Source organism: Watersipora subatra, chromosome 11 (genome assembly GCF_963576615.1).
Source record: "Watersipora subatra chromosome 11, tzWatSuba1.1, whole genome shotgun sequence".
Lineage (NCBI taxonomy): Eukaryota > Metazoa > Bryozoa > Gymnolaemata > Cheilostomatida > Watersiporidae > Watersipora > Watersipora subatra.
In genome coordinates, this window is record NC_088718.1 from 7,581,599 (window position 1) to 7,685,000 (window position 103,402).

At 35.5% G+C, this 103,402-nt stretch overlaps 2 protein-coding genes across 3 annotated transcripts; one reads left to right on the plus strand and one right to left on the minus strand.

Moving 5' to 3' along the window:
• Window positions 1-828: 828 nt before the first annotated feature.
• Window positions 829-55,271, plus strand: LOC137407724 (galactose-3-O-sulfotransferase 2-like). The gene is made up of 10 exons (XM_068094102.1): window positions 829-959; window positions 9,688-9,881; window positions 20,794-20,882; window positions 29,464-29,571; window positions 30,973-31,095; window positions 32,004-32,171; window positions 35,233-35,414; window positions 51,418-51,590; window positions 52,952-53,207; window positions 54,765-55,271. The coding sequence occupies exons 2-10, from the start codon at window positions 9,796-9,798 to the stop codon at window positions 54,990-54,992; spliced, it is 1,413 nt and encodes a 470-aa protein (XP_067950203.1). The 5' UTR covers window positions 829-959; window positions 9,688-9,795; the 3' UTR covers window positions 54,993-55,271.
• Window positions 55,272-55,427: 156 nt separating this feature from the next.
• Window positions 55,428-93,807, minus strand: LOC137407725 (galactosylceramide sulfotransferase-like). Of its 2 annotated transcripts, none has more exons than XM_068094103.1 (8): window positions 93,540-93,807; window positions 71,691-71,814; window positions 69,009-69,334; window positions 64,190-64,336; window positions 62,237-62,418; window positions 61,962-62,143; window positions 59,934-60,189; window positions 55,428-56,217 (listed from the first exon to the last, which is right to left on the minus strand). In XM_068094103.1, the coding sequence occupies exons 2-8, from the start codon at window positions 71,768-71,770 to the stop codon at window positions 56,005-56,007; spliced, it is 1,386 nt and encodes a 461-aa protein (XP_067950204.1). In that variant the 5' UTR covers window positions 71,771-71,814; window positions 93,540-93,807; the 3' UTR covers window positions 55,428-56,004. The 2 variants fall into 2 exon arrangements, with proteins under 2 accessions (XP_067950204.1, XP_067950205.1); XM_068094104.1 differs by lacking the exon at window positions 93,540-93,807 and adding an exon at window positions 76,567-76,750.
• Between the last annotated feature and the right edge of the window lie 9,595 nt (window positions 93,808-103,402).

Here is a 103,402-nt window from a genome sequence, read left to right on the forward strand (position 1 = left end):
CTTGCAACAGTATTTCAATATGTTACATAATAAAAAGACTAGTGTAATAATATAAACAGGAATTTTTGTTTTTATTCGATAAAATATAGGATCAAATTGTTGTAAGTTGAAACGAAACATTGAAAATCCTACTTTATTTCTTGTCTGCATACTACAGGGTTAATAAACCTAAATGCTAGGTCCAAAACTTACAGTAAGGTATGATGGAAGTTGTGTGTTCGTGAAGCATTAAAATACATTATATGAAGCTATGTAAACTATAACCATGTAAAATTGTAAAACATTGAATTATTTGTGTGGAAACGAAATAAAATAATAATCAATACAAAATAGTTTTACTTGTTGCTTTGGCTTTACATTCAAGATAGGTGAATTGAAGCGTAGCCTTGGTAATACAGAAAGGGAGTGGCTTTCCCTTGAAGATAATGTAGATTACTTCAAGATTACCTTTGCGATTACTTTAGAAAAGTTAATTAGGCATACAATTGGTTAGAGATCTTGCCAGTCATTGTTTAACTTTGCTGCCAAGCTGTTGCAAGCTGCAGCCGTATCCCAAATAGCTTTTGTTTATGTGGCATATGTGTAACTCACAATGCGAAGACGTTTGTTGAAATATGATCATGGAACTGAGTGGCTCGCAAACACTAGTTGTATATTGAAAATGGCATTTTGTAATTCTTCTTACTGAAGGTTTATCTCATCTTTAAATTCTATAGCTGCAATAAATTGCTGCTGAGCCTTTCACTAGTTTAGAATTTCATTGTGTGCTATTGATTCATTTTGTCCAATCAATGAAGCCCTTGCAGAATTGCTGTAATAGCAGTTTGGCAATGATGTTTGAGTGTGCCTGAGCGCTTACTAACTACTAGAGACAGTTTGCTCACTCAGCTGTGAATTCTGTTCGATTACCATATCTGATCATTCGCAAGTGTTAGAACCTATTTCACAAAAGGATACAGGTTTGTACTTGTTCAAGTTCCTTATTTAAGAAGCGTAAGACAGAATGGTGGGATATTCATTCATTCATGCTTTGTTAATCATGTTAAGGGAGATAGTGAACTTTGGTTATTAATTTGTTAAGCAGAGGAAAGCTGTTACAGCTTTCTCGCAATCATCCTAACTGGCAAAAATCATTGCTATGTATTAGGAGATGAACTGTCTACACACGGTAGTAGCTATTCTAATGCTGTGCTATGGGCAATATGTTTAGGCACAGATTCATCTTCATAGAATTTTCACCCAAAATCCAAAAATGAAACTTCAGCAACATCTTACGCGGCACTGTTCTTACGCGGCACTGTTCTTACGCGGCACTGTTCTTACGCGGCACTGTTCTTACGCGGCACTGTTCTTACGCGGCACTGTTCTTACGCGGCACTGTTCTTACGCGGCACTGTTCTTACGCGGCACTGTTCTTACGCGGCACTGTTCTTACGCGGCACTGTTCTTACGCGGCACTGTTCTTACCCGGCACTGTTCTTACGCGGCACTGTTCTTACGCGGCACTGTTCTTACCGCCTTATATTGAAGTTAATAGTGTTTTAGTTATGCTCTTTCTTTCGCTTGTTGGTTAAGTGAATAAGTGAAGTGTGATTAAGTAGCAAACACTTCTTCCTCAAAGGACATGTTATTGCACTGCTGTTGCTTACTGACCACCCAAAACAAAGATTTGTTGAAAAACGGTTATTTATTTTATGACATATTTGGCACTGCTGTCAGTAGTCCAGTTTTGCTCATAGGCCCATTTCAAATGTGTCAACTCTATTGTTCACTTCCCTCGTATTCTTGTGTAGTATGTTTTCATTGGCAAGAGGTTTTAATAGCTGTTACAAAAATCAGCTAGATGCTGTGTAGACTGTACAAACCTTGAATACAAAAGGATTCTTGTGCGATAGCCTGTTGACATACTCTTAGCTTTTGTAGGTAACCTTTTACCTTGTTCAAGAACAGTTTATGTGCGCTCTAAATCTAGCTATAATAGGGCAAAGGTTAATTATAATTAGGTCATTAGCTGTTTTGCTCAGGCTTTTCCAACTTCATAACTAGCAGCTTCCTACCTCTTTCTTCGGATGGCGGTACAGGAGATATCAGGGCATGCAAATGATCTGATTAAAAGATGGAGTTAGACTTTCCCCATTATGCAATAGAGGAATTTGCTAAGTAAAGTTATTGATTTTTACCAAAGGTTTGTGTACTCAAAGCAATAGAGTTTGAGTTCAATGAAGCGATTGATCGTTTGTAAGCTTTGGCAACTTACTAAAAAGTAGTTTAGCCAACGTACATATTGCGGTACGCTTTTTGGTGTTGATCATTGAGTGTGCCACATGACAAGGAAAGTTTTTTGGCTTTCTACCCAGTTGGCTTGCTGGCCAGCTTTTGGCGGTATACCCTGCAAGAAATTAAAGCTTCAAGGTGATTTGCTTTTTATGTTATAAGATGGTATTGTCAACAATCACATAGCCTTTTTTATTTGCAATAATCACTGGAAGCACTGGTTTAGTCACCAGAAAAGATTATAAAAAGGATGTTGCTCATTAGTATGGACACTAGGCAATATATATATATAGAGTCAGTACACGCCCGGGTTGCTGACAGGATGATGTTTTGTTGTGCTGATGCATGCATTGATGTAAAAACCATCATCTTTGTTAGTAGTATCACTAAGCCAAATGTTTTTAACCAATGCCACATATTTCAGCGCAAAAGATTAGCCTGTGTGGCCAGACTCTAAATAACATATAACCCTAAAGGTTGGTTCATACTATATGACCATATGAAGGCATTTCCTTTTGGCGCTCATTGTCGATTATGTGAACAGTAAACTGATGGCATTGATGAAGCAATGCGGATATGCCGATAAGATTTGCAGCTGTCAAACCTTCCCGATATTTTTCTGAGCTTTGCCGACTGCCTGTACAATGCGAACCATTTTGGTGATACTAATTTGTGGTTGCTGATAGTGTGATTCATTTATTTCTGTTTATGATAGTCGCTGTGGAACTAGTATTTAATTCAAGTGTGCGGAAACAAAGAGGTTTCTTTGCGAAAATTTAAAAAAAAAATGAGCGCTATGTCACGCAATATTGGCTGATGCAAATGCGGATGGGTTTAGGATATGTGAACATTGTTGTCATCGACGATCACTGAAGTATTGTGGCATCATTGCCGAGATATGGCGATATAGTGTGAACCAGCCTTTATGTGCCTTTAAAATTTTCTTATTGGCAGATATGTAATCAGCACTTGGGCAAAATGGCCTCTTGGTTTAATGGCCTCCTGGTTTTCAGCAACTGCCTGCAGCCACCGGTTACACCATTGCTGTTCTTTATGGTAGGCTGAGAACCAGGCTTTAGTCTTCTCACCTCTGAAAGTACATGTACTTTGAATAGATGCCAGTGCACACCTATTATATATATTACACACCTATATATGATAAATATGTTAGCTATAGCAGATGGACATTAAAGAGTTGAAGATTAAGCACAGTTAAGCCTGGTTCCCATATACGTCGCAAAGCACCGGCGACAGCACTGCAGGCTATTAGCGGTGAAATGGGAACCTACGCGCCGGGTACTGCCGAGGACCGCTGGTAGTTGCCGGCGGCAAAGTAAAAGTTTAGCGCAGTTCAAATTTCGCGTAGAGTTGCAGGCAAAACCTTCCCGAAATGCACTGTACAGGTGAAGGTCAGCATTATAGAAACGGCATGGCGGGCGAACATTTTTATGCCGTTATTAGCAATGCAGCTTTATGTGAACATAAGCCGCCTAACGTCGCAAGCGTTTTGCTGCGCAATATTATGGCCGGAGTCGCGCAATCGATATGGGAACCAGGCTTTATGCAGCTATGTAGGCCTATATATACATGAAAGTACTGAGCAACTTGCTGAACCTGAGCTAATAAAGTGGGTGTACAAAACATCTTGGTAAGATCGATGACATTGACTGTAATCTGCTTAGAACATAATGTTTGATGTTCCTAGAACAGCAAATCATGGCGATATTGACCTATGATAGGAGATGTATTTTGTGTAATGTCTTGTCACATGTGATGAGTCATATGCTTTTACTCTATACATGTATTTCAAACACGTAATTCATTGTTAGTTGTTGTACAGGACACAAAATCTGTAAAACCAACATGCTGGACTTTAGATATTTTACTATTTTGTATTATATATTATATACTTTATTTGGAAATATTAAAACATGCTGGACTTAGCATGTCTTAATATTTTTTATAATTGCTTTGAATATGGGACAATAAAGTATCAGTAAAAGTGTATGCAAATTCACAAAATAAGAATATAAAGGTTACGTAAATTTGAAAAAGCTTTTAAAATAATTGCAACAAAACTAACTTCCTCTTTCAGCATATAGTAGGAGCAATTTTCCTAGTTTTGTCGTTTACTACATACCTGGGATGTCACTGTTTGGAAGCAGCGTGTATTTGCCACTACATAATAAATTTCTTCTGATTTATTTTGACTTCACATTCATGTCTGCGTTTGCTATACTTAACAGCTGACTGGGAGGCCAAAATCATAACTAAAATTATCCTGGAAGAAAATGTCAAGATTAGAGGTGAATAAAATAGCCAATAAAAAGGAGTTGGTTTTTTGATAACTAGCAAGTCACTGTTTGTGCTTTCACACATTCTCCCACATTTTGTGCATTATTATTACAAGTGAGCTAGCATTGTAAACTAGTGACCAAGTAAATTATGAGTAAAGCTCTCCATCTTTTTACTGATTGTTGAATTGAGCAACTAGAGAGGGTCAAATAGCTAAAGAGAAGGAATGGCGTTATTTGGCCAACATTGGCCAACATGGCTACGTTGAGTGAAGCAGCAATGCCAGGCAGTCAATAGTAAGCCTACTGTTTACTCTGGGGATTAGAGAAACACTTATTTTCAATGAGCTTTAATTTCATTGTTCTTGTCTTGTTCTAATTGGCACATTAATTGGCCAGTTTAATTAAATCAAAACCACACAGTGGTCGGTGGAAGACATTTCTGTGGTCTAAATTTATTTCCAGTGTTTTGCTCTAGTGGATACATTTATCCTCTGTTGGTTCTGTATGAATTAAGGTACGGCCACACGTAGCGATTTTTACGTTGGTTCTGACCGAAATCACGAAATGAACGAAAAACACAGAATTATTTGGCCGATTCACAGCATTGTCAGAGCTGTGCATACATACCGAAATCATCAGCAAAACGCTTTTAATTGGTTGAACAAATTATTAGCGATCACGATTTTAGCAGCTTTTACGATTAGTATAGTCCAAGACATTTATTACGACCCACAATAAAAGCACCAGTGCAATTCAACATAGTACATACGTTGCAACTGCCTAAATTGCGTTATTGTTGGTTATTAATCGTTTAGAGAGCATGGCTATTAATCGTTTTTCTTTTTTGATAATAACAATCTCTTTTTAACAGCAAAAGTTCCGTTGTAAAAAGAAAGTTGGTTGCATCGTCTTTACTATCTTAACCCTTTGAACCTGGCTGTTTTTGTCAACGCGTGTCTGTAACCCTGAGCAATTTGTCCAATGATCCGAAGTTTTTAAACTTTTATTAACTGTATCTAAATGTGCTCATAATACGATGATATTTGATAAAACACTAATAAAAAAGTCGTAAATGTCATCAAACAGAAAAAAACAATAGGCCTACTTCACCATTATTCAGGCTGAAACTAAAAAGTTCGAAAATGATTACAAAACTCGTAAAAAACATTTACAGTAGTACCATATCCATCGAACACATGTTCATCATCATTTCATGACTGAAAATATACAATAAAATATAGTTAACTCATTCGCACCTGACTAATTTTTAGGCGATAAGCCTCAGATACCGCTAATTTTTTAGAAAGTTGCCGTAATTCAAATTACTACTACAAGAGACAGACTTGAGATAATTTACTCACTCAAATTTCACAAGAACCAGCCAAGTCTCTTCTTTCAAATTATATTATATTAATATAGACAGCTCATATCTCTTTTATGTAAATTCGTGCCTCAAAGAAGGTAGTTTCATGAAATCTCCAACTTTGAAAAAAATGTCATTTGCTGAAACAAAGTTAGATTTGCTAAATATACTAAGTTTGACTGAAATTACTCATTTATTACATACAACACATAGTTATGAATATTATTTATACATGTGCAGTTAGCCATGAACATGAAATCATGAAACTCTAACTTCGAACTTTTCCTCACGAGTATCATCCTTCAAACAAAAGCATAGCAAATCTATATGACAATATAACTCAAATAAAACGTCATGAAAATGTTTCAAATAATAAAAATATGTTCAATAACTATGTTCTTGACTTTTCAGACTTCATAGACAGCTCTAAGAATCAATATGATCCTATCGAAACTGAAAGATAACGTTAGTCTGACTACGGCTGGCAGCATGAAGAGTGCATTTTTATTAGAGCATAACGATTCAAATTGGCAAAATTAAAAGTTAATAAAAACTTTGAAACATTAAAAATAATGTTTTAATTTGATTTATGTAGTCTTTCAATGTCTTACAACTTCTGAATATGCATATTTACTTCTGGAGTTGAAAAAAATTTATCGCCAAAGATGAAATTTCAAGTCGGCATGATGATTTCCAGTTTTGGTAGATATTGAGATTGGTGTACTAATTTGGTTATAATATTTGCCAGAGACGTCATAGAGGCATATTTAAAGTTTGCCTGATTGGGCAGAAATTTTTCTTTTCTACTAATCAAAAATATTCTTTTATAATTTAAAAATAATGATACAAGGAGTTGGTAAATTTCAGACGCGAGTTAACTTGCTTTTGGTGCCTAGCAACGTTATAAATATGCGAGTTAACTCGCGCCTGAGTACGATTGAGTTAATATAATAAAATTCATTATTTGCATCATAACCATTTATTCGATTTTTTTTCGCGATATCGTCCTGATAAACATTTTTTATTAGGACGATATCGGAGGAAGTCGATAAATATCTTTGAAAACGGTAAAGATAGATGTAAAAATTCCCGGGCTTTCGTTTTATCCAAAGATTAAAATGATTGGCTTGCGTTGTTGCTTAGAAACAGCGATTGTAAACCGAGTCGTGCCAAGGCCGGTTTTCCAGCTACTAAAGTTTTTGACGCACCCTACGTAAGGCCGAAAAGCGTCCGTTAGTGTTCAAAGGGTTAAGTCTCGCTATTATGTTTCTTGCGTGTCGCATTATGTGTCTTGTCTATATAAATTGCAAAAGCTGCTGGAATCGTGCTCGCTAATAATTTGTTTAGCCAATTAAAAGCGTTTCATTGCCGATTACGGTGTGCATGCATAGCTTTGACAATTCTGTGAATTTGGGCCGAATAGTTCTGTGTTTTGTTCATTTCGTGATTTCGGTCAGAACCAACGAAAAAATCGTTACGTGTTGCCTTACCTTTATTCATTCTACATATTCCGAAATACTTTTATATTGTTTTTGAGCACTGAAGCAATTCCTTTCAATGATACTGCCTGCATGGAAACGATCCTGAAATTTTGTAGAATTTTGGCTGATATTTTGTTACAAAGATAGATTTAAAATTGTAGGGTACTGTAGTTCAGTTCCGATGTTTGAAATGTCATGCCACTAGTTTTACTAATGTGAGCCATACAAACCTTCCTTAGTAAAGCTTTATGTTGATAGATAATACCTTATCCATAGTCCATCATTGTCAGATCGAAAAAGTCTCCGAGCCAGGTTTTGTGCAGAAGCACTTGGTTAAACCATAACTGTCACGTACAACTTTTATCGTATTTACTAGGTAAATCAGACACGCTGATTCCGATTTTGTACTCAAAATAAAGATGGGTCCACTAACCTTCAAAGTCATTAAGGCTTTTTTAAAGTGTTTCAATACCCGTCTCAAAAACAACACAATCGGCATTACAAGCTCTGCCCTTAAATATGTGACGAAACCTAGCTTTTTAAGGAATGGAAGTTAGGGATGTTTAGTCCGATTTAGAATAATAGAGATGGGTGTCCTAAAACCCATTATTATCATAATCCAGCCTGTAAAATAATCTCTGTCTTTTATGAAATGTATATAAACTATTTAAAATTGCTCGTAGCTTATTATATGATGTTTAAATAGGTTGATCGCCAAGAAAAATGAGCTCAAAAAGTGTGGTTTTATCACAAACTAGCGTTGTTATCACGCTTTTTTGAGCTCATTTTTAAATATGCAATATTAAATAGCTTATCTACCTTTCAGAAAAGACTGAGATTATTTTTAAGACTGAATTTAGATAATGATGGATTTTAAAATACCCATCACTATTATTCTAAATCGGTCTGAACATCCCTACTTAACGTCTTTTCCTAAAAAGCTAGGTTATGTCACGTATTTATGGGCAGAGCTTGTGGTGCCGATCGTGATGTTTTCGAGACCGATATTAAAACGCTGTAAAAAGCCTTCATTACTTACTATGAGCTCATCTTCACATTTGCAAACATACTTTAACAAGTTAGTGGACCAATCTTTATTTTGAGTACAAAATCGGAATCAGTGTGTCTGATTTACCTAGTAAATACAATAAAAGTTGTACGTGGCAGTTATGGTTTAATATCTCTATTGATGTAGTAGCTAGCAGATAGGGTTACGCTGACGGTGACCTACATGTACGTGGTTGTTAAAGTATGATTGCAAATGTGTAGATAAGCTCATAGATTGGGTTGCTATGGCTGTATGATCTAATGGTCTTTTCTATTCTTAGGGTTGCTCTTGGCTAGCTGGCTGGATTTTATCTAATTAATAAAAACTCCTGGCAGTTTCTTAAAAAATATGACTGTAGCTTCTTAAAATATGACTGTATGCTCGTAAAGTTCATGCCCTAAAAGTTGGTTCATATTTGATAATTTGACCTCCTGTTTAAACTAATTTTTGTCCTGTTGAGTTGGGAAGTCATTGTCACATATTTTAAACCATTGTCACATTTTAAACCATTGTCACATTGGTTTAAAATATGGGAAAATAGTCACACAACCAATATCACATCAGTATGTGACATTGGTTGTGTGACACTGCCTACTGTATGTGGGAAATAGTTTTCACATTTAGGATAGAAAATGCAATACTACGTATTTTTAGGCTTAAGGTAAAAGTTGAAAAATACAGTGCCATGGCCATCGAGTAAAGGTTTTATGGTACCTACGTATATTGCTGATTATTTACTGACTAACTAGGATGTTTAATGCTCTAAAAATCTGCTACTACCACTTCTTTTTCTGTAACCTGAAGCCTTTGAAGAGCTTTGCTCAAGACAGCATAATATTCAGCACATAAACAAATTTTATCATTTTAGCTTATTGATAGTATCTGTCAGAATCATAGACCTACATGTATTAACTATGCATATGTCTAGGTAATAGGTGTATGGTCGCAATAATGACTACACAATGAACGTTGTTTACCAGCAAGCATCATCAGAACTTGCTGTTGCCTAAATACTACTAACCATAAGAGCAATCCCTGTCGGAAGGAAGCAGTTTTAGTATGATAACATCAAAAGTACTAATTGGATTGCAAGAGGCTAGTAGTGTTAGTGTTAGTTGTCACCAGCATTCTAGGTGAAAATGGTAGGTATCCACTTGTTGGTTTTGTTCAACGACTATCATGCTTATTGTTTGAATACCTGAATCACTTGTGATTATCTTTTAGAGGAGTAAGTTTGCTCATCTGTTATCTAATGTGATGAAGAGTTAACTACAATAAAGCAGCCAAAATGAAGTACAGAAAGGCCAAGCAAAATAGAAGAATATAGATTCCATGATGAGGCATCACTGTAGCAACAGATGCTTCTTCAAATTTTTACTTGTCACAGTTGTTGGCTCTATGGTTATACTGCTTTCTAGGTAGGTGCAAAACCGATTTGACCGTTTCCCAGGTACACTCACCTACTTTCTGTATATTATCGATATACTACTATGCTGGCAGCCCAAAACGCTGTGAGAGGTCATCGTGTGTAGTACGTATGTGCACAATTATACTGTGTAGCAGGAAGGTGATCTAGTGGTGCAGTTGGTAGTTAGCTTGGTTACAAATCTGGATACCTGAATAAGTTTGATTCCCATGCGATGTAATCCTTTTTTTTAATGCTCTTTGCGTGGTTTTGGACAAATGGAAGGATTAATGCAGCTCTTATTATAGTAAATACTAGCTGAATTCAAGGCATTGCCCAAATAATAAAAGTTTTTGTGCAGAAAACTTTATTTTTATTCAACATATAACAATAGTTACCATTCTAACTTTTAAACTTCATATCATGAGAAATGTGTTTTGTGCAGTTTAAATAAATTAAGAGAAAAAATAAAACAACTGTTAAGTTTTACAAACTTTTTCAAACAACTGCAACTTTCAAACTTCATATCATGATGAAAGTGTTTTGTACAGGTCAAATAAATTAGGAAACAAAATAAAGCAACTATAAAAATGTTTAAAAATGTATTTGTGAAATAATTAGCAAGTAATAGCTAAATTAAGTCTGTTTTGCTACTATTACGACAAAAGATGATTTGGTAATAGTACAATTATTACGAACTTAGAAAACAAAATAGAAATCATGGATATGTTGAGTTAATAAGACCAATTCGTGCATAGAAGTGTGTATGTATAAAAAAGGTTACTGTTCCAACAGAAGCTATCCATTAACACTTTGAATCAGACAATACTGGTACCTCTCGATGCCGGTACAAATGTTAAAATGAGATATCAAACAGTTTTTGTCTGACCGAATGGAGAGAGAATGTAGAAGCTATTCCTGCTTGGGATAATGCATTAGTATTATACACATAGTATTAGCCAGGGTTGGAAAAAATCAATGATTTTTTGCAAAAAATCAAACAATCGGATTTTTTGTGATTTAAATCGATTTTTATGATTTAAATCAATTTTTACGAATTTTTGTACCAATAACTGTTTTAGTATCTTGCAATGAGAATGCTAATACAAATTTATGTAAAGAATTACATTTTATTCTGCAATAAGAAACTGATAATTGATAATAATTAATAATAATTGACAATAATTGATAATCTATAGTGAAAATCAGTGCCGGTGATAAGAATGCATCGGCTTCGCGATTTAATTGCGGAGTTTAAAGAGAAATACAAGTTTACCAGCCAATCTTACTGTACCCAATCGATTACGTAGTTTGCTGTGCACTAGCCCAAAAGTGGAAAAAACACGTTCTACATTAGCGCTGCCGCATATACTAGTGAGTACTCGTAATATAGCTTCCTTGTCCTTGCTTTCAATAGTGTTCGCCGACTTCCATCAGGTAACTGTTGAAACGGAGCCCACCAGACCGTCTTATTTTTGAGGAGGTCTTATTGTTATTTATGAGGAGTTTGCAGACTTGATAATACCATAATGTGATTATGTGAGTGAGGGACTCAGTGATGAGACAAACAATGTACCTATTGTATTATACCAGGGATTAGCGCTGCAGCATGCAGTTCAAGACTGCAAGCCTCTGTAAACTCTCACTCCCTGTAGGTTCATATTTAATTGAATTCTTTAAGTAAATGAATGTTTGGTCAATGAGTTTATACTATTCAGTTAAAAACAGTACAAAACAGGTTGTTTATTGCTGTACTAAATCTACTAGACTAGTGGTAGGCTATTTTCTTGAAAAAAATCGTTATTTTTTTCGCGTGATTTAAATCGAATAAAAATCGCCTGATTTAAATCGTGCCAACCCTGGTATTAGCCTTTACCGGTTTAGCAATTGACCTTACGAAAAACCGGAAATAGAAGTTCACGAAAACACGAAAAAGCATTTCATAGAGTTAATGGAGTTTCAATCAATACATCATTTAGTGTGTGCAATCGAGAAAAGGGTATATGATAAGAGCGATGGAATGCTGAGGACTGTATAGCTCAGTGGTTAAACGTGTGGATTGAAATTTGTGGTTGTAATCTCTGCGAGTTTAAATCGAGCATGAAACGGAAGTCTAATTCCGAAATTTTAATAGCTATAGCTGGACATACCGAAGTACAGACATGCTGACAAACTTTAAGATTTATTTATATATATATATAGATTATTATATTAGTAAAGATTGGGCTTTTGATGTTGCACTCTAAGCTCAGACTATTATAGTACTGGTGCTGGTTGATAGTCAAGTTTATTTGACTGTGTGTACTACTTTGTTGTTGTATCTATTCCATTGCCTACATGTTTATTCTATTCCTAGGTATGTGGTCGATGTACATATTGTCATCATGAAATAATATGGTGATAACATGACATGGAGGCAGCAGTCAAGTATCATAAAAAGTATTTACTATAATAAAAGCCATGTCCATCTGTCTGAAGCCATGCTAAGAGCGTTAGGAAAAAAGATTACCTTGCGCAGGAATTGAACCCAGATATTTCATTTTGCAGCAGAGCGCTACCAACTGCACCACTCAAATACACATCTAAGAATAATTGTGCGCATAGTTATTACACATGAGTAGAACAGCATAATAGTACATATAAAATAGATAACTACTTATGACAGTACTGTTACTGATGTTATGCATCAAAAATAGTCAACTTATTTTTGTGATTGAAATGCTTTTACATTTGGTCTGTGGCTGGCTGATGTCACAGACTGTCGTGGTTGCCGAACAAAATATTGGGAAAGTTTGACCGCTGCCATGTTTCTTGACATATCCACCGTTGCCTTGCTATGTCATCGGTTTACAGTGCAGATAGTTGATGAATAATCGACGAGAGGACATTGCCGACATACAGCATTACCGTGTGAACCAGCCTTTACTAACACTATTAACTAACCCTATTAGCTCCCGTCTGTTGGATAAATTTAATCCCAGCAGTCCGGCTAGAAGCTAAATGTACATGTACGGTCAATATGTTTCCCTCTGACTCCAGACACCTGTGTGTTGGACACAGGCGACAGTGGCATCAGTTCTAATGCCTGGTTTAGACCAATTTCATGTGAGGTGCTGTTCTCTGATATGCAAGCTTATACAGATGTGCAATTGATGTGAACCACAGATAGCTATGAAATCGCGGGATGATGCAACTAAATCTTGCCGGCGCTTGTGGGTATTGTCCTGCGTTTGGTGGAGCGATTGGTACACTAGGCGCAGCAGATAATCTCAGACACATGTGTCCCACCAGTAGCAAGTAAACACAAATTGTGTAGCTATTCATGACCTCGTAAAAGCTATTCACTTTTCTCGTGAAGTCATTCTATCGTTGTCGGCCATCTTTGTAGACAGATTTTATTGTGAAAATCTTGATGGAAAAAGACGATGGATTGTGCCAGTAATGAGATTTATTTTGGTAGAATGCATTAGTTGTGTGACTGTGTAATTGGGAATGCTGGCAGGGTGACTTGCATAGCAGGTTGCAGCATCTCGCATGCCATACATGCGAAAGCAGGTGCTGCTTGTTTGGAAGCTTTCACATTGCTTGAGTCTCATTGGTTAAGCGTACTTTTATGTTTTTAAACTTGCTAGAAATGACAAGACTGCTATTATGATAATTCTTTTTCATGAGCAAAAGTAGGAAGAGAAGGTCACAAGTGTAACTTTATTAACTCTTTCGCTACCGCAAGCCGATATATCGGCTTTTACGGTAATATATGTGACCGCTCGCGTGAAAATCGACCAAAAGTCGGCATTCACTATTGTTAGTAATGGAGCTTCGAAGTTTGCATCAGGTTTATTGGGGAGCACATGGCTACTTAGTTTATTATTTCACCCTAGACCAATCAGAGTGGGAGGAATTCATTTCTGAAATCAAAAAGTGATTTTATTGGCTTATTACGCCGAAAATTTGTGATCGTAGTCGTTGCTATGCGATCGTGACGTCATCAAAATGGCGATTCGTGAAGATTCTAAAACTTCGAAAAACTTTTTTTCTGAGGAACTTGGCACATTGCTCAATGAAATTGATGCTGATTATGGAGAAACAATATCTAGAGATCCAAATTTTCATGTTACTGATGACCTGCAAGCTCGGATGCCCAAATTTATTGACAACAAGAAGATGATGTTGAACTTATCGAAGGATTACCTGTTATTCATTCGTATAGTACTCCGGTTAATGACTCCGAATCATCTGCTGCCAGCTTACCAACTCATCCTATGGTGTCTGATGAACCTGTTAGCTTCAGTTGCAAGTGTGACTGCATCAACAAATTTGATAGAACTCTGATTTTCAGTCAGTTGACTTACTATAAAGGAATTTCAAAGACGGAGTTAGATTTTGTTATCATGGGCCGAATTTCTCCTTGTGTGGATGATGGGAACACCACAAAACCTTTCGAGCATAAGGAGAAGATCAGAAAAAGGTCAAGATTCAACTTTAAATATCATGGTGAGTCTTATTGAATTTTTTCTGATCTATCCTGTTTTGTTTATTTTTGGTAGTAATAGTATGGGTGTAGTAGCCTACTAGTTGCTGGCCCAGTGTATGCCTCCCTGAGTCACATAAAATTACATCATATAATACATGACTCAGTGATCAGTTGTACTCACTGGCCTGAGTTAGGTGTGTTTTCACTCATAATTGATTGCCAGTTGCCACATGACTTATTCAGTGTGTCAATACTTGTGTGTTTATTTTTTTGCCTGCTGACATTAACCCTATGGCATGAGCAATCAATCCCTTGGTCACACGATCACAAGGCCACTAAGTCTATTACTCATAAAATAGTCTCGGAGTCAGAATCCGTTGCCAATCACCTCATTAGCTCATTCTTGAGATTTTTTCTAAATTAATTAGGAATTAAAGGAAATTCTAAATTAAAGGAATTTAATTTAAAGGAATGTAAGGGTTTAATTCTAAATTAAAGGAATTAAGAGCTTTCACAAGTTTTCATTCAGCCAAGCTTACCCCGGTACAATGACAGGTTATTCTCATAAATTGTTGTGTGTACTGTTTGCTAACCATGCTACCAGGGTCACTTTGATGCACAGCCATGTTTTTGTTTTGTTTAGGAAAAGTAAAAGTTCAGACGTATCTAGACTCCCCTGCCATGATGTATGATGTGAGACTCAAAGGTATCAATGGACTGCCGAATGTGATAAAACCTAAAGGTTTAGACTATGACCGCTAAAAATACTTGCATGCTAACATTCAAGAATTTTGCCGTCTTGGCACTGAGGATTTAGTTTGCCCGAAGCCTCATGGTAAAAGACGTAAAACGTGACCATAACATGAATTTTAGCCTTTTTCTGAGTCAGATGTGAGTAGGAATGTAATCGTGGTTTTGGGTCTGATACCCCTTGTGTTTTTTACACTAACTATTTTGGCAAAATAAACCTCAGTATGGATTTCAGATGTGGTGCTAATTCCTGAAGCCTATCAGTTAGTGGTGACATAGCTAGAGCTTCTCATCTTATTTCTAATGTGCGGTTAGTGTAAAGTACGGATGCCTAAAAATGTCCAATTGTTTTTCAATTTGAGAGCAAGGTTTACCAGTCTTCTGTTGTCCTGACCTTAAAATGGTGTACACCAACTGTTTCAGCATGCTTACTTACCCAAGAGACCAATTTTCACCTCAGTCAGTGAAATACAAATGGCTGTATCCAAGGAGAACCTAACGTAAACAACCTATTTCTGGGCGTCGCGTCTTTATTTGCGATTTTCTCTGTTTCAGATTTTGAGAGTTTTGGCTGAGGTGCCTTCCAAAAATTCGCAATATCTCATGAACTACTCAAGCTAACTCAAAAATTCAAAATGCTTTAAATTCTCCACAAAATTCTGCATCTGGCTGTGTTACTAGCTCAAAATCTGAAAATCCCTCATTTTGGTTGATTTTCACATGAGAGGTCATGTATGTACAGACCGTACGCCGATGTATCGGCTTGTCAATAGGACTTCACTTTTCTTTTTATTACAAAGCCCACACGTTAGCCAGACTCATCAAATTTGGTCTCCACTGAAACAACCTTTTTGCCAAGCACGTGCAACCAATAAACAAATTTTTAGTTCAACAATTCCAACAATTTGAGGTAATATAAGAACAGATTGTCAGCCGAAGTATCAGCTTATCAGTAGGGTTTCAATTTTCTTTTATTACGAAACCTATGCATTAGGTAGATTAACCAAATTTGGTTTCCAATGAAACAACCTTGTTGCCAATTACGTGCAACCAATAGAAAAAAATTTGGCTCAACAATTCTATTTCTAATTATTTTTCAAACGGCAAAACTAGATCGTTATCATCATGGCAATAAGAAACACGCCTTGTTCGTTCAATGCAAAAACAAATTGCGAGAGTTAAATTCACTAAATAATTTTACACCTATTTTGTAGAGAACTTTTTTGAACACGATGCATTTTACAGTAAAACGATGTCTGTTTTAATTCTCGAAATATTGCTTAAATACTAGCGGTAAATCAGTTTTTCGAAAATCCTTAAAAATTAATTTGGTCAGAATACTCGTTCGGTCAGAATTTAATGCGGTAGCAAAAGTGTTAAAAACTGTACTGTCAGCACAGATATCGGTGAAACTTATGATTTTGTACTAAGCGTCATGGAAAAGTTACCAAAATCCATGATTAGTCTGTATAGCAACCCGATATTGATGCAATGTTTTTGCCATAGCTATGCTCATTTTAGATCATGTGATCAAAATTGATTGATTTTAATTGGCTAAGCTGTTTGAAAGCAATTTTTTATCATAGAGGAAAGCCTCAGTTCCTTGGTTCAGTTAGAATTTTGTTGCTAAGCAATAAACAAGCTTAGACATCGCCAAACACCGAAGCTTTCTGCATGTCTATAAATTTCAGACTACACAAAATTTTTGACCATTCATATATATATAATATGATATATAATATATATAAACCTCAACATCTGTGTGTTGTGTGTATGTCCAGCTATTGCAAATAAAATCTAGCTACGAGAAATCTGCATGGCACCGGATTATAACTTTAGTGTGCCAGTTCACAAGGTGATAAGGTAACCCATTAAGCTAGACTGGGATATGATGTATGTTTTATCTGGCATGGGTTACATTGGTTAAAATACGCACAACAACTTGTAACATGCAACATCACTAAAGCTTGCTCTCATGGCTCTTATTAGTAGGTTTAGCAATATATATATGTACTAGCTTACTAAAATTAGCCAATGACAACTACATTACCTGCCACCTGTTTATAAGCTGTTTTAACACCCCTGCAGCGTCCTGCATTCACCTAGTCTCATCATATCTTACAAGTTTATATACAGTAACTAGGTGAATGCCCAGCGTTGCGCAGGCAATAAACTAATTACCCAATGAATTTGAGCAACTCAAGCTGGTAACTTAAGCTAGTAATAATTAACTTATGAGCTGGTAAATTAATTTACATGTACTATAATAAGAGCATCAATACATTTCAGTAATTCATGTAATCAATCAAGATCTTCAAGTTTGCTAGTTGTAACCAATAGTTTTTGTAAATGCCGAAGTGTGTGTATTTTAACTGGTTTAATGAGTAAGACCACAATTATTCCATTGTATATCAATGTAGCAGTTTGACCTAGTAGTAATGATGCCTGTCTGCAGACCTGGATATTTGAAGTTCAAATTCAGTGTGATGCAGAATTTTCGTTCCTATAACTGTACAACTACAACTGGACACACAAATGACAGACAGACAAACACTGAGATTTATATAGATAGTTGCAGAGGTGAATTAGATGAGGAACATTGAGATGAAGATAAATGCATGCTTATGAGTGTTTTAAAAAAAAGAAAAGACATGTAATCAATCATGATCTTCAAGTTTGCTAGTTGTAACCAATAGTTTTTGTAAATGCCGAAGTGTGTGTATTTTAACTGGTTTAATGAGTAAGACCACAATTATTCCATTGTATATCAATGTAGCAGTTTGACCTAGTAGTAACGATGCCTGTCTGCAGACCTGGATATTTGAAGTTCAAATTCAGTGTGATGCGGAATTTTCGTTCCTATAACTGTACAACTATAACTGGACACACAAATGACAGACAGACAAACACTGAGATTTATATAGATAGTTGCAGAGGTGAATTAGATGAGGAACATTGAGATGAAGATAAATGCATGCTTATGAGTGTTTTAAAAAAAAGAAAATGTAGCGATTGACTATTGAAAATGACAAATCATTGATTTTTCTGAGACTAGTTGGTAGTAGGAAGATTATTATAATGACAACAATGAGGCTACTTATATACATTACTGACTTTATACATGTCCGTGTACGATATAAATGTGCTAGAATTTCATGGAAGTGAATCTTTTTAATGATTCAAATTTTAGTTTTTTAAGCAATCAAGTATCAAATTATTTTCATCCTAGTTTATCTTTTTATTCACAATTAAGTTTATAATAAAATTGAATGTTTTATGTTAGATATAACTATAACTAAATCTTAAGTTATATACGCACAATATTTTATAATAACGTGTAATAATAACTTGTAATAATAATATTTTATGATAGTATTGTAAAATGTTGTGTCAATATAATTTAAGATTTAGTAATAGTTGTATCTAACACAAAATATTCAAATTAATTGCAACAGTATTATAATCTTACAATATTATTGTACTATTATAATATCGATGAATTCATCTTTCTAAAACTATAATGGAAAAAGGTTTATGGGTCAAATACTGTTCAATATAATGAGTTGACGTTATGTTTGTACAATAGCAAGCCTGTAATGCTTATAGATAAACTTGCACAAAATGTTTGTTGATTTTATGGGTATCAGAATTTTTTATTACTTGTGATTGGTTTTGATGTTTGAGGTGGTCTGACTGCCAGGATGTTTTATGATTAAAATAGACAAAACCTGATCACGTTTGAAACCCTCAGAAGTAAAATACAGGTATTCGAAATGACATCACTAGTCTCTATCATTGGCTATATCGTGGCTGATATTGGCTATTGTGTTCAAGGTGCAGCCTTAGGTGTCTCTATTCAGTTGGTCTCTGTGCAACTGTAGACATCATAATCACACTTTCGCTTGATCTGAGCATTTCAACAGTGATCAGGTTTTGTTCAATTTTAATCTTGAAACATCCTGGCAGTCCGACCATCTCTAACATCAACAACGATCGCAAATGATTGAAAATTACCAATATTTCTTGATCAAGTCTAGTAAAATTTTGTGCAAGTTCATCTCTAAGGTGTATTTGAAAAAGTCATCCAAAGCTTTTCAATCACTAGTGTTACATGCTTTGAAGTTTTGTCGTATTTTTCATCTTCGTAGCTTGTAAATGGTTTAAAACATCGAATCTTTAATTCTTGGAAGCGATTCAAACCTCTGTTTCAAGGGGGCATTTTTGAAAACATCGTATCAACAATGAAGTACTTTGTATGATGTAAACATCAATATTCGTATTATTGCACAAATCTGCAATCGGAGGTTGGATTTTCATCATCTTCATTAGTGACGTCCTTACAGCATCACTACGCAACTCAGTTTTTAGTGCACGTGTTTTAAAATTATTTCCGAAATAAAAAATATCAACTCCAAATTTGAAAAAAAAATTTCTTACACGCATTGACATTTGATCTTAGATGCATTTTAAGAGTGCCAACCGTGATATCCGTTGTAGATAGAAGCGCAACAGACTAATATAGAAAACGCTGAGTTGTGTGACAATTTCTTCGTAGCACGTAAACTCATCAGCTACGAATAATTGCGAGTGGTGCGACCACTCCTGCGTATCATGTAAATTTGTCCTCCTCATTCCTACGATCAAACCCACAACTTCGAAGCTCAAAAGTTCGTAGTGTGTAACACTAGTGAATGAGCTATAAACATTGGCATTAACTAACCAGCTAATTTGATGTACTTGAGAACATTTCAAAATAAAAAATTTTACAGGTGCCCAACCACAGGTCGGTGCCATTTAATTAGCTATAAGCCTATGAATACAATGGGTTGAAGGCTTGCGCTAATGGATGTTACCACAAGCTCTATTGGCTACAATAAAAGGAATATAATGAATGATGAATCATCTCCATAGTGTTTCATATCATTCCTGCTGAGACTAAAGGTTGCCTAGTCAATTTACATGGCCATCGTAGTTTTCCCTTATGTTTCCATGATGCGCATTACTTTGATGCAGACGCAGTACTTCGATGCAGACATATGGCAATATAGTGTGCACTAGCCTCAAGTTACCATGTAGTAATGAAGGGGCACACCCATATGACGCTGCAATGCCATCATAGCACTAGTAGCACTGATTTCTGTAGTGATTAAGTGTCACTGTTTTGAATCAAAACAGACATGCGATGCAGCATTTTTCTGCCATGGAAGTGGTCTTGGCAACCAATGGCGTCATGCTGATGCAGTAGTACCAACAGCTGTTGATTAACTAGTGTCATATGCATAGCAATTACACCAGAAGTAGCAGTTTTTTTGTCTGTTAATCCATGGCTGTTTTGTTCTTGAGTCAAGAATCTTGACCTTTTAAAGATACAACCTTGACATGAGGTGTCAGGCAACTATCGCTCCACTATAGCACACTACAGAAACATGATCTGCTTGTTGGCCCAGCAAGATTTGCTCAGTATCAAAGAATAGCGCCACGGCGCTGGCGCACCCAGATGTCGCTACACAATTGTGTCGCTACACAGTGATGTCGCTACACAATGATGTCGCTACACAATACGTGTAGCGTCAATGACATTGAAAGCTTGTGCCCTTGCCACCAGAGAAACCTACTACCCATGTAGTTACTCTTCAAGAAACTATAGAGCCATTTTTCCATATACAATGTTTCTATGTTAATTCTTATTGTAATATTGCAGGGTCTACCTGAGATCACCCCTTGATTTTGAGAATGGTCTCTATGAATTCATCTCAGTTAGTAACCAATCTACAATAAAGGCTCAAAGAGGTACGGACAGCGGCAGCAGTGTTTTTATTTGTTAGTTTTCGTTCATTTTTGTTTGAAAGAGCAAGGTGCGAATTCCACTAATGGTTCTGGTCTTATTGTATCAGCAAGTTTCTGTCAATACAGATTAGCTGGTCTCAGTTTGGTTGTGGAGAATTGGTAGAACCCACTATGATAGCACCTATTTCCAATACTCGCCATAAATATGATTGATGACCTTCAAGCTTGTAGTTTACATAAAATCAATCAATTCGTGGAATTTCAGGTCATATTGTAGTCTCATATCGTCATTTATATATTTTATATAAACTCCGAGAAAATTTGTACGTAATTAGTACCTCTGGTTCTCTGGGTTTGGTATGGAAAGAGAGTTTAGCACCTTAAAACCTAGTCTTGGGTATAGAAGCAGGTCTTCTTACAAACTTTCCACACTTGGCATAGCACAAATACTTTGGACCGTGTATCATTTTGAAGCTCGAAGCTTGCAGAAAACAATTAAAGAAGCCGAAATCAAATGAAGTGAATAGTTTTTTTACACACAAAAAGTAGTGTTTTAGAGGTAATTGACGAAAAATGAAAGTATCACTGAAAGGTACACTGAAACTGATAGTGTAGGCCTACCTTTTTATGAATATAAAAACAAGCAGTTGGAATGTAAAGCTTTTGTTGCTGAGGAGAAGCTTTGTCTGTTTCTGATCCTTTATTCCCAAGTATTTCAATCAGATTCATTAGACACTATAGTGTCAGGTTCATCAGCCATCTTTCATTTCTTGGTAAATTTGAAATACATTCAGTACTTAGGTGATATTTCAAAAGCTAATAGTCAAATTGAAATAAAACTTAGCAATTATATTGAAAGCGCACAAAGTGGCCAAAATTTCGTAATCCCGCCTAAACTAGAAATGGGAGAAGTGAAGCTACACATCTTAGTTTTCATCTAAGTGAAAGTGAAACTAGATAGGGGAGGAGTAGGATACGTGGGCCTCCAAAAGTGCTAATAATTTGTTATCTGAATATATTCTGCCGAAAATGCCAAAAAAACTTCTCATTTCATGTCGCTATGAGTTAGAGCATTTTGTACAATGCTATAATGGCATTAAACCCCTGCACAAAAACATTTGATGAAAAGTGAGTTTTAAAAGTGTGGCTCATGTATCCTTTTAAAGAGGACACATGAGCCGGTACAGAGGATACATAGTCCACTGCCCTAGAATGAAGTTATAGTTTTTTATCCTATAATACTTCTTTGACAGCTTTTATAATCATATTCTCGGGTACCGCTTCTCTGTCTTTCTCTTTTTGTAAAATTGGGTCATGATTATTTGGAATAGTCAAAAAATAGGATAGATGGGCCACATTCCCAATCTTTCAGGTATATACCTGCATTCATGTAGAATACTTTGGACCGCCCTGTTCACCTATCCTACCATGGCATGGTCCATGTATCCTCAATCAAAGCATTAGTAATTTCAGAATTTTAGGGGATTAAGCAGTTTTAAATGCTTGTCAAAATGCATTGATTGGCTCATTTAATGTTCAGCTTTGATATAAAATTAAAATCCATAACATCGTTTTAATAATTACAAAGACCCAACCAGCATTGAATTACTAGAAATAGTCAAAGTTTGCAAGCATAAGGCACCTCATCTGCAGCTCTTTGTATGAATGTTGAAAAATGTTAAAAATGGCAACCGTGGGCTCTTTGTTGATTGACTAAAAAGATTATGGCAGTGGAAAACATTCACAGAATAACACAGCTCCTGCAATAAGGGGTGGCCTATATACCCTAAGACACTTTTATTTCGCTAGTATTTAGTTTTGTGAGTAGCACACCGAGTAAAATTTCGCTGCAACTTAATTTCGCGGCTCTGATGAGTGCGAAAATATAGTGATGTGAAAATAAATGCAGTGGAAAAAACAGATTACATTCCTCAGGTCTAGTTTGCTAATAAATAAAAAAATTCAATTTGGGACTAGTTCGTATTTGTAAACCGCAGGTTGAAATGTGTGGGTGAGATCGATAATTCAATTTGATCACTTGCTGCCATTTGTTTCTTGGACTATCAACGACGTTTAGGTCCCTCTCGCCGTGACTTTCACAATCGAATTCCAAGAAGAAGAAAATAGATAGGTAACAACCAACTTCACAACCAAAACTGTATAACCCTTTCGCTGCCATAAACGCATTTATGCGTTTTCTAGGGGCCACTGCCATAAACGCATTTTTGGACTTTCTCAGCAATTGCGTGGTAACCTGATTTTATTATTCGTTGACCACATAACCCACGGTCTTTAAGAGTTTTATGAAATTGACTGTGTTGTCCGAAGATTTCTCTATAAAATCAGCCTAAAACAAGGAAGCAATTTCAAACTTTTGTTTGAGAATTTCTAATCTAAAAACGAACATTTTTCTGTGAGTTCATTAACTACCCGCGCGCGAGTCATAAAACAGGTAATTAGCTGTTGATGACATTATAACTAATCAATATTTAGATTTTCGTGAGTGATTATACAGATAATTAAAGTAGCAGCACGGTCTTTAATGTGTCTGTTCACAACCAAAACTGTATAATGTGGATGGACCTGGTGAGGGTTGATATTTTTTTTGGTTGGCAATAAAATTCATCATTGCTATAATTATTCTTCAATTTTATGACTTCACCTACCAGACTTTCATCCTCATCAGTTACAAATTCGGTGACTAAACTGATATCATCTTAATTTGCTTTGCCATGCTGCTCAGTCGGTGTATTAGCTATAATGAGTTTACCAGAAATTTCCCATTGAGCCCAACCACAGACGAAAATTGCCTGCATTTCTAATATGAAGATTTTATTGTGGATATCAATGAACAAAGCTATTTAATTTCGCACGTTTTCGCTCATTCGTTATGATAGTTTAGTTTCGCTCATAAAATTTTCGCGAGAGCGCGAAAATGCGAAAGTTAGATGACGCGAATACATAAGTGTCCTAGGGTATCCTCTGTGATCATCTATCCTACTCCTCCCCTATCTGAGTTTTTTGGCCGCGAAATCTGGTGAGAAAACAGGCTTCTCTGTTCTAACAGGATGTTGGTTATAGGATTTATGACTTTCGCTTCAAGCGTGTAAACTAGTGCTGGGCACGGGTAGTAATACTCGTTGAACTCGCGGGTTTATCTTCTCTCGAGTATTGGGTAATAGAGATTTCGGGTATTCCGGTCCTTCGGGTTCAGGTTTTGACTTTCGAGTTCGGATTTTGGTACACGGATCCGTCGGGTAGTGTGAACAAAAACTCGGTCTATTGCACCCTGCGCTCTTAGTCTGGGGCCACATAGCATTTCTGTGTCATTTTTGCTAAGGAGGCACGACAATGGGGTATAACGAGTCTTCAATTTAATAGATAGAATAAAGCATCTCATACCTTATTTACCATACCTACCGGAGATATTGTAGTCAAGCAGTGATTACTTGTCATTAAAAGGTAAGCAGAAAATTTAATACTTACATCAAGTTTTATTTGCGCAATTAGTCTAATCGGCTTCGTAAACAAATCTGTGCCTTTTTAATACGGCGCATGTTTGCTTTCACCGATAACACATAGGTCCTTAGTCTGTTTCCGCTATGGCTTTGTTAGAAACTGTCATTAGCGTTGGTAGCAGCAGTGAATACTTAATAACTCTGTTTAAATTGATTACCACAGCTAGCTATTATGGATTACATAATTCATTATAACCAAGTTTTACTAAGCCAACAAGCCTTACTAACGGAAAAAGCCGATGACGTAAAGTTTTTATGAGATTTGGAGCACCATCTACAAAAAATCAGAGAGGTCCATAGAACATGCTTGAGTATTAAGCTACCATAGACCCTATCTTCTGCCACCTGTTGACACGAAAATTCTCTGTGGCCCCAGACTATATTGACTGTTTAACAATCCGCCTGTTAACGCTGTGAGTACGAATGTCAGTCGATAAAAACTGAAAAATGATAAATAAATTGAAAAGAAATATAATTGCTTTGTAAATTTGAAGATATACCTGTTTAGAAAATTTAAACATAAAATCCATATCAACAAACCCGATACCCGAAAAACCCGTAGGCAAAGAAATACCCGAGCCTAGCACTACTAGCTACCCGATACTCGAAAAACCCGAACAGAAGGGAGCGGGTTTAAACCCGTTGACCAAGTAGTACTCGTGCCCAGCACTAGTGTAAACCATCTGCAAGGGTGATTGTTTGAAATGTCGATTGATCTACATATTATACTAGTGTATGCTCTTACAAACATCTCTTCAGGTTATTTGCTAAGAGCAATGCAATGTTTGCTATTGACTATGAGCATCACTAACCAGAGGCTTCATAATTTACCTGACTCTGTTTCGCAAAATCAAAGCAGTTACTAGTACCGTAGTACAGAATACCTTTAAAACCAGCCAGGTGCTATATCATAAAATAAAACCTAGGTTACAAATGTTTACGAAAAGTAACGTTTGCATAGCCCGACTAACCTATGATATGTCATATATAAACACGTCAATCATCGGCATCATACTAAAAGTGCAGACATCTTTAATTGATGAAAAAAGTTGATTCGATGATGGACATAATTGTGATTCCTTTTTTCCTTACAACAGTTCTTGTCTGAGATTCATTTTTGAATGATGCTTCACTCATACATAAAACCATCCATGTATTGACAAAGACATTTTTAACCATTAGGTTGAAAGCCTCTGGTGTTGATTGAAATTGCCCATGAAACATTTTTCGATAGATCTTCCACCAGTTTGAAGCTTTTTTCTCTCGTTGTCTGCATTTCATAAATCTGAATTCTTTTGATAGTTATCTGGTTTTCATCATCGATGCCTAACCTTCTGCCTGCGATTAAAAATGCATAGTCCTATACATGTTTATCAGTGCAACTAACCACACAAATGTTATTGAAGATCTATAATAGATGATTACATATACATTGGAAGCTTTCATACCGATAATAAAAAATTTATGAAGGAATTTACTCATCTAAGTTTCAAGGCTATTTGTTGGAGTTACAGGTTATTTAGTGTAGCCAATAGCCTATGCTTATGCTATGAGTTGTTTGTCTACCCCATTTTCTATGCGTTTTGCAGTACGTGTAGCCTATTGTTTGAAAAATGTCTGACAGCCCAAAGTCTGGCTATTGATTTAATCTGTAATTCTGCTGTAGAACAATTCATAACCATCTGGCATGCTTGCGCACGAGCAACAGCAGAGGTCAATGGCAAATGCAAGTTATAACTATTATAGTTACGTAACGGACTATCATATTGCCGCAATAAAACGAAATAGTTGCTATGGGCTACATTATAACTATGTCATCGTCCTTTGCATAAAGGTTTTCAAATAGCCTGAATTTTATCGGCAAAAATAAATCTTGCTACAGTTGAACCTCGACTTGTGACACACTTTGTAGATGAATGTTTGAGGTAAATTAAAAATTACTCTACAAGAAAATGCAAACTCAGCTGATTCTAAGTTTTATATGTTGTCATGGATCAGCCAGAATATCTGCTCGTTTCTAGATGATTAGTTCTTAACCTTGTCAGACGGACTGAACTCCACCAGGTTCTATGCGCTTTTACTGAATCATTCTTTATTGGAAAATTTTAAATTAACATTTTTTTTGCGTTCAAGACAGGTATACGTTTCACTTATGCACAAAATGAACAGTGTATTAACATCAATGTGTTCAAAGAAGAAAACCAATACAATGAGTGAACTCACCACAAATTACATATCTGTATAAATATCTAGATAGTGTTTGTGTTATTGTGTTCCCTGTGTCCAGTTATAGCGATTAAATTTTAGCAATGAAAAATCTGGATTGCACTGGATTTGATCACAGAACCTCCAGATCTAGGGGAGGTTTACTTAACCATTAGACTACATATTAGTGTTGGGCCGGTATTGGGTTATCCGCTCTTACCGATACCGAGGGATTCTCGGTATCCGAGGAAACCAATCATTTTCGGTGTCAGCTAGGTATCCGCGGCCGGTTTGATATGATCGGTATTTATCCGTAAAAGCCTACCGGTATATGGTTATACGGATATCCGGAGAGATTTTTAAAACGCTTCACGACGAACATGCCAATCTCAGCACGCATTGGCGAATAAATTCAACGAAAATTTCCACGCTTACTGTATCTACTATTATATTACGCTACATTTATAATGTAAAATGCCACCAGCCTCGAAGGTTTGGGAGTTCTACACAGATGGGAGGACGTATAAAGACTCTAACGGTACTGGACTCTAATTGGACTGCGTATAATTGTGTGATTACATTACCTGACTACAATATGTGATAGTAAGAGTTTTTTAAACTGTTTCAGTATATTTAACAAAGAGAGCTCATTGCCATTATCTATCTGTTCTTTATTATACATAACGTTTGTATCAATAACTATATTTTTAATAGAATAAACAATAAAAACATCTATTATAAAATTATATTTCCATCTTTCTTTTCTTTTTTGGCTTTCTAAAACAAGGAGTCTCTTTACCGTAACAATATACTGCTGACTAAAGAATGTTTTTTTGCACAGACTACTCTTTGCACAATGATAAAAATTGTTCGAGACAGTTATGATTTAAAGTTTAAACCATTTAAAGACACACTGATAACCACATACCGAACAATAGTACCGACAATACCGAACTTTCTTAGTTGGCAAAGGATACCGAAGATGGTAAATACCGAGGATACCGATACCGGAAAAACCGATAAAAATGTGCAAGGATATCCGATCCGGCACTAAATTAGATACCGGCCCAACACTACTACATATCCAGCTGATCATAGGAACTAATAGTAATCAAGATATTCATTACATTGACTAACATACTCATGCTTAAAGCGCTGGAGGTTATTATCTTCCACCGTTAATCGTTAAACGGAACGATTATTAAGCTGTCTGCAAACAAGGCAATTGTTTTAGTGAAAATTACTAACTAGTTTAGGCTACTAGGTAAGTTACTCAAATACAGTGTGGGTAACTATTTTATAACCAGTTCAACGCTGGGCATTTGGCTACTTCTTTCATAAAGACATGACTTTGCAAATCATTGTGACATCTGCTGTTGCCTATGAGAGACCTTTATTGAACCAATGAGACTGACTGACCGAACCCTTAAGGTTTGATCGAATTCAGGTTATAAACCACTGCTCTAGATTTAGTAGGCTAATATCAGGACTCTTGCTCACTGTTTCTATGTGTCAACTTATTAGTTAACATTCTCTGCGTTTTCATGCTTGGAACTAGTTTGGAGTTGTCCGTTGCCAATGAACTTGTACCCTACTGTGTTAACTATTTGTAGTTGCACTATAGATCTTCCCAAGATTCGTGATGAACTCTCAAAACAAGACAAGTTAACATAGACTCGGTTTCGGGTCACGGTCACTTCAATTTATGCATAGTCCACTAATTGCACTGAAAAATAATAAATATAAAGGATTTATAAATATTTATTATAATTATAATAAATATCCATATAAGAGCATATTTATTATATTTATTATTTCTATAAAAATGATAAATATACTTATAAGAGCATATTTATAAATATAGTAAATATGATCTAATGAGGATGGCAAAATAATTATTTTGCCATCATAAGAGCAACCAATCATTGACATGTAAATGTAAATAACGGTTAACCTTTGACATGTAAATGTTAATGTGGAGTCAAGTCAAGCAGAAACCATATTGAGTAGCTGTGGAACCTTTTCGTAGCAGAGACCAGGGTGGTCGTGCGCAGAATTTTTTTCACTTCTACTTGGGATAGCGTAGCCGAGTATTATCAATCCATCAGCAATGAGAGTTTCTATGATTTCGAAGTATTCTCGCAGCGAATGCTTTTGCACTAATTTAGCTCAAATATGTTCAGATTTTACCGTTTCTACGATTCAGAGTGAAAGTAACTTCGAACCCATTCAAAGCATGGAAACGCAATAATTGTTTTTAAGGATGTTCCCAGACAAACTAGCTATTCTCCATCTATATATATTTCTCAAAGTTTGTGTATTCGTCGGTCGTTGTATATGTTGTAAAATATGTAATATCTCTATCTATATGTAATATGTAAAATCTTGGAATAAAGAATCCGTGTCGCAGAAGATTTGATTTTGGATCCCCGCTTCGCCAGTCTGACGCCTTACCAATTCAGCCACACGAGTTTTCAAGATAGCTTCGCTAGGCGATATATATCGCTATATGGGAGCAAATGCGTTACCGCTTTCCGTCAGTCACGACGTAATGCCATGAAAAGCGGTTGCTCTTATTAGTAAGCTTACTCAAATTATCCATTGGCAATGTGCCAGGCTAATAGCAAGTGGCAGGCAACTCTCATTACCTCTCATTGTTTATAAGCTGATTTTTAATACTTGGGCAACGCCGGTAGCACAGCTAGTCTCAATATAAAATTGCTACATACTGAGGCAGACATTGACACCAGCTGTTTCCAGTGCCGTACCTTGCAATATAGACGATATTAACTTGACCATATTAACTTGACACCGTGTAGCTAATAAAGACTGGTTTCCTAAAGGTTACTGTACTTTGACAGTGGCAACTCAACAACAGGAAATGCTCCGTGAGATCACTAAGTCAACAAGTCTGAGGCCGATGCCGTCCCACATCAATGACAAATCAGCTGCGCAGCCTACATCCATCTGTTAGTATTTCTGTTTTGATTTTATTGTTTTGAGTTATTCATTGCGGTGGGCTATGGGCTAACCACTCTGCGCTACGATGGTTAGGGGAGATCTATTATTCTAGTCTGCATACCTGATATAAACCTGGCTAGAGTAATGTAAGCTCTTAGTAGGTACCAGGTTCTATTTCTCCATTAGTCTCTTGTCCTGTCTTTCTCCCTCTCATTCTCCCTCTCCTCTCGTTCTCTCTCTCCTCTCGTTCTTTCTTTCCTCTCTCCTTTCTCTCTCACTTTGTCTTTCTCTCATTCTCTATCTCACTCTATCTCCTCACTTTCACTTCATCCAATCTCTCTCTCGATCTCTCTCTCGACTGTCTATGGGTTTGGCTTGTTTATGATAGCAGATCTTCACTCAGCTTTGTTATAAGCAGTCGCCTGTTACGAGTTTGGTTTTATCTGCTTACATTTTAAATGCTTGTAACTTTAAAATACAGACTATTTTCTCAGCAGTGTTCAGAAGAGACATAGATTAGTTTTTCACTATCAGTCAAATGTTATCTCTTACACACTTGTTAATATAGCCATGAGTTTATAACCTCAAAATGGTTGCTGTTGGTTCAAGCAATCAATCCGTTACCTGGAAAACTTTACACTGAATGAACATATGAAATGGTCTCTCAGTTAAGCCTGGTTCCCATACCGATTGCAAGACCCCGGTGGTAATCTTGCACAGCAAAACGCTTGTGACGCTAGGCTCAGTGGCTCCTGTTCACATAAAGCTGCATCGCTAATAACCGCATAAATGTTCACTCGCCAAGCCGGTTCGATATTGCTGACCTTCACCTGTACAGTGCATTTCGGGAAGGTTTTGCCTGCGGCTCTTCACGAAATTTGAACAGCGCTAAACTCATGCGTTGCTGCCGTCAACTACTGGTTGTACCCGGCGTGTAGGTTCACATTTCACCACTGATAGCCTGCGGTGCTATCGCCGGTGCTTTGCGGTGTATATGGGAACCAGGATTTATGGTTAGTTTTAGCACACTCGTCTATGATTTGGAGTTTTATTATTGTGAATAAAGACAAACCAGTTGAATTCCATAAATTTGGCTTACCAGGATATTTTTGTGACCAGCCAGGAGATATCATCAATTCATATAGAAAACAATGAAGCAAGTGTGACTTATCTAATTTTATCCACTTTGCTTTGATCATTGTTTCATATTTGTGATGAAGTTTTGGCTTTCTGACATGGGTAGGCGACTCCTTAAAAGAAAGTTTAGCTGTGATGTAAACAAGTAATATTAGGTAAAGAAGAGAAATGTTATTATCAGTAACTGATGCCTTATAAATGCTTAGAATAAGGAGGACCAGACAATACATTACAGAGATGTTTTTATCTACTTTTTGCTATTATATTGTTAGCCAAAGGAAATGTGAGAGAGGAAAAAACTCTGAACAGAACTAATATGAATTCCTCCTACCCTAACACCACTCTTTCCGAGTCTACTAGCACTACCACCTTCGTGCCTCTAGTCGAGCCTCCAGGTTGGTAATTAGGTATTAAGGCATGGGTTATGTCCCTCGCTCTATGTTTCGTTCATCCATGAATCAAATACTGTTAGTTGTAGCCATGTGTGTATATTAACGTACTCTGACCTAGTGAATGTATTTAGGAGCTTACATCATTACAAGCTTGCCAGTTCAAACTGATTAATGACACATCTTGGATTTTTGCGAAACTGTTCTACCCGCAACAACTGTGGCAAAAACTTGACAAGAAAATATGTTTTTTAAATGTGTAGTTATGTCGTGTTAAAATTATTACATGTACTTCCAATAACAATGCTGGTATTTGTGTATGTATTAATGATGGTGGATGCATAACCTTTTATTGGCATTGGTGATCATCAAAAAAATGATATTCTTCGTTACATGCCAAAACAAGAAAGGAAAAATATAAAGACAGACAGAACTTAGGAATTATTGAGTCGAACAAACGTCTTTTAAAAGTTTGTTCGACTCACTCGACAAATTTGAAATTGAGAATCGAAATAGTGAATAGAAAGGGAATTGAAGTAAAGTTCATAAACTGAAACGTAGGATGTTTGATGTAGCACGTTCGTTTCACGGAATATAAAATGATGATTATTATATGTGTGGATGGATAAATACAAATATTCTGGGCATAATTTACACAGGATTTTGAAAGCCGTACCACAAATGCAGAAATAATCAAGCTGGTGGCTCCGTGATTTCTTTACCTATGCGTCTTACCCTGTAGGAGTTATCTTTTCACTCTAAAACTAATAGCCCAAGCATGCGATTATGTGTGTGCAGCAATGATGCTCTTTGAGTGCAATATGATGCAATAATATATGGACGGTTTTACCTCTTTTCTCCTGTCGCACTCGCAATAAGCTTCTGCAGTCATACGTGGGTCTCCTTCATTTTAGACTGTGTCGGGGAGTTTCCTGTCAGATGTTTTGTGCTTACCAAAATAGAAAAGACAGGCTCATCCACGCTGTTTGCCATCTTTGCCCGTTATGTAAGGAGCCATCGTCTGAACATTCTCATGCAGACCAAGTTTGTGCACATCGACTGGCGACGTCCAAAGGGTCGAGGTATTCGAAACTGACTGTAGCCTTTCCACTGATTGAGTGCGGGAGGTTAACATGCGCTGTTATAGATAGGATAGACACTGAGGCTGCTTTGTCTCAAAATTTAGTCTTTGTTTAAAATTTGAAGCATGCCTTCCATTTTTTATTTTTAACGAAGATGTGGTATTCTGTATCTGGTGGAGGCTAGTGTTACCTTCCCTTGACTTTGATGGAATAAGAATATTGCTTTGTAGCAGGGCTGGCTCGGTTTAAACCGAGTGGTTTAAACCAGCCCAAAAAATCCGGTTTATATGGTTTTTTCAGTTTTTTTCATTATTTTTTGTGAAAAACATAATATTTTAAGCTCCTAGTGGTTCATGTGCGGTAGAAATTCAATTATATGTAATTATCAGCTGTTGAAGTTTATTTAGGATACAGTAGTATATTGATGGCAGAGCTCAAGTTGAAACTACATGAAATCCTAGCACAACAATGAATTAGTGAATTTCATTTTCAATTGGTTTTATCAAGTGATATGATGATCTCTTTACCGATGAAATATAAAAACCATGTGAAATATACTAATCATCATCGTCTCTAATAATGAATAAATACTTTCTCAAGTCTGGCCAGTGCGAAAGGATTACTTATAATTAAAAATTAAAACAATAAAATCCTTTTGGGCCAAAGCTTCAAGTTTGCAAACTAACATTTCATTTATTGGGCACAAGCCAAAGTAGTTGGATTGTTAGAATTCAGTTTATCAAGTTTGTTGTGTTTTGAAAGGCAAAGGTTTTAAGGCAAAACGTAATAGGTGTGCTGTCGTAACGCGAGGTCACGCGGATAAGCTTAAAGCTCACGTAGCAAAATGTCAAGCTGAAAACTCCAATTTAGACAGTGATGCTAGTATTCAGGTGATAGAAGTTGAGTCATCTGCCACAGCTCCAAACACTAGCAATGCATCTGCATTATGCTCTGCTCTACACTACCACACGACTAATCACTGGGATTAAAGTTTCTACTTATACATAGAGCTGTATGTAAAAAATTCACTTTATGTGATAAGATTTCTGCTCTGTATTTCATCGATCATGTTTGATTTAAGACTCATTCTGAAATTTCCATGTTTTCTCTCTTTTTTCCCCATAACAACTCCCATAGTACCATCTTTAACAGATGATTCCACATATGTATGTTCAATACTCAATCATGCAGCTATAGAAAGTGATGTTAATTAGACTTAAAATTGTAAAAACTTTGGTAAAATTATAAAAACCGGTTTAAACCAAAAAACCGGTTTAAACCAAAAAACCTGGTTTTTTCAGTTTTTTCATAAGAACCGCTGTTTTTTCCAACCCTGCTTTGTAGGTTGCAGACATAGCTAGCTCAAATGCTGTTAAAGGTTGACTTGCAACAAAATCACAGTACAGTTATTTGGTATCAAAAGGTTCACCATGTCTTACTTTGCTGTGTTGTAGGCGCAAAATATGTAGAAATGTGATTACAAGCTCCCTAAAGCTCAAAAGCAAACAGTTAATCGCGGCTATCACGAAAACGCCGTAGGTTGGAATCCCTCTCCAAAACGGCTCAAATAGACGTAGTTGAACTTGATGTGCTTCTGTTTACACTTTTATGCAATCTCATTCGTCAAAATATTTTCACGAATATATTTCACGCGTTCAATAAAACCATGTCTATTGTTTTTCCGCGTCTATTTCATCATCATTGAAAAGCTGTCATTTGAGCACTGATATCTCAGAGTCTAGCCTAACAATTGGTTTAATTTTTTAACTTTAGCTCGAAGGAGTGTATATCATTCTTGGATAAACATGAGGAACCTGTTGGTCACCTGTGATAGTTGAAAAATGCTGCAGAAATTGTTCGCGTCATTTGGCAGGAAGTATGGGTCACATGATCAGATTATGACTAGGTGATTAGACCAAGCTGAAACGAAACTGTAGAGTAGTAGTAAGCATCTATATTTCATACGGACTTTCCGGTAGAACGTGAAGTGTTTGTCATAAACTAGTGCTACGAGGCGTTTTATATTGAGCATTTTATTGGCCTTTCATTTCACGCGATAACATCATGTGTGAAAACAATAACCACATTGAGTCAAGTATGTCACAAAAAGGGGAGATTACAACCTACAGCCTTTTCGTGATTGCCGCGATTAACTGTTTGTTTTTGAACTTTTAGAGCTTTTAATCACATTTCTACATATTTTGCACTTACAACCCAACAGAGTAAGACATGGTGAATCTTTTGATACCAAATAACTGTACTGTGAATTTTGTTGCAAGTCAACCTTTATGATATGTTACTCTTGTGCGGATGATATGGACATGGAGCTGTGCTCATGTTTAGTTACCATGCGATCAGTATTGTAATGGAAATTTGTCTGCTGCAGATTACCATGGGTACTTTATTAAAAAGATAAAGATTTCCATGCTAGAGGTCAAAGCGGCGCATTCGAAGCAGCTCAATCGAAATAAGCATGAGTGAAGCCTAGAAAATGTTTAAGTGGAATAGCTAGCGTGACATTTTCTTGCGCATCATTCGCAAGTGCTGTTTCCATTTTTCATAAGCATGAAACATTCGTTAAAAATTTGCAAAACAAAACTCAATTTGCGGATTTTTGTAGCTTCCATCTTGAGGATGGAAACTCTCAGATTAATCGCGTTATGGACACATACTGTATTATAGTTGCTAGCACTAGTTCTGTCCTTACTTCATTTAAACAAGAGGCAATACTAGCTGTACTGAATAAAACCCTATAACGTAAAGAACAGGCTGAAATTGGCTAGGTCACACTGAGGAATTTTGTGCGTGTCTCGCAAACTTGGTTACATGGAGCCACTCTGTCATGCTACTAACAGTGTCTTGTTTTTAGCCAAAGCACCATAGCTCACAGCTAATAGGCGGGTGGGGTTGTGTATGTTTGGCTTATATTTGTATCAGATAATAATCAAAGTTCACCTACATAACTTTTATATTCATTGCTGAATGACAGAATTCAACATTTTCCTCATCCGTGTGATGATAGTATGCTCTTTTTACTGATGCATGCATTGAATATTTTTAGCATGGGACATCGGGCCTGGAAGGGTTACTCGAGCCGATGTTCTTATAAATCACGCTCGGTATAATAAGTCAATGATAGATCAGTATGTCCGTAAGGGATACAAGTATGTGGTTATCGCAAGGGAGCCTGTGTCATGGTTCAAGTCTGCAGCCAAGTACTATGACTTCCTCTTTGGAAAACAGGTAAGTGTTTCTGATATTGTTCATCCTTTGAACAAGGTTAAAGATCAATTCGCACAACATTTTAGTTGATTTCATCCGAAATTATAAAAATTTTTCTATCATTTTTGATTGTTTCTGATGTTTGAGGTGATCTGATTGTCAGGATGTTGCAAGGTTAAAATAGACAAAACTGGATCATGGTTAAAACGCTCAGATCAATTGAAAGTGTGACTATGACATCTTGTTGCAAAGAGACCAACGGAATAGAACAGAATAGAGATGTATAACTCCGCAACTATAACACAATAGCCGATATCCTCTGTAGCAATGATGACAACTAGTGACATCATTTCACCCTTATTCTTAGTATGAGCGTTGTAATCGTGATGAAATTTTGTTGATTGTAATCTTGAAACATCCTGACAATCAGATCTCCTTAAACGTAAAAAACGATCTCAAATAATAGAAAAATATCGATACTTTCTGATAGAGTTTACAAAAATTTTGTGTTGGTTCATCTTTAAAGATGTGGTTGCGTCAAATTTGAGTTGATTTTAAAAGAAAGTATTTTTTTTGTTTATCAGTTGATATGTTGTTTGTTGTGTTAGGCAATCTCATTGTCAAGATATTTGAAGATTAAAATCAAAAAAATTGATCGCGGTAAAAACGCTCAGGCCAAAAAAACATGCCCAGACTTGCCCAAAATGATGTAATGCGTGATGCAACCTGTCTCTATCTCTCGTATTCACATCGGCTAATCCGATAAAAGTCTAGTCCTACGCGCCTCTATTGGCATACATTTTATTTTGTATTTGTTCGTGTTGGCTTGAATAAAATTTTAAATCTAGCTACAGATACATTATTATGAATGTTTCAAACGTCTCAAATAAGGGAAATTGAAAACTCGTCATATTAACTTCCTCTAAATGCTGTGTAAACATTTGAGTACTGACTACCAATTCTACTGGTCTACTGTAATTAGGTCGTCGAGTTAGCTTATTTCATCACGGCCTTTGTATCAGCTAAGTTCTCAGTTGCTACACGCACACCGGAAACTAGCTACTAAATAAAATAGGCACGCCGCCATCTTTGGCAATAATATGTTCAAATATATGGCGAAACCAATTGCATCCCAAAAAGTCATGTATAGTCTACGTTATCTACTCATTATTAGTATCAATTTGTAGAAAGTTTTACTGGTCCATTCGATTAGTTAATTCAAGTACAAAACAAATGGTTTTATGAGTTGACCGAAATGGTGAACGCAAAACAACGTCAAATTCAATGAAATCAATTAACCCACCAATTCTGGTAAAGGATTAATAGAGCCATTATTGTACCTGGTTGGCAGTTTGTGGACTCAGCTGTTTTCACTTGGTAGGGTGGAGCATGCAGTTTTTTTAACTTAGTATTTGGTCCGTTGGAAGTGAGTTGAGCTATTCAAAAGTACCTGTCAATACAGCTCTGATTACACTTTATAAATCCATCTATCAGAGAAGATTTTAGCACAGACGATAACAGGGCTATAATGTATTCAATATTTTCTGCAAATCATGTTTTGCATTGTCTTCAACAATATTATTTTATTATATAATTTTTACAAACCAAAAGATTTTCATCGCAGCACAAAATTTTTATTACAAACATCCATCCAAGTCGTGGCCATTCACATAGTTTCAGTTCATATAATAGGACAAATTAATCTACTGCAGCAGATTCAAACAAAACATATGGTTTGTGCAACACACATTCGTGTCTCTTTTTCCCATTTATGGCAGTTTTCAGACCGACACGACTGCTCCTCTAGTGAACCTGTAAACATAAACATCCTGCAACATTAAAACAAATGAAATAAATGTCATTCATATATATATATATGTCGTTCTAACGTGTATCTACTGAAAGCTTTCAATTTGAGAGTTAGATAGATTGCGATGGTAATTTTCAAAACGAATAATTGTTTAACAAAAGCACAAATACGCCAAGCTAACAATTCAAAGCTTTGTTTCCGAGAGTTGAAGATGAGCATTGATCAATCGATTTTCCTCACTTTTTACACACTGAACATAAATTCTACTCATAAATCTAATTACACTAGCTAAAAATGCCAAAGAAAATGCTATAGCTAGGTGAAACGATTAAAAAGTTATGCAACAATGATTTGTGATAGCAGAAAGTTATAGTTTTACTTATTAATACTAAAATGATTACTGTTAACTTAGAATATGTGTATTAGTAGAGCAGGAGGGCATCAAAAAGCTGTCAAAAAAGTGATTTATTCCTTTTGAAGGTGGGCTATGTGATAAGAGTGGCATCTAGATCAGAATTTTGAGCTGATTTCAAATATCTGGTTTCTACACCTCTCAGATTGTTCATTTTTGAGCAATATAAGTAATATATTATTTTAATTAAATAAATGTCTGTAATGTTTTATGTGCTTCTACCAACAATGTGATAATGAAAATGGCATATAAATACTAAATAATTAGCAATACTCTAAGTTGGAATCAATTCTGATAACACTAAAATATTTATTATTCAATTATTAGAATTGTATTATATAATATTATGTATTCCCAGTTTGGTTGATATTGTGGCAGCTTTAGAGTTTGTCCTTGTTATTCCGCAACTCTTATATCATTATAGATCTGCAAAATAAAGTGAAAAGTATTTTTAAAGACTCAGACCATGTATATATAATATTTTAGTATACATAAATTCATCATTAATGCTTATTATGTTGAGCCGTGTACTTTATTATGCAAGTGAAATCGCAATTATTCAGTCTTTATACAGTATGACATACATGTATATGTGTTCTAATCAAACATGAAGCACACCTCTGGTTACAATACCACTCGAATACTAACCTTCCAATTCACATTCAATCGAGTCTTCTGCATCACTACTTTCATCTCCATCCTCTTTAGTTCTATTGCTACAGCCGCTGCATCTACACATGTCCGTACACTTGAGATCTGCTTTGTTGCACTGACAGCGACGAGACTGGCACCCAGTTTTGCATTGACAAAACATGTCCATGAGCACATCAGAAGGTGCTGGTTGTTGTGTCATCCATCTAGCTTTAAGCTCTCCACCTTCCATAAACCATCCATGTTGCTGGGGGGATGGGGCATTGATGATGATTTGCTTGGCTCTTCTCCATATCGCGGCCTGATAGGCAGCCCTAGATATATGGAGATTTAACTCATCTAGTGTGGGTGGTAGGTTTGATTGTGATGTGCGAGACGGTGAGCAGAAGATCTTATACCGTGCTTCATTGATGGAATTTGTCTCTTCACCATATAATCTGCATATGAATGCCTCAATAGATTCTCTTATTGCACCATCAACTTCAAAATCTGTTCCCAATGATTTCAGTGTGTTACAGAATTCAGGATTGTTCTTTAGCAGCTTGAAGAAAGTTATCTTCCCTTTGGAATAGAATGCGCTTACACTGTCGCATCCACTTAGAGCATGGAGCCCGAGCAGTGCTTTGCACCGTTTGGGTGTGAGGATGGTAGACAGACAGCCTATGTTTACATATCTCAGCCACTCCTTCTTACCACAGCAGTAAATGAGTTCCTGTGATGGCAGCTCATCCACTAGAGATAGACAAATTAGGAAAACATCTGTGTCCTGGCACTTAATTAGAACTTTTGATCTGGGGTTGTCTTCCATTATCTTTGCGATATGTGATAACATGCGCGTATCTGCCTCCTCGTGGTCTGATGTCAAACTATCTATTTGGCTTACAGCGATTGATCCGTCAAGATCATAGCTGATCATATGGCATTCTTGTGAGAAAGCTATTCCATGATCTAGTTTCTGCTTCACTGTTGACTTGCTCCATGTATCTTTCAAAAATTTCACTAGGGCAGTTTTGTTTGAGCCATCTGCTAAAAATTCAGACCATTTTGGCACTGATTGGTTTGGACCAAACACAGCAACCTTCTGCCTTCCTTTCACACTTCTACGATTTCTCTCACCTCCTTTAATGCTGATATCAGGGTATGTGTCACAAACAAAATCCACACGACATGCGTGATACACGCTTGCAATACTAACTATCCGTTGCAAAAGCTGACTTGCAACCATGCCAAAAGTTGGAGGAGCTTTCAGGGTCTGAATTTCAGCCATAGCATCAATCACAACGGCGTCAAAGACTGGTAGCTGATCCTGGTTAACATAGATTGATGGTTGATCATCAACATCTTTCTCAACAGCAGCCATCAGAGCTGACTTAGCAGTCTTCAATATAGAGCCATCAGAGTTAGCCAGGGACCAGCTGATGTTGCCAAGAGAGAATGATAAAACTTTTCTCAAATCCAAGTTACGCTGTTGGCTTATCACTAACAAACGGTCAAACAGTCTGTGTGAACACTCTAGAACTTTTTCTTTTGATTTTTTCTTAGCTGACGGTACTGTGGTGAAGGTTTTGAGCTTGTTTGACTTGATGGATGCATTGAAATCAATCTCTTGGGTGCTTAACCTCTTTTGGACAAACTCTACAAGCTGTTTTTCTCCTATCAAATTGGCCATTTCAAGATCTTGCTTGACTCCAATGGAGGCTTCTGCACCACTGGTAATATGTACTAGCTTGGTGGTTTGAAACGCAAATGGATTTATTCTTGCTGTTATGATGTCTTTCATGACTTCCCTCATTTCCTCATCAGCCTTCCATGCCTTTTCACGCATCTCATAACTTGCTGCATCTGAATCACCAAGTACTAGCATCTTCTTCATGTTTGTATGTACAGCTGTTCGTTCTGGGTGAGATAGAGTCCAGCGTTGAGAGGCCGATGACTTCCTGGTATACCCTATGATTCCGCCATGAGACTTGGAGTCTCTGTTAACTGTTTGCTCAATAGATTGATCACAAGCGATAGAACTGAATGGACAGTGATGTCGTGATTGATAAGTAAAATACCCCTTCTTCATAAGAGCCTCATACACCTTGATATGCGATACTTTCAGGTTAGTCATCTCTGCATAGTACAGCGTCCCATATCTAGCGTAGTTTGTGCGGTCATATGCAAAAAACCAAGAAAGGAGCCTTCGAAGTGATTTGATGTGTGATACCCAGTTGGATTCTCTTGTGGCGCGAATAAAGCTGAGAAGACAGGTCACCATCTCAATATATTCAGACCAGAATTTGAAGGTGGGATTGCTTATAGAAGAAACCTCAACAAAGTTTTGGAAGGATTGGTAGATATTGGTGGGTCTTTGAGTAGCTGCTGAACTGAAATCTGATTCTCCTGAAAACACAGCTCTTGCGATATCAAGACTAAGGGACTCAATTTGGCTATCATAGTCGAGCGAGGAAACATATTGGTCCAGCAAAAGATCAAGCATCGACTCTGCTAAGAGTTTATGTGCCATTATGGACCTATTGTAGTTGTGTCCATTTAGCACCCCCTTCATGCTCCCCTCTGCCACACACTGAGATTCTGCTACAACTGTGGCCATGCCAGCACTCCCATATCTCTTTCCGATCACCCCTAAGAAGGTCATCACTGTATGGAACTCTCCCAGCCTTGGTACTATCCGATCCATCATTATTGGGTTGAGGAAGCGAATGGTTTGCGCTTTACTATAGATAGCTTGATCGAAGACCACAACAGTTTGATCTAAACCAAACTTGTCTGCTTCCTCCAGGCTTCTCAACATGATTTGATTAACAACATCAATTTCTGTGGGTGGGGCTTCAATCACTGGTAAGTAGATTATATTAGTCTTTGGCGAGCTTTTATCCTTCCTGGCCATTTTGTTGAAACCTGTCCAACTGGGCTTAGGACACTCATCCTGCCTACGAACTAGTGTAAAACTGAACTCTAGAATATCAGACTCTAGTGCCTCAGATGAAGGCAGTACAAAACCGATGAGATGTTTTGGATTTGTTCTGCTGTGAGCAGGAAGGTGGATTATGGTTTCAAATATCGGGTCAAGAGATCTTTTTTACCACGTGGTATTGTGCCAGTATTTGGTGCTTGTTGGGGAGCTTGAGAATGAACCTGAAGCAAGATTCCATTGGTATGATGTGTTGTGTTGTGACCTGATCTGGTTGCTTCCAGGAAATCAATATTATCCCACACCATCACTATGGGTTGACCACGTTGAAAATTGTTTGGAACTTTGTCACGATTGGACAGGGCATGAACAGCAAGAGATGTCTCATAATTTCGAAGAGTGTCATATGATACACAATGACCAAGTCTGTGAAGTATATCTATTAATTCTTTAGACCCAGTGAGATGTTTAACAACAATACCAAGTGCCATGGCTTTTGGAGAATTGTGTTTTCCAGTAGAAGCAAGCGTTAGCAAATCCTGGCAAATAGAGGATACCTTCACCTTCTCTGCATGAACAAGAGGCATACCAGACTGAGATTGCAGTAGTGAGCTTACAAATTCAAGGATCTCATCAGGAACAGAATCATCAAATGACTCCAGATTGATGAATGAGGATGTCAATGGCCATGGCATTTCATAGGAATGATTCTGAATAGAATTCTGCAGCATGAGCTGAGTGTAATATGCTGTTGCTGTAGGATTCATCACTTTCTTACCAATCTTCATCGGACTGGAGGTGGCAGATGAAAGCTCCCATTCAGAAGTTTCAACATCTGTATCTTCATCACTGCTGTGACAAACAGCTGCTGGATGGTATACATTGACGCCTTCTTTTCTTGACTGAGTTTGGTAGATCAATGTTGGGTAGTCACGCTGTAGCCTTTTTTTAAGGATATCAGACCTGTACATAGAAAACAAAAGGCAGATAGGTGAGATTCACTACTGGCTTCTAGAACTATAATGTTTCAATTATAACCTGATAGCTATATAACTCATAAATCCTTGGCCGAAATTGAAATACTAAAATGTTGAGCATAATGAAAACAAAAAAACTTGGCAAAATCTTCCAACATCGTTGAATGCAAAGATATGAATTCAACAAACCTTATCTCATCCACAGCTGGGTTTTCATGTTTCTGCACCAACTTTGTGAACATCCGTGTTAGAGAAACGAGGCGATATATCTTCTTCTGCTGAATCAACCGTTTTTCCACCAGCTGCTTGAAGTGAGTATTGTATGTCTGCTCATACAAATCAGATTGTTCCACACTGGAGAACAAATGGAAAGGATAAAACAGTTGTCAAATGAAGCACAAAACAATTAACATCAGTTATCATTTAGGCCTACCAGTTAAGACAAAATACTTATCAAACAAGTCCATGCCTCAGTTGTATCATAGGTTTCATGTGTGAAATTAAAGAGCATGAGGAAGGCAGGCCTTAATTATCTTCAAAATAGATGAGATGTGCAAGTAAAGATGCCTAAGCATTTATATGTGTCTAATGATGAAATTAAATTGACATCATGACATGACATAAACATTCAGTCACTAACCTTTGGTTTTCTTTGGGTTTACGAGTAAACTCTTTGAAGCAGGATCTGTGGTACCTTGCTTCGCAGGCAACCAGGTCATCATTTGAACCAATAAAGTCCAACACTTTCTTACCATCTGGTCTCATCTTAGCACTATCTATTAATAGCCCTGTGCAAATAAAGATATATCGTAGACACCTGCTTTTACGCGAGTTCAAAGAAGATCAGTAAGAAGCTAGTAAGTCACCAATTACAATAACTGCTTTGTACACTACAAGGCCTACTTACCAGCAGTTATGGTTTGTGCTTTACTTAGAGTGTCTCGAACACGTTTTCTGTTGGCCTTTTTGATAAATCTGTCTTTCTTCAAACAGATGATACATATTTCTGGCAGGATTGGACCTTTACCTCGGACACCAGTAGACCTGGTACGCTTAGTGACAGGCTAAAAACATAGTGCAATACTATAACCTGATTGACACGGGTATTACACTAATTCTTCAAATCTGAGCACCTTTTAACCCTAACTACGCTTTTGCGGCATTGCGTAAGGTGTGTCAGAATCCCTAAAGGCTGCTATTACAGCATTCACATGACTTTGTTTACAAAAGTTGTTTCTAAGTAACAGCAGAAACCAATCAAATTAATTCTTGCACAGGATGTTAGATCTAAATTTTCACATCCATTTGTAACAGTTATGAAATATCTTCACCAACTGCTTTCGTTTTAGTAACAATTTTTATTAGAACGATATCGCGAAAAAAATCCATACGACTTGTTTGTCGGTAGGTCATAAATGGTTTTGATGCAAATAAAAAAATTATGATTATAATTTTACTAATTATAATGTTCTAGTATATTTTAAGTCATGAAATGATAATAAACAAGTACACAATGGATATTATGCCAGTATAAATGTTTTTACGAGTTTTATAAAATCGTACGAACTTAATCATCATGAATTTGTAAAGTAATAAATATCTAGTCTCACCTCTTCTGCTGTATCACATTCTTTCTGTCTCTTCTCATTTTTTTTTTCTCATCTCTTTCCATAACGAGTTTGTTACAATACTTTTTATAACAGGCATAATGACATAACAAGTCTGAGTTCTCATCAAAGTGCTCAATGTTTAGCACTTTTTGAGCAATTTCAGATTGAATGCTCTCTTCTTCCAATATCAACCATCTGTTTGAATACTGTTTGGCTGTCTCATATTGAAGTTTAGTCACTCTGACTAAGGTTTCATTCACAGACTGATCAAGACAGTGAAACAAGCAGTCTTGCTGCATCCTTGTTGGTATGAGCTAAGAAATGCTGAGAGTTGACTCGCTTAATCTCAAATAAAAGCATTTATTAGTTTTCGAGATTATAAAATAGTTTTCTTTGTCCGATATGTAAGGTTTTCCAGTTGAACTTGGAGTTGCCCCCTCTCCTTTCAAAAGTGCTCTCAAACTCAAAAATGTGCAAGCACATAGGTGTAGAAACATTATAATTGAATTCTGCATAAATTTCTGACTATGAAACATTTTTATTTGAGTAGCCCACCCTCCGAAGGAAAAGGCTGAAAGATAAGTTTATGTTCCTGCTCTACTATATAGGATACTCAAAGTTGAAGATAAATTACCTCCATTTTCCTGTCTTCCTCTGCAGCAGTACACGCATCGACTACTAGTAGAATCTACTAGTAGTCGATGCGTGTATCTAACTAGTAATAGAGTAATCTCCGTAATCACGAGAATCTTTGACATCACAGACAAACCGTTTTACGAATGGTAAAATTTAACATGACCTATATAAAAATTTTGTCCTGTTGATTGTCTAAAGATGAGATCTTATATTTATCGCTTGTGGACTCTTTTCACATGTATCACTCGTTACGTCAATTGAATGAAGCACCCACTAGAATCTGAGCTTTTTAAAAGATGGCCTCATTCAAATGCATATATCTCTGGACAGGGGTTAGTCTACAAAGACAAAAATGACATCAAATTGTAGCTGATGTTTTAGCCTTTTATTGGTCTTAATTTCATTAAATTGACCTTTTTGACGCAACCAAATCTTTAAGGAGAACTCATTCAGTATAAAGAATTAGAGCACATTTTATGTACATTGAAGGTAAACCATGTTTTATCAGTCACAACCTTTTTAAAGACTGCGATTTGTCTGTTTCAGTATGTGTTCATTTGGTACCTATATTATATATCATTATATTATTATTAGATATATGCTATAATCCTTTTCAAAGCACTATGAATTATTTTCTTTTTATTGCAGGTTTATGTGTAAAGAAAATTTAAAAAACTTTTTCGAGGTCTAATGTATCATATAGTATGTCTTGACAGACGCTTGCTTTATGCCTGTTATATTGCTTTCTTGTGACACTATTTGAAAGGAAAGCACAAATATTTCATTTTTTAAGTAAAAACTATCAAATGAGAAACTGGAAGGTAAAAATGTGTAAATTTAAACAGGTGTGTACTCTGTGTAAGAACAAATTTTGGTTTGAAGGTTGAAATAGAATCGTGATTTATGTTTATTCATACTTTGCTTTGTAATCAAATTCGACAACCAGCAAGCAGCATTTATGAATCAGTTTTCTTCAATAATTATGACAAAACTTATATTTTCAGTAAATGGGTTTGCAATATTCCTTAACCACTCTACTACACAACAAAGTATAACGTTTGTTAAAGTATCTCTCTCACTATATTGTTTATATACACGAGTCTAGTCTCAGCTAGTATCTCTATTACTATATTGTTGATATACAGTAGTCTAGTCTCAGCTAGTATCTCTATTACTATATTGTTGATATACAGTAGTCTAGTCTCAGCTAGTATCTCTGTTGCTATATTGTTGATATACAGTAGTCTAGTCTCAGTTAGTATCTCTATTACTATATTGTTGATATACAGTAGTCTAGTCTCAGTTAGTATCTCTATTACTATATTGTTGGTATACAGTAGTCTAGTCTCAGCTAATATCTCTATTACTATATTGTTGATATACAAGGGTCTAGTCTCAGCTAGTATCTCTATTGCTAAATTGTTGATATACAGTAGTCTATTCTCAGCTAGTTTCTCTGTTGCTATATTGTTGATATACAGTAGTCTAGTCTCAGCTAGTATCTCTATTACTATATTGTTGATATACAGTAGTCTAGTCTCAGTTAGTATCTCTATTACTATATTGTTGATATACAGTAGTCTAGTCTCAGCTAGTATCTCTATTACTATATTGTTGATATACAGTAGTCTAGTCTAGTCTCAGTTAGTATCTCTATTACTATATTATTGATATACAGTAGTCTAATCTCAGTTAGTATCTCTATTACTATATTGTTGATATACGGTAGTCTAGTCTCAGCTAGTATCTCTATTACTATATTGTTGATATACACTAGTCTAGTCTCAGTTAGTATCTCTATTACTATATTATTGATATACAGTAGTCTAATCTCAGTTAGTATCTCTATTACTATATTGTTGATATACGGTAGTCTAGTCTCAGCTAGTATCTCTATTACTATATTATTGATATACAGTAGTCTAGTCTCAGCTAGTATCTCTATTACTATATTGTTGATATACAGTAGTCTAGTCTCAGTTAGTATCTCTATTACTATATTGTTGATATACAGTAGTCTAGTCTCAGCTAGTATCTCTGTTGCTATATTGTTGATATACAGTAGTCTGTTCTCAGCTAGTATCTCTGTTGCTATATTGTTGATATACAGTAGTCTAGTCTCAGCTAGTATCTCTATTACTATATTGTTGATATACAGTAGTCTAGTCTCAGTTAGTATCTCTATTACTATATTGTTGATATACAGTAGTCTAGTCTCAGCTAGTATCTCTATTACTATATTGTTGATATACAGTAGTCTAGTCTCAGTTAGTATCTCTATTACTATATTATTGATATACAGTAGTCTAATCTCAGCTAGTATCTCTATTACTATATTGTTGATATACAGTAGTCTAGTCTCAGTTAGTATCTCTATTACTATATTGTTGATATACGGTAGTCTAGTCTCAGCTAGTATCTCTATTGCTATATTGTTGATATACAGTAGTCTATTCTCAGCTAGTATCTCTGTTGCTATATTGTTGATATACAGTAGTCTAGTCTCAGCTAGTATCTCTATTACTATATTGTTGATATACAGTAGTCTAGTCTCAGTTAGTATCTCTATTACTATATTGTTGATATACAGTAGTCTAGTCTCAGCTAGTATCTCTATTACTATATTGTTGATATACAGTAGTCTAGTCTCAGTTAGTATCTCTATTACTATATTATTGATATACAGTAGTCTAATCTCAGCTAGTATCTCTATTACTATATTGTTGATATACAGTAGTCTAGTCTCAGTTAGTATCTCTATTACTATATTGTTGATATACAGTGGTCTAGTCTCAGCTAGTATCTCTATTACTATATTGTTGATATACAGTAGTCTAGTCTCAGTTAGTATCTCTATTACTATATTATTGATATACGGTAGTCTAATCTCAGTTAGTATCTCTATTACTATATTGTTGATATACGGTAGTCTAGTCTCAGCTAGTATCTCTATTGCTATATTGTTGATATTCAGTAGTCTATTCTCAGCTAGTATCTCTGTTGCTATATTGTTGATATACAGTAGTCTATTCTCAGCTAGTATCTCTGTTGCTATATTGTTGATATACAGTAGTCCAGTCTCAGCTAGTATCTCTATTACTATATTGTTGATATACAGTAGTCTAGTCTCAGTTAGTATCTCTATTACTATATTGTTGATATACAGTAGTCTAGTCTCAGTTAGTATCTCTATTACTATATTGTTGATATACAGTAGTCTAGTCTCAGTTAGTATCTCTATTACTATATTGTTGATATACAGTAGTCTAGTCTCAGCTAGTATCTCTATTACTATATTGTTGATATACAGTAGTCTAGTCTCAGTTAGTATCTCTATTACTATATTATTGATATACAGTAGTCTAATCTCAGTTAGTATCTCTATTACTATATTGTTGATATACGGTAGTCTAGTCTCAGCTAGTATCTCTATTACTATATTATTGATATACAGTAGTCTAGTCTCAGTTAGTATCTCTGTTACTATATTGTTGATATACAGTAGTCTAGTCTCAGTTAGTATCTCTATTACTATATTATTGATATACAGTAGTCTAATCTCAGTTAGTATCTCTATTACTATATTGTTGATATACAGTAGTCTAGTCTCAGCTAGTATCTCTATTACTATATTGTTGATATACAGTAGTCTAATCTCAGTTAGTATCTCTATTACTATATTGTTGATATACGGTAGTCTAGTCTCAGTTAGTATCTCTATTACTATATTGTTGATATACAGTAGTCTAGTCTCAGTTAGTATCTCTATTACTATATTATTGATATACAGTAGTCTAATCTCAGTTAGTATCTCTATTACTATATTGTTGATATACGGTAGTCTAGTCTCAGCTAGTATCTCTATTGCTAGATTGTTGATATACAGTAGTCTAGTCTCAGTTAGTATCTCTATTACTATATTGTTGATATACAGTAGTCTAGTCTCAGCTAGTATCTCTATTACTATATTGTTGATATACAGTAGTCTAGTCTCAGCTAGTATCTCTATTACTATATTATTGATATACAGTAGTCTAATCTCAGTTAGTATCTCTATTACTATATTGTTGATATACGGTAGTCTAGTCTCAGCTAGTATCTCTATTACTATATTATTGATATACAGTAGTCTAATCTCAGTTAGTATCTCTATTACTATATTGTTGATATACGGTAGTCTAGTCTCAGTTAGTATCTCTATTACTATATTGTTGATATACAGTAGTCTAGTCTCAGTTAGTATCTCTATTACTACGTATATTGTTGATATACAGTAGTCTAGTCTCAGCTAATATCTCTATTACTATATTGTTGATATACAGTAGTCTAGTCTCAGCTAGTATCTCTATTACTATATTGTTGATATACAGTAGTCTAGTCTCAGTTAGTATCTCTATTACTATATTGTTGATATACAGTAGTCTAGTCTCAGCTAGTATCTCTATTACTATATTGTTGATATACAGTAGTCTAGTCTCAGTTAGTATCTCTATTACTATATTATTGATATACAGTAGTCTAATCTCAGTTAGTATCTCTATTACTATATTGTTGATATACGGTAGTCTAGTCTCAGCTAGTATCTCTATTACTATATTATTGATATACAGTAGTCTAATCTCAGTTAGTATCTCTATTACTATATTGTTGATATACGGTAGTCTAGTCTCAGTTAGTATCTCTATTACTATATTGTTGATATACAGTAGTCTAGTCTCAGTTAGTATCTCTATTACTACGTATATTGTTGATATACAGTAGTCTAGTCTCAGCTAATATCTCTATTACTATATTGTTGATATACAGTAGTCTAGTCTCAGCTAGTATCTCTATTACTATATTGTTGATATACAGTAGTCTAGTCTCAGTTAGTATCTCTATTACTATATTGTTGATGTACACTAGTCTAGTCTCAGCTAGTACAGTGCACCCTCGAGATACGATTACCCTGATATACGATTTTTTCACCTTACGAAGTCAAATATTGTGATATCTTCACCTCGCTATATGAATTTTATTTCACCATACGAATTTGAATAAAGTTTTGCCCGAGTTAAAGTTTGGCCGTCGGTGTGCTCATAACACACGTCGAAATAAAAAATACACCGAAATATAGTTTGCCGAAAACATTCTTAGAACGTTTAGAAGAGACACGATGATCGACTTCTCTCATGTCCGCATGGAAAATTTCGTGTAAAACACACAAGCGAGAGCAAATATTCATTTATAGCGTTATTATAGCTTTTACTATAAACTTTCAAGTCAGCATACGTATATAACTACAACTATCTACATTTAATTCGTTATCTATGGAATCTGAGACCGATACAAACGTTACAAAACGAAGGAAAAATGATTTGTATGTCAACAAAGTTGGATGTCGTAAATAAGAAGAAGGGACCCATATTATTAACATTGTCAAGGAATATGATCGCAACCAATCAGCATTTGCAATTATTATTAAAATAAGAACTCCATTAAAGCAAGCACAAGAAAGAGCTTCCGACTGAAGATTTGAATGAGCTAGGTCATGCACGCGATCAGTATTCAAAAGGAGCAACCATTTTGTAAAGGCGAGGATGTAGAAGATACAAAAAATCCCACATTCGCAGAAATGTTTCAAGTGTTTAATTTACTGATGTGGACTGGTACATTAAAACAATGCATGTATAATATATATTATTTATCTCTTGTGTGGCATGTTTTTCATATTTTATTCATTTTGTTTCCTTTTGATTTTATGTTATATTTTCTTGTTTAACCATGTCTTTGCTTTTAGACTTGTTATCTTCTACGTGAATACAATTCATCGTATGTATGTATGTAACTCATATAACTAGCTACTCAAGATAGTTGACGCATCCACATTACTTTCTGAAATTTGCTAAAGCCCTGTCCCCCATAGGGTATAAATACGTACAAACTTTGTATGTATGGTTACATTGATTCTTGTGCACATTTCATACAAGACAAACTACTGTACCATATTCTTTGGATCCTTTTACAAGCGCTAGCTAGCAATTTTCTGCATTGCACCATCAATTTTTTCGTAGAAAAATTGGACAGGAATGGACAACTTCTTTTAGTGTGCTAAAAAATTCCAATTCATTACGTTTGAAATTTATTTTCAAGTGTACAGCACCATAATTAGCATTGATACGTTTTTGCCTCTTCTCTGTTTTACCCGCTACATGTACCAGCTACGTTACTCCAAAGGTATGTACGTCCAGTATAGAAAATATAATTTTATTTTTCTTTTCGGTAGCCATTAAATGGTCAAGTGTGCGAGAGGCCGCTTTCTATAACTGCATCGCTCGGCCTTATTGATTTAGGTTGAAAAAGGTTTCAACCAGATAGGCTTAAGTTTATAGCGAAAGTGATGATAGGAACTGCTGAAGGATAAAATTTCGTAATAAATAGTTGAAATTCAGTAAAATAGTTCAAAATACATACTAAAACTTAGTTTTAAGTGTAGGCTTAGCAAGCTAAACTTACTTGAAGTGAATTCAAAGTTTATGTTATGCGTACCTTTTGAAGGCAAGAACTCCTTACCGTTTGTTCTACATTTGGTACGCACATTATAATTTTGCGTGTTATTGCAGATCATAACCATTAAAATACACTAAATACAATACAGTTACTGTAGGTAACTATAATTACTAAAGTTAACATACTATTTTGTTGCTAATTGTCAATATGTACACATTTTTATAAACAAAATTGACGATTTTTACCAGGGAGGGTTTGCATTGTATAATTACAATGGTCTTTATACCCCGATATACGAATCTTTCACCATACGATGCCAACTCTGGAACAAATTAACATCGTATCTCGAGGGTGCACTGTATCTCTATTACTATATTGTTGATATACAGTAGTCTAGTCTCAGTTAGTATCTCTATTTCTATATTGTTGATATACAATAGTCTAGTCTCAGCTAGTATCTCTATTACTACATGTGTATTGTTGACAGGTAATGTATTCTACTCATGTCTTTGTCTCCTGCAGACACCACAGCAAATACTCTACAACAATAGAACCCTTTATGCACCAAGATCAGAAGCCTCTGGTATCGCCACCTGGTTTCATCTTCACCAACTACAGTGGCTTGGTTTTAACTATCATCGTGATAAAGACAATATGACTGCAATACGGCAACACATAGATTGGGTTGTTCCAAAGTGAGTCCGACATTGGGGCTGTGTAATGCCCTCAAAGATGATCTTGCACAAAATTTGTCTACCATTTGTGATTGTTTTTAATATTTTAGGTGATCTGACTGCCAGGAAATTGAGTGGATAGGCTGTAATATCACTGAATTTTTGTGTTTTTTTTTATAAATTAATTTTATTTGGTAAGGAGTTATTTATTTAACCTACACATTTATTAATTTTAAAAAGTTATTTGTTTAAAAATATCGGCAGAAAAATGCAGTATTATTTTTGTGATGACGGTTTGCAGTTTTGATCGATTGATCAGTCGGCCAATGAGCAAACATTTTAATATAACATCCTGACTACTCGTTCAGCTTGTAGAATGTGGAATAAGGAGTAAAATGGAAGTTGTTTACTCCTCACAACTCCTCATTTGAAAATCTTGTTCTCTTTATTATAAATGTGTCTGTGGTCTAACTTGAAAAATCGGCTAGGTTTGACATGAACGTCTCTGCACTATAATCTATGTTCTATAATATACATGTAGATGTTCTATAATATACTTGTTCTATAATATATATGTTCTATAATACATGTGTTCTATAATATATATGTTCTTTAATATATGTGTTCTATAATATAGATGTTCTATAATATATATGTTCTATAGATATATATGTTCTATAATATATGTATTTTATAATATATATGTTCTATAATATATGTATTTTATAATATATATGTTCTATAATATATGTATTTTATAATATATATGTTCTATAATATATGTATTTTATAATATATATGTTCTATAATATATGTATTTTATAATATATATGTTCTATAATATATGTATTTTATAATATATATGTTCTATAATATATGTATTTTATAATATATATGTTCTATAATATATGTATTTTATAATATATATGTTCTATAATATATGTATTTTATAATATATATGTTCTATAATATATGTATTTTATAATGTGTTTTCGAAAATTTAAGTTGAAAAAGAGAACTCTAAACTCTGCGAGTTAAGTAGATTAAAATTAGAGGATTTTTGACTAAAAATTTTTCGCGGCATGTGCGATGTTGTTTCACACCTGGCGCTCATCAGGCTGTGACTGATGGAAAATGACATTGTTGCTGCCGCGAGAAAATTTTAGTCAAAAATCATCTAGCCTCATGTCCTATAATACATATGGATTTTGTGGAACAACGCATCAGCGTAAAATAAACCTTTATCATCATTTCGCCAGAGTTAGCTTGTTGTTATGGAGCTGTTAGAGGTATACTTTTTATAGGAATGTTGCGTCATTGCTAGAATCTATCAACACAGAACATTTCAGCAATTATAACAATTCCAGTTTATTCATTTACAGAATAGATGTGGTCATGCTCAATGAGCAGTATGATGCTTCCTTAATCATTCTACGTCGAAGGTTTGGATGGAGCTATACAGACATTTTTTACAGCAAATACATAATCACCAATTCTAAGGTAACACAGTTATCTGTGAATGCCACCAAAAAATTGTTATCACCCGAAGTAAATTTGGGTGAAAAAATATTATATGACCGGCTCAATGAAACTTGGTGGAGTCAATCAGAGCTGGAAGAAGACAACTTCTGGGAAGAGGTGAGACATTTATTATTCCAGTAGGTAGGTCTAATTCGGCTTTTTGTAATTGAAACGCGTATTCAAACTAATTTCCTTATTGGCCTGTAAGTTGAAGTCCTTTTCGCTGACAGTGCAAGCTAAATAAGTTATTTGCAGCAGGCCACAACTCAAATTTGTGTTTTGAAAAGATTTTTGTTAGTAGTTCAAGTAAACACTGGGGCACTATATATATTAATTATATTAAAAATGTTGTTTGTTAGCCAAAATATCTAAAAATTGATCTATCAAAATCCTTATTCATGGGAGCAGAGTATACCTTCATAGGTTGTAAAGGAGCCTTTCAAATTTAGCTTGTTTTTATGGACATCTTTTCGATTCACAACATGCCTAAAGGAATCCACTAATATTTCTGCCCTGAAGATAGATGCGCAAACAGACTGCTAGAGTTTATAATTGAGGCCACCACGGAAGGCCTCACATGTGCCTCAGAATGAGTAGCCAAGAAATCTTCGACATCCCACATTTCCCTATGTCATGTTGTGGCCTTAACTAGCAAACTTTTGTTTCAAGCACCGGGTTGTCATGCTACAAGTATATTGCTGGAAACTGAAGGAACATGATAGTGTTGCTATAACTGTAATTTTGAAATATTGCCAGTCATCCTTTGGCCTACGGGTACACGAGCCAATAAAATCTAACTTGTGTGTACATGTGTGAATAACCTTTAATTTTTCATGTTAGCCTTTTAAAAAATATTCTGAATGACCAGCCATTTTGTCAGATTATTGGCCCATGTGCACAAGTTAAAGGTTATTCACACATGTACACACAAGTTAGATATTATTGGCTCGTGTACCCGTAGGCCAAAGGATGACTGGCAATATTTCAAAATTACAGTTATAGCAACGCTATCATTTTTCTTCAGTTTCCAGCAATATACTTGTAGCATGACAACCCATTGCTTGAAACAAAAGTTTGCTAGTTAAGGCCACAACATGGACATACGGAAACTAATATCTCAGGGCTGAGATATTAGTGGGTTTCTCTAGACATACTGCGTATCGAAAAATTGTCTATAAAAACAAGCTATATTTGAAAGTTTGGTTTAAAACCTCTGAATGCATACTCTGCTCCCATGATAAGGATTTTGATAGATTAAATTTTTGATACGTTGGCTAACAAACAATTTTAATATATTTATAGAACATGAACTTTATTTACCAGCACTGCGTGGAACTAGTAAGGCCATAGAAATTATGATAAAATGATAACGGTGATTGCTGTCAAAGAAGGAAGGAATAAAATGATTTGCTCATCAGAATAGTGTGGCAGTGCATATCAAATGTGTCACTCAATCTTGTACAGTGATGCCTGGAGGACTGCGAGTAGGGATATGGCAGCTTAAATGATGTTGTGAAGTATGTGTGACCTTGAGCCTATATTTTGCATGTCAGCTCCAGATTTTATAGTGATGCAGTTGCTTGCTGTTTGAACTTTGAAAAATTTTGTGATTTTTCTGGACAATGTGTCAAGAGACTTTGGTACACCATTGTCAGGTTATTCGATTGTTTTTAGGTTGACCACTTTAGTAGTCTCAACTCGGATGTCTCCGCAAGGCTGTGTCAGCAGGTGTTCAGTAGCAAACGAGAAGTAACAATTTCAAGTAGCCAATGGCATGAAGCCCTAAACCTCACCTTTGATACCTGCCATAATCTGCTCAAACTCAAATATATTCCCATGATGGAAGACTTAGGCTCCTACGCCTTAGGAAATCGCTACAAATACCATGAGCGCTTTTCATAAAGCACATTCCACATTATTATTATTTTTTCAGTATGTTATCTACACAGGAGTATTTGTGCCTTGCGATCTAGCAAGAAGCTATTAAGATTTGGCGATCTTTCTTGTGAAATTTGTGGTGTCTGACTACACTGAACCTTTACTTGTTATTAGCTGGCAGGTGATATACAAAAAAGATTTGTAAACATTGTTATTATGTATTGTCATTCAATCTTATAAGCCTGTCATCAAAAATAGTACTACAAAGCCAAATATTATATAAAATTATTGTTAAATGGCCAACACCTTGTGCTTGATTCTTACATCCCGATAAAACATGCCAGCAAGTTTTACAGCAGCAGTCAGAAAGAAAACAAGATGTTAGTCCAAGGTATACAGCAACAAATATAATGACTACAGAATATTATAGATACTAATATGTAGATAATTGTTGGTTTTACTTTCGACATGAAAATAGGCATTATGGCAAACTCATAACTTTTACAGATTACTTTGTTTGCCTGCTCACATAGAACATCAATTGATTTTAGAAAAACATCTCGAAACTAATGATAAAAGTATATAAAACCTGTGTTTTTTAACACAAAATATCGTTTATTCATGCACTTTAAAAACTGATACACAAATGTAACTTGCCTGATCATCTATGAAGGTGCAAGGTCGGATTAAGGCATTACTTTTCAACCATTGTGTAGTTGGTCTCCAAAATAAATATGATAAGATGCATCAGGCAGGAATGTTGACGAAGTTTTCAAAAATACCGATGTTAAGTTGAATCGTTAAACTACACACTCTCTAATTTTGCACAGGCAAAAGTGTACGCCATAAAAGTTGTAATAAACTGTGACACTGCAGACCACATACTGCAAAACTAATAACGCATTTGGAACGCAATCTTCAAACTGGAAGGATTAAATAAAGATATAGTTGTCTGATTGCCGCAGGCGATGGACTTGCCACCAAAGCTGACAGCATGCCAGAGAAACCTTCACACACCGCTTTTCTCATTGCTTGCTCAGTAGTTATATCTGTCACCCAATGCATAAGATCCAAGGTTCTTCATCATTATTGCATAGTTTTTTTCCAGTAATTGAGAGCAAATCTCTACAGTGAGCTCTTCTGGCGGACACCATTTGTTGGGTGGAATCGGATAAGTCTTTTTAGTCTGGAGAACTTGTGGGCATAGAGCTTGCGAAGTTTTTAGGTTGACATCACTAAAGAACTTCACCTATAACACCAAGAGGTAAAGTGGGAATGAAGGTTCTTACCAGGTGAGCTCGTGAGCTATGTTATGTTAGTAAACTTAACAAACATTTTTTCATCGTATATTAATAACTAAGAAGTAACAAACATTTCTATAAGATCTGGATTGAAAAACCTTTATAATAAAAGCACTCCTTTATCGATCCTGAGTATAGATGCTTCTGGATTTTCAAGGTGTACTCTAGAGGGGACAAAAGTGACAAAATATTACAAAAAACATCTTTCAAAAAATGAGTTATCCAATAAGCATTTGTTGACGGCTTGGCTAAACAGCAACGACATGCATCGTTGTGTAGATGTACTCTAGATCTTTGCTGTGGACACAAATACGCCGATGCTACCACACGATTCGTTGTGTAGACACAGATTGACCAATGAGAATGGGCAGCTGTTGTGTGAAGGCCTTGTAGAGTAGAGATGCCCCGACTCTAATTGCACCACCCGATTCGATATACCGATTCTTATTGAAAAATAATCCGATTCAGATTCTTTTGTGTTGCATAGATTATTGGTAATTGTATTATGCAAATATAATGCAAAAATATAAATATTGATGTATTTATTTGTTTGTATTTATGAAAAAAAGATATACATGTATATATATTCACATACTGACATACCATGCATCTAATAACAAACCAGTCCATGTTTCTTGAAATATGTCATTAATAATGGTAACTACTGTTAGTGGTACAGCTTTCTCTGTGATAATGAAGTCTTTCTTCTGCTGCTAAACGAAATGCTGCGCCTGTACAAGTTTAGAGCAAATAAATGCGTCTTTTAATTACTGTTAGTGATTCAATTATCTCAATGAGACGTCTTTATCTTCTATCACTATCGATGTAGCCAGTCGTACTGAAGGACTCGCTTGCCGCAGACTATGGAGGACAGGCTAAACACCGATAAGCCACTGAGGTTATTTTATGCGATGCAAACGATACATTATATCGTCATGATCAAGAGAGAGAGAGATAACTTTATGCATCGATTGCTCAAATTACATTCGCAATGCTAGTAAATAGAAACATTACACCGCATTCTTGTTTCTCATTATGGTTCTATTGTTCGTGATTGGCTGCAATAAATCATATCGCTGTAATTGGGAAATACCGCACTTTGTGATTACGTCCTGACTAAAGCCAAAATATTGCTCAGCTGTGTGGATGTTTATTAGGCTATAGACATGAAATAGATTGTGTGATAGGTCCGGAATTCATTAGGTAAAAGCAAGGAACTCGCAGCTGATGATTTTTTATTAAAGTAGCAGACTAAAATACAGGTTTCCGCTAAATAGCTGATATGTAAAAAGCATCTGAAGTTTCCGATTTTTTAAGAAAAGATCGGCCGATACCGATTCAGATACTTACACCCATATCGGCACCAATACCGATATCAAAATCGGGGCAACTCTATTGTAGAGCTTGCTGGACGTTTTATTACTGCTGCTGAACTATTGTCAGCATAGTCGTTATCGAGTAAGAATCATCAACAACACGTAATAACGATAACATTTGTGCTGCTATTTGCATGGCTATATTTAGCTCAAGGAAAAACACTCCATGATGATGATGAAAACAATCAGAACCACAAACACTTTACAGTTGCAACATACGAAAATACAACATTATAAAAACTGGGTTTCAACATGTTTAATGGCTAAAAGAATTACCTGAAAAGTTTTATGAACAATTACGCTTTATATTAATGGCTTTCTTGTACCTGTTGTAGGTGGGAATAGTTTTTGTCCATATTTAATAGTTATTTGTGTGAAGCCCATTTCTCATCATTTCAAAATGATTTTTTAATAAAGTTAGCTCGCATTGGAAATGAATAAAATGGAATTGAGATCATTATTATGTCAGTCAATCACAGATGCGTCAGTTTTATCTCTACTAATGTAGACCATCATGTTCATTTCAACATGACGAGTCAACAAGGCATAGCCAACACGTCGCCAATGCCTTGGCTATGCAAAATGCAGTGTTTTTCAACATTTGTAGCCAGGCCATTACTACTAAAGATATCCATAAATTTGAAGCTATCCTTTACCTGCTATTTTTGAACCAGTTAAAACATATGTGTATTACCACACGCTGAATTCATTAGTTATGGAACTAAAGTTAGATTATCACAGCCTAAAAACATTAAAATCTTTGTAATGATTTCAAGCCACGATTTTTACTGATGCGTCGCACTTATGCTCTGTCAACGAGCACTGCATAAATAGGTTATCACGATCAAAGAAACAACTACTGGAATTCTCAGGGCTATGCTGTTGAAATCTGAATGCTTCGCAGTACCCGGACTGCATGCCCCTAAGCATAAGGAATCGGACTGCACCTGTATCAGGTCACGCTAGTTATTTTGTGTCGCCTTTTTCTACAAATTAGTCTATAGGCAAGCCTTCTCACGTGATAGAATTGAGAAAATAACTCCTAATTTTAATGTAGTCAGGTGTTATTAGAGTTGGACTAGTTTTTAATGACATTTTAATTTTATTCTTTCTTCCTCTCAAATTTTCAAAATTTTCCAGATACCGAAAGATTGAAGCACATGAGAAAGAAAAGTGATAATTGTCACCACTCTTGCAATGAACACTCTCTGTTAAGCTCTCACACACTGGAAGCTTTAAACAAACATGATATCTTGTGTCATTGACATTTATACAAATTAGTGTTTACTGTGATGCTTATGACAAAAATTATGAATTTTCCGTATTCATTTATCACAATGGCATTGTTAATACTGTTTTTATTCTGAATGTCGGTAAATTATTTTCTAACTTTTCCCACGACTTAACTACTTTATTTCGCTGTATTTATACTTTATTATAAAACATACCGACAATCAGCCGGCCATTCCCGCCAAAGTGACAGGCATACGTATCAAGCACTCCTAATACGTGCGCATACACTAATATTCGATGCTAATGCCAACCAGTGTCAATGCCCACGGATCCACTCAGTATTATTTTTGTATGAAACAGCCACTGAGACTCCTGCTACTGGATATATCAAACAGAGCAATCCTCATCTTTCGCCATTAATGGGGATTGCGAACCCCACGATAAATAAAAATCCGCGAAATAGAAACTAATGTTTTAAAGTATACATACGATATATAATGTATATATATTATACATATATATCATATATGTATGATATATATGTATGATATGCTCATATATATACATAGTAGATATATGAGCCAAAACTTTAGTGCAAGAACACTTTGACTGCTTTCCAAACATATCATATTCATTTTCTACATAATACGTAAGTAATTTGAATTTATTATGATTGAATTTTATTTTATATATCAACTTCAGTTCCAGAGAATGGACTTGCGTAGTAAAGGTGCAATTTGGACTTCACCTGGTATGAACAATCGTACTTGCGATTAACTGGGCTCATTGTGAGAAGGAAGGCAAATGTTTTTAATTTAAGATACTCATGTATTTTATATATGTATATTAATGTATTTAAATGGTTTTTATGTACGTTTTAATTGAATTTTCTTAATTTTTCAACGAATATTGTTTAGCCGTGAAGGAATGAAACCGTGAAAAGTGAGCCGTGAACTAGCAAGGTTCTACTGAAAACCTGGATTTAATAAGACTTTGTGGAAGACAATAACTACTGTTTAATAGTACAAAACAGTCTCTAAACTTAGCTTATTTACCTCCTCCCAAAAGTCCTCCTCTTTTATCTCTGGTTGACTCCACCATGTCTGATTGAGTGTGTCATATAAGATCTTGTCACCCAAGTTCACCTGTGGTGACAGGAGTTTGGCTCGCGCTCGTTCACTGAGTTCCACACCACCAGAATTAGTGATAATATACCTCCGATAGAAAAGATCTGTGTACGACCAGCCAAACCGCCTCCGGAAAAGAATGAGTGACGCATCGTACTGCTCATGGATCATGATCACATCTATCCTAGAGGAAATGAATGTTAAAGGTCATAGACCGTGATCCTACTATACATGTAGCTTTAGATAATAATAAGAATAAAAATTATACAATGAAAATATTACGATTGATTAGGCCTACCAGACTAGTGCTAAAAGGACCAGCTAGTGAACAAGGGTCAACTAAAGGTCAACTAGTAAAAACAACTAAACGACGTGAGATTGTCAGAATCATCACACCAACAACCAACTAATAATCATTTAAACTAGTCAATGCTATGCGAGCTTTAATCAATAGGTTATTTTTATTTCAACGAAGCAAAAATCAAAACCAGATACAATAGACGTTTCTATAACGTAAGTATTTTGTGTAAATTCCACTTAACAAAGAGTTTAGGTAAAGTTTTTGCGTCGCATTATGTAAGAAATTCCATATAACGTGTGGTAAGTCAGTGCAAATGGTCAAAACCGATTTCAGTAATGTGAGTCACGTAGTTGTCTCTCTTGCCAAGAAAGAGACAACTATAGGACAACTCTCATGCCTTCCTCTCGTGGGAGAGAAAATGATGTGTGGTGGTATTTTTTATATACACTTTTTTACTTTATTTCTGATATATAGGCTACTAGATGAATGCCTGGCATAAACAAGAGTTTTTTTTCTATTTGCAGCAAAGACCTTGTTGTGAAAAGAAAAGAGGAAAAATCAATTTACATGGAAATTGAAGGGATGACGTGAAAAAATCACGTGAAATTGTTGTATTAAATTATGACGTTACGTTTAAATTTTTCATTTTGAAAGACCGAGGAGATGAGTTTGGAAAGATCTTAGAACGGGTAATGAATCTACATGTATTTCACTGCTCGTATAATGTAAAATCCCTTTAGCGTAAACGTTCTCGGAATGGCTTCTTTACGCTGTAGAGGCGGCTACTGTATTAGGAAACCAGAAAGTTCTTGCGATATACTGCGATCATCTCAAATTAAATTTACCCTATGTTAAAAACTACCTGATCAGAATTTTCAAATTAATGTGTTGATTAGTTTATTTTTAGTCTCACTTCCCCTTTACTGGTTCACGCGTTACAACACTTTTAAAGTACCCCAATATTACCAAACTCAAAAGAAAATGTATGACAATACTAAATCAATAAACAATAAATCACAAATACCACAACCAGGTTGCAGATGCTAACAAGAGAATTCAAAAGACACTGACTGTGGCAAAATCATGTTACATTAATTAGGTAAAAATAGAGCAATGGAAATAAATTACGCATTCGCGAAGATCGATAGAAAGATCAATGGCGGATACAAAATGTTGCTCTTGGAAGAAAGTCAGTATATAACTATCAATTCAAGTTACCAAAAACTAGTCACATTGTCGTAAAGCTTTAAATACGATGATTAAAAATTTTAGCTAATGAAACAAAATAAATGATAAAACTAAAAAATAAACAGCACATTTATGAGATTCAATAACGAATGCTGTCAACCTCAACACAGTTTTGACAATGTCACTACAGTTACTACTTGAGCACACCTCAAAGCTATGAGTTAGACATAAAGGAACTGATTGAAGCAGGTTGATCATATGCTAACTGATGAATATTTCAGCCTTATGATTCATCTTTATGATCTATTAGAAGCTCAACGTAATTTTGTTCAAAAACTGGCTAAAATGACACCCATTCCTCACTTAACTTAGGTTATGAAATAGTAGACTATGCGGTGTGCACCATATGTAGGTTTTTAGATTATTGCAAAGTAACCTCTGAGAAAGATGCCGCTTAGCCAACTTACTGCTTATTTAGCCAATGAACATATTCAGTTATGGCGGTCATGTTGCCCTTGAGACTATAGTCAAAACCAAGCCACTGGAGCTGAGCGAGATGGAACCAAGAACGGAGGCCTGTCGGCCCACCATTTTGATCATTTCTGGCAAAGTAGAGCCACTTGTTATTCGAAAGCACCTGCTCTGTTGACTACAAAAAGAAACATTTGTCCTCTAGGAGCAGCTTCGATTTTAGCAGATGACAAAACTCATGCAAGCAATCTTATGGATGAGTCATACTTACACTCCCTCCAACTTGGTATCTGTAGTACTTGGTTGCAGACTTGAACCATGAAACGGGCTCCCGTACCATCACCACAAACTTATATCCCGCCCTCACGTATTTGTCTACCATGTTTTTTTTATAAAGAGCGTGATTGATCAGCACATCCGCTTGAGGCACATTTTTAGGCCCGATATCCCAGGCTGCAAAAAATGCTGCTCTGTACTATGGTTACATACATGTATAGTGTACAGAATGTAAGCCCACAGTCAAAGCTCATCCAATGTTGTTTTAGTTAGTAAGTTTATTATATTTTCTATTTGTCAACTACATTGGAGCGTTAACAAAACATGAGTTCTATCCTCTACTCTCTGAACCTTGTGTGAAAAGCCCTTCCTTCAATAAAAATGGTGACAAATTTTTACTCCTGCTTATGAACAAAACTTGTTACCTAACGTCCATTTTGGAAACATGTTTATGTTTTTTTCAATAAACATTCAGGAACTTTGTTCTGAAGCAACAGAACTAAGCAAGGTGAACTGAACACACCATATCTCTCCCAAAGATAGGTTTGAGGCCCTGAAAATACAAGTTTCACTTTTTCAAAATTGACTTTCAGTTTCTTGAAAGTTATGTTCTACCAATCTGATCTGAACATCTGATGGGTATAGTATATTTATGTAAATAACAGATTTCTACAGCTGTTGGTGGCTTATTCAATGCCAAACTTTATTTGTAATTAGTTTAACAGGTTTGAAGTGAAATTTTTACCAAGCAGCCAATGATCAATTTATAAATATCATTATTATTATTACTATTTGGCACATAAAACCAGAACAAGGAGTAATACTTGTGGTACATGAAAGCCTCGAGAGCATCTTTGGCCTAGCGGTCTAGAACAGATTAGGGTTCAACTTCCAAAACAGGTCACTGCATGGTGGTGACAGTAATGACATACAACCTTAAATTTTTCTCTGTATCTGGAAATGTCTATAATGATTCGTGACAACATAACCTATGACCACTAGTAATTCTAAGGCATTAAGAATGTTATCTGAATATTTATTTGAAAAACTAGTCTAAATTCGTGAGGCAAATTATAATCTTTGATCAGGAAATTCCCAGTTAAAACGAACATTTTTTTCTGACAATCAAACTTTTTAGTAGTAATATGATCTCCCCGCAAGCACCTCTCGTGTTAGCAAAATAGCAGAATAGCTTTTGTTGCTGACATTATAGTCGATTCAGATTCAGAATTAAATACTCAGACAATGAAAGTGACAGCACTGACTCTGATAGTAGTGAAAGTAATAGTTTTGTAAAGGTAAGGAATATTGTAGAGGATCGAATAGCTGCGTAGCGATTGTAGCTTCACATAGCTTTAGCAATGCACACATTGTATAGACACATAGAATTTTTGGTATAGCTCTGTTTGTTAACATGTTGACAGCATAAAATATATAACAAAAATGTCCTAGATAAGGTTTGAAATTGAAAAAAAATTGTATACATGTACATATCATGCAGACAAATCGGCAATTTTCAGTCAAATAGCTGGCAGTAGGCCGAAAGCTAATTTGTACATAGATGGCAGTGAAAGGGTTATGTGATGTCTAATTAAAATTAAATATGCATACATAATTTTGTAAACAAGTAAATAAATACCAAATGGAACATTCTGGTAGGGAGATAACTACAACTGATATGCTATCCAACTCAGAGATATGTCAGTATTTGGATTGACCTAGTCATTAGTGAAGGTCATTAGATTAGATCGACCTAGATCTTTTTTTAAGAATTGGGGGATCTTTACCTTAAAACCCATGACACTAGAGCCCCCACCCAGTTCTCTGTAATGGCTACAAAGTACAGTAACAGAAGCAATAGCTGTAAGAGGCATTCTAACCCTGCTTTAACAATCTCTTGATAAGTGATAAAATGACTAGTCATACTAATAATGAGAGATATACTGACCTACGCCTTTTGGCTTCTTCCAATCGATATGAACTCTCTTTCTCTGCATCAATATATTCAACTTATGCTTTATGACAAACCGGGAAAGAACGGCAAAGAAAGTGGATGATCCGGTCTTCTCTATTTTTGTGAAGACAAACTGAGAGACTGCAAGTATAACATAAGCACAGTGGTGATCATAATTATGGGATCACTTAAAATAAAGACATTTTTTGTTGTTAATTCATATATTGTTCCGTCAGTATTATGTGAATTATGACAATATGTTTATCAATGGAAAGCTCAGAATATACTGGACAAGGATATTATGTAAAACTAACTGATATTTGCATTATTATTTTGATTTTTGTACAATATGCCATTTTCAGCATAAAGAGGTACAAAAATCCAAAATAAATCTTTTTTTTCAATTTGTGGAAAACGCAACTTAATTTGACATAATTTTAGAACATAGCTCTTTAAAAGTTAATTGGTGGTGTTTTTAAGTTCCTTTAGAGTATTTCTATTATCCTAGTATTTAGTATGACACCATAAGCCTAGACTGACCTGATAGAACATAATGGGGGCCCAATAACAGATTTTGTTAATAGGGTGCACCTTGGGTGGTAGACAGAACGTCTAAACATTTTGCTTTTCAAATATGTAAAATATGTATGGTCTGAGATTATAGAGAAAGGGAGCTTATACGATAAATGAAAAATATTATTATGAAATTACCAGGCTCCGGTCCCATTATTATAATCACCACTATAACACTTATTAAACAAAGTTCATGCGAGTGTTGTTACAAAGACAATCATTCTTTAAGATAGTAACAGAGTCAGCAAATGCAATCCGTTGTTTTTCTTTTTGCATTTTTCTAAGCTGCTTTGGTGAAAATTTATTAACCAATTATATCAGGTTACAAGGTTATCTGCAAAGGGATTTTTATTGAATTCTATAAAATCTTTATAAGGAGCAAAGCAGGCTATTCGCTAGAATAGCAAAGAGGTCAATTGAAACTTTTAGGTGGCTCTTCTAGTTTTCAAAAACTAAACTAAACATGAGAACCTCATCATTCGGTTAGTTTTCATAAAACACAAACCATTTTGATAACTTTCAGTTTTTAATATTTTACATTGGCAATTCTTCCATAAAATTTATGTTGTCTTGATAGCATTGAATACAGAGTTGTTGAAACTACTATAAAAGGTCATGCATAACCTCAACTGTAACTGCAGTAAAAAATGCAGCCTTCTATAGATTCCATTTCATTTACCCCATTCTATTCAGATAATGCTGTTCCACATAAAACTCATAAATTAGAAGCAGGTTTTGATGACAAATAATTATATTCACTAAATTTTATCTAAATAACCAAGCCTTTATCCAAATATAAATAACAAATACCAACGGTCTGATAACTTCTAAATAATTTGCATTAAATTATCTCATTTTGTGTTCATATCCATCAACAATGGGCTTTTAAAGTGATTGAGCAGCAATCACTATGAAACAAATTAGCTTCTGAGCCAAAATGTAGGAAAGTAACATTATGCCATCTGCTCTGAAATTATGCTTAAAATCGGAAAGGCAAACCGAGGGTGATTTTAGCCTTATCATGTAACAAACGCATTAAGTCTATAATAGAAATATTTTATTGATTTTATTGATTTTATTGCATCATCACTAAATTATAATTACCGCGTCATAAATACCTACAATGCTTGTTTCGGACTAATGCGGACTGAATGTTCGAACAATGAAAAAGTCTGAACACTGAAAATCAACTGCTATACATTACCGTATATTAAACAGCCTGTATTGTGTCACATACATACTCCTAGGTTATAATATGGTACAATATACATATACAGTATACATGAGAGAGTAAAATATGGTTATACCTACAATAGGGTACAGTATAATATTAATAACAGTAATAATAACAAATGAAATATGGTACAATATACATATACAGTATACATGAGAGAGTAAAATATGGTTATACCTACAATAGGGTAGAGTATATTATTAATAACAGTAATAATAACACATGAAATATGGTACAATATACATATACAGTATACATGAGAGAGTAAAATATGGTTATACCTACAATAGGATACAGTATAATATTAATAACAGTAATAATAACACATGAAATATGGTACAATATGCATATACAGTATATCTTAGAGAGTAAAATATGGTTATACCTACAATAGGGTAGAGTATAATGTTAATAACAGTAATAATAACACATGAAATATGGTACAATATACATATACAGTATATATGAGAGAGTAAAATATGGTTATACCTACAATAGGGTACAGTATAATATTAATAACAGTAATAACAAACGACAATAACAGTACGACAATAACAGTACAACACTAAGGCAGGAAACTCGCTCGGGTTCTCGAGTCGTCTGTCGCAAACACCACCTATCGGCAAGGTTGTCATTATTTGAAGACAAGACGGCATTGGGCAATCGTCCGAACCATACACGCTGTCCGAACATATGAAAGTCCCTGTAGGTTAAAGATGTGATTGCGTCAAAAAAGTCGATCAAATGAAATTAAAACCAATTGAAGGCTAAAACATTAGCTACAATTTGATGTCATTTTTGTCTTTGTAGATTAACCCTGTCAAGAGATATAAGCGTTTGAATGAGGCCATCTTTTAAAACGGTCATATTCGAGGGGGTGCTTCATTCGTCACGTAACAAGTGATGCATGTGAAAAGAGTCCACGAGCAATAAATATAAGATCTCTTCTTTAGCCAATCATCAGCACGAAATTTTTATATAGGTCGCAATAAATGTAATCACTCATAAAACGCGTTGTCTGTGATTTCGAAGTTAGGGATTTTACTCTTCTATTAGATCGCATCGATATCTACTAAATTAATTAACATTGTTACTTTAATGAATTGATCGATACGTTTTATTGACGAACAACAGAATTGTAAAAATGCTTCCAGTTCCTGCGAAGGTGACTCCGAGTTTTTTGAGCATTAGGTGGTTAAAGTTTGGGGCAGACAGCTTATAGTTAGAGCTGACAGGCGTCACAGGCTGCAGAGGAAGATAGGAGAATGGACGTAAATTTATCTTTTACTTTGAGTCTTCTATATATATACTGTTGTGATTACATTCAGATTATATATTTCCCTGTTTGAGACTATAATGTAATTTCATGTGTGCGTGTGCGAGAAACGGATGCACAGTGAGTTCTTGACGGCTTCTTTTTAATCTATAGCATATAGCGATACAGTGGCTTAGATTGATGAAAATGCTAAAGGTAATAATTTTAGTACTCATGAATACATTTACTAATTAATTATAACTTTTTGCTATCACCAATCATCGTTTCATTTTTTTATCGTTTCACCTAGCTATAATATTTGCTTCAAATTTTCTTTGGCAGTTTTAGTTAGCTAGTAAATTGGATTTATGATTAGACTTTATGTTCACTTCTAACTTGTAGAAAGTGAGGAAAATCGATTGATCAATACACATCTTTAACTCCCTGAACCAAAGCTTCGAATCGTTGGCTTGGCGAGCTTATGCCTTTGTTAAACATTTATTCATTTTAAAATTACTCGTGCAATCTATCTAACTCCTAATTTGAAAGTTTTCAGTAGATACACGTTAGAACAACATACCTATGAATGACATATTTATTGCATTTGTTAAATTGATTACAGGATGTTTACGTGGTCCCACCGGCGAAGCAGCTTTGTCAGTGTGGAAACTGCCATAAATGGGAAAGAGAGACTTGAATGTGTGCTGCATAAACAATGATGTTTTGTTTTGAATTTGCTGCAGTAGATTAATTTGTCCTATTGTATGAGCTGAAACTATGAGAGTGGCCACAACTTGGATGGATATTTTTAATAAAATCTTCATGCCAAGATGAAATTTTTTTGGCTTGTAAAACTTATATAATAAAATAATATTGTTGAAGATAATGCAAAACATGATTTGCAGAACATTGAATACATCATAGTTTGCGGTATGGGTAGCGACAGAACTGTGCCTATACAAAGACATTCTACTTAGTTTGATTGACATAATTACCGTGGAACGGTCGAATTGGTAGTCGGTACAAGATGTTTATACAGCATTTAGAGGAAGCTAATATGACAAGTTTTTAATTTCCTCTATTTGAGGCGTTTGAGACATAATAATGTATCTGTAGCTCGATTTAAAATTTTATTCTAGCCAACATGAGCAAATACAAAATAAAATATATGCCAATAGAGCCGCGGAGGACTAGACTTTTATCGCAATAGCCGATGTAAATACGAGAGATGGGGGGCACGTTGTATCACTAGTTACATCATTTGGGGCAAGTCTGGGCATGTTTTTTGGTCTGAGCGTTTTTACCGCGATCAATTTTGTCGATTTTAATCTTCAAATATCTTGACAACGAGATCGCCTAACACAACAAACAACATCTCAACTGATAAACAAAAAAATCGTTCTTTTAAAATCAACTAAAATTTGATGCAATCACATCTTCTAGTCCGAAGAAGCAGAATTACCTGTATATCGCTGGCAGCTCAATGTAAAGAGAGGATGACTCCGAGTTTATGAATAGCACTAATGGAATACTTATCAATCACCGAACTCCACTATGGATATTTTTCACTATTTTGTCACAGGTTATTCTCTAGCCTATGTGTAGGAAATTAAAAAGTGCCATGACTCCTGATTATGCTTCCTGAAGGAAACTTACGAATGGCAACAAGTTTAGATGCTACCATCGAGGGATCCACATGGAAGTAGATTTCACAAGCAGATCAAAGAAGCAATTTAATGTTTACACCTTACCTGGTGATGCACTAATCTGTCGCAAGCTCGAGTAGTTGCCAAGCCTTTGTAAGACCGGAGCTATCGGAGTAGAGAGATTTTCTCCAGTTTGCAGTGGAGTTGCCTCATCTTGTACTTCCTTTATAACCTCATGAACTAGCGTTGTATTGTCTTCATCTGCTTTGATTGGTCTCTGGACTGAGTGGTTTGTCTGAGTATTTTTCACAGTTGAGTCATTGCCCCTTACGCTTTGATCATTTTCAAAGTGACGTTGGGCAGAAACTAGGACAACTTCCGTGGCTGGTGTGGATGCGAGAGGTTGGTTTGGTGTACGCTGAACAACAGCTCTACAAAAAAGAATGCTCACGTGGAGCGTGCACCCGAAAGCCTTTCCATAAAGTGTGTCACCATTACAGTAAACATTACATCAATGGGCAGTTTAGAATAGATTTGGATTAGATTAGAATAGATAGCAAGGAGGCAAATCAATGTCATCGCTTTCCATTAAAATAAAATCGTTATTTTTAACTAGAGTTACTTTAAAATATGTCCTGGGATTACAAAAAATGCTCTGCTGATCGTTCTTGCAATAGAAAATATTAAAGCTATAGAAAAACTATCAACTTAGAATTTTCTCTCCACAAAAAAAACTGGTCTGGCAGAACATAGATAGGCAGCAACTGCTAGGCTAGCTTGAAGGCTACAAACATCGACAAAATGTTGTGTAGCTAACACATTGGCGGCATCATCAATGCATTATTTCGAAGCGAATATGTTGACATACTTCAGCACAGTTAAAGCTGATGCATCTGTGATTGGCTGAAATAGTTTATTATAGTGATATCGATTCCACTTTACTTATTCCCAATGGAAGATAATTGCATTCAAGAAAGATTATAAGAATTGACTTGCGAAAGACAATGACTGAAAGGCTTCACACAAATAGCTATTTTTGTGGGGACAATGGAAAATATTACAGTTTTACTCCTGATAAATGCTGAATTGAAAGAAATCGGTCATCGTGTCTTTCACAGACGTTGTGAAAATGTTTTCGGCAAACAGAATTTTGGCGTCTTTATTATCTTAAGCGCACCGACTGCAAAATTTGAACTCCGGCAAAAATTTTGTTGAATTCGTATGGTGAAATAAAATTCATATGGCGAGGTGAAAAATTCATGATCAACTTCATAAAGAGAAAGAATACAATACAAATATTTTAATACAATGTTCCATAACAATGCTGAAGCATCCAACAAGGATGTCATGGCCTTCTCATGACTGAGGACAGTTCATATTGATCCCTATTTGTCAATACGATAATTCACTTAGTAGCATCGATGTACAGTATGTAGCCCATAGATATAATAAACATAGATATAATAATAAATGTTTTATTATATTTTTATAATAGTACAATAAAATATTATAAATAAATAATATTTATAATATATAAATAAGGGTTTATTATATCTATGGCGACAACAAATATCAACACTACTCGCCAGAGATGCATTTTGTCGGTGCGTGCAGCCGGGTCTTAAAGATTATGTTGCACAAAATTTTAGTAGCTTTTATCGATAAAATAAAAATCGATACAACTTGATCATTATCAAGTAGAAAAACATGTGTGAAATGACGGCACTAGTTGTGACCATTGATTTAGTTGATATCAGCTGTTGCATTCTAGTCGAAGCATTACGTATCTCTATTCTGTGTCTCTTTGCAACCGTAGACATTCACACTTTCACTTGATCTGAGCATTTTAACTGTGATCAAGTCTTGTTGATTTTAATCTTGAAACATCCTGGCAGTCAGATCACCTCAAACATCAAAAACGATCACAAATGATAGAAAAATACTGATATATTTTGATAGAATCTAAAATTTTGTGCACGTTCATCATTAACAAAGTAAAAATTGAATGCGAAATGAAAAACGAGAAGGAATCTGAGCTTGTGGAGCATCACATGAAGTATTAGAGAGCCACAGCCAATCAGAAGATGCAGAATCAAGACAATGTTATAACAATTGCTATTCATTGCGTCTTACCCTTCCCTCAAATGACTGGAGATATGCCGTGTATACACGACGGTTCAATGGTAAGCTTGCTGAAAGGGAGAACTGTATAAATATCATAAAACAAGTAGGTAAAAAGTTTAATGATTATTTTACTCGTCTGCACTCCATTCTAGTAATGCTAGCACGCTGACAGTCCTCTACGCTGGAAAAGATCATCATGTGTAGCCATTCCGTTCTCAATTATTCCACATACTGCAATTAGCCCGGTGGTGCAGTCGGTAGTGCGCCTGGCTGCATGCTCCAATACCTGAGTTCAATTCCCATACAATGCATTTTTTGCCTAATGCTAAAAGCATGACTCAAGACAGACGAATGGACACAGTTCTTATAGTAAATAGTACGCATACTAATGTTAATTTTATTTACATTAGCGACTGGAGGTACCCTGGCGTACACATCGACAAAGTTTAAACCTCTCCCATTTTGTATTTTGATTTAACGAATGAGATCAAAATCGAAAGTGCGATAGAACATATCTTTTTCTTAGCGATTGTCTCAAACTAAAAAGGCACCATCTTGACTATTATAACTGAGCAGTGCAACTATTATCAACCAAAGCCTATCACACAAAACTACCTCGAGTCTATAACTATTATTGTTAAAATGTTTTGTGATAATAAATACCCGAAGAAAAAGAAGGCTGTGGTGGTGACAAGGAAAACAACTATGAGCCGGAGCAGCCGCCCATAGTTGTTGTGTTTCATCTCTCAGATCCAACAAGGTCGATGTTCTACACCTTTCACTCCATCTACAGAAGCCATAGTAAGATTAGGGTTTATAAACATCATCAATGCATTGATTGCTTTAGGACAAGGTATATTGGAACTTGTTGGGTGAAACATTTTTTAGAATGCCAATTAGTATACCAAAAGGAACCAACTCTATCCAGTCGTACCTCGACATACGAGCCTAATGTGTTCTGGGACTGAGCTCGTATCTCAATGTTCCCGTATCTCAATGCAACGCTTCTATATATATATATATATATATATATATATATATATATATATATATATATATATATATATATGTATTTCTCAAAATATGTCATATGTTGTGTGTCTGCATTCCGGCTATAGATATATAGCCTGAGTTTACGATTAGAATGTTCTACTTTTATGATTCTATGATCTACTCAGGATATAGCTATAGCCCACGCTGATTATTTTACCGATGTGGCCACCCGTTACGACCCCCCTGCTAAGAAATATTTTTCGTAAGGTTCAATTACTATTTCTGGGGGTCAAGGCCAATTCTTCTTGCGTGTACAAATATTCTTTCACCGTTCGATCAGACAAAGTACGATATCTCACTTTTACATTTGTACCATGCAGTATCAAGAGGTACCAGTATCATCATATTCAAAGTTTTGATGGATATCTTCTGGTGGAACATTAACCCTTTTTAACCATTTCACTGCTGTAGACGCATTTATGTGTTTTCTATGGTCGACTGCCACAGGCGAATTTTTGCGACTCTTTCCAGCAGTTGCGTAGAAACTTAATTTTATTAATCGTTGACAACATAACCAACAATCTTTAGAACTTTTATAGTATTGACAGTGTTGTCCGAAGATTTTTCTATAAAATTAGCATAAAATAACGAAGCCGTTTTAAATTTTTTTGGGAATTTCCAACTTATAAACGAACATTTTTTGTGTAAGTTTTGTAAGGACCTCCCAAGTTAGAAAACAGATCATTATTTATGTTGATGACATTATAGCCAATTAACATTCAGATTTTTGTGATTACACAGATAATTAAAGTAGCAGCACTGACTCTGATGGTGATGAAAGTAAGTTTTGTAAGAGTAAGGAACTTGTGGAGGATCGTTCTAGCTCTGTAGATATCATAGCTTCACATAGCTTTCGCATTGCACAAAGTATAGATACATTCAATTTTTGGCATAGCACCAGTTGTTATTATGTTAGCAAAATAAAATATATAACAAAAGTGTTCTAGATAGATTTTGAAGTTGAAAATAGTTGAAAAAAATTGTATACGTATAATGAAGCAAAATCGGCAATTTTTGGTAAAATGGCTGGCGGTAGGCCGATTAAAATTTGTACATGGACAGTAGTGAAAGTGACGTACACACAATTCTATGCAAGAATTGCTATTATTAATTCTACATATTCAACCTTTTTATTTTGGTTTCTCAATTCGTAATAATTGCATAATTACCGAATCATCCTTTATTGTAATCGTAGCAAAACCGACCTGATTTAGCTATCACTTGCTAATTATTTCACATTTATACCCTACAGGATGAAAATATTCGTTGGTCATAAAAATTCGCGGTTTCGCGAACAGTCAATCCCGCGAATTATTAAATTCAGTGAATAATTAGTTCTATTTTTAATCACAAGAGAGAATAACTACTGCATCAAATTGAAAACTAGTCGCTAGCCTAGTTTTTAATGTAAATACTAAACGTAATTGAGTTCCAAAACATTTTTAAAATCATTGCCTGAGCTTTGAGCTAACACCATAAGCAATGCATCACATTTATTTACAAAATTATTCGAGGTTGTCACAAGATATGCAGAATGGCGTCATCGCGAAAATAGCCGCGAGGCAGAAGTACTAAACGTAGCCGAGTTCCAAAACTTCTTTAAAATCATCGCCAGGCTTCGAGCTTTATTGCCATTGCGTCAAACTTTACAAAATTATTCGGCATTTATTATTATTAACAAAGTTATTCGGCATGGCTTCAGCATAGTAAAAAAGCTCTCCTAGTCTTTTTACATTAGAATCAACTCCATCAATCTCTAATACCGAAGTCAAGGACGATCATGATTCTGATCTGGACATTATGGTATGTATTTTATTTGCAGTGCAGATACGTTTTTCCATAATCAACTGCATTAGTTAATTCTTTTGTTTAAAAACTGATCGCTTTCATCAAATACTTCAGCTATTGTTTTTGTACTTCCTCAAAACTCGTTAATATTTTTTCTTTTTTGTGTTTACTGCAGATTGAGAATGAAACAACCTACTCCGATTACGAAAACTAGAGACAAGTAGTAATATTCATCAAGGCAGGAATATTGGCAGAGAGGCAACCAGTCAACCTAGACCCCTTCATCGACAACAACTCCTTGATATCGCTGTAGTAAACATGATTAAATTATATATTTTATTTCATGTATAGATGTATTATAATTTATTACAAACTTGAGTGTACAAATAAAATATTTCAAATACAAATAAAATTTTACAAACGATGAATGGAGTAAATATAAACAGTTTAGTCCATATGGCAGTTGTCTAGCAATAAAATTAAACTGGTACTCTTGCTATGTGAATACTAGCGTGTAATGGTGCTTTCTGACTAGTTATTTTGGTAATAGCAGCTCTGTCGCTGTCACTGTCTTGGGTAGGCGTTGAAAGCGATTTTCTCGCTACTACATGGCTGGTAAGGAAGTTATCATCAGAACTCTCCTCGTGGCTTACTATTGCAAAGTTCTGCCGGTTGGCCAAAGATTTGTGCTCGTAAAGGTGTTTTTGTTCCTTTTTTAAAAACAGATAGGGTAAGTAGCTGCGGTCACTTCAACCTCAATTTCCAGACCTCCCTGAATGATTGGTGATCTTCTAAGAATGACATCTACCACCCTTGCAATCATTGTTCTTCGGTGTATGATGAAAAATCTCTCTCTCACACTAAAACAAATAATGAAGCAGTAGGGATGGAAAAAATTAGTATTGCGTTTTACCGAAGAACCAAAGTAAAATTCAACTAATTTAGTAAATGTAAAAAACTCATTACTTACCACAAGTTGTTGGCTTATCAAAGGCCTCCAAAGCGATGAATATTCGTGAAAACCTCTGGACGCAGCAAAAATTGTTTACTGTAGAATAGCATGATCGCCTCGCAGTTGTAAGCTAAATATAAACCGGAACACGCGGTGTGCGCATACGTAGGAATAACTATTACTAGCCGCAATAGATTTAACTTTTCCTAGAGAGTGGCAGTTTTCAGCCGCGAATAAATTCATCCGCGAATATGCATGAAAATACAATTTTCGCGAAATATAACTCCGCGAATAAATTCATCCTGTAAAGTATCTGAACCCTTTTACAGTTGTTTTATTTTTTGTAATTTATTTGGCCTGCACAAAAGTTTTTTCTCATGATATGAAGTTTTAAAGTTACGGATGTTTGACAAAGTTTGAAAACCTTTAGTTGTTTTAATTTTCTCTGTTAATTTATTTCAATACACAAAACACTTTTTTCTCATGGTATGAAGTTTGAAAGTTAGGATGGCAAATGTTGTTATATATTAAATACAAATTAATTTTCTGTCCAAAGACTTTTTTATTACACGGGCAACGCTGGGTGGTACAGTTTGTCTTATATAAAATAACTACATAAAAATTAATCCGTTCCCATACTACGAAAAACCACCTAAAACATGATATTACAATAGAAAAACATGTTTTAATTGTTGTAACTTACTATCTACACTCACAGAGTAACAAATACCTATTTAGTGGTTATGATCAGCAATAAAGTGTAATAATATTACTATGAACTGAGGAGTTCTTCTATGTGGAGACAGATGTAGTGGCTAATGGCGGAGGGAGAGAGAGACTTGACAACAACCTTAACATTAACATAAGCTTTGAGTTTAACTTAAATGAATTTAGCATACTAAACACACACTTGAAGCTAAGTTTTAATCTTTTACTAAAACTATTTTTAATTTTGTCTCCATATTAATTTTTTTTATTATCTGTTTCCGGCTTGGCGCTTTTAGCCTCACTTTTGCTTAACTTTAAGTTGAGCTTTTTAAAACATTTTCTCAAACTGACTCGACGAGAAAGACCAAGCGAGGCTGCTCTTAAAACGGCCTCTCACATACTTAGCTATTAAGTGGCCACTAAGAACCGGCTCAAATGCTCGTATCTGAAAGGGTTCTCGTATCTCAATGGAGATGATTTTCTCATATGTTGGGCATTTTCTCGAGGCATGACTGTATTAGAAAAATGTTTAATCTTGACAAGAGCAGCTCTATGTTGTTCACACAACTCCCTTAAAATTTAATAGCGGCCCACACCGTGTAAGATTTTGCTAACTAGTGGCATGGCCAGAGATGTACTAGTTGGGTTACCCTGAGCATCCTTGTAAAATCTGCCTCCCTTCCCTAGGAGACACTTGATATCTATGTGAGATTACCTCATAAAACTAGACTGGTTCAGAATTATGAACAAAAACCTTTATTCCAAGTTAGCAATTACTAAATGTGATCAACTAGGCCTACCCACCAGAGTGCTACTGTTTACTGTTATGAAACACATGGTAGACTGAGCACCACTGTTCACCGTTATGAAACGCATGGTAGACTAAGCACTTCTGTTTCACAAAACACGAGAATGACAGATCTTTGGTAAGAGCTCAGTAGAGCATGAATAATGTAGATGATACTAGGAATATGACATACGATGATGAGACTATGTAGGGAAGAGAAAGTCTAGATAAATACACAGCTCATATCGTACTTGTCATGTTTTACATTGAGAGAAGTATTGTTTATAGCCGATGACGGTATCAGATTATCACTGAGTGTCTCCATGCTTCGATTGAGTTCAGAGCTGCTTCCACTCCAAATAGTAGAAATGGTAATATTTGAACACATTCGAAGCCAATTTGCTTCGCCAAATTTGTGCAAAGGTGATTGCTGTGAATATTGGAAAGAGCAATATAGTGCAAGTCCAAATCGTTGAAATAGTAGGGAGCAAATTCATCGGCAGCATGCAACCCCAAACCCAATCAAACATAGGAATACGGTGTATAACAATGTAAATAACTGACTATAGCAATAAGCAAGGTCATATGAGGCAACTGAAGACGATACTTTTTACAGTAAGCATTAGTAAATAGCGTTAGGTGAAATACGGAGTTTTCCCTTCATTTAACCCTTTAGCGACCACGGGCTTACGGCTGGAAATTCCCCAGCGCACCAGAGCATTTACTATGGCGATTTGAGCCTTCGACACCACTGCGTAAAAACTGCATCAACTTTCATCAAAATTGTGGCAGTTACATAACTTAACATGCAGAGGAAAGCTGAGAAATGTCTCTACAAGCTGATGCTTCTTCTATGTAGATAGCTTGCAAATACTTAGCAATAAAAATCTCAATTTGCTGAAGCTACGAATTTTTTATTTTTGTACATCATTTTCAATCGTATTTTTCTAATTAATAAAAGTAAGTGACAATGTTGTATAAATAATACTTGCATGGATTCATATGTTCACAACAAATTACAAAAAAAACTGATCATCGAAGGGCATTGAACGTGGAGTTACGAGCTCCGATGTATAGCGGGAGCGCCACTTGAAATGCTCGAGACACCATGTCCATAAGCAGCGCAAGACAGTCACCCGACAAGGTTGCTCCAACTTTCGTGCAAATTGGCACAAAACTGCAAATGAAAATGCATCTGGAAGCTGAGACATTTTCCTGCAGAATGAGATTTTTTCCTCCACACAGCTTGCAAAAACTTTGCAGCTAGACATCTATATATGCGCAGTTACGGTTTTTTGCTCTGAATTTTAATGTATTTCTTGAGACTATAGATTTATATGTAACAATTTTGCATATAAAGTCATTGCACAGATTCATGTGTGCTGCAGCAACGATTAACTGGTTGTGTGCAAGAATTAAGTTGTGAGCCTATATTCACACATTTGGTGAAGCAGCAAAAGACAGGAAGCAACATTTATTATGAGCAGAAATAGCAAATCATGGACTGCTAGATTGCAGAACAATATGAGAACTGAACTCTTTGATTAGACTGCTGCTCTGAAGATGGCAGTGTGCAACAAATACAGCACACCAATGCACAACTAATACAATATATTAGCAAATGAATGTACAAAAGCTAGCAATACAAAGCAGTGAAGCATTTGCAGAAACTAAATAAAATACCATTTGTAAATAAATTTAGTTAGCATGGTAAGGATCAAAACATGACTCGCACGAAGATATTCCACCAGTGACTCCGCTGCCAGTGCATTCAGCTTGCTCATCGACGATGTATACAGACAACTGGTGCACATAGCCAGAGACAGCAACGGAAAGCAAATAACTTAATTCCAAATTTAGATCTGTTAGATGGAATATACGATTGAAGTTGAGCCATCCTTTCTATGCAAGCAAGCTTTCATCTACAGATATAAATTTATCAGACAGAAAAAACAGGATAGAACCAGTCACATGTCATGGCAAAAGCATTTTCTAACTTGAACAATTTTAAAATTCAAAAGTCAAAAATTGTCAATAAAGTGTAAACTTGCTTCTAATTTTCTTTCAATTTTTAAATTGATTAAGAATCAGAATAGATAATAAAGGAATGTGGACCAGTAAGGCAACAGAGTAGGCTTTTTGAGAATACCTATATGCAAAACTAAACAAACAACTCACCAAATATTTACCATCAACAGGCTCCGAAGCATCGCAATGTTTATAAGGCCATATTTATTCGTTTCATTAAATATAACATTTATAATGGCCGATGTTTAAAAAGCTTTGAATAATAAAAAACACTTACCTGTTTAAGAATTCAAACTTATACTCCTGCCAGGCTGTCATCAAAATGTAATTCTTTTGGTTTTAAATCAGCTCCTCTTTAGTATCTGTCATTATTCGACGTTTCAACGCCGGCCGTTTCTGTCTCACTTTCGCAATCCAATTCGTTCTGTTGATTTTTCTTTTCACTTTCATCGTCTTCCTCACATTTTTCTGCTCTAAAATCCTCTTCTTCACTTTCAAACCAGTCGATATCTTCCTGTAAACGAATCTTTTTAGCAGCGCTTCAAATATCGCGTCCGTTCATGATGATCAGCTTTCCATAAAAAACGTTCAACTTCTAACAACGTGTTCTTTTTGCAAATACGTATAAGAGACTAATTATAGCCTCAAAATAGTAGTATGATATCTCTTAAAACTCCTCAAATTATTAATTAAAAATTTTAGTGTCGTTTTTAAAATAATAAATGAATTCAAAAAATACCTATCGAAGACTCAGATCTGACGGGCATACACGGGTTTGGTGCGCTGAGACTGCGCTCTCATCACGTAAATTTACGGGAACGGTGTGTAAAAGGTTAAAATACTTGACAGGATACATCTACATTTATCTATTGAACTACACGTATTGCGTAATTTGAGTAACTATCTGGTAAGCTAGGAACATAAGCTAGTCTAAATCTTTACTATAGTAATAGCTGTGAAGCCAGCTTGACGTTACGAATAATAACATAACACGTAACGGCAAGCTGGCCATAAATATTTTATTTATAATATGCACCCTATTAATTCATAGTATGGGAAGGACAGCGTAGTGTATTGGGTTAGCTCGCCAGTGCGCAGAACGGAAGGTTGTGAGTTTAAATCTAGTGCGAAGAGGACTTTTCTTCCTAAAACTTTAGCGCTATAATTGTTATAAATGGTATAACTGGACAGACGAATAATAGACTAACACTGAGATTTATATAGATTATTGCATGTGCACTAAGGCCTCCATTCTTTATATTTAAACAGAACTGGCTCAACAAGATTCATTTGAAACTCCACTTATACCTGAGCATAGTTTGCGTATAAACTTTGCTGTTAGCCTGCTTTAGTCAAGATTGAAAAAGCGCCATTCATAAATGGTTTTTACCTAACACTATTTGTGCCTTTTTATTTTGACATAAATTTTAAAACATGGAATTTTATACTTCTTTTCATCTGTTCAGTTGATTAATAACTAGCAAAAAATGCTACCAACTTAAATTAAAAAAACAGCATTACCTTATTTTTTGGAACAATCCTTCGTTTTTTCGTGACGTCTTTCTATCGTTGTCTGCCATCTTTATGGACAGCTTTTATCGTTAAAAACACGAAGCTTCTGCAATTAATTATTGCAAACAATGCTTTTGTTTGAAACCTTTTTATTTTAGTATCAAAACAACACCGAAAAATACTATTAATCAAGAGAATGACGATCGTTTTCTACAAAGATGGCGGCTTTTTCGTGGACGAGCGCGTGTGCAAACAGGGTAATGACATCATAAAAAAATGATGGATAGAGCAGTGAGCAAACAGTTTGTGTACCATTTTCAGTAGTATCGGGTTTAACCAAATATATGAGTATCGTTATAATACATTCATAATACATAATACAACACAGTCGAACATAAACACTAGTTGTTCTATTTTCTATTTCATGTCACCAACATACTACATCCATCATCGTATGTTTCAGTTTATGGACTTTCTGTTATTACAAACTTCAATTCACTATCCCGACTCTTCTGCAATACTAATAGATTACCAACTTCTAAAACCGTTTTCAACTCGCTCAGTATTTCCTGATTTCTGTCTTCTCGTGTTCATTTTGGCATGTAATAAATAATATCATTTTGTTGATGATTAGTATTGATTACTATAAGGCTAATAAAAAGTTATACAGTATATACACACACACATACATACTTTTGATTCTCTGAACATGAAATTTTAAAACAAACGATGTACAATTTAAGGTTATATATTAAATAATAATTTCAGAATTAAATATTCATCTCATCATCGAAAATATGCGTAATTTTCTATGTATGGCATTCAAAGTTGCTCTTAGCATGGCAGTTTAGCAAGCGAAAGCGGAAAGTGATTAGTGAAAAAACTGCGAGGCATTCAAGTTATGAAAACAAAAAATAAAAATGGAATGAAGATAATTTACAGTTTATTACAGTCAATTATGCTGGAGTTCTTACTTCTATTGCCTACCTAAATGTGCACCATTTCTACCTACGCTTTCATTCACTTGTCTTCAAGATAAACGTAAAAATAATGTTATTTTTTATACTCTACTAGTACTCTAGCAGTCTAGTGTGTCCCGTGAGACCCTCAAGTTTGCTGATAAAGCACATAGAATAAGTATGTACACAACTATTCCAACGTGATAAAACGTGATCGATTTGCGCAGATAGTAGCGTGAATGGCTTGTAAGCTGAATACGTGGGTTCAAATCCAGTATGATGCAATCTTTTTTCACAACCTGCAATCACGGCTTCGTACAGACGGACAAACTGACATTATTATTTTCAAACGATTTGTTATTATTAAATTATAGTTATTATTTAATATTTGTCATTATTATTAATTTGTTATTATTATGCTCTTATTGTTTTTAAGGTTAGTTCATTACCAAGGCCACATCTCCTTTCACAGGTCTCTATGTTCCTTTTATTGATTATGGTTTTATTAATTAAATTGTTATATATACTTTGTGTAATGTACAAATATCATAAATACTGATATAAGTCAAGGAGAGGTGCGCTGTTCACAACTGCATTATTCCCTGCTACACATTAACTGCTACATTATAGACAGCTGATGCTAAGGCCACATAATATAACAAAAATATACGACAGACAAAAACACAAAACTAATTATAAAATGCATAAAGCAATACTACCAAACACTATCTAATTCTGTCACTCAAATTCACAACTCACAAGACTTCCAGACCTAAAAACTCCATCAGAATGACTACAACTGCAAACCAATTGAGTCTAGAGCATTTCCATTGTTTATGTTGCAGTCATCACTGGAAGGAATTTGTGTTGTGCTCTCATACTGAATGTTTCTTTGATGATCAAGATCGATTTTCACCATAATATTGATCACACTATTTGTTTTTAATAAGGGTTAGTTGAGTCAACTAAACATTTTACCACATGACGAAAACAGCAGCAATGTAAATATTAATCAAAGGCTACACATTCATAACTTATCATTCTTAACTTAACATGCTTAACTTAACGTTACACATTCTTAACTTATTTAATGAAAGATTACTGCTGTGTAGCGATTGTGGATGCCCTCGGTCTCTACTAATCCCATTCTCATTTAATACTTGAAGATTAATTTGCAAAAAACTTTAGTAGATTCTATCAGAAAGTATCAGCATTTTTCTATCATTTGTGATTGTTTTTCATGTTTGAAGCAATCTGACAGACAGGATGTTTATAGATTAGAATCGACAAAACATGGTCGCGATTAACACAATTAGTAGAAAAACATGTGCAAAAGGATGTCAATGATTGCTACCGCTGCTAAAGTTGATATTGGTTATTGTATTCAAGTTGCAATGTTAATCGTCACTATTCTGTCGGCCTCTTAGCAACTACAGACGTCATAATCGTACTTTCACTTCATCTAATCGTTTTAACCATCATCAATTTTTGTCGATTTTAATCTTAAAACATCTTGGCAGTCAAATTCAGATCACCTCAAATATCGGAAACAATCACAAATGATAGAAAATGCCGATACTTTTTAATAGTCTAAAGGTAGGGCCACACGAGACCAAATTCTCACGAAATCGGCGAAATTTGGACCAAACGATTCGTACGAATTGACATTTGGACGAATTCGTCCATCGTTGGTTGCGCACGATGAACGAATCCTGAATTGGACGAAATGTCAGAAATTCCCTCGAATCGTTGTTTGATTGGTCGGTTGAAAAAGGTTAGTTGAATGTTGAAGGTCGTTTTCTTTTGCGCATGTTTGTACTGAAGCAAATGATTGAAACGGAATCGGCTTCAATTTATCACCGCGTTCTGATTGGCTAGTTGAAAGTTAGTTTCGTACGAATCCGTGGTGGGGAAACTCCGTGTGGCAGGTCAGAAATTTCGTACGAATGGAATTTCCCAGATTAGTTGAAATTACACGGTACGTGTGGCCTTACCTTAAAAAAATCTTGTGCAAGTTCATGTTCAATGTTTGAAGGATGATTAGCCTCGTTGTTGACAGAGAGTAGAAGATAACTTCACGTTTACAGATAAGCATCAGCCCTAAATGATTACTAATTGAAGAAAACAGTTCAAATATTCATATCTTTCACACGCATTGAATATTGGAAACTAATTCCAATATTCACATTTTTCACATGTGTTGTTCTAGAGTACGCATAGAGAATACATACCCATCGTTAAGGCTGGTTTATACTAAGTCGCCATATGTCGACATTGTTCTCTCGGTGATTATTCATCGATTATGTGCGTCGTAACCCAAAGGCATCACTGAGGCGACATACATACTTTTGGAAAGATTGTAACTGTCAAACTTCTTCGATAGCTCGCAAAGCATCTACAGTCATACTTCGACTTACGAGCTTAATGCGTTCTGAGACTGAGCTTGTATGTCAATTTACTCGCATGTTGGTGCAATTTATTTATATATATAGAACAATTAAATATATCTTGATTGGTTTCCATAATCTAAAAAAATGCAAATAAAACACTCAAAACAAGATATTGTAACAGAAAAAACATGTTGGTTATTGTCCTAACTCACCACACGCTTTCAAAAAGAAACAAATAAAAAATAATGCAAGGAAATCTGATTACTTAAAATGTAAAATTAAATACATACAATAGCAGCTAACGCTAGCATTTGCCATGGAGGGAGATATAAGTTATCCTTCATTACAACAGTTGACTTTGATAAATTTGGCTTTTATTAAAGTCTTTAAAGATAAACTTAGAAGCAAACCTAAAAGCAAACTTTCATTTTCAACTTAACGTAGTTAAAATTTCTTCGGCGTTCCTAGTTTGAAGTTTCTCGCTAGTTAGCTAATTTTTCCTTTGTTTCGCTTTCACGACCAGCCGGCCGTTTTAAAATAAACCTATCTAAGGACCTTTGCTTTTGTCGCCCTTTCAACATGTTGCGATTAGGACTAACACGGGTGTCGTCACAAAGGGTTAATGGACGACCACTCGCCAACTTGTCCGAATGTCTATTTTTATAGTTTTGATAGATAGCACCGGCCTTTTCACATAGCATCGTTTCAGTTACGCTGTCACCGGGCAATTGTTTATCTTTTATCCAATGCCTGAGCAGTCTCTCCATCAGCAATCGTGAAGATCGCTGCGCCGCTTAGAAACTATGGTTAGTTCTTTTGCAAACTAAATGCTCTGAATATAATCCTTCTGTTTGATAATTGTGGATGTATTTCTGTCATATTGCTGGGCTAGCTTAATCACGCATACACATTTCGCATATTTTTCAATAATTTTCCGTTTAATATCAATTGTTATCATTTGCTTTTTCTTTGCATTATTATCTTTTATTTTACTGGCAAACTGTCGATCTACGCACAGTACTTTTAATTCACATAATTCTGCACTGAAAATCGCGCACAAAAAACACAGTACAAAAGTATAACCTGAGCAGTTGAAAAATACAGAGTGATGCTGTTCTCATAAAATACCTCCGGCATACTAGGCAACTGACTCACGTGCTCGTATCTCAAACATGGCTCGTATGTTAGTGCTAAAATTAGCTTAAAAGCTGGCTCGTATCTCAGGTTTCTCGTACGTTGGAGCACTCGTAAGTTGAAGTATTACTGTAGGACATCCTGTGCAATGTGTATCACTTCGGCGATGGTGATTAGCCGTTGCGTATTGCTCGGACCATATTCTCTTTCATGACATTTGCTGTGGTGCCGTGTTAATATATGCGTGGCACTGCAGCAACACGCGAATGTCCATTCAACAACTCCAAATCTGCTCCATGGAAACACACTGATATACTGGCCATTAGAGAACAAGTGAACTTTGATGTAGGCAGTCCCAGCGGTTCAGGGTTACAGAGAGGTCACAATATGACTCCAACGATTAGGATTTACAGTGTTACCTATATAATGTCAACCAGGTCATGTATTGATTGATTTTCTCATCAACTGTGTTGATGGCTGAACCTTGGCACGATTATGTTGTATAACTGTTACAGTCATACAAGGCGCGCTAGCCAAAAATTCCCACATGGCATGCTTGGCGTATTCAAGAACATGTTGTGGAATTCAATTGAAGGTAAAATCATTCACAGCACAAAAGAGCAGTCGCGCGTGAAGACCCGTTAGTAGTAGAAGTAGGTAAAGTACTTATACAACAACTGAGCCAAGGCGAGGTCAAGCAAAGGTCACGACCTGTAACACGCTTATTCTTTCAAAAGAAAAGAATCTGAACAGGCTTGAGCCTATGACAATTCCACCTGCTTCATATGTCATCGTAAATCATGTCATAAGCCTATGACTGCCCTATAATTCCACCTGCTTCTTATGTCATCATAAATCATGTCATCAGCTTATGACTGCCCTAGAATTCTACCTGTTTCATATGTCGCCCTAAATCATTTCATCTCACTCTAATCACTGTGAAACGCTACAAAGGCGGATAAAATGATATCCTTGCTAAAGCATTTCAACTGATTTCCTTCTGCATCAGATTCTGTTACTGATAATGACAAAAGAATGATCAAATTGGGAACCACCAAGTTACGTGACAACGACAACTTGCATCCACGCAGTTTCTGAGAAAAAACAAATAATGTTTATTTTATGAATCTGGTTTCAATCTGCAATGCTCGTGACAAGCTAACATATGTTTTTTTGTTCAAAACGCTGTTGAATTTGTGTAGAGTAAGATCATGACCAAAAACTGATAAGACTCATAACAAGTTAATTCACTCTTTTCCAAGAATGTGGATGTTTTCTTCCACAAGATTTAAACCTCATTCAATGCTTGAACATCCACAGAGCTACATCAGGCCTGGTTCTCACCTCACAGCAAGGAGCGGTGGTGGTGCAACAAGCGGGTGCAGAGAGCCGGCCGGCTAGCGAGAGTCGGTAGCAGTGTTTTTGCCGGCTGTAGCCGCCAGCAAAGCTCAGCAAGTTTGACTTTGCTACAGTCCTCGGTGTAGGTTGCAGGATGTCAATGGTAGTAAAAACCGTACACGGGCGGCCACTCACCCTGAGTGCATTCTGCGTACGATTTCCGTAATTTCAATTTTCTTCCAATTATGGTAAAGTAATTAATACAACCTTGATGGAAACATGTTACAGTGCCGTCAGAAATTATGAGACCACCTCACATTTTAAGAGACAAGGTGGTAGCAATGATTTACTGACTTAGTTTTACAAAAAAACTATCATAAACCATATACCATTAGATGCGGAATTTTCTACTAATTAATATGAAGCAAATTTCCATCACATAACAATCCATACTTATTTTTTATCTCAATCGAAGGGCATATGCAACTGATATGAATAAAAAAACGAAAAGATATTTTCATTTTTTTATTCATTTTATTATTTTATTCATTTTTTATTTTTTTATGCCAAACTATTTGACTTTGTGAGATTACAGAATGCACAACACATAGTGATGACATCACGTTTTACCACTAACAAGCTATGTGGTCGGACACTGAAGAGATAACTTGATGACACTAATTCTATCACCAATGCTGTAAAAGAACAATGAAAGACTCCTGATTTACTTTACTAAAACAAGGAAAAGTTTCTGCATCTAATGATGTACAATATTTGGCAAATGAATGAATTAATATGGTGCCAGCAGAGGTGCAAAGTTGAACAAAGGCGAGAATTATTGGGTGGTCTCATAATTTCTGACAGCACTGTATATTGTAATTCCATGCGCAACAATTACCATTGCCTAGGAGCAGATAATTCCTTAATTGTGTGATCACCTCCGGTACCCTAGCCGCTAAGAACATAGGCTCTCCGGGTACCACCATAACCACAGCTCTCATCCTGTGGGATGAGAGTTGGGCTCAGCATTACAGGAACAGTGATGAAATGGCATGCTGCTTGTGAAGAGACCATCAGTTCCAAAGTGCCACGGTGACAGCTGTGATAAATTTGGATAGTTGCCATTTGTGCACACATGACAAGCAAAGTAAAGATTTTTGCAATGTTTTCCGTCCAACCAGCCATACGACATGTAACAAACCAGGCATAAGGTGAGTAAGAAAACAAAAAGCGGTGGATGCAATCTCCTTGCAGTTATGGCATTCAAGTAATTGCTCTTCTTATTCGTAATCGATTTAAAGAATGGATTTCCAATCACCCAAAAATATCAAAGCTATACTATAGCGAGAGAAAACATGCCAAGATCTAACCTTCACGGTATGAACAGCTTTATGTTATACACAGTGTCATGTAAATCTCAATATAGTTTCCTAGTTATGTAAGTTTTTCCTACTTAGTGACTGAGACAGGTGCTCAAGAATTCTACGCAACGATGGTAACTATTATATATGACAGAGCGGATTGACAAACTCGCAGTCTGTTAGTTTACTCACAAAACAAAATGCTGAGACCTGTTAAGATATGTCATGCCTACTTTCACTAGTATTACATGCTACAAATTTTTGCGCTTCGAAGTAAGTTGTGGTTTTGATCGGAGGAATGAGGAGGACATATTTACATGATACACAGGAGTGGTCACACAACTCCCAATTGTCCGTAGCTGACGAGTTTACATGCTACGAAGAAATCATTGCACAACTCCGCGTTTTCGATAATAGCCTGTTGCAGTTTTTAGCTACAGCGGGGCGCATATTTTATATCACGCCTGACACTATTAAAATGCTTCCTAGGTCAAATGTCAAAACGAGTGGCAAATTTTTTTTATCAGATAATATTTTTAAAACATGTGCGTTGAAAACAGAGCCGCATAGGGATGCTGTTATTACTGTAAGAATGTCACCAATGAAGACAATGATAATCCAAAGTCTGATCGCAAAGATTTATACAATAATACGAATACCGATGTTTACACCATATGCAATACTTGCAAATACCCTCCCTTGGATCGGAGATTTGAATCATTTCGAAGAATTACATATGCGACGTTTGAAACCATACACATGCAAACAAACGACGAAAATGTGTACCGTGTAACGCTAGTGTTTGTTAGGAATAGAAGTGAATAGCAGGTGGGGAGGGTATATCTATGGCAGCGTTAGCATATCCAACAAAGATATTCAAACACCGGGTTTGTTAAACTAGTATACGCCCTACAAATTGGTGTATTGGCTGAATCTTTTTAACTACCACCAGAACCACGAATCATCAGTCATACTTCATCTACATGTATACTAGTACCCAGGCAGGCCGGTGTGCTGTGTGAGTTCAGCAGGTATAAGTAACTGCATAATTATTCAAATATGTGGCATGGCAGGTGATTCGTACAAGTGATAGTGTTGGTCTACCAAGGTGCATGCGAGGTGTTCGAATTTCATTGAAACAAAATCTTTTTTCCTATTCTCCAAGCATGGCTTGAGACGAATGGGCATGGCTCTTATTATAGTAAAAGCTAGTACGCTGGCAGCCCTGTCCACCGTGTGAGATAATCATGTGTAATGCTTATATGACAGAGAAGTGCATAAGGCTTTGAAAAATGACTCGAGTCATTTTAATTCTCATCAAAAAATTAACAATTCAGTTCTTAATTCTTCTGCATACGTCGTGTAAGAACCGATTCAATTCACAATTCATTGCAAAAATATCTCCAATTCAATTCTTGATTCTTTAGCTATCCTAACCTCAATGACTCGATTCAATTCTTCCAAACAAACAAAATCAATTCTCCATCGATTCTTACCAAAAGTTGACCTATAAAAATATATCAAAATAACAACCTACAATCGCTAATTTAGCTACTCCCATTAGCTCAGTCTACTGACGGTTTGTATAGGAAATATCAACTGTTTCACTAGAGAATTTATTGCTATTTAGGGTAGAAATAATTCATGCCCACCATTTTTTGTTGACATAAACAAAAATGGTATTTTTGCTATAAACACAGAGTTTCTGTCATATAAGTTCAATTTAAAGCTTTGTAGAATCAGCAAAAAAATTCTGCACGCGGATGAAAACTCATTTAAAAACAACAACAAAAATTTAATAGTTTTGTAGTTTAGTGAAACCAGCTGCAAAAGAAAACCCGATGTTTTTGAATTTTGACCGAAACACACACACATTATCTAATATAAAAACGTCGTAGTCCAAAATATCTTTGGTCCAGTTTGAATAATTTCACTACCTGAAATATGTTTAGGTTGCTGTTTACAATATTTCTTTTCATTCATCCTAAATCGAAAATAAAAATAAATAAATCCACAATTTTATGCTGCTTTGTGAGTAAAAGAAAAACTAGGTAGTGGAACTGGTTTCAATATCAATTCAATTCAGTTATAAAGCTTATATACATGGTGAGCTTATTGTCAGTGCGCAGGCAAACCATAGGGATATACTACATTAGAGCTATACTATATTATTCACCAATAAAATATACTCATTGATATTGATATATTGTAAAAAACTTGTGCGGCTGACAACATCAGACTGCTCTGAAATCTTAAAATTGGCTCATGCCGAGTAACAGATTGGGTAACTTATGACTCGCTGTTCGTAATGGATTTTCTGTCAACGCAGTAATAAAGAGAAACAGGTACATGTTGACTCAAGTCATTTTGCTTATTGAAAGTAGAATATCAAGTCAATTCCTCTTCGGTGACAGTAAAGACTCGATCCAATTTAATTCTTACTAGTAAGATGCTTCGAGTCAATACAATTCTACAGTAAGTAAAATGTATCAGAGAATCAATTCATTTGTGAGATGAGCCTTACGGCTTGCTTGAGGAAGCATCTTAATTCGAGTGTACATCTCTTATAGGCATAATTATTCCATGCCCTGCATAATTATGCCCCTGCGAGGTGGTGCAGTTGGTAGCAGGCTTGGCTGTAGCCACTGGATATCCAAATTTGATTCCTGTGCGATGCATTTTTCCCAAAAGTTCTTAGCATGGACAGACACGGCTCTTATTATAGTAAAGACTAGCCAAATGCCTGGTATGGCAGGTGTGTTAAATAACAGCTTATAAACACTGGTAATATAGTTGCTATTGGCTAATTGAAGTAAACTACTATCCATATTGCTTACTAATAAGGGCCGTGAGAGCAAGCTTTAGCGAACACAGAGTCGTTATGCTATTTTAACCCAGATAATGACTCAAATCGTCCAATGAATCCATTTCATCCCTTGAAGCTTAATAGGTTAGCTCGCCACCTTGTGAACCCGCCTTGTGAACCCGCCTTGTGAACCCGCCTTGTGAACCCGCCTTGTGAACCCGCCTTGTGAACGGAGATTCGGGAGCAAATCTGCGATACAGATTTTAATTACTATAGATGGACTGACACCGAACGACACCGATAAACCTTGCGATTTTTGTATATAGAATATGCAAGAGGACAATTTGCTATTAAGAATACATCCAGCCGGTCAAGAATTTTTTTATATAATGTACTCTAGCAAACTTTAGTTACGCTATATGACAAATTATTACGATCAAAAAATGAAAGAAACTAATTTGTATAGAGAAAGCATGGCTTGAGAACGTAAAATCTGCTAGCGCAAAGCTGCTAATCTGCTAATTCGTTTTGGAAAGAGATTCTAATCTAGGGCGGTTTTGTGATGGCTGCGATTAACTGTTCGTTTTTGAGCTTTTAGGAACTTGTAATCATATTTCCAAATAATTTGCACCTACAACACAGCAGAGTAAGACATGGTGAGTCTTTTGATACCAAATAACTGTACTGTGAATTTTGTTGCAAGTCAACCTTTAAAGACAATTGTCAACATATATCATTTTACGCAGTCAATATGACACATCTGCTGCCAACACTTGACAGGATGTCTTCATACAAGTGCTTGTTGTTTAACAATGACAAAACCAATGTTATGATTCACAACTTAGAAAAGCACTCACTACTTAGTAGCCAGCAAGAACATTGGATGACTGCCATAGCATGACAGCAGCTGAGGAAAGAGTCTGTACTCATGCTTATACGGGATGGTGAAGAGCTGGAACTAACTTAGTTAGAGCAGATTACACACAAATTATACGCTAGTAATCAATACAAGCATATATGAACATGCTGGTCGGCTATCATGATGCAACAACAACAAATGCAAACCAAAGTCTCATATAATGACAGCTGGCTTCACTTGCAGAGCTAGTAACAAGTGAACACAACCGCATTGTTTATTCATACCTGCCGAACTGTTGTTAAAGGGTGATGAAGTTACACATTAGATTGATGACTGATTCACAAAGTTCTGAATCCCTTTGAGAATTTATGCTCTCATACAGACATATGGAGCAAAGTTTATCCCAATGATTTACTTTTGGGAAATATTAATTTCAGATTGTGAATACAACTTATATTTAAATGATCGGCACTGACATCTGCAAAGGTAGTAGGCCTACTATTCGATTTCTACTTATTTTAATTTTATATTACTTTACTATGGATTATATTACATTACTGTAATGTAATATTACATATTACATTTACATTATATTACTTTAACCTGGATATAACAAGACACGCCAATAGACAATAACTATCGTTCAACAGTCATTCACATCTGCACCGGAAAATATACATGTTTTATACTTCCTCGACCCCAAATGTGGAACCAAAAAGACTATTTTTATTCCAGTCTCCTAGTAGGTTTAGGGAGCATTAGTTGGGAATTCAGCTGGGGGATGATCGATAATGTTTCATAGAGACAGGATTGCAAATACCAAGAGGGAACACAAAGGTATGTAAATCACTATACCAGCCTTGGAAAAACTGTACAACTCATGTAGTGACTAGCAGGATACAAAGTAGGTAAACTGTTTACTAAAAATAGATTTGTTCATAACCCTGTTCAGCTATCTGAGTCATTACTGGTTGCACAATAGCCGTGGTCAGATTAAAAGCCTTTAATGTAGTGACTATATATTATATTACTTTAACCTGAATATAACAAGACACGCCAGTAGACTAACATCTGGTTCAAATGATGCTCACATTACATGGATGTTGAGCATTAATAGAGAAAGTACCATTGTACATCATATGCGGACATGTTTTCTGAGTCGCAAACACAGACGCCGAAATCACAAAACTAGCAGACATGCTCTATTAAGCGACATCTATTCTTATTTCTACTTATTATTCGTAAATGATTTGCTCGAAAAAATGAAAATTGATTTTGGTGACGCGGGGAATGCAAACCTTTTACCTTTCTTCTTTGTTAATCTAAAGAAATATTTAAATACATAATTCTAAATATTAATATTTTAAATATAATATAAATAGGCTATAATATTTAAATATAAAATTAGGAAAGCTTCAATGAATGCTGGTATCATGCTAAGCTCATTTTGGTCATGACACCTTCAGCGGGTCAAATATTCACATCCATAACAGGAAGCTGACAAACCTGTATGTGCCACTCAGCTAGAATTGTTGATATGTTACAAATAAATTTTCTTAATGCAGAAACGTCTAGAAGCAGTTCTTCATTCAAACAAGTTTCCATATTGCTTGCAAATCAATAACCATAGCCCATGTAATTCATAAGCCGTCAACAAAATTGGACGATATACGATATTCAAATACAAAAACTGTAATTATGTAATTAGACCGCTGGGGTCATTCAACTTCATTGAACTTTAGGTTACATAACTCGAATGAACATACTACTTAAAACTAGCTTCGTATGGAAGAGCCATTATATACAAATAATAGTGAATAAAAAATATAAGGTTATTTATAGTGGAAGTGTTAGTATATGAATACTTTGTATAGAAATGTCAAAAAATTAGATTATATATATATACGAATGATGGAACAAAAGCTTGGGGGAAATTGAAGGTTGCTTTAGTTGGTTCATATGACATCCAAACAACCTTCAGAAACTGCCAACATATGAATATTCTTCAGTTAAAAACTCCGCGTGCGCGCAAACTAACGGATGAGTCACTGAGTTACTGCAAAAATGCTTCAACCCAGGTCAATCAATTAACTAACGTATTTCTACAAATTCATTAACACTGTAAGATTAAATAACTTGAAGCAACCACAACAACAAGCCACAACAACAAGTACGCGGTGTACATAGATAAATCCATAAAGAGATTCCTGCTAGAGAGCTAATCTTTCTCAAGTAATATGGCATCATTCATAAAATAATAGCTAATGTAGTATGGCTGATCCAAGATTTTACACAAACATACAATTCTTCCATACCTTTGAGTATTATGGCCAAATATGGTAACAAAAGAAAAATTTGGTCTTGTTTAATTTAAATGCTACATATACACTGCCTTGAGGGGCTGGATATACTGCATATCAAACCATAAATTTTGGCTGCAACAGCCATCTTTAATAGCTCAAATGAGTGTAAAAGGTTTTAAAGACTACAAACAATTTAAAAGAAAATTATTGCGTCTTCTGCTGGTTGCTGCCTAACAGCCATGGCCACATCATTATCGCAGCTCCATTAGCTATGCTGGATTCATTAGTTTAATCAAGTCACCCTTCAAAAATATCGGTACAATATAGCGAATGAGGTCCTTTCCCAAATATGATATACTCTGTTCAGAAATGCTCTGGTATCTGCACTTATCTTTAACCGTGATATAAACTCCTTGGCAGATACGATATATACCGTGTGCTACTCATCCTTGATACCTGTCCTAATAGTTTGATCACAGTCACACACAGGAGAAAAGCTAACCTGTCATCAACAAACAGAGTAAATTTGCTCACCTTGATCTAAATCTTTGAGCTAGGTATGATCCAAATCGGAGTAGTTCGACAGCTGCTACAGATAGGACGAGTATGATACTGTTTACATTAACTACGAACGAATCTATAGACAAAATTCACTTCGATCGCTCGATACCGGTCCAAATTAGCACAGCCTTCGAACTAGCTACTAGCGCACTCATTGACTAGGCTAGCCAAGCTTTTGTATCGCCAGACAATATAATAGCTTCTAGTCTCACTACAAAGAAATTGATTTAATCTGGCAGAAAAGCTCTTACAACAGATCACTAACACAGATCAGGCTGAGGCAGGACGTAGTGCGGCACGTGAAGCACAACGTCGCGTCACATGGCGCTCAGGTCACACTTCACTAGTCGTGATGATTGACACTACCGAGTCAACTGTCTGGCAAGCTCGTAGCCTTAAAAGATTGGCAGTGATCAACAGGTGCTAGTTCATTATAGCTATTAGTCAAAAACCAGAATTGAGAATATGTTTAAAATCAGGGCAAAAAGTAGGCCATGCTCCAATTTCCAAAATTGACAAAAATACTAGAAATATTATATCAGCTGCTACTTTTTGTTTTCATGTCATACAGAAATGAGAGCGCATCTGACAGAAAATAATTGGTTTTCATGGATAAACTATGCTTGGCAACACAATATTGTATGTACATATACATATTGTATATTAACTCTCAGGATCACCCCCCCCCCCATTTACCAACACGTCAATCATTTTTTCTCCGGATTAGGCAATAACTTAACTGTACATGCAAATACATTTCACTTACAAAGACACATTTATGACTGACTGGTGCCAAAATGTTAATGCTCAAAAATAGTATTTGTATAAATACTTTAATGTACCTTCTATTTAACTAAGATTTAATAAAAAAAATTAAATATAAGATTTCTAAGTTTTCACAGCGAAACTTTGGATAAGCTAAATTTTCCAAACATACATAAAAATTACTGTTTAAACCTAAAAACTATTTAAAATTGCTGCTTGATTTTTTGAAAAAGAACGTTATCTATCAGTTCAACTGCCAAGCAATGTTTGACTTACTCTTCCTCCCGCGCTGTTCCATCTCTATTGACAGCAAACACTACCCACAGGCATGTAAATTGAGTTGTGAGACTTTTGTTTACTCCTAACAGCATACCAAAGCAGCTAGCGTTCTGTTTGTCTTTTGCCTTGTTTATAGGAGTGAGCCTGCAACTACTGCCACGTATGTCGTATGTACTGCTCGCCGTCGAGTGTGAATACTTACTTGCTGTCAAAAACGAAAATGTGGTAAGCAAGAATAGAGATGATAACCTCTGAGTTTACACATGAGCTGAACTCATGACCAGCTGCCAAGAATAAAAGTTTACCCAAAAATTTCTGTAAGCACAGGAAGGTTTTTGTCATAATATAAATATTTCACGTGTGCGTGAAGACAACTCTGAAGTTCAGCTAAGTACCATCCCTGTCGTTCAGAATACTCCATCAGGCTGTAGTCAGGTAACCATCACAAATTATTAGAGACACACTCGCCAGTTTGTGAGCTCTTACAAGTTCTAGTTTTTGTCTTTTAAAGCTGTGTTAGTGTGTCTCTATATACATGTAGATATATAGATAGATAGATATATAGATAGATAGATGGATAGATAGATAAATAGATAGATAGATGAATAGATAGATAGATGGATAAATAAATGGATAGATAGGTAGATAGATACATAGATATATAGATCGATAGATAGATACATAGATAGGTAGATAGATAGATACATAGATAGGTAGATAGATACATAGATAGATAAATAGATAGATAGATAGATGAATAGATAGATGGATAAATAAATGGATAGATGGATAGATAGGTAGATAGATACATAGATACATAGATAGATAGATAGATAGATAGATCGACAGATAGATACATAGATAGGTAAATAGATAGATTGATAGATAGATACATAGATAGGTAGATAGATAGATACATAGATAGATAAATAGATAGATAGATGAATAGATAGATGGATAAATAAATGGATAGATCGATAGATAGATAGATCGATAGATAGATACATAGATAGATAGATCGACAGATAGATAGATAGAGAGATAGATAGATGGATAAATACATAGATGGATAGATTAATAGTCAGATGGATAGATAGATGAATATATAGACGGATATATAGTTGGATAGAGGGATAAATAGATAGACGGATAGATAGAAGGTTAGATGGATAGATAGATATAGATTTCTCACAGGGCTCTCAGACTACGACTCAATCCAAGAGTTGCTATTTCTGACACTACTGTTATAATGAAACATAGATAAGTGTAAGAGGCAAGGAACATCAGAATCAAAAGCATGGTAACAAAGAATGGCTCAACATCTGCTAACAGCAAGCCAGATTGCAGAAACAACAGTGGAGCTATTTATAAACATTATATTAAAGTCACTTTGGGGTCAAAGTTACATTACTCTACTAGCAAGTATAATAAGGAGTAAGGCTTATTCTGGCTAAAAGGTCTGCGAACTCGGCCTACTTCCAGCTATCCCGCTGTTCCGCGCTTCAGCACCACCCCCTCTCCTTCTGATAGTACATGGCTAATGGTCACTTCCTCATTGGCTGGATAGAAAACAGGGCTATCATTATACCATTATATGTATAAGTTCATGTAAATATACGCTTGAAGCCTTTCACAGAATTTCCTGGTTTACTAGTCTACTGAACTACTAGCCCTATAGGCAGAAGTGTTAGTTAATTAATGCTTGTCTGCTGTCGCCAATGATGAAAGTTATAGCAATATCAAATGACACTAAAATATGTAGCTTCCTTTTTGCCGTGTACTGAGCACTAACACCCATGCCATTGTCTAAAGGAATGCATAATAAGCAAATTTTTCACATGTCTATCAAAAGTGAAGCACATTTTGATTAATTTAGGGAGCAGTTCTGTCTAAGGATAATGAATATATTACCAGCAACTGCACTTTTACTGGTACAGTCGACTCCCGTTTCTATAGAGTTAATGTTCCCAAACTTTCGATTGTCTGGGCTTCAGATGATTGTCCGATGTACACATTTCTGTTGAATGAATTATGAATTTGACCAATTATAGGCCCTCGTCGCAGACGATGTGAGTGACGCCTGCGCTTGAGTTTCCTACCATAGTGTTGCACTGTTACATTCATTTGTTAGTATTACTGTTATTAATAATATACTGTACCCTATTGCAGGTATAACCATATTTAACTCTCTCATGTACACTGTATATGTATATTGTACCATACTGTAACCTAGGAGTATGTGTACGAGACAATACAGGCTGTTTAATGTACAGAGCTGTACAGTACTCAACTTTTTGTCTGACTTTTTTATCGTCTGAACATGATCCACTCTGTTTTAGTTCGAACAAGTGAGGGTATTTGCGACTCGTTATAATGCGGCTAAATTATTATAATTACTCCAACAATGACCATGTAGCGAATCCAATAAAACATTTTTTACCATAGCGTAATAATGTAACGTTATACAATGATGTACAAAATTACATTCATTTTTTCATTCACAACTTTATATGCCTCAACTTAATATAGTTTTAAACAATATTCCGATTATATATATTACTTTATTGGCAATAATTTCATTTTAAACAAAAATGCTTTCTAAATTATGTCATACAAAAATCATAAAACAAAAAAGGCAACAATAAAACCCAATAGAATAAAATAGCTAGTTTGACAAACAGTGTTTAAAATACCTTTCACTACTAAGAAACAGGTATTAGGTGCAAGATTGTTACGGCAGCTAGCAATGATATTTTTAAAATAATTGTTAGATGTTGTATTCAAATTGTTCACATCACGGAAATGAGTTGAAAACCTGTAACTGTCATGTAAAAAACACAAACCATGAATGATCTGGTTTATTATTTGGTCGAAAAGTTTTAGAATAGATGGCGAATTTTTTTAATAAAATTGCTAAATCTGGCGATTTATGATTAGTTATTAGTAACATCGCCACTGGAGTTCCATGGATTTGTCATCTCTTGTGTTAGTATTATCAACTATCTCCAACTAACACTATCTAGGTAACTTAGGTTTTCAGAGAGAACTATCAGACTCCCTGTGTGTACGGATTTTAACGATTGGGGTACACTCAAGGTCTCCAAACTCTAATCTCATTCTCCTCATAAATTTAGGAAAAGTTCCGTAATTTTTGCTCCGATCAGAGTACACGATGGTACGCAATAACTGGGTCTGGTGAGGTCTGTTGACAGTGGGTAAGCGCAGGGGGGACGAATTATTAGCAAGATCTTAGCCTAAGACCTTAATAAATATTTTCATGTTTTTAGGCTATGATAATCATATGATCTGTACTGAAGGAGTTACGTATACACTAAAATCTTTTTAAAGATTCATGAACATGTCAATCACGTCACTAAAAATGGCATATAGCAGATAACTCCAATTTGGTGTGAACACCTAGGATTAAATGAATGCTTGTCATGTATCCATTTCACAATGAAATCACAATTTCCTGTTGAAAAGTCAAGCATCAATGACTGCAGTTTTGCTACACCGGCTATTAAAGGCTACATGATACAAGCTAGATACAATTACAGCGAACACCTTGTGAGCATCATGTGATCATCTGTGTCAATTACAAAATGTCTCTTGATGCAGATGAACAAGGAGTTATATGCTTACCCGAGTCTAGCGAAGTCCTATCATGTTAAATAACGAGAAGCATACGACCTCAATGATATAGACAGGATCTATATTGACTAACTAATTTGATTTGGTTTAGGCGATCTGACTGAAAAAATATTTCAAGATTAAAATCTTGATTGCAAAACTTGATTGCAGTTAAAACACCCAACAAAAAAGACTTTTTCAAAAACGGCATCAACTTCCCGTTATTCCCTCTTGTTATGACATTGACTATAGCGTTCAAATTGTAATATTTTGCATCTCTATTGACATATACTTTACTTGTATTTACTCATGATTGTTAGAATAAAACTTCAAATATAGCCTCAAATACATTGCTACGAATTTTTTAAATGATTTAAAGGTAAGTTTGTTAAAAATTGTCCTAATGTTTTCCTTTAGATGCTGTGTAAACATGTACCTGATGCCGATGAGACTGTATGTTTATCACATACAAACAACATGCACGACTACTGATGTCATTTTTGCTAAAGTCTGGGCTGATTTATTCTTCTGAGTGTTTTAACTGCAATAAAGTTTGCCTATTTCAATCTTCAAACATCCTGGCAGTCAGATCACCTAAAACGACAAACAAAATCTTAAATGTTAGGAAATTGTTTATAACTTTTGATAAAATATTTTAAAATTTGATGTAGTAACCCTTTAAGAAGGGATGGTCAGGTTATATGGATAACCCATTATAGGTATAACTTTATTCAGATAACACCAGATGTTTGACAATTATTTGCTACCCAGATAATAAAGTTTGACTAATCTATGTTATGGCAATGAAAGGAGGATGGTCATCTGGTATCCATATCAATAAATCCTGGCATTTGGCTAATTTCATCCATACATCGCACGCATATGCTCCGTGTTGTGTATCGCGGATTTTTAAAACTTCGTCTGGTTCCTAAGAACCAGGCTGGTAAACACCAATCTGCTTAAAATCTCAATAACGCCCCTTCGCAAGCATTGAGAACAATTATTGCCCTCAATGAACATGTTCCTGGATTGTTGTCATGAAAACAGTTCAGTATAGCAATTTGTGTTGATAATGTACAAGTGTGATGCACAATTCTGATTGAAAAGGAAAACTCGTTGCTTAATGCCAAAAGAAGATAACATTTAATCTGTTGATTTGAACTTATTGACATATATTTTATTTGTAGCTGTTCATGTATTTCAACTTCCACAATTAACACCCAAATTTCAACCGCTCATCTTCAGCTAATAATGAAATGACCTACAGGGCAACACACTTGTTTTATGTAAAAGCACATAGATAGTACATTATCTTAACTTTTCCGGCTAAGACAAGCATTTAAACAATTAGAGGATGTATGTAGGCGCCTTCACTAGAGAATAATAACCTTTCTATCTCTCAACAAAACACTCTTTTCGGGGCGATGATTATCTCCAGATGTTTTGCAGACAGATAGCTTATCAGCATGAGAAAATCTCTATTCTTCTAACACGTGTTCATTAGTGTATACTGCGTATTACAATATAATGCAAAACTAGTTGTTTTGCTAATCCGGCAACTAATCTTTTACCACTCTAAGCACCTGCAGGGCATGCCACTAGCTAATGCTGAATTGCGCAAACCACCATAAGCTTATTAGGAAGCCTCACCCTTACGATGCACAACCAGATTATGGATGGCCACTCAACCATTGTGACCCAAGCAGAGTGGTTGGCATTATACAGTCTCAGTTATAGTAGAATTGGTCTGACCTGTTTTGGCTATGTTAAATTTGGTCCAATCAATTAATGCCAGCCATGTCAAATTTGGTCCCATTACCGTTGGGCTAGTTAAATTTGGTTCAAACAGTTTTTGCCATGTTAAATGTGGTTCAGTCAGTTTCTGCCATAGTAAATTTGGTCCAGTCAGTTTCTGCCATGTTAAATTTGGTCCAGTCAGTTTCTGCCATAGTAAATTTGGTCCAGTCAGTTTCTGCCATGTTAAATTTGGTCCAGTCAGTTTCTGCCATATTAAATTTGTTCTGATCAGTTTTGGGTGTGTTAAACTTTGTTCAATAAGAAGCAAGGAGGCTTTGAGTTTGATTAAGTGAAATACTATTAAGGGATTCAATTATTGTCTTAACTTACAGCTGTCAGCTTTAATTAACACATTGTTCAATTTATGAAAGTCACATAAACAAAAACAGGAAATAGAAACAATGACTTAACCTTTTGATATGAAAATGCTTTCCTGTGAATTTGATTGGCCAATTTAATTGTAGCAAAAAAAATTTATATGCTATTAATATAATTACATAATGTATTAGCTGATATTGTTTCTAATTTAGTTTTAGATTTTAACTCATTGAAATAATGTCAGTCATGTCCGATACAAACATAGACTTGTAGGAAACTTCCACTCAGCTGATGATTTGCAACAGGTGTGTTGTCAAGTGTTTGTAGTTCGGTCTGTCCCACTATGGCTGATTAGTATCTAGCAATAAAGAATCACAGAAGATTTGATCCTGAAACCTCCCGTTCAACAGGTGATAAACTAACCAATTGAGCTACATGAGATGCTGTGGATTCATTGGGCGATAGGAGTCATTATTTAGGTTAAAATACGTATAGCACGGTTACGGTGAAACGTCACTAAAGCTTGCTCTCACGGCTCTTATAACTAAGTTTAGCAATAGGGATACTATCTTACTCGAATTAGCCATTTGCAATTTGCTAGGCTAATGGCAATTGGCAGGCAACTACATTACCTGCCACTGTTTATAAGCTGTTTTTAATACCCATGCAACGCTGGACATTCAGCTGATGGTTTTATATGTTTTGTTGATATTTACCATCTGACACACATTTAACTCGACTTAACTAAATAGGTTGGCCTATTTTGACTAAATGCAAATTGTTTTGTTAACTAATACATTTTAAAATAAGTTATAAAGATGATATAAATACCAAAAAGTCTAACGGCTTCATCAATAAATTATATGCAGTGCTAGCAGATTTATGCCTTAATCATTAAGTTTTTAAAAACTTCATAAGTAACATTGAGCTTTATTATAAGCAATTTAAAGCAACTATAAAAAAGCACTGTATAAGAAATAAAAAATATCAAATTAAAAGTTTTGTCAATTTTGACATCAATTTTGTGAATATACAGGAGATGTGTTCTCAAAATTGATAATAAGGTATGGAAAATGTTTCTTCATAACTTCACCGGTTTGATAGGCTAACTTTGTTAACTTCACTGGCTTATAGTTGATAGCTGAAACAATTTTAGCTCATGTTTAAGCATTGCTTCAAGCCTACAGTTTCAATATTGATTGATGCAGATTTTCCTTTTAATCTTAGCTTTTACATATTAACACACTAAAAATAAAATATTAAATTTCAATGCAACAAACTGTTTAAATTTTCTGTTATCCAGACAAAACTTGCTATAACTCAGTCTTTATTCCAGTATCAAATCCCAGCGGCATATATTTAAAAGTTATCTCACATTGACTAACAAGAGAAAACAAATTCTACTTAACTAACTTGAAAATTCTTTTTTTCCTGTTTAGGCACAGAAAAAACTAATTTGAATTTGCTTATATAGATTGCTACTCTATATAATCAAAGCCTCTACCCTGAGGTTAGTAATATTTTATGAGATAAATACTGGTATAGAGGTCACATCACAATCAAACTGATGTAACGGGTGGTGCAATCTTTTGTTAAAAAACCAGGAAATCGATAAATAGCAAAAAGTTGCAGCTAAACTACTTTGGTAAAGCTCAATTTAGTTGTAAGCTCAGTTGTAACCTAAGTTTGGGTTTAGTGGAGCAATTTGTGATTGGTAGATACAATAGTCACTACATTTTTCACAGGATCTGTGATACAGAACCTAAATTGAATCAGGCTATTTTTACACAGAAAAGAGCTACAACTCCTTTAACTTCTGGAGTTCAGTTTTTACCGGTGTGGCTGTTTATTGCTTTGGTTAAAATACTCATATTTGGAAAACTTTGTTTAAATATAAATGTTTAAAATTTAAATAATTCAGTTTAAATTCTGTTTCAAAAAGTTTTGAATTGTATGTTTAAAATGTAATAAGACCTGTGAATAGGAAAATCGCAAATGATAATTAAACAAGCTATTTGGAAGCAACTGTACTATATTTGTGGGTAGCATTTGATAGAAATGGATTCCGGAACCTTCCTGATTATTTGATCAAATTCAAGTCTGGTATAATAGCTGCTAAAAAGCAAAATAAACTGAAACAACAGTTATATACAATTGTTAAAATTTGTATTGTTTAAATTGAACAATAATTTCTTGAATAATTATTAAAATGAATAAAATCATAAAAAGTCACAAGAGGGTGTATGTAGGTTTTGCATGTTAGCTAAAGAATATACAGCTTTTGGCACTGGCTGACATGTCACCAACCATAAAAACACTCTCAGTTGGTTGTTTCAGATTGTCATAAGCAAAAGTTTGACCTTCAACCTTGAAAAAGCGCGATTAGACACCAAACTTGGCAGATCTGTCAAATAGCAAAACGACAGAGTCCGGGATTGCAAACTCGTCTCTGTACACTGCGAAACGGGCAACACTGTCCATTCTCAAAAACACAAAGACCTTTACAAATTGGTGAACAGGCATACGATCTGGCAATTTTTCAACACTGTTTGAAAGAGAATGGTAAAATTCATATACATTGTATATCGGCTGTAGTGAACAAGCAAATAGCAACCAAGTTTTCCGCGAAGTACTAATCTAACGAACATACCATAGTAAAACTATCACTAGCCTCACTTGCCAAAAGCTTCAGCTTCAGTGGGGTCTGCTTTCGTTTTAAAGTAAATGCCACATTGACAAAATGAACCCTTTTAGCAAAAATGGCGATTATTAGACAACTAATTTTTAATCAAGAATATTTTTTTAGTGAAACCTCTACCGTGCATTTCTTTAAGGGTGACATTCATTGGTTGAAAGCAGCAGTTAAAAGTTTGAACAGAGATTGTATCATACAGAATTTGAACTCACAACATTCTGCATCAACACCTAACACACTACTACCCGCACCAATCAATCACCTTTGACTGCTTAGGAATTATTGTGTACATACTTATTCTTGGTGCGCTATCAGCACACCTGATGATCTCTCAGAGCACAGCAGACAGCCA

Bases quoted from the DNA above. Each gene is read 5' to 3' on its own strand.
- LOC137407724 (XM_068094102.1), top strand. From the start codon at position 9,796: ATGATGAGGCATCACTGTAGCAACAGATGCTTCTTCAAATTTTTACTT. The intron at 29,572-30,972 runs GTTAGTATTTCT...TTATATTGTTAG, and splicing joins TGCGCAGCCTACATCCATCT to CCAAAGGAAATGTGAGAGAG. The intron at 35,415-51,417 runs GTAAGTGTTTCT...TGTCTCCTGCAG, and splicing joins ACTTCCTCTTTGGAAAACAG to ACACCACAGCAAATACTCTA.
- LOC137407725 (XM_068094103.1), bottom strand. From the start codon at position 71,770: ATGAAACACAACAACTATGGGCGGCTGCTCCGGCTCATAGTTGTTTTC. The intron at 69,335-71,690 runs GTATTTATTATC...TCTTTTTTGTAG, and splicing joins ACAGCCTTCTTTTTCTTCGG to AGCTGTTGTTCAGCGTACAC. The intron at 56,218-59,933 runs GTAAATAAGCTA...TTGGTGTTATAG, and splicing joins AGGAGGACTTTTGGGAGGAG to GTGAAGTTCTTTAGTGATGT.